This window comes from Pongo pygmaeus, chromosome 20, assembly GCF_028885625.2.
Source record: "Pongo pygmaeus isolate AG05252 chromosome 20, NHGRI_mPonPyg2-v2.0_pri, whole genome shotgun sequence".
In the NCBI taxonomy this organism is placed as follows: domain Eukaryota; kingdom Metazoa; phylum Chordata; class Mammalia; order Primates; family Hominidae; genus Pongo; species Pongo pygmaeus.
Window position 1 is genome coordinate 32,898,519 of NC_072393.2, and position 144,179 is coordinate 33,042,697.

Below are 144,179 nucleotides of genomic sequence, written 5' to 3' on the forward strand. Positions count from 1 at the left end.
TCAAGTATTTCTCGTGCCTTGGTTTTCAGCTCCGTCAAGTCCTTTAAGGACTTCTCTGTATTGGTTATTCTAGTTAGCTGTTTGTCTAACTTTTTTTTCAAGGTTTTTAAATTCTTTGCCATGGGTTCAAACTTTCTCTTTTGGCTCGGAGTAATTTGATCATCTGAAGCCTTCTCTCAAGTCGTCAAAGTCATTCTCTGTCCAGCTTTGTTTCATTGGTGGTGAGGAGCTGCATTCCTTTGGAGGAGGAGAGGCACTCTTATTTTTAGAGTTTCCAGCTTTTCTTCTCTGTTTTTTTCCCCATCTTTGTGGTTTCATCTATCTTTGGTCTTTGATGATGGTGATGTACAGAAGGGGTTTTGTTGTGGATGTCCTTTCTGTTTGTTAGTTTTCCTTCTAACAGTCAGGACCATCAGCTTCAGGTCTGTTGGAGTTTGCCAGAAGTCCACTCCAGATGCTGTTTGCCTGGGTATCAGCAGTGAAGGCTGCAGAACAGCAGATATTGGTGAACAGCAAATGTTGCTGCCTGATTGTTCCTCTGGAAGTTTTGTCTCAGAGGAGTACCTGGCCTTGTGAGGTGTCAGTCTGCCCCTACTGGGGGGACATCCCAGTTATGCTACTTGGGGGTCAGGGATCCACTTGAGGAGGCAATCTCTCTGTTTTCAGATCTCCAGCTGCATGCTGGGAGAACCACTACTCTCTTCAAATCTGTCAGACAGGGACATTTAAATCTGCAAAAGTTTCTGCTGCCTTTTGTTTGGTTATACCCTGCCCCCCAGAGGTGGAGTCTACAGAGGCAGGCAGGCAGGCCTCCTTGAACTGTGGTGGGCTCCACTAAGTTCGAGCTTCCTAGCCACTTTGTTTACCTACTCAAGCCTCGGCAATGGTAGATGCCCCTCCCCAAGCCTCTCTGCCACCTTGCAGTTTGATCTCAGACTGCTGTGCTAGCAATGAGCAAGGCTCCATGGGCATAGGACCCTCCAAGCCAGGCATGAGATATAATCTCCTGGTGTGTCATTTGCTAAGACCATTGGAAAAGCACAGTATTACAGTTGGAGTGACCCAATTTTCCAGATGCCATCTGTCACCCCTTTCTTTGACTAGGAAAGTGAATTCCCTGACCCCTTGTGCTTCCCAGGTGAGGTGATGCCTCACCCTCCTTTGGCTCATGCTCAGTGTGCTGCACCCACTGTCCTGAACCCACTTTCCAACACTCCCCGGTGAGATGAAACTCGTACCTCAGTTGGAAATGCAGAAATCATCCATCTTCTGTGTCACTCACGCTGGGAGCTGTAGACTGGAGCTCTTCCTATTTGGCCTTCTTGGCTCCATCCCTGATATTTGGTTTTTAACAGTAGGCCTCACTGAGCAAAAAAATGTCCCTGCAGAGATTCTACAAAAAAAAGGGGGGGGGGTTTAACCTGTTGAATCAAAACAAACATTTAACTCTGTGAGATGAATCCACATATCACAAAGCATCTTCACAGATAGCTTGTTTTTATTTCTTATTGCACGATATTTCATTTTTCACTATAGGCCTCAAGAGGCTCAGAAATTTTCCTTTGTAGATTCTACAAACATAGTTTTCCCAACCTGGTGAATAAAAACACATGGTTTAGTCAGTGAGATGAATCCACACATAACTGAGGATCTTCACAGGTAGCCTGTTTACAGTTTTTGCCTTGGGATATTCAGTTTTTCACTATAGGTCTCATGGAACTCAGAAATTTCCCTTCATAGATTCTACAAATAGAGTGTTCCCAAACTGGTAAGTCAAAACACAGGTTCTATTCAGCGAGATAAATCTATATATCACAAAGCATTTTCACAGCTATCTTGTTTCAAATTTTTATGGCAGGATACTTGTTTTTTCACCATAGGCCCCAATAGGCTCAGAAATGTTCCTTCATAGCCTCTTAAATCAAAAGAAAGTTTCCATTTCATGAGATAAATCCAGACATTGTAAAGTATTTTTACAGATGGCTTGTTTCTAATTTTTATCTTGTGATATTCTGTTTTTCACTATAGGCCTCAAGTGGCTCATAATGTATTTTTGTAAATTGTAAAAAAAAAAAAAAAGATTTTTTTTAACCTTGTGAATCAAAACAAAAGTTTAACTCTGTGGGATGAATCCACACATTGAGAAGCATTTTCACAGAGAGCTTGTGTCTAGTTTTTGTCATGGGATATTTTGTTTTTGACTATCAGCCTCAATGTGTGCTAAATGTCCCTTCACATATTCTAAAAAAAAGAGTATTTCCAACCTGGTCAATCAAAATGCAGGTTACATTACAGAAAATGAATCCACACATCACAGAGCATTTTTACAGAGAGGTTGTTTCTAGTTTTTATCATGGGATATTCAGTTTTTCACTATAGGCTTCAATGGGCTCAGAAATATTCCTTTGTAGATCCTACAAAAACAGAGTTTCCCATTTGGTGAATTAAAACACAGGTTCCATTAGGTGAGATGAATTCACATATTGCAATGCATTTTCACAGAGAGCTTACTTCTCATAAAAAATTGCAGGATAGTCAGTTTTTCACAATAGGCCACAATAACCCCAGAAATGTCCCTTCGTAGATACTACAAAAGGAGTTTTTACAACCAGCGGAATCAAAACACAAGTTTCATTAAATACAATAAATTCACACACTACAAAGCCATTTTCAACAGATAGTTTGTTTCTCGTTTTTAAGGTGGGATATTCAGTTTTTCACTATAGGTCCCAATGGGCTCAGAAATGTCACTTCGTAGATTCTACAAAAAAAGTGTTTCCAATCTGGTGACTCAAAACACCAGTTCCATTTGGTAAGATTAATCCATATATCACAAAAGATTTCAATGGATAGCTTGTTTCTAATTTTTATCACAAAATATTTGGTTTTTCAATATAGGCCTCAAAGGGTTCAAAAATATACCTTCTTAGATTCTACAAGAAGAGGGTTTCCTACCTGGTGAATCATTACACAGACTCAATTCAGTGAGATGAATCCACATAGCACAAATCGTTTTCACAGATAGCTTGTTTCTAGTTTGTATCCAGGGATTTTTTTTTTTTTTTTTTTTTTTTTACTATAGGCACCAATAGACTCAAAAATGTCTCTTTGTAAGTCCTGAAAAGAGTGTTCCCAACCTATTCAATCAAAATGAAGCTTTAACTCTGTGAGGTGAATCTATCGGGGAACCTGCCCTGATAGGCACATAGGTTCTTTTCTATTTTCCCTAAGCATCAGCCAGCTTGAGAAATAAAGGGACAGAGTACAAAAGAGAAATTTTAAACCTGGGCATCCAGGGGAGACAACACATGTGGGTACGTTCCATGATGCCCCACAAGCCGTAAAACTTGCAAGTTATTATTAGGGAGTTTCAAAAGGGGAGGGAGTATAAGAATAGGTGTGGGTCACAGACATCAAGTACTTCACAAGGTAATAGAATATCACAAGGCAAATGGAGGCGGGGTGAGATCACAGGACCACAGGACCATGGTGAAATTAAAATTGCTAATGAAGTTTCTGGCACCACTGTCATTGATAACATCTTTTCAGGAGACAGGTTTTGAGAGCAACCAGTCTGACTAAAATTTATTAGGCAGGAATTTCCTCTTCCTAATAAGCCTGGGAGCACTATGGGAGACTGGGGTCTATTTCACCCCTGCAGTCTACAGACCATAAAATACAAGCACGCCTGGGGGTCCGTCTATAGTACTATACCCCCAGGCACGTATTCTCTTTCCCAGGGATGTTCCTTGCTAAGAAAAAGAATTCAGCAATATTTCTCCCATTTGCTTTTGAAAGAAGAGAAATATGGCTCTGTTCCACCTGGCTCACCAGCAGTCAGGGTTTAAGGTTATCTCTCTTATTCCCTGAAAAAGTGCTGTTATCCTGTTCTTTTTTCAAGGTGCCCAGATTTCATATTTGTTCAAACACACATGCTCTACAATTTGTGCAGTTAACGCAATTATCACATGGTCCTGAGGCAACATACATCTTCCTCAGCTGACAGGATCAAGAGATTAAAGTAAAGACAGGCATAGGAAATCACAAGGGTTTTCATTGGGGAAGTGATAAGTGTCCATGAAATCTTCACAATTTATATTTAGAGATTGCAGTAAAGACAGGCATAAGAAATTATAAAAGCATTAATTTGGCAAACTAATAAATGTCCATGAAATCTTCACAATCCACATTCTTCTGTCATGGCTTCAGCCGGTCCCTCCATTTGGGGTCCCTGACTTCCCACAACATCTCTCCGTTTCTTTTTATATAAATGTGCCATGGTGATGAAGGCTTGTTCATTCTCTCGATTTTGACGCAGGATTCTTTGACTGGTCCAGCACACTAAAAACAAGCCTATTAAACAGAGAAACATAATTCCAAAATTTACTACAGTGGAGCTCCCAATAGACTTAATCCAAGTCGTGGGGTTTAATCCATAAAGATTTTCTGCCACCTGATCTAACACCTCAGCTCCAGGCACAATGGATAAGTGAGCTTGAGAGGCTTCAAAAATGTGTTTCTTTAACTTAGTTATGTCCAATGATAAATTATCTTCCCTACCTAGAATGTGTCCTTTGACCATTTCCCATGAATGATCAGTCTTGTTATAGGAATATGGGGTGATGCAGAAATCCTAAGTATTCCAATCGCACTGCATTTGCATGCAATGTTCCAGACTCACTAACTGATCTCCAAGCCAAATAAGACTGTTTAAAATCATTAATTTGATTTGCCAATTTTTGATCAATGCCTTGTTAAGAATTCCACATTTGGGTGGAATTGGCTTGCCAATCATTAACAAAATGAGCTGTTTCAATGGATTGGTGTAATGCCATTCCAGCAGTGGTGGCCATTGCAGTGACTGTAATTAGGCCCATGATAACAGTGATCAAAGTGAAAACAAATCTCTTGGACCTTTTTAGAATTTGCTGTCACACTTCATTAATTAAATGTATTGAGGGGGAGGATTCCCAAGGTCTAGGTAAAGTTACCAGAATCCAGATTCCTTCTCAAGCTCGAACCAACATTACACTTCTCTTGGAGTCAAAATGGGAGTTAATACAAGTGTATGGATCACAATTAACGCATTGGACAGTTTGATTGTTCGTCCAAATTTTGATATTTCCTTCTAACAGCATGTAAGAAGGCTTAACACAACTCTGTATGGGAATAGTCAGGTTGGAGGTAAGTAAAGCAGAATGTCTGGGACTACATTGATACTGAGAGAGTGGGACAGTAGTGGGAAAAACAGTCAAAATAGTTTTCCCTTCCCATACTCGCAGTCCAGACATGGCAATAGCCAATTTCCAAAGTTCTGGGTGTTCTGGCTCAGAATGGGGAGTATCATACGAGGCCTTGGTGGGGGGTAATGCCTTTATCTTCCCATTTTAAGGGAAAGAATGAGCTGATCCTCCTATGCAAAGTAGAATGATGATTCTTGTTCTCCTAATAAGAAATAAAATAAGTAGCCTCCAGGCATTCCCTTCTGCCAGAGGACCAATTGCTTTTTAAATAGTCCTTTGGTGCCCAGTCTATTACTAAACCATATGAGTCATTTTTTAATATTACTGCATGTGAGTTAACATAATCTTCCCAAATTAAAGTTTAGATGGGCCTTCAAAATTTTAGGGCATCATTTTCTTGCAGGCTTATATTGAAAGTATGGGGTATCTCCCATTACTCCCCCTTTCATTTGTTTTAAAGGAGAAAGAGAGAGACCAGAGACCAAATGTCCTGTTTTATCTATAGTTGATCTTTCCGGAAGATAAGCAGCCTAGACTAGAGTTTCTAGATAGATGCAACTGGGTGCATGTCCGAGGCACAGAGGCGGGTATTTACAACCCATGGTAACATTAAATGCAGTGCCTTCTTCTCCTGGTTGAGCAGGGCAACGGTCATCTGTGGCTCGAGGCATCCATACACTAGTTAGTGTAGATTTGTGCAGGAGCATCTATCCAGGTGAGAGGTCGAATAAGTGGAGGAAGAGGCACATAAGCCCAATAAGAATAATTATGTGTAGCAGGTAAATCAGTGTGAGAGGAAACTAGTGAGACAGAAAGTATAAGGAGGAAAATCATTAAATAAAACCTAGTGTGAGTGAGATTGAATGCTTAAGGAGGAAGAGAAGAACAGAAGGATGTTATTTTCAGGCTAATAGAAATGGTGAGGTTTTTAGGTTTGCAAGGAGAAAAAGAAAGGTAATCAGGAGAAGTGGGATTAGTTAGATGGGTCTCCATTGCCATCAGGGAGGATTGATTTAAACCCATTGTGATTTGGTGTGCCTTTTTCTGAGGAATTGGCACAGATCTCACCACGTCTGAAGGTAGTCTCTGACACAGATGTCTTTACTCTGTGGTTTTCATTGTCAGTATTCACCCGAAGCTTGAGTCTTCTGTTGGGTACCCAGACAGGGGATTGATGATCTCCTGGTGAAACACAAGCATATCCTCTTCCCCACGTTATAATTGTGCCAGATTCCTAGGTATTGGTTTGGGAGTTTTTCCATAACACTGGCTTGCCTTCGTTTAAGGAAAATTTTTTGCCTGTATAATGGAGTTCAGCTGCAGTTAGAGTATTATCTTTAGGAATATTTAAAAAATTTAAAGTAAACAATGCCAAATGTAATTGGGAATGGGGAGTAGTTAAATCATGTTTAGGTTGTTCAGACTGTTTGGACAATTGGGTTTTTAAAGTGCGATTGGCCTGTTCTACCACAGCCTGTCCCTGAGGATTGTAAGGGATTCCAGTAATATGGGAAATTCCCCACTGTTGCATAAATGAATCAAAAGCCTTACTAACATATCCAGGGACATTGTGTCTTTATTTGATATGGAAGCCCCATAACTGCAAAGCAAGAATGCAGATTTTTTTTTTAACATAGGCCGTGCCTTCCCCTGTTTGGCAAATAACCCAGATAAAACCTGAGAAGGTATATACAGAGACTTGCACATATGACAGTATGCCAAAGGAGCTAACATGAGTCACATCGATTTTCCATAAAGCATTAGGAGTTAAGCCTCTAGGATTAACACCAGGTTCCTTATTTGGAAGTATGAAGACCTGGCACTGAGGGCAGCTGTGAACAATAAACTTAGCCTGTTTCCGGGTAAGAGCAAATTTATCTTTTAATCCAGCGGCATTGACATGAGTGAGATTATGGAACTCCTGAGCTTCTTGGGTTGTAAAAGAGACCAAACAATTGACTTTATGGTTACCGGCAGACATGGGTCCTGGTAAAGTGGTATGAAACCTAATATGTGTAATATAGAAAGGGTGTCTACGTTGGCAAACCACCTGTTGTAACCTTGAAAATAAAGAAGTCAATTCAGGATTATCAATATGTTTGATAGCAGCAGTTTCTATATTTTTAGTGGCATGTACAACATAAGCAGAATCTGAGACAATATTTAAAGGTTTGAGGAAATCCTGTAAGGCAGTAATCACAGCAATTAACTCCACCTTTTGAGCAGAAGCATAAGAGGTAGAAATAAGTTTGTCTGTAGGACCTATGTAACCAACATTGCCATTACTGGAGCCATCAGTGAACACTGTAACGGCCTCAGGATTGGGTTGATCTTTGGTTAAGCAAGGAACCACCCAGGATGTAATTTTTATAAAATCAAACAATTAGTTTTTTGAATAATGATTGTCAATAAAGCCAATAAAATCAGCCAAGTGAATTTTCCACAGTACAGAATGTTGAAAGGCAGATTGAACTTCAAGTCAATTTAAAGGAACTACAATTACATTTGGATCAAATCCAGAGATTTGAAGTATTCTGCACTGATCCTGTCCAATTAATATGGCTATTTGGTCTAGATAAACAGACAAAGTTTTGGACATAGAATGAGGAAGAAAACGCCACTCCACTAAATCATTATGTTGAACTATTAGTCCAGTACGGGAGTGTGATGAAGCAAAAACCAGAAGCTGAAAAGGCTGAAACGGATGTACTCTAGATAACTGGGCAGTCTGGATTCTTTTCTCTATGAATTGCAGCTCTAGTAAAGCCTCAGGGATCAAAGTCCTGGGGCTGTGGAGATCGGAATCTCCCCGCAGCATAGAGAACAAGTTAGACAAAGCATAGGTCGGAATGCCTAAAGTAGGTTTTAAATAATTTACATTACCCAAAAGGTTTTGGAAGTCATTTAAAGTTTTTAAATAATCTCTCCTAATTTGAAATTTTTGAGATTGAATACATTGTTTATTGATCACCATTCCTAAATATTGAACAGGAGTGATCTGTTGAATTTTATCCTGAGCGACGTGTAATCCAGCCTCTGTAAAACAGTGGCTTAAAATTTGGTAACAGTCAATTAATTCTTTATCAGTGGGGGCAGCAATTAAAATATCATCAATATAATGAAGAATATACACCTCAGGAAATTGGGCTTGAACTGGTGAAAGCTCTCGTCTAACATAAAGCTGGCAGATTGTAGGGCTATTTAGCATTCCCTGAAGAAGTACTTTCCATCGATAATGAGCTGCAGGCTCCTGATTATTGATAGATGGTACAGTAAAAGCAAATTTTTCACCATCCGATTGTAAAGCAATATGAAAAAAAGCGATCGTTAAGATCAATAACTATGAGAGGCCAATTTTTAGGTATTAAAGCAGGGGCAGGCATGCCAGGTTGGACGGCACCCATAGGTTTAATTACAGCGTTAATGGCCCTTAAATCGGTTACCACCTGCCATTTGCCTAATTTATTTCTTACTAGAAACACAGGAGAATTCCAAGGGGAAAGAGAAGGTTCCATATTTCCAAGTTGCAACTGCTCAGAAACCAATTGATTTAAAGCCTCCAGTTTTTCTTTAGAAAGCGGCCACTGCTGAACCCAAATGGGTGTGTCAGATTTCCACTGCAAAGGAATAGGATCAGGAAGCGTGGCAGCAGCTGCCACTAAAAAGGATAATCTATACCAGCCCTGTTTTCTTTTATAGTAACTGGGAGGGGTTTAGTAATCCCTTCATGCTGTGGTCTGAGACTGAGTCCAGGAAGAAACCCCATATTTTCCATCAAATGCTGACTGGGAGCACTATAAGAGTTACGTGGAATGTTAATTTCAGCCCACCACTGTGCCAGTAAATCTCTACCCCAAAGATTAATGGGAATTGGCGTGATATAGGGCTGAATTGTACCCTTTTGACCATCAGGGCCAGTGCAAGGCAAGATAAATGTGCTTTCATAAACTTCCTCGGCCTATCCAACAGCTACTAGTCCCATGTTAGTGGGATGTTTAAGCCAAGAGGAAGGCCATAAACTAGAGGAAATAACAGAAACATCACCACCAGTATCTACTAGGCCCTCAAACTTTCTTCCTTGAATGTGTATGATGCAGGTGGGCTGTTGTTTAGAAATTACATTAATCCAATAAGTGGCCTTTTCACCTCTAGAGCCCATCCCAGGGCCACACGTCTTAACTCCTTTGTTTAAAATGATATTAGGTAGTAAAAGCAATTGAGCAATTGACTCACCAGCCGGAATGGAAACAGGAACCTTGGCAGACACGATTAATTTAATCTCATCAATGGAATCAGAATTAATGAGACCAGTATGAATGGTGACTCCCTTAGCAGAGGTGGATGCCCTACCTAACACCAGGCCCACCGAACCTTGAGGTAACGGGCCAGTGACCCCCGTAGGGACAATCAAGGGCAAAGAATCAGAAAGTAAATTCAGAGGAATAGTACTACAGAGATCAACCGCCCCACCTCCTACTGTGGAGGTTGACAAGAATTGTACTGAGACAGAAGGAGAGGCTGGGACACATTTGTTTTGGCTGTAGGTAGATTTGTTTGTGCTAGGGGTTGCGTTGGGAATTCCTGAAGTGGAAACACAATGTTTGTCTTAGTTGGAAGTGTCCCATTTGATGTCGGGGCCTGGGAACAGCCCCACTCCCCATTTCCCTGGCACTGTGGTAGGGGGTTTCCATCTATATCATACTTACAGCGGCAAATATTTGCCCAATGTTTACCTTTGCGACAACGTGGGCAAACAGTAGGAGCAACATTTGGCCATGTTTGTTGAACCAGCTTGGCCGCTTGTAAGTTTTTAACACTGCAATTTTTTCAAATATGACCAAGTTGGCCACAATTATAGCAGGCTCCAAGAGAAGAATTAATGGGACCAGTTTGGTTGGTGTCCTTCATGGCCCATGCCCACAGAATAGCTTTGTGGGTGTCTGATCCAATGCCTTCACATGCTTTAATATATGCAGGCAACACCTCGTGATCAGGTAAATTTTGTTGGTGGACAGAACGCATGGCCATTTTACATTCAGGGTTTGCATTTTCAAAAGCTAACATACGAAGGAGAATGCCTTGAGCACGCTCATCAGAGACAGATTTTTCAACAGCATCTTGTAATTTAGCTAAAAAATCAGGGTATAATTCAGAGTGACCTTGTTTGACCATGGTAAAAGAAACAGGAGATTGGCCTGGAGTGTGTAATTTATTCCAAGCTCTCATACACACCTTTGTTACTTGTTCTGTGGTAAAGGCATCAAAGTTTAATTGGGCATAAGCATCAGAGAAACTATAGGAGCCTGTGAGATGAGCCTGAGTAATTAGAATGCCATTACTAATATTTAGCTGAGCCTGCAAACGGGCCTCCTCCGACCACCAGGTACAGAATTGTAAATGCTGAGATGGGGTTAGAGCAGCTTTTGCCAAAAGGTCCCAATCTAAAGGAAGTAAAGTGAACTCAGTACAAAAAGTTTGTAAAACCATCTTAACATAAGGAGAAGTAGGACCATACTGAGTACAAGCATCCTTAAATTCTTTTAAAAAGATAAGATTAAGAGGTACATAAAAATGCATTTGTAACCCTTGGAAGTTAGGTGGGTCTAGCGCAACCAGATAAGTCCATTCATCTAATCAACTTATTTCTTTGTTTCGGCGTAATAAGCGTTGCATTGAAGTTTCAAGAGCAGGCATCTGAGAGAGAGTCGGCATAGAAGTGACAGGAAAAGCATGTGTAGATAAGGGAAACTGAGGGTGAGAGGGTCGGACCAGGATGAGAGTGTGAGAAAGAGGCACTGGGGAAGCAGAACGAGCAGAAGTATACTGGTGATTACTGGTGTTCACGTATGAAGAAGGGTATAGAGAAGCAGGCTGAGTGGATGGTAAAGTGACCAATTGAGGAACCGAAACGACAGGAGGGTGAGCGGCTGAAGTGGATGGGGGGACGGCCTGGAGAATGATAGGTAAATTGTAGGTTGGTCCTGGAGCCATTAGCTGACTCCAGAGGTTTGAAGAGAGAAGAATTAGCATATCTGTGGTACTGGGCTGTGTGAGTCGCAGCAGCAGGAGTTTCAAGTACCGGCTCTTCGTGAAAAGAAGTAAGATAAGTAAGGGGGAACTTTAAACCAAAGTCACCAGAGTTAGACATTGAATTTTCAGCATCATTAGGTGGGGGAGGAGTAGCCAAAGGGAGAGTCTGATCAGATAATGAAGGCCATGTGAGAGAAGAAGGCTGAGGGAAAGGTGGAGGATCGGAGGAAAAGGCAGAAAACTGTGGCAACTGCAGGGGGTCACGAGATCCGCACACCACTAAGACAGCACGTACCAAGGTCCAACCACCCCAAACAGTGACCGGAACATAATACCCTGCTGAGACCAGCTTCTGGAATGCTGTACCAACGCAATCCCACACTTTTACATATACGGTTCCTTTTTCAGGAAACCAAGGACAGAATTTCACCACTGCCCTGAATAGAGTGACCATATTTTCCATGGTTACTCGGACACTGCCCTGTTTTAACAGGAATTTAATATAGCAGATATAAGTATGACGCTTAGTCTCTGCATGACCCGTAGTTAACCCACAGCATACATAGACTACTCACCACTCATCAGGGAGTCTAACACATGTATCTGTGGACCAAGCCGATGACGTTTCACTGCACCTACCAAAGGGAATTGGGTTCCCTCATGCACTTATGAAAAAAGAAAGACCACGTGTGTGCCAGATATTGGGGAACCTGTCTGGATAGTCACGTAGGTTCTCTCCTATATTCCCTAAGCATCGGCCAGCTTGAGAAATAAAGAGACAGAGTACAAAAGAGAGAAATTTTAAAGCTGGGCATCCAGGGGAGACATCACATGTTGGTAGGTTCCGTGATGCCCCACAAGCCATAAAACCAGGAAGGTTTTATTAAGGAGTTTCAAAAGGGGAGGGAGTATACGAATAGGTGTGGGTCACAGACATCAAGTACTTCACAAGGTAATAGAATATCACAAGGCAAATGGAGGCAGGGTGAGATCACAGGACCACAGGACCATGGTGAAGTTAAAATTCCTAATGAAGTTTTGGGCACCATTGTCATTGATAACTTCTTATCAGGAGACAGGGTTTTGAGAGCAACTGGTCTGACTAAAATTTATTAGGTGGGAATTTCCTCTTCCTAATAAGCCTGGGAGTACTATGGGAGACTGGCGTCTATTTCACCCCTGCAGTCTACAGACCATAAAAGATGCACACGCCCAGGGGGGCCATCTATAGACTTATACCCCCAGGTGCATATTCTCTTTCCCAGGGATGTTCCTTGCTGAGAAAAAGAATTCAGCAATATTTCTCCCATTTGCTTTTGAAAGAAGAGAAATATGGCTCTGTTCCACCTGGCTCACCAGCAGTCAGGGTTTAAGGTTATCTCTCTTATTCCCTGAAAAAGTGCTGTTATCCTGTTCTTTTTTCAAGGTGCCCAGATTTCATATTTGTTCAAACACACATGCTCTACAATTTGTGCAGTTAACGCAATTATCACATGGTCCTGAGGCAACATACATCTTCCTCAGCTGACAGGATTAAGAGATTAAAGTCAAGACAGGCATAGGAAATCACAAGGGTATTGATTGGGGAAATGATAAGTGTCCATGAAATCTTCACGATTTATGTTTAGAGATTGCAGTAAAGACAGGCATAAGAAATTATAAAAGTATTAATTTGGGGAACTAATAAATGTCCATGAAATCTTCACAATCCACATTCTTCTGCCATGGCTTCAGCCAGTCCCTCCATTTGGGGTCCCTGACTTCCTGCAACATGAATCCACACATTGCAAAGCATTTATCTAATAGATGTTTCTCATTTTTAAGGTGGGATATTCAGTATTTCACTATATGTTTCAAAGGGCTCAGAAATGTGCCTTCATTAATTTTACAAAAACAGAGTTTCCAAACTGTTGAATCAAAGCAAAAGTTTCACACTCTGAGATGATTGCACATATCACAAAGAATTTTCATAGATGCCTTGTTTCTGGTTTTTATTGTGGGATATTCAGTTTTTCACTATAGGTATCAATGAGTTCAGAAATTACAATTTCTAGATCCTACAAGGAGAGTGTTTCCAAGCTGTTCAATCAAAATAATAATTTAACTCTGAGATGAATCAACATATCACAAGCATTTTCACAGATAGCTTCTTTCTAGTTTTTATCACAAGATAGTCTTTTTTTTATTATAGGCCTCAATGGGCTCAGAAATGTCCCTTTGGAGATTTTACAAAAAGAGTATTTCCAATCAGGTGATTCAAAACACAAGTTGTATTTGGTGAGATGAATGTACACATTGCAAAGCATTTTTTCAAATAGCTTGCTTCTAATTTTTATCATGAAATATTTGGTTTCTTACTGTAGGTCTCAATTGACTCGTAAAAGTCCCTTCCTAGATTCTACAACAACAGTGATTTTAACCTAGTGAATCAAACAAAGGGTTTCATTCAGTGAGATAAATCCATGCATTACAAAGCACTTTCAGAGCAAGCTTGTTTCTAGTTTTTATCATGGGCTATTCGGTGTGTAACAATAGGAGTCAAAGGCCTCAGAAATGACCCTTCGTAGATTCTACAACAATGGTGTTTCCAACCTATTTAATCAAAGCAAAGGTTTAACTTTCTAGGATGAATCCAAACATCACAAAGCATTTTTATACCTACCTTGTTTCTAGTTTTTATTGTGGGATATTCGATTTTTCAACATAGCCTGAGTGGGCTCAGAAACGTCTTTTCATTGATTCTACAATAAGAGTGTTTCCAACCTGTTTAATTAAGACAAGGATTTAACTCTGTGAGATGAATCCAAACATCACAAAGCATTTTCACAGATAGCTTGCTTCTAGTTTTTATCACTGGATATTCGGTTTTTCACTATAGGCCTCAATGAGCTCAGAAATGTTCCTTCATAGATTCTACAAAAAGCAAGTTTCCAAGGTGATGAATCAAAACAAAAGTTTAAATCTGTGATGTAAATCCAGAAAACCCAACGCGTTTTAACTTATAGCTAGTTTCTACTTTTTAACATGGAATATTCAGTTTTTCATTATAGGCCTCAGTGAGCTCAGAAATGTCCCTTAGTAGATGCTACAAAAAAAGTGTTTCAACCTATTGAATCAAAACAAATGTGTAACTTTCTAAGAGGAATTCCCACATGGCAAAGCATTTGCACAGATAGGTTGTTTCTACTTTTCATTGTGGGTTATTCTGTATTTTATTATAAGCATCAATGCTCCCAGAAATCTCCCTTCATAGATTCTACAACAAGAGTGTTTCCAACCTGTTGAATCAAAACAAAGGTTTAACTCTGTTAGATGAATCCACATATTACAATCCATTTTCAGAGATAACTTTTCTCTGGTTTTATTTTGGGATATTCGGTTTTTCAGTATAGGTTTCAATTGGGTCAGAATTGTTTCTTTGTAGATTCTAAGAAAAGTGTGTTTCCAACTTGATGAATTAAAAGAGAGGTTTAACTCTGTCAGATGAATTCAGATCTTGCAAAGCATTTCAACAGATAGCTTGTTTCTACTTTTTATCACAGGATATTCTGTTTTTCACTATAAACTTCAATGGGATCAGAAATGTTTTTTGTAGATTCTGTAAAAAAGTGTTTTTCACCTGTTGAGTCCAAATAAAACTTTAACTCTGTGAGATGAATCCATGCATCACAAAGCATTTTCACAGATAGCTTTTTTCTACTTCTTATAGCAGGATATTGGGTTTCTCAGTATAGGCCTAAATGGGCTCAGAAATGTCTCGTACATTCTACAAAAACATGTTTCCAACCTGTTGAATCAAAACAGAGATTCCATTCGGTGAGAAGAATCCACACATCACAAAGCAACTTCACATATTGTGTTTTTCTAGTTTTTATCACAGGATCCTCGGTTTTTCACTATATGCCTCAATAGGCTCAGAAATGTCCCTTCTTAGATTTTATGAAAAAAGTGTTTCCAACCTGGTGACTCAAAACCCAGGTTCGATTCAGTGAGAAGAATCCAGATATCACAAAGCATTTTCACATATAGCTTGTTTCTATATGTTTCTTGTTTTATTATGGGATATTTGTTTCTTTATTATAGGCCTCAATGGCCTCTGAAATGTCCCTTCATAGATTCTACAAAAAAAACTGTTTCCAAACTGATTAACCAAAACAACAGTTTAACTCTGTGAGATAAATACACACATTGCAAAGCATTTTCACAGTTAGCTTCTTTAGAGTGTTTAATGCAGTACATTCAGTTTTTCAGTATAGGACTTAATGGCCTCATAAACGTTTCTTCATAGATAATACAGTAAAAGTGTTTCCAACCTGTTGAATCAAAACAAAGTTTTAACTGTTTGAGATGAATTCACACATGGCAAAGCATTTTCACACAGCATTTTTATACTTTTTATCCACAGGATATTAGATTTTTCACTATCAGTCTCAATGAGCTCAGAAATGTCTTTTTGTAGATACTACAAAACGAGGCTTTCCAGCCTGTTGAATCAAAACAAAGTTTTACATCATTGAAATAAATCCACATTTCATGAAGCATTTTCACAGATAGCTTGTTTCTATTTTTCATTGCAAAATATACAGTCTGTCACTATAGGCCTAAATTGTCTTAGAAATATCCCTTCATAGATTCTACAGCAAGAGTGTTTTCAACCTGGTGAATCAATACACAGGTTCCATTTGGTGGGACTAATCCACACATCCTAAAGCATTTTCACAGATAGCGTGCCCAGGGGTCTTTATCATTAGACTGCTTTGGGTCAGCCAGCAGTCTCTCCCATTATTATGCCTGGAGTTGCCCAGGTTTCTCTATCATTAGACTGCCTGGGGTCAGCCTGAATTCTCTCTTGTTAGAATTCCTGGGGTTGCCCAGGTGTCTATAATTAGACTGCCTGGTCTCAGCCAGGAGTCTCTCACATTAGAATGCTTAGGGTGACATTGGTGTCTCTATCATTAGACTGCCTGAATTGGGCCAGGAGTCTCTTTCATTGGAATGCCTGGGGTTGACCAGGTGTCTCTAACCTTAGGCAGTCTAGGGTAGGACCAGAGTCTCTCCCATTAGAATGTCTAAGGTCACCCAGGCGTCTTTTTCATTAGACTGCATGAGGTCGCCCAGAGCCCCTCCCATTAGAATGCCTGGGTTCGCAGAGGCGTTTTCATCGTTAGTCTGGTGCAGGTCGGTCATTGATATCGCCAATGAGAATGCCGGGCATCTCCCAAATTCTCTCAAATTAGAATGTCTGGAATCGGCCGGGAGTCTCTCCCACTAGAATGCCTGTGGTGCCCAGTTGTCTATCATTAGACTGCTTCATGTCAGCCGGGATTCTTTTTTTTTTAGAATGCCTGGGGTAGCCCAGGTGTCTCTGTCATTAGACTGCTTGGTGTCAGCCAGGAGTCTCTCCCATTCAACTGCCTGGTGTCACCCAGGTGTCTATTTTAAGACTGCCTGGGGTTGGCCAGGAGATTCTTTCATTAGAATGCATGGAATTGGCTGGGAATCTCTCCCATTAGAATGTTTGGGTTTGCCCATGTGTCTCTATCATTAGACTGCCGGGTTCAGCCAGCAGTCTCTCCCATAAAAATGCCTGGGATTGCCCAGGTTTCTCTATTATTAGACTGCCTGGTGTCAGTCAGGAGTCTCTTCCATTAGAATTGCCTGTGATTTGCCAGGAGTCTTACCCATTAAAATTACTAAGGTCACCCAGGTGTCTTTATAATTAGACTGCCTGGGGTCAGCTCGAAGTCTCTTCTATTAGAATGCTTGGGGTCCATCAAGTGTCTCTATTATTAGACTGCCTGGGGTCAGCCAGAAGTGTCTCCCATTAAAATACCTGCAGTCGTTCAGGTGTCTCTGTCATTATACTGCCTGCGATTGGCCGGGAGTCTCTTTCATTAGATTGCCTGTGGTTGCACAGATGTCTCTATCATTAGATTGCCTGGGCTGGCTTGGAGTCTTTCCCATTAGAATTCCAGGGTTCAGATGGAAGTCTCTTCCATTAGAATGCCTTAGGTCACCCAGGTTTCTGTAATATTAGAACGCCTGGGGTCAGATAATAGTCTTTTCCATTAGAATGTCTAGGATCACCTAGGTGTCTCTACTATTAGACTGCCTGTGTTCGACTATTAGTCTCTCCCATTACAATGAGTGGGCTCGATCAGTGTCTCTGTCATTAGACTGCCTGGGGTTGACCACGAGTATCTCCCATTAGAATGCTTTCTGTCATCTGGGAGTCTCTCCCATTGGAATGACTGGGGTCACCCACGTGTCTCTCTCATTAAATTCCTGGGGTCGGCTGGAGGTCTCTCCCATAATACCTGGGTCACCCAGGTGTCTCTAACATTAGACTGCTTGGGGTTGCACAGCTCTCTCTAACATTAGATTGCTGCTTGGGGTTGCACAGCTCTCTCTAACATTAGATTGCTTGGGGTCATCTGGGAGTTTCCCCCATTAAAATGCCTGGAGTCTCACAGGTGTCTCTATTATGAGACTGCCTGATGTCAGCCAGCAGTCTCTTCCATTAGAATGCCCGTTGTATCCCAGGTGTCACTATTATTAGAATTCCTGGGGTCGGTGGAGGGTATCTCCCATAAGAATGCCTGGGTTCACCCAGGTGTCTCTAACGTTAGATTGGCTGGGGTCCTTTGGAAGTCTCCCCCATTAGGATGCCTTGGGTCACCCAAGTTTCTCTACCATTAGACTGCCTGTGGTCAGTTGAGAATCTCCCCCATTAGAATGCCTGGGGTCACCCAGTTGTCTCTATGCATGGATTGCCTGGGTTTGTACAGAAGCCTCTCCAATTAGAATGCCTGATGTCATCCAGGTGTCTGTATTATTAGACTGCCTGGGGTCAGGCAGGAGTTTCTCCCATTAGAATATCTGGTGTCAGCTGGAATTCTCTCTCATTAGAATGCTTGGGGTCGCATAGGTGTATCTATTATTTGCATGCCTGGGCTTCTCCTGTAGTCTCTCCCATTAGAATGCCTGTGGTTGCCCAGCTGTCAACATTAGACTGCCTGCGGTCCGCCAAGATTGTCTCTTATTAGAATGCCTTGAGTCATCCGGGAGTTTCTCCCATTAGTATGCCTGGGGTCACCCAGGTGTCTCTATCATTAGACTGCCTGGGGTCAGCTGGGAGGCTCTCCTATTAAAATGCCTTTGGTGGCTTAGATTCCTCTACAATTTGACTGCCTGTGTTCAGCCAGCAGTCTCTCCCATTAGAATGCCTGGACTCTCCCAGGTGTCTCTATCGTTAGACTGCCTGAGGTCAGCCAGGAGTGTCTCTCATTAGAATACCTGTATTCATCCCTATTTCTTTATTAGACTGCCTGCGGTTTGGCGGGAGTCTCTCCCATTAAAAAGCCTGTCCTCGATAAGGTGTCTATCATTTGAATGCCTGGGTTCAACCAGGACCCTCTCTTAGAATGTCTCGGGTCATTGAAGTGTCTCTATCATAAGACTGCCTGCATCAGCTAGGAGTCTCTCCCATTAGGGTCCCTGAGGTCAGCCGGGAATCTCTATTATTAGAATGCCAATGGTCGCTCAGATGTCTCTATCATTAGAGAGCCTATGGTCAGCCAGGAGTCTTTTTTATTAGAATGCCTGGTGTCGGCCCGGAGTCTCTCCCGTTAGAATACCTGGAGTCACAGAGGTGTCGCTATTATTAGAATGTCTGATGTCGGTCTGGAGTCTCTCCCATTAGAATGTCTTAAGTCACATAGATGCCTTTGTCATTAGACTGCCTGTGATCAGCCGGTAATCTCTCCAATTAAAACTCCTGAGGTCGCCCAGGTGTGTCTATAATCAGACTGCCTGGGGTCAGCCAGACATCTCTTTCAAAAGAATGCCTGGGTTTGGCTGGAAATCTCTCCTATTAGAAAGCCTGGGAACGCCCAGGTGTCTCTATCATTAAAACATCAAGTCATCCGAGAGTCTATTCCATTAAAATGCCTGCTGTTGCCCAGTTGTCTCTATCATTAGATTTCCTGCAGTTGGTCGGGTGTCTCTCCCACTAGAATTCCTGGGGCTGTTCAGGTGTCTCTATCGTTAGACTGCCTGGGGTAGGCCACGAGTCTCTCCCATTAGAATGGCTGGGGTCGGCGGTGAGTCCCTCCCATTAGAATGCCTAGGGTCACCCAGGTGTCTCTATCATTAGGTGGCCTGGAGTCGGCTGGGAGTCACTCCCCTTAAAATGCCTGGGGTCGACTTGGCGTATAAAATTATACTGCCTAGGTTTGGCCAGAAGTCTCTCCCATTAGAATGCCTGGGTTTGCCCAGGAGTTCTATCATTGGACTGCCTGGGGTCAGCTGGGAGTCTCTTCCATTAGAATACCTGGGGTTGCTCAGGTGTCTTTATTATTAGACTGCCTGGGATCCACCAGGAGTCTCTTTCCTTAGAATGCCTCAGGTCACCGAAATGTCTTTATAATTAGACTGCTTGGGTTCGGCAGGAGTCTATCTCATTAGAATGACTGGGGTCACCCAGGTGACTCTATCGTTAGACTAACAAGGGTCAGCCATGAATCTCTCCCATTAGAATGCCTGAGGTCGCCTAGGTGTCTCTATCCTAAGACTGCCTTTTGTCGGCTAGAAGTCTCTTACCAGAATGCCTGGGGTTGACTGGGAGTCTCTTCTATTAGAATATTAGGGGTCGCCCAGGTGTCTGTATCATTTGATTGCCTGGGCTCTGCTGGGAGTCTCTCCCATTAGAATGCCTGTGGTTGCCCAGGTGTCTCTATCATTAGACTGCCTGGGATCCACCAGGAGTCTCTTCCATTAGAATACCTGGGGTCACCCGGTTTTTCTGTAATTAGGCTGCCTTGAGTCAGCATGGAGTCTTTCCATTAAAATGCCTGGGGTCTCCCAGGTGTTTCTATCCTTAAACTGCCTGTGGTCGGCCAAGAGTCTCTCCCATTAGAATGCCTGGAACTTCCTGGGAGCCCGTACCATTAGAATGCCTTGGGTCACCCAGATGTCTCTGTCATTAGCCTGCCTAAGTTCAGCCAGGAATCACTTTCATTAGAATGCCTGGGGTTGCCCAGGGGTTTCTATCAGACTGCCTGGTGTCGGCCAGCAGTCTCTCCCATTAGAATCACTGGGGTTTGCAGGGAGTCTCTCCCAGTAGATTACCTTGGGTCATCCCAGTGTCTCTATCATTGGAATGCCTAGGGTGGACCAGGAGTCTTTCTTATTAAAATGCCTGGGGTTGGCTGGGTATCTCTATCATTAGACTGCCTGCGTTTGGCTGGCAGTTTCTCCCATTATAATGCCTGGGATCATCCAGGCGTCTCTAACATTAGACTGCCTGTGGTTGGCTGGGTGTCTCTCCACTTTGAATGCCTGGTTTTGGCTGGGAGTCTCTCCTATTAAAATGCCTGGGGTCGCAAAAGTGTCTTTATCATTGAACTGTCCAGGTAGACCAGGAGTCCCTCTCATTAGAATGTTGGGGGTTGCCCCGGTGTCTCTGTTGTTACAGTGTCTGAATTCGGCAAGAAGTCTCTCTCCTTAGAATGCCTGGGGTCGGCCTGGAGTCTCTCTCATAAAAATGTCTTAAGACGCACAGTTGCCCCTATCACAAGAATGCCTAAGGTCGGCCTAGAGTCTCTTTCATTAGGATGCCTGGAGTTGCACAGGTGTCTCTGTCATTAGAATGTCTGCAGTCTGCCAGGAGTCTCTCCCATTAGAATGCCTCAAGTCGCCCAGGAGACTCTATCCTTAGACTGCCTGGGGTCAGTCAGGAGTCTCTCATATTGGAATACCCGGGGTCGGTTGGGAGTATGTTCACAGACAGAATGTTTGTAGTTTTTATGGTGGGATATTCGGTTTTTCACTACACTCCTCAATTTGCTCAGAAATGTCCCTCGTAGATTCTACAAAAAAGTGTTTCAAACCTGTTGAATTAAAAAAAAAAAAAAAAAAAGGTGTAACTCTTTGACATGAATCTAAACATCGGAAAGCATTTTCACAAATAGCTTCTTTCTAGCTTTCATCACGAGACATTTGGTTTTTCACTATATGCCCTCATACTGTGAAATGTCCCTTCGCGGATTCTATCAAAAGAGTGTTTCCAACCTGGTGAATCAAAACACAGGTTTCATTCAGTGAGATGAATCCACATATTATAAAGCATTTTTGCAAATAACTTGTTTCTAGTTTTTATCATGGGAAGTTGGATTTTTCTTTATAGGCCTCAATGGGGTCAGAAATGCCTCCTCATAGATTCTACAAAAAGTGTGCATTTATAGTGTTGCATGGAAACAACAGTTTGACACTGTGAGAGAAGTCCACACAACACAAAGCATTTTCCCAGATAGCTTCTTTCTAGTTTTTATTGCAGGATATTCTGTTCATTACTATAGGCCTCAAGGGACTCAGAAATGTCCCTTCGTCCACTACAAGAGTGTTTCCAACCTGTTGAAACAAAACAAAGGTTTAAATCTGTGAGATGAATCCACACATGGCAAAGCATTTTCACACATAGCTTGTTTCTAGTTTTTATAGCAGGATATTTGTTTTCTCACTACAGGCCTCAATGCACTCAGAAATGTCCCTTCACAGATTTTACCAACAGAGTGTTTTTAACCTGGTGAAGTAAAACACTGGTTGTATTCAGTGAGATGAATACACATTTTCATAGATAACTTGTTTCTCATTTATATCACAGGATATTCAATTTTTTACTATAGGCTTCAATGGTCTCAGAAATGTTTCTTCATAGATTCTACAAAAAGAGTGTTTCCAACCCGTTGAATCAAACACAGGTTTAACTTTGTGAGACAAATCCACACATTGCAAAGCATTTTCACAGATAGCTTGTATCTAGTTTTTATCACGGGATATTCAGTTTTTCACTAGAGACCTCAATGGTCTCAGAAATTTTTTTGGTAGATTCTACAATAAGAGTGTTTCCAATGTAGTGGATCAAAACCAAGTTTAACTCTGTGAGATGAACCACAGATCACAAAGCATTTTCACATATAGCTTGTTTTGAGTTTTTATCACGGGATATTCGGTTTTTCACTACAGGCCTCAATGGGCTCAGAAATATGTCATTGTAGATTCTATAAAGAGTGTTTCCAACCTGTTGAATAAAAACAAAAGTTTAACTCTGTGAGACCAATACCCACACATCTCAAAGCATTTTCAAAGATACCTCGTGCCTAGTTTTTATCATGGGATATTCGATTTTTCAATATACGACACAATGCACTCAGAAATATTTCTTTATAGACTATACAAAAAGAGTGTTCCCAATCTGGCAAATCAAAATACACGATTATATCTGTTACATGAATGCACATATTACAAAGCATCTTCACAGATAGCTTGTTTATAGTTTTAATTCTGGGATATTTGGTTTTTCACTATAGGCCTCAATGGGCTCAGAAATGTTCCTACGTAGATTCTACAAAAAGAGTTTTCCAACCTGTTGAATCAAAGCACAAGTTTCATTCTATGAGATGAATAGACGAATCACAAGGCATTTTCACAGACAGGTTGTTTCCAGTTTTTATTGCAGGACATTCTGTTTTTCACTAGAGGCCTCGATAGGTTAAAAAGTATCTCTTCGTAGATTCTACAAAAAGAGTGGTCTCAACATGTTGAATCAGAACAAAGGTTAAACTCTGTGAGAAGAATCCACACATTACAAAGCATTTTCACAGATAGTTGCTTTCCATTTTTTATCACAGGAGTTTTGGGTTTTTTTTTTCCCCTATAGGTTTCAATGGTTTCAGAAATGTTTCTTCGTAGAGTCTACAAAAAGAGTGCTTTTAACCTGTTGAATTAAAACAAAGGCTTAATTCAGTGAGATGAATCTACAATTCACAAAGCATTTTTGCAGATAGCTTGTTTCTACTATTTATTGCAGGATATTCGGTTTACCTTTATAGGCCTAACTGGGCTAAGAAATGTCCCTTTGTCTGTTCAACAAAAACAGTGTTTCAAACCTGGTGAATAAAAACAAACGTTTAACCCTGAGACACTCATCCACATTACACAAAGTATTTTCACAGATAGATTTTTTCTAGGTTTATTGCAGGATATTTAGTTTTTCACTATTGGCCTCAATGGGTTCAGAAATGACCCTTCGTAGTTTCTATAAGAAGAGTGTTTCCAGCCTGTTGAATCAAAATAAAGTTTGAAATCTGTGAGATGGATCCATGCATCACACAGCATTTTCACAAATAGATTGTTTCTAGATATTAATGCAGGAGATTCATTTTTTCACTATAGTCCTCGAGGGGCTCAAAAATGTTTCTTTGTAGATTCTACAAAAAGAGTGTTTCACACCTGTTGAATCAAAACGAAGGTTTAACTCAGTGAGATGAATTCACCCATTGCAAACCATTTTCACAGCTAGCTTGTTTCTAGTTTTTGTCATGAAGTATTCAGTTGTCCACTATAGTGTACAATAGGGACAAAGATATTTCTTCACAGATTCTTCAAATACAGTGGTTCCAACCTGTTAAATCAAAACAAAGGTTTAATTCTGTGAAATAAATCTACACATCTCAAAGCATTTCCACAGATATCTTGTTTCTAGTTTTTATCGCAGGATATTCAGTTTTTTGCTATAATCTCCATAGGCTCAGAATTGTCCCTTCGAAGATTCTACAAAAACAAGTTTTTTAACGTGTTGAATCAAAACATAGGTTTAACTCGGTGAGACAAATCCACACATTGCAAAGCATTTACACAGCTATTTTGTTTCTAGTTTTTATTGTGGGATATTCATTTTTTTTGCTATTGGCCTCCATGGGCTCAGAAATGTCTCTTTGCAGATTCTATAAAAAGAGCGTTTTCAACTTGTTGAATTAAAACAAAGTTTTAACTCTGTGAGATAAATTTACACATCACAAAACGATTTCACAGAGAGCTGGTTTCTACTTTTTATCGCGAGAGATTCACTTCACAATAGGCCTCAATGGGCTCAGAAATGTTTTTTCATAGATTCTACAAAAAAAGTGTTCTTAACCTGTTGATTTAGAACAAAGGTCCAACTCTCAGATGAATCCACACATCAAAACTCATTTTCACAGTTTGTTTTAGATTTTAAAATGGGATATTAGCTTTTTCACTATAGACTTCGATTGGCTCAGAAATTTTTTTTCATAGATTCTACAAAAAGAATGTTTCCAAGGTGTTGAATAAAAACAAAGGTTATCCCTGTGAGATGAATGAACATATCACACAGCACTTTCCCACAGAGGTTGTTTCTATTTTTGCTCACAGGATATTTGATTTTTCACTATAGGCTTCAATGGGCTTTGAAATGTCCCTTTATATAATCTACTAAAACAGTGTTTCCAATTTGTTCAATCAAAACAAAGGTTTAAATCTGTGACATGAATCCACATATTGCAAAGCATTTTCACAGATAGCTTTGTTTCTATATTTTAAAGTGCATTATACATTTTTTTACTATAGTTTTTAATGGTCTCAGAAATGTCCCTTTGTAGATTCTACAAAAAAAGTGTTTTCAACGTGTTGAATCAAAACAAAGGTTCATCTCTGTGAGATACATCCACACATCACAGAGCATTTTCACAGATAACTTGTTTCTAGTTTCTATCCTGGGATATTTGGTATATCACTATACACCTCAACTGGCTAAGAAATGTCCCTTCATACATTCCACAAAAGAGTGTTTCCAAACTGGTGAATCAAAACACAGGTTCCATTTGGTGAGATAAATGCATACATCACAAAAGATTTTCACAGATTGCTTGTTTCCAGTTTTTATTGCGGGATATACGGCTTCTTGCTATAGGCCTCAATGGGCTCAGAAATATTCCTTCGTAGATTCTACAAAAAGAACGTTTCTAACATGTTGAATAAAAACAAATGTTTAACTCTGTGAGATTAACCCACACATCGGGAACCATTTACTCAGACAGCTTTTTTTCTAGTTTTTATTGCAGGATATTCAGTTTTTCTCTACAGGCCTCAGTGGGCTCAGAAACGTCTTTTCATAGATTCTACAAAAAGAGTGATTTCAACCTGTTGGTTAAAAACATAGTTTTAACTTTGTGAGATAAGTCCACACATTACAAAGCATTTTCACAGATGGCTTGTTTCTAGATTTTATCGCCAGAAATTCGGTTTTTAACTACAGGCTTCAATGGGCTCAGAAATGTCCCTACATTTTTTACCGTAGGCCTCAATGGGTCAGAAATGTCCCTTCGTAGATTCTACCAAAAAGTGTTTGCAAGGTGTTGAATTGAAACAAAGATTTAACTCTGTGAGGTGAAGCCACACATCGAAAAGGATTTTCAGAGATAGCTTGTTTCTATTTCTTATCGTGGAATATTCAAATTTTACAATATGCCTCAATGGGCTCAGAAATGTCACTTCGTAGATTTCACAAAAAGTGTTTCCAACCTGGAGAATCAAAACACAGGTTCCATTGGGAGAGATGAATCCACACATCACAAAATATTTTTACATATAGCTTGTTTCTAGTTTTTAATGCTGGATATTTAGTTTCTCACTATAGGTCTCCATGGGCACAGAAGTGTCCTTTCATAGATTCTACAAAAAGACTTTTTCTTATGTGTTGAATTAAAACATAGTTTTAAATCTGTGAGATAAATGTTCATATCATAAACCATCTTCACATATAGATTGTTTCTAGATTTTAAGGAAGGATATTCTGCTTTTTGCTATAGGCCTCAATGGCCTCAGAATGTCCCTTCATAGATTCTAGAAAAAGAGTGTTTCCAAGGTGTCAAATAAAAATATAAGTTTAACTCTGTGAGATGAACCCACACATCACAAAGCATTTTCACACAGGGCTCACTTCTAGGTTTTATCATGGGATATTCAGTTTTTCACTATAGGCATCAATGGGCTTTGAAATATCTTTTTGTAGATTCAACTAAAAGAGTGTTTTTATCTCGTTGAATAAAAAAAAAGGTTGAAATGTGTGAAATGAATGAAAATATTCCAAAGCATTTAAACAGATAACTTGTTTCTAAATATTAAGGCAGGTTGTTTGATTTTTTTTTTTTTTACTATAGCTGTTGATGGTCTCAGAAATGTCCCTCTGTACTTTCTAAAAAAAAAGTTTGTAGACTGTCAAATCAAAATAAAGGTTTAATTCTGTAAGATAAATCCACACATTGCAAAGCATTTTTGGAAACAGTTTGTTTCTAGTTTCTATCATGGGATATTTTGTTCATCACTATAGGCCTCAATGGGCTGAGAAATGTTCCTTCATAGACTCTACAAAAAAGTGTTTCCAACCTGGTGAATCAAAACACAGGTTCCATTTGGTAAGAATAATCCACACACCAATAAGCATTTTGACAGATAATGTTTTTCTATTTTTCTTCGTGGGATCCTTGATTTTTCACTACAGGCTCAAAGGGGCTCAGAAATATCCTTCGTAGATTCTACAAAATGAGCATTTCCAACCTACTGAATCAAAGCATAGGTCCCATCCAGTGAGAAGAATCCACACATTGCAAGCATTTTCACAGGTATCTTTTCTCTAGTTTATATCACAGGATGTTCAGTTTTCCACTATAGGTCAAAATTGGTTCAGAAATGTTCCTTCGTAGATTCTGCAAAAAGAGTGTTTGCAACCTGTTGAATCAAAACAAAGGTGTAACTTTGTGATAGGAATACACACACAGCAAAGCACTTTTACAGATAGCTTTTTCTAGTTTTTATAGCAGAATCCTCAATTTTTTACTATAGGCCTCAATTAGCTCAATTATGTCCCTTCATAGATTCTACAAAAGAGTGTTTCCAACTTGTTAAATCAAAACAAATGTTTAACTCTGTGAGATGAATGCACACAACCCAAAGCATTTTCACAGAAGCCTGTTTCTAGTTTTTATCACTAGTTATCTGATTTTTCACCATAGGCCTAAACAGGCCCAGAAATGTTCCTTCGTAGTTTTTACAAAAAGTGTGCTTCCAACCTAATGAATCAAAAGAAAGGTTTTACTCTGTGAGATGAATCCAGACATCACAAAGCATTTCCACGGATACCTTGTTTGTAATTTTTATTGAGGGATATTCAATTTTTCACTGTAGGCCTCAATGAGCTCAGAAATGTGCCTGCACAGATTCTACAAAAAAAATTGATTCCACCTGTAATACCAACACTTTGGGAGGCCAAGGCAGGCAGATCAGGAGGTCAGCAGATCGAGACCATCCTGGCTAACACGGTGAAACCCCGCCTTTAATAAAAATTAAAAAAAACTGCCAGTTGTGGTGGCTGGCACCTGTATTCTCAGCTACTTGTGAGGCTGAGGCAGGAGAATTGCTTGAACCTGGGAGGCAGAGCTTGCAGTGAGCCGAGATCATGCCATTGCATTTCCTGGGTGACAGAGCAAGACTCTGTCCAAAAAAAAAAAAAATTGCTTGAACCTGGGAGGCAGAGCTTGCAGTGAGCCGAGATCATGCCATTGCATTTCCTGGGTGACAGAGCAAGACTCTGTCCAAAAAAAAAAAAAAAAAAAAAGGAAAGAAAAAGAAAGAAAAAAAAAGAAAAGTGATTCCAACCTTTTGAATCAAAACAAAGGTTTAATTTTGTGAGATGAATTCACCCATCATAAAGCATTTTCACAGATAACTTGTTTCCAGTTTTTCTTGTAGAATCCTCAGTTTTTCACAACAGGCCTCAGAAATATCTCTTCATACATTCTACAAAAACAGTGTTTCCAACCTGTTAAATCAAAACAATGGTTTAATTCTGTGAAATGAATCCACACATTGCAAAGCATTTTCACAGATAGCTTGTTTCTAGTTTTTATCATGGGATATTTGGTTTTCACCATAACCCAGACAGGGCTCAGAAATGTCAATTTGTAGATTCTACAAAAAGCATGTTTCCAACCTGTTGAATCACAACAATGGTTTAACTCTGTGAATTGAATCCACACATCACAAGGCATTTTCATAAGTAGCTTTTTTTTTTGTCTGTTTGTTTTTATTGCAAGATATTTGGTTTTTCACTATAGGTTTCAAAGGGCTGAAAAAGTCCCTTAAGAGACACTAAAAAATGGTGTTTTGAACGTGTTGAATAAAAAAAGGTTTACCTCTATGAAATAAATTCACCAATCACAAAGCATTTTCACAGATAGCTTGTTTCTAGTTTTATCACAGGATCCTCGGTTTATCACTATAAGACTCAATGCGCTCCCCAATGTCTTTTTGTAGGTTCTACAAAAACAGTGTTTCCAGCCTGTTGAATCAAAATAAAAGTTTAATTCTTTGAGATGAATCCACACATCACAAAGCATTTTCACAGATAGCTTGTTTCTAGTTTTTATCACGGGATAATTTGTTTTTCATTCAATGCACTCAGAAATGTTGATGCTTAGATTCTACAAAAAAGCGTGTTTTCAAACAGATGAATCAAAACAAATGTTTAACTCTGTGAGATGAATCCACACATGACAAACCATTTTCACAGATAGCTTGTTTGTAGTTTTTATCATGGGACATTCGAATTTTCAGCATATCCCTCAATGGGATCAGAAATATTCCTTCATAGATTCTATAAAAATAGTGTTTCCAAACTGGTGAATCAAAGCACAGGTTCCATTTGGTGAGATGAATCCAGTCACCATAAATGATTTTCACACATAGCTTGTTTCTACTTATTACAGTGGGATATTCTGTTTCTCACTATAGGCCTAAATGGGCTCAGAAATTTCCCTTCATAGTTTTTACAAAAAGAGTGTTTCCAATCAGTTGAATCAAAACAAAGGTTTAACTTTGTGAGATGAATTCGCACATCACAAAGTATTTTTACAGATAACTTCTTTCTAGATTATAAGACAGGATATTTGTTGTTGTTGCTTTGCTATAGACCTCAATAGGCTCAGAAATGGCCCTATGTAGGTTATAGAAAAAAAAGTGTGTCCAACCTCGTGAATCAAAACACAGGTTTTATTTGGTGACATGAACCCTCACATCACAAAGCATTTTCACTGATAACTTGTTTCTAGTTTTTATCACACAATATTCAGATTTTGCCAATAGGCTTCAAAAAGTTCAGAAATATCCCTTTGTAGATTCTACAAAAAGAGTATTTCCAACCTGTTGAATCCATACAAACGTTTAACTCTGTAAGATGGATGGACACATGGAAAAGCATCTTCACAGATAGCTTGTTTCTGGTTTATATTGCAGGATATTCAATTTTTCACTGTAGGCCTCAATAGGTTCAGAAATATCCCTTCATAGATTCTACAAGAAAAGTGTTTCCAACCTGTTGAATATAAGCAAAGGCATAACTCTGTGAGATGCATCCACAGATCTCAAGGCATTTTCACAGAGAGCTTATTTATAGTTTTTATCATGGGATATTCCATTTTTCACTCTAGACCTCAATTGGCTCAGAAATGTTCCTTTGTAGATTCTACAAAAAGATTGTTTCCAACCTGTTGAATCAAAACATAGGTATAACTCTGTGACATGAATCCATACACCGCAAAGCGTTTTCACAGATAGCTTGCTTCTAGTTTGCATCACATGAGGGCTCAGAAATGTTTTCTCATAGATTCTACTAAAAAAGTGTTTCCAACCTGTTGAACCAAAACAAAGGTTTAACTCTATGAGATGCTTCCACACATCACAAAGTATTTTCACAGACAGAAAGTTTTTAGTTTTAATCACTGGATATTCTGTTTTTCACTGTAGGCCTCAAAGGGCTCAGAAATGTCAATTCATAGTTTCTACAAAGAGAGTGTTTCCAACCTGTTTAATTACAGCAATGGTTTAACTCTGTAAGATGAATGAAAACATCATAAGGCATTTTCCCAGATAGCTTGTTTCTAGTTTTTACTGTGGGATATTCAGTTTTGCACTATACACATCAATAGACTCAGAAATGTCCTATCATAGATTCTACAAAAAAAGTATTTCCAACGTGGTGAGTCAAACATAAGGTTTAACTCTGTGAGATGAATCCACACATCAGAAAGCACATTCAAAGATAGCTCGTTTCTAGTTTTTATTGCAAGATATTCGATTTTTTACTATAGGCCTCAATGGGCTCAGATACATCCCATTGTATATTCTACAAAAAAGTGTTTCCAATCTGGTGAATCAAAACACAGGCTCCTTTTAATGAGATGAATCCACACATCACAAGGCATTTTCAAAGAGATTGTTTCTAGTTTCAACTGCAGAATATTTGTTCTTTTACTATAGGCTTCAATGGGCTCAGAAATGTTTCTTTGTAGATTCTACAAAAAGAGTATTTCCAATATGGTGAATCAAAAAAAAAAAAAAAAAAGATTTAACTCTGTGGGATGAGAGAACACATTGCAAAACATTTTTACAGATAACTTCTTTCATAGATTCTACAAAAAGAGTTCTTCTAACTTGTTGAGTTGAGAAAAGGGTTTAACTGTGCGAGATAAATTTACACATGGCCAACTATTTTCACAGATCACTTGTTTCTAGTTTATTTTGTGGGATATTCAGTTTTTCAATATAAGCCTCAATAAGCTCAGTAATGTCCCTTCGTATATTCTTCAAAAAGATTGTTTTCAACCTGCTAAATCGAAACACGAGTTTCATTCGGTGAGATGAATTCACACATCAGAAAGCACCTTCACATGTAGCTTGTTTCTAGTTTTGTTTGCAGGATATTAGATTATTTTGCTATAGACCTAAATGCGCTCAGAAATTTCTACAAAAAAGTTCTTCCAGTTTATTCAATCAAAGCAGAGGTTTATCTTCATGAGATGAATCTGCACATCACAAATCACTTTCACAGATAAGTGTTTTCAGTTTTTATTGCAGGAAATTCAGTTTTTCACTACAGGCCTCAATGAGCTCAGAAATGTTCCATTGTAGATTTTACAAAAAGGTTTCCAACCTAGTGAATCAAAACACAGATTCAATTAGCTGAGATAAATCTCCACTTCAGAAAGCATTTTCACAGATAGCATCTTTTTATTTTTTATCACGAGACATTTGATTTTTTACTATTGGCCTCAATGAGGTCAGAAATGTCTCTTGGTAGATTCTATAAAAAGAGTGTTTCCAACCTGTTCAATCAAAACAAAGGTTTAACTCTGTGAAATGAATTCAAACATTGAAAAGCATTTTCACGGATAGCTTGTTACTAGTTTTTATCGTGTGATATTTGATTTTTTACTCTTAGCCTCAATTTGCTCAAATATGTCCCTTTGTAGATTCTCTTAAAAAAAAAAAAGTGTTTCCTACCTGGTGAATCAAAACTCAGGTTTCAGTTGGCCAGATGAATCCACACACCACAAAGCATTATCACAGATAGCTTCCTTCTAGTTTTCCTTACGGGATATTCGATTTTTCATTATAGGCCTCAATGTGCTTAGAAATGTCCATTTGTATGTTCTACAAAAAGAGTGTTTCCAGCCTGTTGAATCAAAAGATTGATTTAACTCTGTGAGATGAATGTTCACATTGCAAACCATTTTCACAGATAGCTTGTTTGTTGTTTTTATCATGGGATATTCAGTTTTTCACTATAGGCCTCAATGGACTCAGAAATGCCCCTTCATAGATTCTATAAAAAAAGTGTTTCCAACCCTTTGAATGAAAATAGAGGTCTAACTCTGTGAGGTGAACCCACAATTTACAAAGCATTTAATCAAATAGCTTGTTTCTTGTTTTTATAGTGGGATATTCAGTTTTTTACTATAGGTTTCAAAAGACTCAGAAATGTCACCCAGATGTTTCTATCATTAGACTGCCTGGGGTCAGTCAGGAGTCTCTCCCATTAGAATGCCTGCTGTTGCTCAGGAGTCTGTATAATTAGATTGCCTGTTGTTGGCCAAGAGTCTCTTTCATCAGAATGCTTGGGATCATCCAGGTGTCTCTATTCATAGACCACCTGTGTTCACCAGCAGTCTCTCTCTATTAGAATGCTTGGCGTTGGCCAATAGTTTCTTGAATTAGAAGGCCTGGGGTCGCCTAGGTGTTTCTATTATTAAAATGCTTTGCCTCATCCCCTTTTCTTCATCATTAGAATGCCGGAGTTGGGCCAAGAATCTCTCCCATTAGAATTCCTGCGGTTTCCCAGGTGTCTCTATCACTAGACTGTTTGTGGTTACTAGGAGTCTCTTTTTAGAATGCCTGGGGTTTGCCAGGAGTCTCTAAAATTAGAATGCCTGGAGTCTCCCAGGTATTTCAATCATAAGACTGCCTGGGGTCAGCCAAATCTCTCTCCCATTAAAATGCCTGTGCTCTTCCGGTGTTTCTATCATTAGACTGCCTGTGGTTGGCCAGGAGTCTCTCCCATTAGAATACCTTGGGTCACCAAGGTGTCTATATAGGCTGCCTGGTTTCAGCTAGAAGTCTCTCCAATTAGAATCTCTGGTGTCAGCTGGGGTTCTCTGCTATTAGAATGCCTGGGGCCACCCTGGTGTCTCTTTAATTAGACTGCTTGTTGTCGGCCAGGAGTCTCTTTAATTAGAATGCTTGGAATTGCCCAAGTGTCTGTATTATGAGATGGCCTGGGGTCGGCCAGGAATCTCTCCCATCAGAATGCATGAGGTTTGCCGGGAGCATCTAAAGTTAGAATGCCTGAGGTCACTTAGGTGACTCTATCATTAGAATGCCTGGGGTCAGCCGGGAGTCTCTCCCATTAGAATGCCTGGGGTTGCTCAAGTTTCACTACCACTAAAATGCCTGGGGCCGACTGGGGTCTCTCCCATAAAAATACCTGTGGACACCCAGATATCTCTATCATTAGACTGCCTGAGGTCACTCAGGAGTCTCTATCATTTGATTGCCAGGGGTCAGCCAGTAATCCCTCCCATTAAAATGCCTGGGGTCGTTCAGGTGTCTTTATCATTAGAATGCCAGGGTTGGGGGGCCTCTCTAATAAAAATACCTGGGGTCGCCGAGGTGTCTTTATCATTAGGCTGCCTAGGGTTGCCGAGATGTCTTTGTCATTAGAATTCCTGAGTTCAGCCAAAATTCTCTCCCATTAGAATGCCTGTGGTTGCCCAAATGTCTTTATCATTAAAATGCTTGGGGTTGGCCAGGAGTCTCTCCCATTAGAATGCCTGTGATCACCTGGGTGGCTCTATCATTAGACTATCTGAAGTCGGCCAGTAGTCTCTTTCATCAGAATTTTTGGGTGGCCCAGGTGTCTCTATCATTAGACTGCCTGGAGTTGGTCTGGATTCTCTCCAGTTAGAATGTCTGGGTTCGCTCAGCTGTCTCTATCACTAGAATGCCTGGATTCATGCAGGAGTCTCTTCTATTAGAATGTTTGGGGTAGCCCAAGTGTCTTTATCATTAGACTCTCTCATTAGAATGCCTGGAGTCGCCCAAAAATCTGTATAATTAGACTTCCTGGGGTTGGCCAGGAGCCTTTTTCTTTAGAATGCCTGGGGTCACCCAGGTGTCTCTATCATTAGACTGCCTGGGTTTGGCAGAACGTCTCTCCCATTAGAATGCCTGTGGTCATGAAGGAGTCTCTATCTTTAGACTGCCTGGGGTCAGACAAGATTCTCTCCCATGAGAATAACTGGGTTTGGCCGGGAGCCTCTCCTATCAGAATGCCTGAAGCTGCCTAGATGTCTCCATCATTAGACTGCCTCGGATTAAATGGGAAATTCTCCCATTACAATGCCTGGGTTCACCCAGGTGTTTCTATCATTAGGCTGCCTGGGTTTGGCCAGGTGTCTCTTTCATCAGAATGCCTGGTGCTGGCCAGGAGTCTCTCTTATTTGAGTGCCTGGTATCGTGGAGGTGTCTATATCATTACAATGCCTGGGGCCGCTCAGGTGTCTCTATCATTAAAAAGCCTCAAGTTGACCAGAAGTTTCTCTCATTAGAATGTCTGTGTTCACCAGTTGTCTCTATCCTTAGACTGCCTGGGGTCGGCCGGGAGTGTCTGTCATTAGAATGCCTGCAGTCACCCAAATGTCTCCGTCATCAGACTGCCTGGAGTCAGCAGGGAGTCTCTACCATTAGAATGCCTGAGGTCTCTCAGGTGTCTCTATAATTAGATTACCTGGGGTCAGCCAGGAATCTCTCCCATTAGAATGCCTGGAGTTTCCCAGGTGTCTCTATGCATAGACTGCCTCTTTCAGCCAAAAGTCTCTCCCAGTAGAATGCCTGGGTTCTGCTGGGAGTCTCCCCTTTTAGAACGCCTGAAGACACCTAGGTGTCTCTTTAATTAGACTGCCTGGGGTCAGCCAGGGGTCTCTTCCATTAGAATGCCTGTGCTCGTCAAGGTGTCTCTATCAATAAACTGCCTGCAGTTTGCCAAAAGTCTCTCGCATTAGAATGCCTGGGGTTGAGCAGGTGTCTGTTATTAGCAAGCCTTGGGTTGGCCAGGAGCCTCTACTATTACAATGCCTGGAGTTGGGCAGAAGTGTCTCCCACTAGAATGCCTGGGGTTGCACAGGTATCTCAATCATTAGACTTTTTGGGGTTGGCCAGGAGTCTCTCCCATTAGAACGCCTTCGGTCGCCCAGGTGTTTGTTTCATTAGACTGCCTGGTATTGGCTGGGAGTCTCTCCCATTAAAATGCCTGGGGTCTCCCAGGTGTCTCTATCAATAGACTGCTTGGGTCAGTCAGAAGTCTCTCCCATTAAAATGCCTGGGGTTGGATGGGAGTCTCTATTATTAGAATACCTTGGATTGCCCAGGTGTCTCATTTATCATACTGCCTTAGGTCAGCTAGGAGTCTCTCATTAGAATGCCTGTGGTCGCCCAGGTTTCACTTTCATTAGACTGCCTGTGGCCGGCCAAACTTCTTTCACATTAGAATGCCTGGGATCGCCCAAGTGTCTCTATCATTAGACTGCCTGTGGTTAGCCAAAAGTCTCCCATTAAAATGCCTGGGGTCCCCCAAGTGTCTCTATCATTAAACTGCCTGGGTTCGTCTTGGAGTCTGTCTTATTAGAATGCCTGAAGTTACCCAGGGGTCTCTATCCTTAGACCGCCTGAAGTTGGACAAGAGTCTCTCCCATTAGAATCACTGGGGTTCACCAGGAGTCTCTCACATTAGAATCCTTTGCGTTGCCCAGATGTCTCTATCATTAAAATGACTGGGGTGGCCCACTTGTCTTTATCATTAGAATGCTGGGGTTCAGCCAGGAGTCTCTCTGATTAGAATGCCTAGGTTCGCCTAGGAGGCTTTTATTAGAAAGCCTGGGGTCACTTAGTTGTCCCTTATCTTGACTGCCTTGGTTGCCCAGGTGTCTCTATCATTAGACTGCCTGGAGTCGCACAGGTATCTCTATCATTAGAATGCCTGGGGTAGTCCGAGGTTCTTTCCCATTAGAATGCCTGGGGTCACCCAAGTGTCTCTAACATCACACTACCTGGTGTCGACTGGGAATCTCTTTCATTAGAATATCTGGGGTCGCCCAGGTGTCTCTATCATTAGACTGCCTTGGGTAGACAGGAGTCTCTCCCATTAGAAGGCCTGAGTTTGCCCAGGTGTCTCTATCATTAGACTGCCTGGGATCATCCTAATGTTTATCTCATTAGAATGCCTGGTGTCAGCCAAGATTCTCTCCCATTTGAGTGCTTAGGGTGGCATAAGTGTCTCTATCATTACAATGCCTGGGGCACCCAGGTTTCTCTATCATTACAATGACTTGAGACGGCCAGTATTCTATCCCATTAGAATGCCTGTGGTCTCCAGGTGTCTCCATTGTAATACTGCCTGGGGTCAGATGAAAGTGTCTCTCATTAAAATGTCTGGGGTTGCTCAGGTGTCTCTATTATTAGACAGCCTGGGGTAGGCCAGAAGTCTCCTCCATTTGAATGTCTGTGGTTGTCCAGTGTCTCTATCATTAGACAGCCTGTGGTCTCCCAGGAGTCTCTCCATCAGAATACCTGGTAATGACCAAAACTCTCTCTCATTAGAGTGTCTGGGATTGCCCAGGTGTCTCTACCATTAAAATACTTGGGGTCACCCAGTTGTCTTTATCATTAGAACACCAAGGTTCTGTGGGAAGTCTCTCCCATTAGAATGCCTAGGTTTGCCCAGGTGTTTCTATCATTAGACTGACTTGTGTCATCCAGGAGTCTCTCCCATTAGAATGACTGGGGTCGCCAATGTGTCTCTATCATTAGAATTCCTGGGGTTGGCTGGGGGTCTCTCCTGTAAGAATGGCTGGGGTCGCCCAGGTCTCTCTAACATTAAACTGCCTGGTTTTGCACAGGTGTCCCTAAGATTAGAATGCCTAGGGTTGTCAGGGAGTCTTAACCAATAGAATGCCTGTGGTCACCCAAGTGTCTCTATCATTAGACTGCCTAGGGTCAGCTTAGAGTCTCTCCCGTTAGAATGCATGGGGTCACCCAGGAGTCTATATAATTGAACTGCCTGAGTTTGACCAGGAGTCTCTCTCATTAGAATGCCTGGGATCGCTAAGGAGTCTCTATTTCTAGACTGCCAGGGGTCGGACGAAAGTCTCTCATTAGAATTACTGGGGTTGCCCAGGTGTCTCTATAATTAGACTATCTGGGTTTGGCCAGGAATCTTTCCCATTAGAATGCCCGGGGTTGTTTAGGTGTCTCTATGTGTAGACTGCCTGGAGTTGGCCAGGAGTCACTCCCATTAGAATGCCTTCTGTCACCTGAAAGTCTCTCCTATTAGAATGCTTGGAGGCAGGCAGGGGTCTTTTTAATTAGACTGCCTGGGGTCGTCCAGGACTCCTTCTCATTACAATGCCTCTGGTCACCCAGTTGTCCCTATCAATAGACTGCCTGGGGTTGGCCTGGAGTCTCTTCCATTAAAATGCCTGGGGTCACCCAGGTACCTCTATAATTAGATTGCTTGGGACCATCCAGGTTTCTCTTTCATTGGGATGCCTGTGATTGCCCATGCTTCTCTAAAATTAGACTCCCTGGGGTCGGCCGGTAGTCTCTCCCATTAGAATGTCTGGGGTCGACCAGGTTTCTCTATAATTAGACTGTGTGGGGTCCACCAGGAATCTCTCCCATTAGAATGCCTGTGGTCACCCAGGTGTCTCATCAACAGACTGCGTGGGTCAGCCACGAGTCTCTCCCATTAGAAAGTCTGGTGTCAGCTAGGAGTCTCTTTTATTTGAATGCCTGGGGTCGTTCACGTGTCTTTTTAATTCGACTGCCTGAGGTCGCTTAGGAATCTCTTCCATTACAATGCCTGAGGTCGCCCAGGTTGCACTTTAATTAGACTGCCTTGGGTCGGCCAGGAGTCTCTTTTATTAGAATGCCTGTGGTCACTGAGGTGTCTCTATCATTAGACTGCCTGTGGTCAGCCAGGTGTCTCTCCATTAGAATGCCTCAGTTTAGCCAGGAGTCTCTCACATTGGAATGCCCGTGGTCACCCAGGTGTCCATATTATTAAAATGCTTGGGGCCACCCACTTGCCCCTATAATTAGCATGCCAGGGTTCAGCCTGGAGTGTCTCCCATTAGAATGCCTGAGGTCGCCCAGGTGTCTTTATCATTATTCTGTCTGGTGTCAGCTTGGGTGTCTCTCCCATTAAAATACCTGGTTTTGCCCAGGTGCCTCTATCATTAGAATGCCTGTGGTTGGCTGGAGGTCTCTCCCATAAGAATGACTGTGGTTGCCCAGTTCTGTCTATCATTAGACTGCCTGGGGTCGCAGAGGTGTCTCTATTATTAGAATGCCTAAGGTCTTTTGGGAGTCTCTCTCATTAGAATGCCTAGGGTAGCCCAAGTGTCTTTATCATCACACTGCCTGGGGTTGGTTGGGAGTCTCTTTCATTAGAATGCCTGGGGTCTCCCAGGAGTCTGTACAATTAGACTGCCTGGGGTCAGGAAGGAGTCTCTCCCATTAAAAAGCCTGGGGTAGACCAAGTGTCTCTATCATTAGACTGCCTAGGTACTGCCGGGAGTATCTCATATTAGAATGCCTGGATTGGACCAGGAGTCTATCCCTAGACTGCCTGAAGTCGAATAATAGTCTCTCACCTTAGAATGACTGATGTAGCCAGAAGTCTCTCCAATTAGAATGGCAGGGTTCGCCCAGGTATATTTATCATTAGACTGCCTGGATCTTCCTGGAGTCTCTCTCATTAGAATGCCTGGTGTCAGTCAAGAGTCTCTCCCATTTGAGTACCTGGGGTCACACAGTTGTCTCTATCATTAGAATGCCTGGGGTCACCCAGGTGTCTCTATAATTACAATACCTCGGGATGATCGGTAGTCTCTCTTATTAGAATGCCTTCGGTCACCAGGTGTCGCTATCATAATACTGCCTGGGGTCAGACAGGAGTATCTCTTATTAGAATGCCTGGGGTCACCCAGGTGTTTCTATCATTAGACTGCCTGGGGTCAGCCAGAAATCTTCCCCATTAGAGTGCTTGGGGTCACCCATGTGTCTCTACCCATAGACTGCTTGGGTTGGCCAAGAGTCTCTCCCAGACTTCTCTCTCATTAGACTGCCTGGTGTCAGACAGGAGTCTCTCTCAATTGAATGCCTGGTGTCAACTGAAAGTTTCTCCCATTAGAGTGCCTGGATTCTCACAGGTGTCTCTATCATTACAATGCCTGGGTTGCCCATGTGTCTCTATCATTAGAATGCCTCATGTCGGCCAAGAGTCTCCCTGCATTAGAATGCCTGCAATCGCCCAGGTATCTCTATCATTAGATTGCCTAGGGTCGGCCAGGAATCTATCCCTTTAGGATGCCTGGGGTCCCTTAGGTGTCTCTATGCATAGACTGCCTGGTGTAGGCCAGGAGTCACTTCCATTAGAATGCCTTGGGCCGGCTGAGTCTCTCCTACTAGAATGCCTTGGGTCACCCAGTGGTCACTTTAATTAGACTGCCCGGGGTCGTCCAAGAGTCTTTATTATTAGAATGTGTGTGGTCACCCAGAGGTCCCTATCAATGGACTCCCTGGGTTCAGCCAGGAGTCTCTCCCATTAGAATGTCTGGGGCCACCCACATTTCACTTCAATTAGACTGCCTGTGGTTGGCCAAAAGTCTCTCACATTAGAATGCCTAGGGCCACCCAGGGTTTTCTATCATTAGACTGCGTGTGGTTGGCCAAAAATTTCTCCCATTAAAATTCCTGAGGTCCCCCAAGTGTCTCTATTATTAGACTGCCTGGGTTCGGCTGGGAGTCTCATATTAGAATGCCTGGAGTCACCCAAATGTCTCTATCCTTAGACTGCCTGAAGTCGGACAAGAGTTTCTCCCATTAGAATCACTGGGGCTTGCCAGGAGTCTCTCACGTTAGAATGCCCAGGGTCACTCAGGTGTCTCTATCATTAAAATGATTGGGGTGGCCCACTTGTCCCCATCATTAGATTGTCAAGGCTTGGCCAGGAGTCTGATTAAAATGCCTTGGGTCGTCTGGGAGTCTCTTTTATTAGAAAGCATGGGGTCGCTTACGTGTCTCTTATTTAGACTGCCTGGGGTTCCCCAGGTGTCTCTATCATTAAACTGCCTGGAGTTGCACAGGTATCTCTATCACTAGAATGCCTGCGGTGGTCTGAGAGTCTTTCCCATAAGAATGCCTGGGGTCACCCAAGTGTCTCTATCATCACACTGTCTGGTGTTGGCTGGGAGTATCTTTTATTAATGTCTCTAACATCAGATTGCCTGGGGTCGTTGGGGAGTCTCCTCCATTAGAATGACTTGGGTGGCCCAAGTACCTCTATTTTTAGACTGCCTGGGGTGGGCTGGGAGTCTCTCCTAGTAGAATGCTTGGGGTGGCCCAGGAGTTTGTATAATTGAGCTTCCTGGGTTCAACCAGGACTCTCTCCCATTAGAATGCCTGGGGTCGCCCAGGAGTCTCTATCCTTAGACTTTCAGATGTCAGATGAAAGTCTCTTTCATTAGAATGCCTGGGGTCGCCAAAGTGTCTCTATAATTAGACTGTCTGGGTTCGGCCAGGTATCTATTTCATTAGAATGCCTGGGGTCGCTTAGGCTTCTGTATGCATAGACTGCTTGGAGTCGAACAGGAGTCACTCCCAATAGAATGCTTTCGGTCAGCCGAAAGACCCTCCTATTAGAATGCCTGGTGGCACCCAGGGGTCTCTTTAATTATACTGCCTGAGGTCGTCCAGGCATCTTTCTCATTACAATGCCTAGGGTCGCCCAGATGCCTCTATCATTAGACTGTCTGTGGTCATCCAGGAGTCTCTTTCACTGAAATGCCTGTGGTCGCCTATTTGTCTCTATCATTAGACTGCCTGGGGTCAGCCTAGCAATAAATGAAAGTTTAACTAAGCTATACTAAACCCAGGGTTGGTTAATTTCGTGCCAGCCACTGCAGACATTAGTCTCTCCCATTAGAACGCCTGGGGTCGCCCAAGTTTCTCTATAATTAGACGTGTGAGGTCAGCCAGGAATCTCTCCCATTAGAATGCCTCCAGTCACCCAGGTGTCTCTATCAATAGACTGCTTGGGTCAGCCAGGAGTGTCTCCCATTAGAATGTCTTGGGTCAGCTAGGATTCTCTCTTATTTGAAAGCCTGGGGTTACCCAGGTGTCTTTTTAATAAAACTGCCTGCGGTCGGCCAGGAGTCTCTCCCATCAGAATGCCAGGAGTTGCCCATTTGTCACCTTAATTAGACTGCCTTTGGTTGGCCAGAAGTCTCTCCTATTAAAATGCCTGTGGTAGCCCAGGTATGTCTATCATTAGACTGCCTGTGCTTAGGCAGGAATCGCTCCATTAGAATGCCTGAGGTTAGCCCTGAGTCTATAACATTAGAATACCTGTGGTCGCCCAGGTGTCTCTATCATTGAAATGCTTGGGGTTGCCCACTTGTCTCTATCATTAGAATGCCTGGGGTGGGCCAGAAATCTCTCTCATTAGAATGCCTGTTGTCACCCAAGTTTCTATCCATAGACTGCTTGGGTTGGCCAGGAGTCTCTCCCATTAAAATGTCTGGGTCTCCCAGTTTCTCTATCATGAGACTGCCTAGGGATGACTGGAAGTCTCTCCCATTAGAATATCTGGGTTGCCCAGGTGTCTCTATTGTTAGACTGCCTGGCATCAGACAGGAGTCTCTCATTAGAATGCCTGATGTCAACCAAAATTCTCTCCCATTAGAATGCCTGGGGTCTCACTGGTGTCTAAATAATTACAATGCCTGGGGTCTCCCAGGTGTCTCTATCATTAGAATGCCTCGGGTTGGCCAAGAGTCTCTTGCATTAGAATGCCTGCAATTGCCCAGGTGTCTCTAACAGTAGACTGCCTGGGGTCAACCGTAAGACTCTCCCATTATAATGCCTGGAATCGCCCAGGTGTCCCTATGCATAGACTGTCTGGGGTCGGCCAGGAATCTCTCTTATTAGAATACCTGAGGTCGCCCAGGTGTCTCTATCAATAAACTGCCAGGATTCTCCCCCATTATAATGTCTGACATTGGGTAGGAGTCTCTTATTTTAATGCCTGGGGTCACCCAGATGTCTATTTAATTAGAGTGCCTGGGGTCGGCCAGGGGTCTCTCTCATTAGAATGCCTGGGATCGCCCAGGTATCTCTATCATTAGACTGCCTGTGCTTAGCCAGGTGTCTCTCCATTAGAATGCAAGAGGTTGGCCAGGCGCCTCTCACATTAGAATTCCTATGGTCACTCAGGTGTCTTTATCCTGAAAATGATTGGAGTCACCCACTTGTCTCTATCATTTGAATGCCAAGGTTTGGCCTCGAGTCTCTCCTATTAGAATGCCTGGGGCTGCCCAGGTGTGTCTGTCATTATACTGTCTGGGATCGTTTGGGAGTCTCTTCCATTAAAATGCCTGGTGTCACCCAGGTGTCTCTATCTTTAGGATGCCTGTAGTCAGCTTGGGGTCACTCTCATTAGAATGCCTGGTGTCAACCAAGAATAACTCCCATCTGAGTGCCTGGGGTCCACAGGAATCTCTATCATTGAAATGCCTGGGGTCACCCAGGTGTCTCTGTCATTACAATACCTTGGGACGACCAGTAGTCTCTTCCATTAAAATGCATGGGGTCACCAAATTGTCACTTTAATTAAACTGCATGGGGTTGGCAAACAGTCGCTCCCATTAGAATGCCTGCAGTCGCCAAGGTGTCTCTATCATTAGACTGCCTTGGGTTGGTTGGGAGCCTCTCCCATTAAAATGCCTGGTGTTGCCCAGGTGTCTCTATCATTAGACTGCCTGGGGTTAGAAAATATTCTCTTCCATTAGAATGCTTGGGTTTGCCCAACTGTCTTTAATATTTGACTGCCTGGGGTTGGCCAAAAGTCTCTCTTATTAGAATGCCTGGTGTCAGCTGGGAGTCTTTCTCATTTGAGTGCCTGGGGTCACACAGGTGTTTCTATCATTAAAAATGCCTCGGGTCGCCCAGGTGTCTCTATTATCACAATGCCTCGGGATGACTGAGAGTCTCTCCCATTAGAATGCCCGTGGTTGCCCAGGTGTCTCAATCATAAGACCACCTGAGGTCAGATGGGAGTCTCTCCCATTAGAATGCCTGGGGTCACTTAGGTGTCTCTATCATTAGACTGCCTGGGTTCGGCCAGGAGGCTTTTCCATTAGAATATCTGGGATTGGCCGGCAATCTTTTCCCATTAGAATGCCTGGGTTTTGCCAAAAGTTTATCCCATTAGATTGTCTGGAATCGCCCAGGTGTCTATATCATCAGACTACCTGGTCGACTGGAAGTTTCTCACATTAGAATGCCTTGGGTCACCCAGGTGTCTCTATCATTAGACTGCCTGAGGTCGGCTGGAAGTGTCTCCCATTAGAATGGCTGAGGTCTCCCATGTGTCTCTATAATTAGACAGCCTGCCTGGGGTCAGCCACGAGTCTCAAAAACAAAAACAAAAACAAAAACAAACAAACAAAAAAACCATGGGTAACCCAGGTTTCTTTATCCTTAGACTGCCTAGATTCAGCCAGGAGTCTCTTTCATTAGAATGCCTGTTGTTGCCCAGATGTCTCATTCTTAGACTGCCTAGGTTCCATCAGGGGTCTCTCCCATTAGAATGTCTTGGGTCAGCCAGGGTCTCTCCCTTTAAAATGCCTGGGGTTCATCAGGGGTCCCTCCCTATAGAATGTGTTGGGTAACCTGGGAGTTTATCCTTTTAAAATGCATGGAGTCCCCCAGGTGTCTCTATCATTAGAATGCCTGGGTTCAACCACGGGTCTTTCCAATAAGAATGCCTGTGGCCTCACAGGTGTCTCCATCATTAGATTGCCTGCAGTCAGCCACGGTTCTCTCCCATTAGAATGCCTGGGGTTGCCCATGTGTCTCAATAATTAGACTGCTTGCAATCAGCAAGGAGTCTCTCCCAAGAGAATGCCTGGGGTTGAGCTGGAGTCTCTCCCAATATGAAGGCTGTGTTCTCCCAGGTGTCACTATCATTAGAATGCCTGGGGTCAGCTAGGAGACTCTCCCATTAGAATGCCTAGTCTCACCGAGGTGTCTCTATCATTAGACGGCCTCCAGTTGGCTGGTAGTTTCTCCCATTAGAATGCCTGGGATCATCTGGATGGGTTGGCCAGGAGTCTCTCACATTAGAATGCCTGTGGTAGCCCAGCTGTCTCTATCATTAAAATGCTTGGGTTTGCCCATTTGTTTCTACCAATAGAATGCCAGGGTTTGTCCCAGAGCCTCTCCCATTAGTGTAGGGGTTCAGTCAAGATGCTGGGGAAAACTATAAAACACAAACATTCTTGGAAGGCCAGGGGGTTTTGTATAGCTTCAAATACTTTGTCTGAAGGTGGCCCAATCCTCTTTGAACTATAGCAAAGGTAATTAATATAGGAACATAGAGTAGTTTACCTAAATAGCTTGTTTACTCATGTGGTCCTAAAACTAACCTCTGATCATCCACTGGTGCATGATTGCTCTCTACTCTGGGGTTTAGCAACAATAATTACCTTCTAGTGGTGTTTACCTGAGACTTCTGTCATTAAATGTGTGCTAAATAAATGCCGGGAGGGCCAACAAGTCAGAGCCATGGCTGACAGGACTCTTCTTGGAGTCTGTAAGTGGCCTGGATGCTCAGCAGGACTGACAAGCATAAGATCTGTGTCAGTGTACATTATTCATCCGACGTTCAGTCAGGGTTTGCAGGACAAACCCCCGCAGGTGGTGACCCCAACATGATCAAGGCAGTGAAGGAAGCGCGACGGACACCCTGAAAATGAAGGTGAAAAAGGAACCTTGTCGTCAGCGAGTAATCAGTAAGTCATTGGTGCCCACTCAGGATCTCCAAGTTCAAGGGAGATTGTTCAGGCTGAGGTTTCATCATGAGACAACAGTTAACAGCTCAACAGAAACAGTATATAAAAGTGTTGAAACAGCTGCTTAAGGTTAGTGGAGCCTCAGTTTTGCAGGCTCAATTAAATGACTTAATGCAAACTGTTACAAGTGAAAGCCTATGGTTCCCAGAAAAAGGCATGCTAGACATAAAGCTCTCGGAACAAGTGGGGAGAAATCTTAAACAGCATTATGCACAAAGGCAACGGGTCCCAGTAACACCTCTAACGCTATGGGCTGTAATTAGGGTGGGCCAGGCTCCATTATACACAGAAGAGCCTAAAAAGGGGAAGGAGGAACCGTAACCTGCCTTACCACCTCCTTTTCCTTCAGCCCCGATATATCACCGGGCCAGAATAACAAAAAAGAAACAGGTTTTTCCTGAGCCACCTCCTCCAAGAGATAGGAAAAAGGACAGGAGACACGCTACACCTATGAGACCCTGTCTAAACAAGCGGCATTAGAAGCGGAGCTTTTAGCCTGCCTGGTAATGCAAGGTCAGCAAGGCAATCAGGTACCTAAAGGGTTAAGAAAAAGCATTAGAGGCCAGAGTGCTGCAGTCAAGCAGGTAGTAAATAGAAAGACTCCGAAGCAGGGAAGCTTGCAAACACAGCCAGCAAATGCTCCCAAAAACTCGGCCTGCGTGGCAGCTGTGTTGACAAAAAGCCAGGTCCAGTGCGCCAGAGCGGCCTGCTACTGAGGGGCAGAAGGTGTGCGCGGGAAGGCTCGCCCAGCCTGCAGCAGCCACCTGGTGGCAGGAGGAAGGAGCGGCACACGCAGAAAGAAGCGGTGCAGACAAGAAGCGGCAGTGCCTGAGCAAGCACATCGCAGCCGCTGCCCCGGGACCTGCCCGCTCAGCTCTACAGCTCCGCAGGTGGCCCACGGCAAAATTTCATGTGTTTATTGTATACAGAGATGTCCCAAATTATAATTCTCTGCTAAGATTTAAGTAAAATTTAAGAATTTAAAAGACCTCTTTCAGATAATAGCCACTGTTATCTCTTGCTTGCCCCTAGCGTGACTCTCTTCAAATCCAATTAAAATAAAACTGTAACCTCTGAATGACAGAAATTACAGAGGGCCCATGAATTAGTTGGAGAGCAATTGAAAGCTGGGCATGTTGAATTATCTACCAGCCTTTACAATTCACCCATTTTCATCATTCCCCAAAAGTCTGGGAAATGGAAACTTTTGCATGACCTACGTGCTATTAATGCCAATTTGCAACCTGTGGGACCCCTTCAGCAGGGGCTCCCTTCCCCCACGGCAATTCCTCAAGATTGGCCTATAATAGTTGTTGACATAAGACATTCTTTTAGATGATTACCCTAGCAGAACAGGACAGAGAAAAAATTGCGTTTACAATACCAGCTATCAATAATGAAAAGCCAGCTTGTTGATTTCATTGGAAAATCCTTCCTCAAGGAATGCTAAACAGTCCTACCATGTGTCAGTATCATGTAAATCGAGCTTTGCTCCCAAGTAGAAAAGAATTTCCTGATTGCACAGATATTCATTTTGTGGATGATATTCTACTAGAAGCTCCAACGGAGCCAATATTTTAAATTTATATTCCTCTGTCATAAAGAATACACAGCTAAGAGGTCTAATCACTGCACCTGGGAAAGTACAGATTTCTTCTCCTTGGATATATGTTGGGTACATACTAACCTCCTGGTGAGTAAGACCTCAAAAGGTTAAATTAAATACTAGCAACTCATATACCTAAAATGATTATCAAAAAATACTGAGAGATATTAATTGGCTTCAACCCACTTTGGGAATTCCTACTGATAAGCTACACAACTTGTTTTCTATCTTAAAGGGCAATCCAGCCCTGGATTCTCCCAGATATTTAACCCGTGCAGCAAAAAGGGAAATCGAGGAAATAGAGCAAGCCACCTCTCAGAGGCAGCTAAATCGCATTGATCCACCTTATTCAATTCAATTGTTTATCTTTCCCACCAAACACTCCCCTACAGGGTTAATAGGGCAAATAGCCCCCAGGCTACGCTTCCTAGAATGGGTTTTTTGCTCACATACCAGGACTAAAACACTGTCTCCCTATATTCAGTTCATTACTAAAGTCATCTATTCAGGCTGCAAACGATGCAATCAGCTGCTAGGTTATGATCCTGATATCATCAGGATTCCTTTAAGTAAAAAGCAATTTGAAGCAGTATTGCACATATCGATATATCTGCAAATAGCTTTCTCTGATTACACAGGACAAATAGAGCATGAACTTCCTGCTGATAAACTTCTTCATTTCTTATCTCATATGCCAGTAATCTTGCCCACAAAAATAGTTTACGCCCCCATACCTAATGCTTTAACACTATTTACTGATGGTTCTTGTAAACATGGAAAAGTGACAGTCTGGTGGAGACCCATCATTCAGTCACTCAATCTGGGCTTACTAGCACTCAGAGAGCTGAAATGGGGCCCTGATACTGGTCTTGGAAATTTTTCCACTCAGCCCATCAATATAGTGAGTGATTCAGCTTACTTTGTTTATTGTAGAACCTTAAAACAGCATTAATTAAATCCAATCTTGAGTCCATCCTGTGTGCTCTTTTTCTTTGACTTCAGCAATTACTAGATCTAAGTACACATCCTATTTTTATCACATGCATTGGAGCTCACAGCTCTCTGCCTGGCCCATTGGCTTATGAAAATGAACAAGTTGGCCAGGTGTGGTGGATCATGCCTGTAATTCCAGCACTTTGGGAGGCCGAGGCAGGCGGATCACGAGGTCAGGAGATTGAGACCATGGTGAAACCCCATCTCTACTAAGAAACAAATAATAATAATACAAAAAAAAAAAAAAATAGCCAGGCATGGTGGCGGATGCCTGTAGTCCCAGCTACTCGGGAGGCTGAGGCAGGAGAATGGCATGGACCCAGGAGGCGGGGCTTGCAGTGAGCTGGGATAGCACCACTGCACTCCAGCCTGGGTGACAGAGCGAGACTCTGTCTCCAAAAAAAAAAAAAAAAAGAAAATTAACAAGTTGACCCAGAAGTCATGACATCACTGCTTGACCAAGCCACCAAATCACATCAATTTTTCCACCAAAATTGGAGAACTTATCTAAACAATTTCAACTTACCCAGAGGCTGGCTAAACAAATTATCTTGCAATGCCTGGATTGTCAGCTCACAGGCACATCCCCTCCTTCCACAGGTATTAACTTTTGAGGACTAGAACCCCAACAGTCATTTAATTAGTGCACATGCTCTGCCTGGAAAGTCAACTCAATATGTCATTAAACATATTTTAACTTTTGCATTTATGGGACTGCCCACCAAAATTAAAACTGATAATGGTCCAGCTTATGCCAGTTCACAATTTCAACAATTTTGCCACACATGGAACATCCAATATTCCACAGGCATCCCATATATGGACAAGCCATAGTAGAATGTGCCCACTCCACCATTAAAAATATGCTCAAAAAACAGAAAAGAGGGAGTATGGGTAAAGTTCCTGCAATGCTATTGGCACACGCCTTATTTACTGTTAATTTTTAAAATTTAGATGACAAAGTTCAATCAGCTGTAGAAAAGCACTTTGCAATAACCTCAGAAGACATAAACCTGCAGTTTTATGCGAAGATGTAAACAGAAATGAATGGTGTGGTCCAAATGAATTGTTAACGTGGGGAAGAGGGTATGCTTGTTTTTCCACAACCTCAGGTCCTCTTTGGATTCCAGCATGATGCATTAAACCATACCATGGTGTGGCTAGGACCCAACCCGGTACCAGAAATGAAGAAAATTGCCTTGCTTAGCTTCTGAGATCAGACAGAAACATATTGGCTAAAGTTAAAAAAGGTATCATCCAGTTTTTTTTGTAAACCAGACTTCAAAATAAAGCACAACAGGTTTTTCTTAAAGCACTAACCTGCTCTTTAACAAAGATTATAAAAGGTCTCTTAGCACAGGCACCACCCCTAGAATTTCCAGTAAACCAGCACCAGCCTGGAGACTACGTCCTCATCAAATGATGGAAAGAAGAAAAAACTCCAGCCAGTCTAAGAAAGACCCTACAGGACCTGCAGCCCCAGACGATGGAGCTTCCATGGATGATGCAGGCCCCAGACATTATGCTGAAGAAGCATAAGGTTAAGCCAAATAATTTATTCCTTTTTAATTCTCTCTCTCTGCCTGCAACCAGTACTTGCTACACTCTATTAAGCTCATCTCTGAAATCCACCCTTTTTTATGTGCTGTTACTTAACAAACACCCCCTTCAGAGCTTCTAACAGTGAGACTGCTTGGCTAAAAGAAATTAACATACTCCCGGTGGGGTTCCTCATTGATGGCATAGAGTGAACTGAGATGTCAAGTAACACTATGGTTCACTCTTTGACTGGAAAATAATGTTGCTAATTATAATCATGATTATATTATGGGATTTGCTAATTCTAGGATGCAAAGCCGGAATAAAAGCAATGGCTGCCATGCCTTACAAACCTGTTGCTGCATACATCTGCACTCTCCAATCAAAAAAACCTAATGCAGAAAACAGAAAAGGGGGAGATGTAGGGGTTCAGGCAGGATAGTGGGGAAAATTATAAAACATAAACCTTCTTGGAAGCCAGGGGGGTTTGCATAGCTTCAGATAGCTTGGCTGAAAGTGGCCTAATCCTCTTTGAACTATAGCAAGGGTAACTAACATAGGAATGTAGAGTAGTTTATCTAAATAGCTTGTTTACTCATATGGTTCTAAAACTAACCTCTGACCATCCGCGGGTGCATGATTGTTCTCTACTCTTTGGTTCAGCAACAGTCATTACCTTCTAGTGGTGTTTGCTTGGGACTTCTGTCATTGAATGTGTGCTAAATAAATGCTGGGAGGGCCAATGAGTCGGGGCCGCGGCTGACAGGACTCTCCTTGGAGTCTGTAAATGGCCCAGACACTTGGCAGGACTGACAAGCATAAGATCTGTGTCAGTGTATGTTATTTATTCGTTGTTGAGTCAGGGTCTGCAGGACAGACCCCAGCATATTAGAATGCCTGGGGTCACCCAAGTGTCTTTATCATTAGACTGCCTGGGTTCAGGCAGGAGTCTTTTATTAAAATGCCTCGGTTGGCCAGGTGTCTCTATCATTAGACTGCCTGGGGTAGCACAGGTGTCTCTATCATTAGACTGCCTGGGGTAGCACAGGTGTCTCTATCATTAGAATGCCTGGGGTTGTCCAGGAGTCTTTCCTATTAGAACGCCTGGGGTTGCCCAAGTGTCTCTATCATCACGCTGCCTAGGGTTGGACACGAGTCTCTTTTATTAGAATGCCTAAGGTCGCCCAGGAGTCTATATAATTAGACTCCCTGGCGTTGGCCAGAAGTCTCTCTCATTAGAATGCCTGAGATCCCCCAGATGTCTCTATCCTTAGACTGCCTGGATTTGGCCAGGAGTCTTTGTTAACAAAATGCCTGGAGTCATTCAGGAGTATTTATCCTTAGACTGCATGGGGTCAGAGAAGAGTCTCTTTCACTAGATTCACTGGAGTTTGCCAGGAGTCCCTCCTATTAGAATGCCTGTGGTCGCTCCCATCTGTTTTTATCATTTGACCACGTGGGGTAGGCCAGGAGTCTCTCTCATTAGAATTCCTAGTGTCAGCTGGGAGTCTCTCCCATTTGGGTGTCTGGGGTCGCCCAGGTGTCCCTTTCATTACAATGCCTCAGGAGGACAAGGAGTCTCTCCCATTAGAATGCATGCTGTCGCCCACGTGTCTCTATTATAAAACTGCCTGGGGTCGGATGAGAGACTCTCCCATTAGAATGCCAGGGGTTGCTTAGGTGTCTCTATTATTAGACTGCCTGGTGTTGGCTGGGAGTCTCTCATCTTAGAATGCCTGGGATTACCCAGGAGTGTCTACCCTTAAAGTGATGGAAATCGATGAGGGGTGTCTCATTAGAATGCCTGGGGTCAGCAAGAATTCTCTTCCATTAGAATGCCTGAAGTCACCCAGGTTTTTTTATAATTAGACTTCCAGGGGTCGGCCAAGAATCTCATCCATTAGTATGCCTGGGGTCTCCCAGGTGTCTCTATGCATGCACTGCTTGTTTCAGCCAGAAGTCTCTCCCAGTACAACGCCTTTGGTCGGCTGAAAGTCTCTCCTATTAGAATGCCTTTGGTCCCCCAGATGTCTCTTTAATTAGGCAGCCTTTGGTCAGCCAGGAGACTTTCCCATTAGGATGCCTGCAGTCTCCCAGGTATCATTGTCATTAGAATGCTAGGGGTTGGCCGGGAGTCTCTCCCATTAGAATGTCTTGGGTCGCTCAGCTGTCTCTCTCATTAGACTGTCTGTGGTCAGCCAGGAATCTCTCCTATTAGAATGCCTTGGGTCACCCAGGTGTATTTATCAATAGACTGCCTGGGGTTGGCCCGGAGTCTCTCCCATTGAAATGCCTGAGGTCGGACGGGAATATCTTCCTTTAGAATGCCTGTGTTTGCCCAGTAGTCTCTACCAATAGACTGCCTGTGGTCAGCCGGGTGTCTCTCCCATTAGAATTCCTGCAGTCACCCAGGTGTCTCTGTCATTACACTCCCTGGGGTCAGCCGGAAGTCTCTCCCATTAGAATGCCTGGGGTCGCCCAGGTGTCTCTATAGTTAGACTGCCTGGCATCGACCAAAAATCTCTCTCATTAAAATGCCTGTGGACAACCAGTTCTCTCTATCCATAGACTGCTTTCTTCGTCCAGGAGCCTCTTACATTTGAACGCCTGTGGTTGACTGGGAGTCTCTGCTGTTAGAATGCCTGGGGCCTCCCAGGTGTCTCTTTCATTAGACTGCCTGGGGTCAGCCAGGATTCTCTCCATTAGAATGCCTGCTGTTGTGAAGTGTCTCTATCATTAGATTGCCTGGAATCGCCCAGGTGTCTCTATCATTAGAATGCCTAGAGTCAGCCAGGAGTCTCTTTCATTAGAATTCCTGGGTTGGCCAGGAGTCTGTCACATTAGAAGGCCTGGGGTCGCTAAGGTGTCTCTATCATTAAAATGCTTGGGGTCACCCACTTTTCTCTATCATTAGAATGGCTGGGCTAGGCCAGGAGTCTCTCCCTTTAGAATTCCCGGGGTCCCCCAGGTGCCCCTATCTTAGACTGCCTGCATTTGGCTGGGAGTCTCTCCCAAAAGAAAGCCTGGGGTTGGCCAGGAGTCTCTCAAATTAGAAGGCCTGGGGTCGTTTATGTGTCTGTAACCTTAAAATGCTTGGGGTGATCCACTTGTCTCTATTATTAGAATGCCTGGGTTAGGCCGGGAGTCTCTCCCATTAGAATGCCTGGCATTGCCCAGGTGTCTTTATCATTTGACTGCCTTGGTTGGACCAGGTTTATCTATCATTAGAATCCTTGGGTTCATCCAGGAGTCTCTCCCATGAGAATGCCTGGGGTCGGCTGGGACTCTCTACTACTAGAATGCCTGAGGTCACCCATAAGTCTCTATCATTAAATGGCCTAGAGTCGACCAGGAATCTTTCTCACTAGAATGCCTGCGGTTGCCCTGGTGACTCTATCATTAGACTGACTGGGGTTGGCCAGGAATCTCTCCCATTAAAATGCCTGGGGTTGCCCAAGTGTCTTTATTGTTAGACTCCCCGTGATTGTCCAGGAGTCTCTGCCATATAATGCCTTGGGTTGGCCAGGTGTCTCTCCCATTAGAACACCTGGTGTTGCCCAGGTGTCTCTATCATTAGAATCCCTGGGCTCACCCTGGAGTCTCTTTCATTAGAATGTCTGGGAGCAGCCCGCAGTGTTTTTCAATAGAATGTCTGGGTTTTGCCAAAAGTCTCTCCCATTAGATTGTCTGGAATTGCACAGGTGTCTAGATCATAAGACTACCTGGGTCACCCAGAAGTCTCTCACATTAGAATGCCTTGGGTTCCCCATGTGTCTCTATCATTAGACTGCCTGGGGTTGGCCAGGAATCTCTCCCATCAGAATGCCTGGGGTCTCCCATGTGTCTGTATAATTAGACAGCATGAGGTCGAGAAGGAGTCCCTCCCAAAAGAAATGCCTTGGGTCGCCCAGGTTTCTTTCTCCCTAGACTGCCTGGATTCGGCCAGTAGTCTCTTTCATTAGAATGCCTGTTGTTACCCAGTTGTCTCTATTTTTAGACTCCATGGGGCCAGTCAGCTGTCTCTCCCATTGGAATGTCTTGGGTCAGCCAAGAATCTCTCCTGTTAAAATGCCTGGCATCGCTCAGATGTTTCTATCATTAGAATGCCTAAGGTCGGCTGACAGTCTCTCCCATTAAAATGCCTGGATTTGCCCAAGTGTCTCTATCATTAGACTGCCTAAGTTTGGCAACGGATCTCTCTCACAAGAATGCCCGTGGTTGCCCAGGTGTTTCTATCATTAGACTGCCTGTGGTCGGCCAGGGGTCTCTCCCATTAGAATGCCTGGGATTGCCCATGTGTCTCAATAATTAGACTGCCTGCGATCAGCAAGGAGTCTCTTTCAAGAGAATGCCTTGTGTTGAGTGGGAGTCTTTCCTATTAGAATGACTGGGATCTCCCAGGTGTCTCTATCATTAGAATGCCTGGGGTCAGCTGGGAGTCTCTCCTATTAGAATACCTGGGCTCGTGAAGATATCTCTATCATTAGACAGCCTGAGGTTGGCTGGTAGTTTCTTTCATTAGAATGCCTGGGGTCGTCCAGATTTCTTTACAATTAGACTGCCTGGGGTCAGCCAGGAGCCTCTCCCATTTGAATGCCTGGGGTCAGCGGGGAGTCTCTCCCATTAAAATGCCTGGAGTCACCCAGGCGTCTCTATCATTAGACTGCCTGGGGTCAGCCTGGAGTCTTTCCCGTTAGAATGCCTGGGGTCTCCCAGGTATCTCTATCATTAAACTGCCTGGGGTTGGCCAGGAATCTCTCTCATTAGAATGCCTGAAGTTGGCCAAGTATCTCCCCCATTAGAATGCCTGTTGTCTCCCAGGTGTCTCTATCATTAAACTGCCTGGGTTCAGCCAGGAGTCTCTCTTATTAGAATGCATGGGGTCGCCTACATGGAGCCATTGAAGGGAACAACACCCTTGATGCAGAAGATTTAGCACCACTATCTCCATTCCATCTGGGCTTATATGTACTTTTACTTTTTGGTGGTGAAATTGGCTGATGATTTTCCTTTTTCTTCGCTGGACTATTGTGCCAACTGCCAGGCTGCCTCCTGCCCTTACAGCCCTAAGTGACTGCCTTCTTTCCATCAACTACCAACTTCTTCCAGTGAAATTTAATTGTCTCAATGCCTCCCCCTTCCCCATTCCCTCCATTTTCTCCCAAGAAGCCTGACTCGATTATTTGCATATTTTGAGAAACTGCTGCAGATTAGTTCTTTTTGCCAGTTCTCCCTGAAACTCCTGGCCTTTTGTGGAGGGAGGGATGGAGAGAATGGGAATCTTCACTAGAAACCATGGGAAGAATTGGAAGTTACATGCTGTATATGCAACGTCCAGCAGTCTGATAAACTGATGATTCTTAATCAAGATTGTTTTCCTGGAGGGGAAGGGGCTTTTATTTTCTTTTAGAGAGGGGAAAGTGTGAGCTCTTCCCTTATTCCTAATGGCTATTTTTGAAGAAAAGAAGGCTAGCAACGTTGGCACAGGCCACCTGGCAAAGGACCCTTGAGTAACTGAAGGTCTCCTAGAACTGGGATTAAGAAACCTTGCTCTCCTCATCTCCAAGGCAGGGACCATCAAGAACCTACAGACTCCAACTCTTCTGCAAGCCTCATGCCAACCCTAGGCTATTGCTGCTGCCCCTTAAACAGAGGCTGTCCTTAACCCACTTCTCCCGCCCTATGATATGTCTGCAGACTCAATCTTCCCAGTCTCACCCAAGTGATCTTCCCATCTTGGCCTCTCATATACCTGAGACTACTCGGACCTTTTTTTTTTCTCTCTCTAACTCTAATTTCAGTTTGTTTCCACAATACTCAGAGTAACTTGCTGTTCTTTTTCTTCTTTGTTCCATCCTTTATTCTCCTATGCTCCTTCCTGCACAGAGTTTGATCTTTGGATTTTTTTTTTTTTTTTTTGGTTACACTTCACCCTCTGTGTGACAAATAGAGAGAGAGAGAGAGAGAGAAAGAGAGAGGAGTTTTTTTAAATTGTGACATGAATTACCTTTTATTATTGTTCACTCGTACTTAATTATTTGGTCTTTAGGGTTGTTCACTATTATTTCCTTGTTATTATTATATATTTACTGTTGGTTCATTTATTTTGAGATGGATGTCGACTGCATGCATCGCATTTAGCTGCCAGCTTGTCATGTCTAAGATGAACAGACAGCTCTCACCTTGCCATATCTAAGGTCGACCAGATGGCTCTCGCCTTGCCGTATCTAAGGTCGACCAGATGGCACTTGCCTAGCCATGTCTAAAGTTGAACAGTTGGCTCTCACCTCATCATATCTAAGGTAGACAAGTTGGATCTCACCTTGCCATGTTTAAGATCGACCAGCTGACTCTCACTTTGCCATATCTAAGGTCGACCAGATGGCTCTCACCTTGCCATGTCTAAGGTCGACCAGATGGCTCTCATCTTGCCATGTCTAAGGTTGACCAGATGGATCTCGCCTTGCCATGTCTAAGGTTGAACAGATGGCTCTTCTTTTTCCATGTCTAAGGTCGGCCAGATGACTCTTGTCTTGCCATGTCTAAGCTCAACCAGATGGCTTTCATTTTTCCTTGTCTTCAGTTGACCAGATGTCTCTCACCTTGCCATGTCTAGGTCAATCAGATGGCTCTCACCTTGCCACATCTATGGTTGACCAGATGGCTCTTGCCATTCTATGTCTAAAGTCTACCAGATGGCTCTCATTTTGTCACGTTTAAGGTTGACCAGATGGCTCTCTTTCCCATTTCTGAGGTCGACTGGATGGCTCTAGCCTTTCTATGTCTGAAGCCAACCAGTTGGCTCTCCTTCCCATGTCTAAAGTTAACCAGATGGCTCTCGCCTTGCCATGTCTGAGGCAGACTAGATGGCTCTCGCCTTGCCATGTCTGAGGTGGACTTGATGGCTCCCACCTTGCCCTATGGTCAACCAGATGGCTCTCACCTTCCCATGACTAAGGTGGACCACATGGCTCTTGCCTTGCCATGTCTAAGCTAGATGAGATGCCTCTTGCCTTACCATGTCTAAGATGGATCTGAAGCCTCTTGCATTACCATCTCTAATGTTGACCAGATGGCTCTTGCCTTGCCATGTTTGAGGTTGACCAGATGCTTCTTGCCTTGCCATGCCTTAAGTAGACCATGTGGCTCTCAACTTCCTATGTCTGAGGTCGACCAAGATGGCTTTCACCTTGCCATGTCTGAAGTGGACTTGATGGTTCCCACCTTGCCATGTCTATGGTCGACCAGATGGCTCTTGCCTTCCCATGACTAAGGTGAACCATATGTCTCTTGCCTTGCCATGTCTAAACTAGACCAGATGCCTCTTGCCTTTCCATGATTAAGGTGGACCCAAACCCTTTTCGCACTTCCATCTCTAAAGTCAACCAGATGGCTCTTTCCTTGCCATGTCTGAGGTCAAAACAAGATGCCTCTTGCCTTGCCATGTCTGAAGTAGATCAGATGGCTCTCACCTTCCCATGTCTGAGGTTGACCAGATGGTTCTCACCTTGCTATGTCTGAGGGAGACTTGATGGCTCCCACCTTACCATGTCTATGGTCAACCAGATGGCTCTTGCCTTCCCATGACTAAGGTGGACCATATGGCTCTTGCCTTGCCATGTCTAAGCTGGACCAGATGGCGCTAGCCTTACCATGTTGAAGGTGGACCCGAAGCCTCTTGCATTCCCATCTCTAAGGTCGACCAGATGGCTGTCATCCTGCCATGTCTAAGGTTGACCAGGTGGCTGTCCCTTGTCACTTCTAAGGTTGACCAGATGACTCTTGCCTTGCCATGTCAAAGGCTGATCAGATGTCTCGCACCTTGCCATGTCAAAGGTCACCCAGATGGCTCTCATCAGCAGCAGTACTGTTCAAGTCCAGTAGCAGGATGTGATGATTCACTGCAACTTCAGTCTCTGTAGTCTCACCTGGGCAGTCTTCGTGTCTCAGCCTCCCGAGTCCTTGGGACTACTGGAACCTTCTTCCACTGTTCTATTCCTAACCCGACATTTAGTTTATTTCCACAGTACTTAGAGTGACTTGCTATTTTCTTCTTTGTTCTTTTGTCTGTTTTCCTATACTCTTTCCTGTAAATGAAGTTGACCTTTTAGATTTTCCTTTGTCACACTCCAGCCTGGTATGACAAATGGAGAGAAAAAGAGAAAGAGAAGAAATATTAATGGTGATATTAATTACCTTTTACCTTGGTTCACTCCCACTTATTTATACATTGTTCTTTAATATTGTTTATTTTTTTGTTTTTGTAAAACATTTACTGTTGGATTTTTTTTGTTTTTGTTTTTTTGAGACTATTTCAGCGATTAGAGTTGGACTTAGCCACAAGAGTGCCATGTCTAAGGTTGACCAGACGGTTCTTGCCTTGTCATGTCTAAGGTCGACCAGATGGTTCTTGCCTTGTCATGTCTAAGGTCGACCAGACGGCTCTTGCAGGCGGCAGTACCGTTCAGGTCCAGCAGAGGGATGTGTTCATGATTTACTACGGCCTCGATCTCCCTGGTCTCACCCGAGGGGTCTTCCCATCTCGGCTTCCCAATTACCCGGGACTACTCAGACCTCCTTCCTCTGTTGTTTTTTTCTGAACCCAATTTCAGTTTGTTTCCACAGTACACAGAATTACTTGCGTTGTTTTTCTTCTTCATTCATCTCTCTATTTTTCTACATCCCTTCCAGCATGATAAATTTGACCCACTCCAGTCTTGGTGTTACAAACAGAGAGAGAGAAGAGAAAATCTTAATTGTGTTATCAATTACTTTTCACCTTTGTTCACTCCTATTTATTGACACTTAATGTTATATTTTTTTATTGTTAAATATTCACTGGTGGATTTTCTGCTTATTTATTTTGAGAGAGATGTCAGCCACGAGCATTGGACCAAGGTCAACCAGATGACTTTTGCCTTGCCATGTCTAAGGTCGACTAGATGGCTCTTGCCTCCAGTAATACCGTTCACGTCCAGCAGAGGGAGGTAATCGTGATTCACTGTAACCTTGATCTCTCCAGTCTCACCTGGCTGGTGTTCCCATCTCAGCCACTTGAGTCCCTCAGACTACTCGGACCTTCTTCTTTTTTTCCTCTAACCCCACTTTCAGTTTGTTTCCACACACATAGAGTGACTTGCTGTTTTTTTTTCCCCTTTGTTCTTTTCTCTCGTTATGTCCTATGCTCCTTCCTGAAGGAAGAAGTTGACTTTTATATTTCTTTTAATCACACTCTAGCATGGGTTTGACAAACGGAGACAGCTAGAGAGTGACAGAGAAGTAGAGAGACAGAAGATCTTAATTGTGACATTAATCACCTATTACCTTTGTTCACTTTCACTTATTTACTTATTGGTCTTTAAAGTTGTTATTATTTCTTTGTTATTGTTGAATATTTACTGTTGAAATTTTTGTTTATTTATTTTGAGAAACGTGTTGGCAGCAAGCACTGGACTTAGCTTTCATCTTGCCATGTCTAAGTCGAACAGATGGCTCTCGCCTTCCCATGTCTGAGGACCAGATGGCTCTCAACAGCATCAGTACCATTCAGGTCCAGCAGAGGGATGTGATCCTTATTCTCTGCAGCCTCGCTCTCCCCGGTGTCACCTGGGTGGTCTTCCCATCTTGGCCTCCCGAGTCCTTCGGACTACTTGGACCTTCTTTTTTTTTCTAACCCAACTTTCAGTTTGTTTCTACAGTACTTACAGTGAGTTGCTGTTGTATTTCTTCTTTGTTCTTTTCTCTCTATATATATTCTTACCCTCCTTCCTGCATGATGAATTTGACCTTCTAAATTTTTTTTTTTTTGGAACAATCCAGCCTGGTTGTGACAAATGGAGAGAGAGAGAAGATCTTGTGATATAATTGACCTTTCACCTTTGATCACTCCCACTTATTTATTTATTGGTCTTTAATATTGTTCATGGTTAGTTCTTTGTTTCTGTTAAATATTCCCTTTTGGATTTTTTTTCTTTTGAGACAGATCTTCCCACGATGGTTGTATTTAGCCACCAGCTTGGTAAGTCTAGGGTCGAGCAGATGGCTCTCATCAGCAGCAGTACCATTCAGGTCCAGCAGAGGGATCGGATCGTGATTCACTGTGCCCTGGGGGTCTTCCAGGTCTCTACAGGGTGGCCTTCTGATCTCGGCCTCCTGATTCCCTCAGACTATTTCGACATTCTTCCTCTGTTTTTTCTAACCTTACTTTCAGTTTGTTTCCACAGTTCTTAGAGTGACTTTCTATTTTTTTCTTGTTTTCTCTTTATATTTTCCTGTGCTCCTTCCTGCTTGAAGAAGTTGACAGAGAGAAATCAAGAGAGAGAGTAGAGATTAGAAGAACTCAATTGTGATATTAATTACCTGTTACATTTGTTCACTCCCACTTATTTGTCTTTAATATTGTTTGTTGTTATATCTTTGTTATTGTTAAATATTCACTGTTGGATTTGTTTCTGTTTGGAGTGAACAAAGGTGAAAAGTAATTAATAACACAATTAAGATTTTCTCCTGTCTCACTATTTGTGTCTGTCTGTCTGTCTCTCTCTCCAAGATGTCAGCTGAGAAGACTGGACTTGGCTGCCAGCTTGCCAAGTCTAAGGTCAACCAGATGGCTCTTGCCTTGCCATGACTAAGGATGACCAGATGGCTCTTGCCTTTGGAAGTACCATTCAGGTACAGCAGAGGGATGTGATCATGATTCACTGTGGTCTTAATCTTCCCAGTGTCACCCAGGTGGTCTTCCCATCTTGGCTTCCCTAGTCCCTCAGGCTACCTGAACTTATCCTCCTCCTTCCTCTCTTTTTTTCCTAACCCCACTTTCAATTTTTTTTCTACAGTGAAACTAACTGAAGTTTTAGAGAGACTTGCTGTTGTTTTTCTTCTTTGTTCTTTTCTCCCTTTTTCTACACTCGTTCCTGCATGATGAAATTGACCTTTTATATTTTTTTGTCACATTCCAGCCTGGGTGCGACAAATGGAAAGGGGAAGAGAGAGAGAGAGAGTGTGAGAGAGCAGAATATTTTAATTGTGATATTAGTTACCTTTTACCTTTGTTCACTCCCACTTATTTATTGGTCTTTAATATTGTTTGGTATTATATTTTTGTTATTGTTAAATATTCACTGTTGGACTTTTTGTTTATTTTGAGACAGATGTCGGCAGTGAGCATTGGATTTAGCCACCAGCTTGCCAAGTCTAAGGTCGATCAGGTGGCTCCTGCCTTGACATGTCTAAGGTTGACCAGATGGCTCTAGCTGGCACCAGTACCATTCAGGTCCAGCAGAGGAATGTGACAGTGATTCCCTGTGGCTTCGATCTCCCCTGTCTCGCCTGGGTGGTTTTCCCATCTTGGCCTCTGGAGTCCCTGGGACTACTCAGACCTTCTTCCTCTGTTTTCTTTCTAAGACCACTTTTAGTTTGTTTCCACAGTACTCAGAATGGTTTGCTGTTTTCTTCTTTTCTCCATTTTTCTATGCTCCTTTCTGCACGATGAAGTTGATCTTTTAGATTTCTGTCACACTCTAGCCTGGCATAACAAATTGAGAGAGAGAGAGAGAGGAGAAAATCTTCATTGTGATAATTATCTTTTACCTTTGTTCACTCCCACTTATTTATTGGTCCTTAATATTGTTATTATTTTTCGTTATTGTTCAATATTTACTGTTGGACTTTTTGTCATTTATTTTGAGACCAATTTTGGCTGCAAGCGTTGGACTTAGCCATCAGCTTGCCACGTCTAAGGTTGACCAGATGCCTCTTGCTGGTGATAGTACCATTCAGGTCCAGCAGAGGGATGCATTCGTGATTCACTGAGAACTCAGACTCCCAGGTTTTACCCGGGTGGTCTTCCCATCTTGGCCCCCCGCATACCTGAGACTACTCAGACCTTCTTCATGTGTTTTTTGTTGTTCTTGTTGTTGTTGATGTTGATGGAGTCTCACTCTGTTGCCAGGCTGGAGTGCAGTGGCTGATATTGGCTCACTGCAACCTCCACCTCCTGGGTTTAAATGATTCTCCTTCCTCAGCCTCCTGAGTAGCTAGGACTACAGGCATATGCCACCAAGCCCAGCTAATTTTTGTATTTTTAGTAGAGACGGGATTTCACCATGTTGGCCAGGATGGCCTTGATTTCTTGACCTCGTGATCTGCCTGCCTTGACCTCCCAAAGTGCTGGGATTACAGGCATGAGCCACCATGCCCAGCCTCTGCTTTTTTTTTAACCCACTTTTAGTTTGTTTCCATAGTACTTAGAGTGATTTTCTTTTGTTTTTCTTCTTTGTTCTTTTCTCTATTTTCCTATATTCCTTCCTGCACAATAAAGTTGATCTTTTAGATTTTTTATTTTGTCACACACTCCAGCCTGGGTGTGACAAACAGAGAGACAGGGGAGAAGATCTCAATTGTGATATTAATTACTTTTTACCTTTGTTAACTGCAACCTGTTTATGTATTGTTCTTTAAATTTTTTTTATTTGTCATTGTTAAGTATTTACTGTTGGATTTGTTTATTTATTTTGAGAGAGATGTCGGCTGTGAGCGATGGACCAAGGTCAACCTGATGGACCTCACCTCTCGCCTTGCCATGTCTAAGGGTCAACCAGATCTCTCTCGCCAGCAGCAGTTCAATTCAGGTTGAGCAGAGGGATGGGATCATGATTCACTGTGGCCTTGATCTTCCTGGTCTCGCCCGGGCAGTCTTCCCAACTGGCCTCCCGTGTCCCTTGGACTACTCAGACCTTCTTCCTCTCTTTTTTCCTAATTCCACTTTCTGTTTGTTCCCATAGTACTTGGAGAGACTTGCTATTCTTTTTTTTTTCTTTGTTCTTTTCTCTCTCTCTTTTCCTATGCTTCTTCCTGCATGGTGAAGTTTACCTTTTAATTTTTTTTTTTTTTTATCACACTCAAGCCTGGGTGTGACAAATGGAGAGAGAGAAAGAAAGAGAGAGAGAGAAGATCTTAATTGTGGTATTACCTTTTACCTTTCTTCTCTCCCACTTATTTATTGGACTTTCATATTGTTACCATTTCTTTGTTATTGTTAAGTATTCACTCTTGTATTTTTTGTTTATTTATTTTGAGATGAATATCGGCCATAAGCACTGGACTTAGCCACCAGCTTGCCAAGTCTAAGGACGAACAGAAGGCTCTCACTTTGCCACATCTAAGAGCTAGATGGCTGTTGTCCATTACAGTACCATTAAGGTCCAGCAGAGAGATGCAATCATGATTCACTGTGGCCTCAATCTCCCTGGTCTCACCTGGGTGGCCTTCTCATCTCAGACTCCCAATTCCATCAGACTACTCGGACATTCGCTGTTTTTTTCCAGCCCCACTTTCGGTTTCTTTTCACAGTACTTACAGTGACTTGCTGTTGTTTTCCTCCTTTGTTCTTTACTTTATTTTCCTACGCCCCTTCCTGCACAATGAAGCTGACCTTTTAGAGTTTTTTTGACACATTACATCCTGGGTTTGACAAACAGAGAGAGAGAAAGATCTTAAGTGTGACATTAATTACCTTTAACTTTGTTTACTCCCACTTATTTGGCTGTTTGTTGTTCTATTATTGTTTATTATATTTTTGTTATTGTTATGTTTATTGTTTGTTTGGAGAAAGGGTCTCACTCTGTCACCCAGAATCACTGCAGCCTTTGCACTTAAGTAATCCTCACACTTCCAATGCCTCCCCTTTCCCCAGTACCTGAGACTACAGACACAAGCCACCACAGCAGTTGACTTTTGTATTTTTTACTTCTACTTTTTTATTATTATTATTTTCATATCTTGAGACAGAGTCTTGCTCCATCGGCCAGGCTAGAGTGAGCAATGGTGTGATCTTGGCTCACCGCAACCTCTGCCTAATGGGTTCAAGTGGTTCTTCTGCCTCAGCCTCCCGAGTAGCTAGGACTACAGGCATGTCCCACTACACCAGGCTAATTTTTGTATTTTTAAATGTTTGATGGGGAGGTATGTGTAAAGACAAGGTTAGAGGTTCCGTCATGTTGCCCCAGGCTGGTCTCCAACTTCCTCTTTTTTTTTTTTCTAATCCCACTTTCAGTTTGTTTCCACAGTACTTAGAGTGACTTGCTGTTGTTTTAGGTTTTACGTTCTTCTCTACTTTCCTATGCTCCTTCTTGCATGCTTAAGTTTACCTTTTAGATTTTTTCTTTTTGTCACACTCCAGCCCAAGTGTGACAGAGAGAAAGAGATTTTAATTGTGATAATTATCTTTTACCTTTGTTCACTCCCACTTATTTATTTATTGGTCTTATTATTGTTTGTTATTATTTCTTTGTTATTGTTAAATATTTACTGTTGTGTTTTTTATTTATTTTGAGACAGGTGTCGGCCGTGGCCACTGGACCTAGTCGCCAGCTTGCTACGTCTAAGGTCGACCAGACGGTTCTCGCCACCGGCAGTACTGCTCAGGTCCAACAGAGACATGTGATCGTGATTCACTGTGGCCTCGATCTCCCTGGTCTTGCCTGGGTGGTCTTCCCATCTCGGCCTTCCGAGTAGCTGGAACTACTCAGACAATTTTCAGTTTGCTTCCACAATACTTAGAGGGGGTTGCTGGTTTTTTCCTTTGTTCTTCGCTCTTTCTCTCTGTTTTAAGTTTTTTACACTCCTTCCTGCACACTGAAGTTAATGTTTTAGATTTTTTTGTGGCGGGGTGGGGGCTAGGTCTTCTCACTCTGTCACACCCTGGTTGGAGTGCAGCTTGTGCAATCAGCAGTGAGCTGTGATCACGCGTCTGCACTATAGCCTGGGTGGGACAGTGTGACACACAAAGATCGAGAGAGAGAGAGAGAGAGAGAAAGGGACAGAGAGAAAGAGAGAGAGAGGCAACAATTATGATCTTAATTGTCTATTTACCTTAGTTCATTCCCACTTATTTGGTTATTTATTGTTCTATTATTGTTTGTTATTGTTTCTTTGTTATTGTTATGTTTATTGTTTCTTTTTTTTTTTTTTATGTGTATGTATGTACAGACAGGGTTCTGGGTTCTGCAATGTTGCCCAGGCTGGTCTCGAACTCCTGCACTCAAGCAATCCTCCTGCCTCGACTACCCAAACTGCTGCTATTACAGGCATGAGCCACTGTGCTTGGCTCCTATCTATATATCTATCTATCTACTTATCTTTTGAGTAGAGATGTTTCTTTTTTAACTTTAATTATATTAATAATTATTGTTAGAGGTGTTGCCGCACATCTCCTGGGCTCCAGCAATTCTCCAGCCTTGTCTTCCCAAACTGCTGTAATTACAGGCATGACCTGCCATGCACAGTCTGGTTATATTTTTGATGTGTTTATTCTTTCCAGACCTCATTTCCACTTTGGATGCATAGTTGATAATATGGGGATTGAAAACAAATATTTTGAGAGAGATCAATCTCACAAACCTGCCTTTTCTTTCTAGTGGCACAAGCCTCATCAGGTGTAGTGTGCCTGATCTCTGGTGGTTTTAAATAGTGTAGAAAGCATTGCTGTATTTTCCCTGCCAGGGAGTCCCAAAAAACAGCTAGAGAAGCAAATTATAGAAGAGAAAGAGGTTTATAATTAAAGTGAGGGTCAGAAACTTTTGTGGATAAGGCTGATTTTAGCCAAGATTTGAAGGGGAGATTCATTCATTCAACAGATGCTGCAGTCTACCTGATATGTTTCAGGTACTCCTATGAAATAGGAATACAACAGTGAACAAACATTAAACACAAAGTTTTTAATCTAGTGAGGCAGAGAAACTTCCCTCAAATTATCATACAAATATGAACTTCCATGAAAGCAAACTCAATGTCCAGTAGGAAAACTGTGAAATTATGAAATGTTATTTTGATTTAATGTTATATAGCAATTGAGGTTCTTTCAAATAATTATAAAATGATCACAACAACAACAACAGGTATTTTAAAAGTATGGTATAAAAGTACAGAGTATAATCTTTGTTTTATAAAAATAAGTGCAAAGTTACCTCTGCATAGAGGTGGTTCTATGCCACACTAAACTGGTTATCCCTGGTGATGAGATTAGCAAGCACAGACTATGTTCTCATAAAAGAATAATGTTTTAGTCAGGAGGCAAGCAAATTTGTTTTTCCACTGTTTGAATTTACAATTAAATACTTTGCATGCTTTAAATGTAATGGAAGTTTTGTTATATACTCTTATTCTCATATTAGGCTGTTTCATTTTAATTTTGACGTTGGCAGGGAATAAGGTGAAGGTGGACTCTTCTTGTTAAGTGGAGCACATGTGGTCCTGGAGAAAGCCGTCACACAGTGGGCTCTGAGAGATGTGGTCTATGGGCACTAATTCCCTCTCAGTCCCTGCCTAAGCAAGATTCAACTTCCTCTGCCTGCTGTTTCATTTTTTTCTTCTATTGTCTGGTATATTTTAAGATAAAAACTTGTTTCCAAAGGGAAAGTTTCAGAAATGCTTCCAAGAATAAGAATTCAAGTTGGATTTCCAAGTAGTATTCCTGGGCAACTGATTAAATTCTTTTGTCAATAATCAAAATCTGGAATGTCCTGGATTAGTTCCACCATTTCATCATGATAACTCCCTCTTCTATAATCCCTACTAGAAATGATTGCTTTGCCTAAAAGCTTTTCCCGAGAAGACACTGGTGTGTTATTCCTTTATCAGCTTATGAAAATTAATTCTGGTTGTGTACAGTGGCTCATGTCTGTAATCCCAGCACTTTGGGAGGCCGAGGTGGGCGGATCTTGAGGTCAAGAGATTGAGACCTTCCTAGCCAACACGGTGAAACCCTGTCTCTACTAAAAATACAAAATTAGTGGGTGTGGTGGCATGCGCCTGTAGTCCCAGCTACTTGGGAGGCTGAGGCAGGAGAATCACTTGATCCTGGGAGGCAGAGGGTGCAGTGAGCCGAGACAGCGCCACTGCATTGCAGCCTGGCGACAGAGCGAGACTCCGTCTAAAAATATATATATATTAATTCTACATTTCTAGGATTTTTATTGTGCCTTTTTTTTAAGCCACTGGTTTTCTCAAGTTAAACATTAAAAGTATTATGGAAGTATTGATGATGTACTCAGAGGAAAACAATAGAGCATATAATTTATTTGTTATAAAATGTAAAAGTTCTGCAAGATTTTCCTCTGATTTGTAAAATGTTCTCTCTCAAGAAAGTTTTTCTTTATGTCTTACAATTTTTTTTTTATTTTAAAGACCCATGGGGTTACTTAAAGTGTGATAGTTGTGTTGTTGTAGTGAAGATAATTACACATACAACCTGGCTTTTGTGGCATCTTGCTTACTCTATTGTGCAGAACAGATACCAAAGGTTGGCCTTATGAAGCTGGAGCTATTTTTGCACTGTTATTTCAGAAATGCTGAAAGAACGTCCTACTGATTTTCTAATACTCAAAATTATACAATAATATACTTGGACTTTTAGGTCTTAAAGACTTTTCAACATGAGTTTCTGTTAAAATCTAATATGAAATGCAGCTGCCATCCAGAATCTTAACAGTGTTTGCTGCCAGCCAACTGAATGACTTATTGGAGGAAGGATTGATGACTTCTGGGCCTGAGGGACTGGCTGTCAGGGGGCTGGTTTGAGCAAAGCTCTTCCATAGGTGACCCTGTATTTGCACTGACAGAAGCTCCTATTGCACAGAATTGTACAATTATTCAGAAAGAGTAGAAATCATGAATCTACATTTTACCTGATTTCAAACTGGTTGACAATTTACTTCTACAGATTATTTTTTCTCTTCTCCACTTAATTTATTTATTCCATCTATTTTTTTCCTTTTCTGCCAACTATTGTATTTTTCTAGGGATAGTTGCAGGAAAGAAACTGATTTCTATCAGAGTGCTTATTATAATTCTATTCTATTACTCTGTGAACAAAGATGCCAAAATCCTCACCCAAATATTAAGAAATCAAATCCAAAAATGTATTAAAAGAATTATATACTACAACCCAGTGAGACTTATTACAGGCATGCAAGTCTGGTTCAACATTTGAATATAAATTAGGCTGGGTGTGGTGGCTCATACCTGTAATCCTAGTGCAGTAGGAGGCCAAGGAAAGAGGATCACTTAAGGCCAGGAGTTCAAGATAAGCCCAGACAACATAGCAAGACTCTGTCTTTTAAAGAAATTAGTTCATCATATTAAGATATAGAAAGATAATATGATCTTAACAATACAATCAGAAAAATTATTTGGCAAAATCCAAAATCTATTCATGAGAAAACCGCTCTGCAAACTAAAAATAGGGAAAAACTTCCTCAATTTCAAAAGAATGTTTATTAAAAAAAACCTACATCTTACCTCACGCTAAATGTAGAAACACTAGATTCCTTCCTGCTAAGATCAGGAGCAAGGCAAAGATGTCTCCTCTCACCATTCCTATACAACATTATACTATAAGCCCCAGGTAATACAATGACAAGAATAGAAAAGGTACATAGATTAGGGAGGAAGAAATAAAACTGTCTTTTTACACAGATGATATAATTGCCTATGGAGAAATCTGAAAGGATCACAAAACAAAATCTTAGAATAACCAATTATAATGAGCGATTTTACCAACTTTGCAAATTATAAGAAAATGTAAATGCCAATTATTGTCCTACATATTAGCAGTGTAATTAGAATCTGAAATTAAAAACACAATGATATTTATGCTAGTACCAATAACAATAAAATACTTAAGTGCAAATATAACAAAATAAATATAAATATAGGACTTTATTCACTTCAAAACTGTGAATAAAAACATCAAAGATATAAATAAATGGAGAGAAAATTCACATTCAAGAAACATTCAACTTTGTTAAAATGTCAGTACCTCCCAACTTTACATGTTCAATGCAGTCCCAATCAAAATTCCACAAAGTTAGTTTGTGGATATTGACAAACTGACCCTAAAGTTTATATGAAAAGGCAAAAGACCCAGAATAGCCAAGAAAATATTCAAAAAGAACGGTTGGAATGACACCACCCAACTGTAAGAACTACTATAAGGCTACAGTAATCAAAACAACACGGTACTGTTAAAAATAATAGAGAAACAGATAAATAAAACAAAAGAGAAAGGTCAGAAATTGACCCACACAAATATAGTCAGCTTATTTTTGATGAAATGGCAAAGGCAATTCAATTGAGAAAGAATAATTTTTCAAAAAACAGTACTGGAAAAACTAGACATCCACATGCAAGAGAAAAAAAAAAAAAGAAAAAAAAAAAACCCTAAACCCAGACCTGACAACTTTCACAGAAATTACTCAAAATGGATCATAGCTCAATATAAAAGGAAAACCCACAAAACTTTTAGAAAATAACAAAGAACAGAATCTGAATTACCTCAGGTTTTGCTCCTTTCTACAACACCCAAAATATGATCCATGAAAGGAAAATCTGCTAAGTTGAACTACATTAAAAATAACATTTCTGCACTGCCAAAGATGCTGTTAAAAGAATAAAAATGCAAACCACAGAATAAGAGAAAATATTTGCAAAACACATCACTGATAAAAGACTGGTATCCAGAATATGTGACAAGAAATAAAGAACTCTTAAAACGCAAGAATAAGAAATGAACAACCCAATTATAAAATTGCAAAAGATCCAGATACCTTACTAAAGAACATATAAGCATGGCAAATAAGCATATGAAAATATGCTCAACATCATATGTCATTAGGAAATTGAAGATAACAATGGCATACTGCCACGCACATATTAGAATGGCTAAAATCCAAAACAATGACTACACTAAATGCTGGTGAGAATGTAGAGTAACAAGAGCCCTCATTTATCGCGGGTGAATATGCAAAGTGCTATGACCAGTTTGGAAGACAGTTTGCCCGTTTCTTACAGAGCTACATATACACTTAAGTGCAATCCAGCAATCACACTCTGTGGCCTTTATCCAAAAGAGGTGGAAACTTTCATCTACACAAAACTCTTCACCCTACTATTTAGAAGAGTTTTACACATAATTGCCAAAACATGAAACCAACCAAGATATTCTTCAATAGGTAAATGAATAAACTAACTGTGGTGCAACTATACAACAAACATTATTCACTGATAAAAAGAAATGAGCTGTCAAGCCTTGAAAAGATATGAGGAACCTTAAGTGCATATGGTTGTGAAAGAAGGAAATCTGAAAAGGCTACATGCTCTCTGATTCCAAGTATATGACATTCTGTAAAAGGCAAAACCATGGAGACAGTAAGAAGATCTGTGGTATCCCCAAGTTTGGGGGAAAGAGGGAGAGATGAATAGGTGGGGTACAGCATATATTTTAAGACAGTAAAACTATTCTGCATAATGCAGTAATGGTGGATACATGTCATGTCATTATGCATTTGTCAAAATCCATAGATTTTAAAATTTAAAAAAACATGAATTTGAATGCAAACTTTAGATTTCAGCTAATAATAACTTTTCTATAATAGTTCATTAACAGTAAAAATATGCCACACCAATGTAAGGTGTTAATAACAGAGGAGAAGCTGGGTGCGGGGAGAGGATACATGGAAACTCTGTGCTTTCCACTTAATGTTTATGTAAACTCAATACTTACCAAAAAAAAAAGTATAAAAAATATCCCAATGATTACTATCAAAAGTAGACTGGATTTAAAAATTATACTAGTTACAAATATGTAACTGAATATAGTCCTATGCAGCAATTAAAATAAATAAACTCAGGTGTTAAATGTCATCCCCATGATCATAATCACAAAAAACCTATAGAATATACACAAAAGAAAATAAAAAGTGTAAATGTTTCACCAGAAAAAATCAACCAAACAAGAAGAAATAATGTAGAAAATACAAAACTAGAAGATGTAAGATATACAGAAAACAAATAGCAAAAGGACAGAACTCTCTACTTTTGAGTAATTATTTTAAATGTAAATGTATTAAACTATCCAATTAAAAGGCAGAAATTGGCAGAACAGACTATAAAACATGATCTAACTATCTTGTTTTTACAAGACTCACATTAGATTCAAAGATACAACTAGGCTGAAAGTAAAAGGAAGAAAACAGATATTTCGTGCAAACAGTAAGCAAAATAGATTTGGGTTGGCTATATTAATATCAGACAAAATAGACTTAAAATCAAAAATCTTACACAAAAATACAAAGACACTGTGTATTCACAAAAGTCCCTTTAGCAAGAAGATATAAATATTATAAGCATGCATGTACTTAATAATAAACCACTAAAATATATGAAGCACAAATTGACAGAAATGAAGAGAGAAGTCGACAGTTCTAAAATAATAGAGATGATAATACTCCACTCTCTGTAATGAACAGAATCACCAGATAGAAGATAAGTTAGAAATAAATGGCTTATATAACACAACAAACCAACTAAATTTAACAGATACATATACAGAATACTGCACCCAACAACAGAAGAATACACACTATTCTCAATGTCCATGGATCACACATGGACATTCTCCAGGATGGACTGTATGTTATGTCACAAATCAAGTCAATAACAGAAAGAAAACTAAAACACTCACAAAGTTGTAAAAATTAACATACTCTTAACCAATAAGTAAAAGAAAAAAATCTCAAGGGAAATTTAAAAATACAGAGAATGGAAAATGAAAATACAACATACCAAAAGTTATGAGATGCACAAAAGCAGTGTGAAGATCAGAAATTTATAGCTATAAACACATTAAAGAAGGGCCTTGGCTGGGCGCGGTGGCTCATGCCTGTAATCCCAGCACTTTGGGAGGCCAGGCGGGTGGATCACCTGAGGTCAGGAGTTTGAGACTAGCCTGGCCAAAATGGTGAAACCTTGTCTCTACTAAAAATACAAAAATTAGCCGGGCATGGTAGCGGGCATCCGTAATCCAAGCTACTCAGGAGGCTGCGGCAGGAGAATTGCTTGAACTCAGGGGGTGGAGGTTGCAGTGAGCTGAGATTGCACCACTTCACTACAGCCTGGGCAACAGAGTGAGACTCTGTCAAAAAAAAAAATGAAGAAGAAGAAGAAGAAGGGTCTCAAATCAATAACCTAACTTTATGACCTAACAAATTAGAAAAAGAATGAACTATGCACAAAATAAGCAGAAAGAAGAAAATAATGAAGATCTTAGTAGAGATAAAGAAAATAGAGACCAGAAAAACAGAAACACAACAAAACCAAAATTTGGTTCTTGGTTCTTCAAAAATGTTGAAAATTCACAAACTTCTAGCTACAGTATGAAAAAAATTACAGAATACTCAAAATAGTAGAATGAGAAATGAGATGGGGACATTACTACTAATTCTTTTTTTTTTTTTTTTTTTTTTTTTTTGAGACAGTCTCACTCTGCCACCAGGCTGGAGTGCAGTGGCCCGATCTCAGCTCACTGCAACCTCCGCCTCCCAGGTTCAAGCGATTCTCCTGCCTCAGCCTCTCAAGTAGCTGGGATTACAAGCACACACCACCATGCCCAGCTGATTTTTGTATTTTTAGTACAGACAGGGTTTCACCATATTGGCCAGAATGGTCTCAATTTCCTAATCTCATGATCTGCCTGCCTGATTCTAAGAAATAAAATGTTTTAAAGAGTGTACTGTGAACAACTGTGTGACAACAAAATGAACAATCTAGATGAAATGGACAAATTTCTAAGTATAAAAAACCTAGCAAGACTTGATTACCAAGAATAGAAAAACTGATTTGATCCATAACTTATAAGGAAATCAAATAAAAAATCAAAAACCTGCTGACAAAGAAAAGCCCTTGACCTGATGTCTTCAGTAGTTAATTCTACCAAACATTTTGAAAGACTGAAAATCTTTTTCAAACTCTTCCAAAAAATTGAAAAGGAGAGATCAGTTCCAAACTCATTCCACAATCTCAGCATTACCCTATATCAAAGCCAGAAAAAGACACTACAGAAAACTACAGATTAATTATCCCTTATGAACACAGATGCAAAACTCAACAAAATTCTAGCAAATAAAATTCAGCAGCATATTAGAAAGATGATCTCACCATCTTGAATTAATTTTTGTATAAGGTGTAAGGAAGGGATCCAGTTTCAGCTTTCTACATATGGCTAGCCAGTTTTCCCAGCACCATTTATTAAATAGGGAATCCTTTCCCCATTGCTTGTTTTTCTCAGGTTTGTCAAAGATCAGATAGTTGTAGATATGCAGCGTTATTTCTGAGGGCTCTGCTAGACCTAAAACCATAAAAACCCTAGAAGAAAACCTAGGCATTACCATTCAGGACATAGGCATGGGCAAGGACTTCATGTCTAAAACACCAGAAGCAATGGCAACAAAAGCCAAAATTGACAAATGGGATCTAATTAAACTAAAGAGCTTCTGCACAGCAAAAGAAACTACCATCAGAGTGAACAGGCAACCTACAAAATGGGAGAAAATTTTTGCAACCTACTCATCTGACAAAGGACTAACATCCAGAATCTACAATGAACTCAAACTAATTTACAAGAAAAAAACAAACAACCCCATCAAAAAGTGGGCGAAGGACATGAACAGACACTTCTCAAAAGAAGACATTTATGCAGCCAAAAAACACATGAAAAAATGCTCACTATCACTGGCCATCAGAGAAATGCAAATCAAAACCACAATGAGATACCATCTCACACCAGTTAGAATGGCAATCATTAAAAAGTCAGGAAACAACAGGTGCTGGAGAGGATGTGGAGAAATAGGAACACTTTTACACTGTTGGTGGGACTGTAAACTAGTTCAACCCTTCTGGAAGTCAGTGTGGCAATTCCTCAGGGATCTAGAACTAGAAATATCATTTGACCCAGCCATCTTATTACTGGGTATATACTCTAAGGACTATAAATCATGCTGCTATAAAGACACATGCACATGTATGTTTATTGCGGCACTATTCACAATAGCAAAGACTTGGAACCAACCCAAATGTCCAACAATGATAGACCTCATTAAGAAAATGTGGCACATATACACTATGGAATACTATGCAGCCATAAAAAATGATGAGTTCATGTCCTTTGTAGGGACATGGATGAAACTGGAAGTCATCATTCTCAGTAAACTATCGCAAGGACAAAAAACCAAACACCGCATATTCTCACTCATAGGTGGGAATTGAACAATGAAAACACATGGACACAGGAAGGGGAACATCATACTCTGGGGACTGTTGTGGGGTGGAGGGAGCGGGGAGGGATAGCTTTAGGAGATACACCTAATGCTAAATGACAAGTTAATGGGTGCAGCACACCAGCATGGCACATGCATACATATGTAACTAACCTGCACATTGTGCACATGTACCCTATAACTTAAAGTATAATAATAATAAAATTAAAAAAAAAGAAAGATGATCTCACCATGACCAAGTGGAATTTATTCTTAGAATGCAAGGATATCTTACAACATGAATTTTTTAACGTATAAAAATTGATCAATGCGTACACATTAACAAAATAAAAGAAACATTGATCACCTCATGGATGCAGAGAAAAGTATTTTATGAAATTCAAAATCTTTTCAGGGTGAAAACACTCAAAAAAGTAGGAATTTTAAAACTAAAATACTACCATTGTGAAATCCACACATTAAAAAACCACATCAAACAATGTACTCCAGGGTGAAAGACAAAAAGCTTCTGCTCTAAGCTCAGGAACAAGGCAAAGGTGTCTGCTTTTGCCATTTCTATTCCACATCGTGTTGGAAGTTCTAGTCAAATTAAGAATTAAAAAGAAAACAAACTATCCAAATTGGAAATGTAAAGGTAAAATTACCCTAGCCTACAGATAATATAATTTTATGTGGAAAGCTCTAGAGATTTCACAGATCCACACAAAAATTATTACAACTAATAAATTCAGCATAGTAGCAGCATACAAAATTAACATACAAATATCACTTGTGTTTCTATATAGTAATAATGAATAATCAGAAAACAAAACTAAGCAAACAAGCACATTTACAATAGCACTGAAAAGAATAAAATACGTCGGGAGTAACCAAAAAAGCAAAAAATTCTATTTTGCAGAAATAGAAAAATCCTACCTAAATTTCATATGGAATCTCAAGGGACCCCGAAGAGTCAAAATTATCTTGAAAAAGAAGACCAGTGTTACAAAATTTACACTTACTCATTCCAAAGCTTAATGCAAAGTTCCAAAATAGTGTGGTATTGGCAAAGAGACACACATATGGACACTGGAACAGTGTAAAGCAGTATATGGTCAAATAATTTTTGATGGGGATACGAAGACCGTTCAATGGGCAAAGGACTGTCTTTATAACAATTGGTGCTGGGAAAAAATGGATATCCACAAGCAAAAGGATGAAGTTGAACCTTTACCCTACACCATAAACAAATAAAAATGCATCAAAGCCCTAAAGGTAAGAACTTAAACTATAACATTTTTGAATAAAATATAAGTAGAAAACAACATGATAATATCACAAATATAATGACACATTTAAACAAGTAGATGTGGCCGGGCATGGTGGCTCATGCCTGTAATCCCAGCACTTTGGGAGGCGGAGGCAGGCAGATAACGAGGTCAAGAGATCGAGACCATCCTGGTCAACATGGTGAAACCTCATCTCTACTAAAAATACAAAAATCAGCTGGGCGTGGTGGCGCATGCCTGTAGTCCCAGATACTTGGGAGGCTGAGGCATAAGAATCGCTTGAACCCAGGAGGTGGAGGTTGCAGTGAGCCGAGACAGGCCACAGCACTGTACAGCCTGGTGACAGAGCGAGACTCTGTCTTAAAAAACTAAAAAAAAAAAAAAAAAAAAAGAAAAAGTAGGTGTAAAACTATCCACAGTAGATACTCTCATTTACATAAAATCCAGTAAGAAAACAAAAGTGAAGTTCTGGCTTCCGGTAATACTGGAGTAGCTTGTTAAACTAACACTCTCACAGGTAACAATGATACAATCTGGATAAAATATTATATATAGTTACATAGAAACACTCATCTATATACAATACATACATATGTGTGTGTAACTGAATGAGAATTTCAACCTTTCCCACTGTAGGGAAGATAGTTATTTCAGTTTGAATTCAGCCACATTTACCCCCTCTTCAAATAATAACAATGTTCTTCCAAAGAATATAACAGAATTTAGTCTCTGTAACTACTATTTATAATTTCTATTACACAATATTAAAATTCATAAAATGTGTGAAGAAATGTAACACGCAAACTATACACAAGATAAAAAGCAGGCAGCAGAAGCTATTTCTAAGATGTCCGAGATGATGTAATCAGCAGACAAGTATTTCAGGGCAGCTATTATAAGTACGTTCATGGGGGTAAAGGAAAATATTCTCATAATGAATTAACTCATGTAGAGTCTCAGCAGAGACATGGAAATTATAAAAAGAGTAAAATAGAAGACAATAAAATAATAAAATAAAAAGAACTTTTAGTTTACAAACAGAGTAGAAACAGAAGACAGCAATAGAAACCATCCAATCTGAAGACTGAAACAAGTTTAAAGAAAATGAAAACAGCCTTAGAGACCTGTGAAATGATTGCGTCTGAGACAGAGAGGGAGAGACAGAAAAATTAAATATAATACAAAAACAAACAACTAATAGCTGAAAATTTAAAAACTTGGTCAAAACCGCAAATTTTTATATTCAAAAGGTGAGCACACTCCAAAACAAAAACAAAAACAAATAAAACCATATCGAGGCCCTACTGTGATTTAGAAAACTGGCAGAGCAAGATTTTCCAGGGAGTTGCTATGATTTCTCATTTTCACTATTTATAATAATGGAAAATATGCACTCCTTAGTTTTCTTCTTGGAGAAAGTCTGACTTGTCAAGCACAGATGACTTTTTAGTTTAGTTTTCAAGGTTTAATTTCTTACCTTGGAAATCGATTAAATTTGTTTCTTTAAAATGTCGCAGTAAAATTGCTCCTCCAGACAGATGTCCACGGAGATTCTGTCCTGCTGTGTCCGCCTTTCACAGAACTGAGGTTGTGCCTTCACCAGTTTCAGAAGCGTGTAGGCACGCTTTATTACAGTGGCAGCAGCGTCCCTGTGAGAGGTCTAACCCAGGTGTGGGCCCTGCAGCCAGCCCGGGGATCCAATGGGTCCTCCTATGGAGCACAGGAAGAATCGTGGCAGGCCAGAGATAGAGAAAAGGTGGCTTTTAAAAGGGAAGTGTCAGGTTACCAAGAACTGGGTACTTTCACATGAGGCAGTGAACTGACGGTTTCAGACACTCAGGAGGGAGCTTGCCGCTGGACTCAAGCCCAAGAACTGTCAGGCCCGCAGTCCTTCGTCCCTGCCCATAGAAAGGGGCAGCACTGCGCATGTCTGAAGCCGTGTGGCAAAGGGCGGGGCAATAAGAAGGGTGGGGCCGAAAGGAGTGGCCCCTCAGGGGGAAGGGGCGGGGAGATCCCAGCTACTAGAGGACGCCCCTTCCAATGGCAACTCTGCCAAGGCGCCTATGACAGCCTGTTGGCTTTTACCTGGTCTGCGAGAAATCAAACTTTGGGCACAAGTCATGAAGCCGACAAGCCCGGGAGACACAGTGTCAGAATTACAAGGTGAGATCAGCCGCCCGGCCAAGCTATTTTCTCGCTAGCAGGAGAGGCCCGTGAACAGCCAAGCTCCCCTTGGCACGGCGGAACCGCAGTGGACGCGTGGAGGGGCTCCGTAGAGGAGGGACCTTTGCTTGGGATGCGGGGAGCTGTAGTCTCTTATCCGCACCCAGCTTGTTAGTTGTAGGCCTGCAGGACTACCATCTCAGCACAAAGCAGGATTGTAGGGCGGTGCGGATCCCTGGAGGGAGACATAGCGCGGTGCGCTCCTGCCGGTCATGCTGGCTGGCTTGGTGTTTTGGGCGGTTCCAGCCGTTAGTCACAGGGCGGCCGGACTACAATCCCAGCATGCAACGGGAGTGGAGGTGGTGACCTTGAGGGAGGGCCTGTGCTGTGCGCGCCTCGCCGGGCATGCTGGGAACAGTAGCATCTTAGCTGCTTCCGGCCGCTGGTCGCAGGGCTGCGGGACTACAATCTTCTCTTGAAATGGGAGAGAGGGTGGTGCGGATACCTTGAGGAAGGTACGGATACATTGAGGGAGGTACGGATACGTTGAGGGAGGTACGGATACGTTGAGGGAGGTACAGCGGCGGTGCGCGCCTCGCCGGGCATGCTGGGAGGAACAGTTTTTTAACTGCTTCTGGCCGTTGGTGGCAGAGCTGCGGGACTACAATCCCAGTATGCTGAGGGAGTGGGGATGATGCTGGTACCTTGGGGGAGGGGGGGCAGCGCGGTGCGCTCCTGCCGGGCATGCTGGTAATAGTGTCTTAGCTGCTTCCGGCCGTTGGTCGCAGGGCTGTGGGACTACAGTCTCAGCATGCGCAAGGTTCTGGGGTGTTGCGCAGCCCCGCAGGGAGGGGCAGGGCGGTGTTGACCTCTGTTTCCAAACCCATGCTGGCTACTGAATCTGTGCCACCCCTGGCTAAGGGGAGTGAGTCCATAGAGGGACTTGAAGGGCAGGTCTGGGCTGGGCAGTGAGGAGAGTGTGACACTGCAAAGTGCGCCTCGCCTTTGCCAAAATCGGTCGGGTCTCAGGCTCACCCCACCTCCCGCTGCTCAGTTCGGTTTCCCTCCAGATCATCAAGCCTCCTCCCGCCCAGGGGGCCTCCTGCTTTCCTAAGCTGCTGTGGAACCGGCCTGAGGTCCCAGACGCTGTCCATTGTGCTGCTGCGCTCTGCTTTCTCCAGCCACAGTGCCAGTTCATCCGCTTTTGGGAGAACTCCGCCGCCTGGCCTGCCCGCGGACAAGGTCACAGCTTTGCAAGGGGGTGACATGGGATATGGCTTCTTGGAAATGTCACCCTCACCAGCGCCTTTTAGATGGATGTGAATTTTGAGACATGAGGGAGGGTAATTATTGGTTTACCCAGGAGATGCTAAGAGCAGAGGAGAAAACCCTAATTTCCAGGCATGTGTCCTGAGCCAGGGACAGGCTGGCCAGACCCTAAGCCCCCAGTGCCGCCAGAGAGCAGCCTGCTGTCCTGATTTATGTGGAATCCCCTTCGTTCTGCTGGGCCTTAGCGTCAGGGACAGCCCAGTTAGGTGAAGGTGGGGATGACCCAGGGGCTTCTGGAGATGGGTTGGTGGTCCTGGGAGAGCCAGCCCATCCCCCCTTGAAGAGGGTCTTTGTGCTGAAGGATGCCCACAGAGGCCTGGGTACCAGGAACACTGCCCTAGGCAAGGTGCCTTTTTTCCAGATTTGGCTGGAAGGAAGGAAGACTTGGTCAGCTTTTCCACCCAGCCAATCTGGCCCTTACAGGGCTGCTCCTCATGGACCTGGGTTTGTAGAGTCCTCCAGGGCTTTGTGTGGCCCACTAGTTCTGATGTTGAAGACACCCCTGCAGGCTGTTAATTTCAGAACAAGGGGTGTGTGCAGACTGGGGCATGGGTACTGTCAGGGTACCCCAGGCTGCTCCGGGGACAGCGCCCCAGTGTTCAACTTGGCTTGGGGCCCCCTGCCTCATGCCCTTACTCCAGGGCTGCTTGGCCTGGGCTTGAGCCATGGTCCAGAACTCAGGTGGCACCATTGCCACCTAATATAAGGGCCTGTCTCTACAGTGGGTGAGACGCCCCTGGGCACTGGGCTCTTCAGTCATCCAGGGCCATCCACTCCATGGCATGAGTTCCCACATTCAGCTGAACTCTATCTGGCTCTGGACTGGGGTGCCTCCTGTGCCCTTTCCCTGAATCCTCTCTGGGTCCGAGACACTGATCCTCTTCACTCTGGCTTAAGGCTTGTTCTCCTGACCTCCTTGGAGGGGTGCTCAGGATTGAGGAGCCCCTGCTGTTCTCTGGGGCTGTTGGTACTCGGAGGTGTGGGTTTTGGCTTGCACTGAGAAGTCCAACCCCTTCAGTGCCCTTCAGGGGTCCTTTAAGAGCAGGAATGATAGGGTGTGGGGGAGCGCCTTAGAGGGGTCTTGCCCTCATCCCCTGCCCTGTCTCTGAGACGTGTCCAGTAAACCTGAGGTCAGCACCTCAGGAATGAAATAATGTCTTTTGCAGCAACTTGAATGAAGCTGGAGGCCATTATTCTAAGTGAAATAACTCAGGAATTAAAAATCAATGCCATATGTTCTCACTTATAAGTTGGAGCTAAGCCATGCATATGCAAAGGCATGCAGGGTGATATAATGGACTTTGGAGACTCAGACATGAGGGTGGCAGGTGGATGAAGGATGAAAAAACTACCTGTTGAGTACAATATATACTACTCAGGTGACAAGTGCACTAAAATCTCAGAATTCAACACTATATAATGCATTCATGTAACCAAAAACCACTTGTTCCTAAATGATATTGACATTTAAAAAAATTTAAAACTAAACAAAAATTATAATAAAAACTTTTTAAAAAATAAAAATAAAAACAGTGTCAAAGTGTTAATTTCTAGTGCATTGCATAGCAAGCCCCTTTTGCTCAGTACCACACTCACTACTGGAGAAACAAAACCTTGAAAATTAAAGAAGAACCTGCACATAAATAATAATTCTGACAAGTTAAATACACTGCCTACATGAATATTACAGATATGTGTTAAAGACAAAGATCTATGTTAGATTGGGTTAGCTTTATGCTTGGTCATTATATTTCCAATTCTTCTCTCTCAAAATACAACAGTCCTGGGTTGCCATGGTGATTATTCCAAATGCATTGTGATCATATGGAACTGGTGATGTGTTCTCATTTCCCTTTCAGTTATAAAGTAAGCCTGATGTTCCTAGCCATCAAAATCTCACTAACACCTACTACTTCAGTTTCAACTCTGGTTCCTATTTCAAGACAATCACTCGGCCGGGTGCGGTGGGTCACGCCTATAATCCCAGTACTTTGGGAGGCTGCGGTGGGTGGATCACAAGGTCAGGAGATAGAGACCATCCTGGCTAGCACGGTGAAACCCCGTCTCTACTAAAAATACAAAAAAAAAAAATTAGCCGGGCACGGTGGCGGGCGCCTGTAGTCCCAGCTACTCGGGAGGCTGAGGCAGGAGAATGGTGTGAACCCGGGAGGCGGAGCTTGCAGTGAGCAGAGATTGCACCACTGCACTCCAGCCTGGGCGACAGAGCGAGACTCCGTCTCAAAAAAAAAAAAGACAATCACTCAAGGTTGCAAATCACAGAAAGACAAGAATGTTTTCATTAACCAAAACATTAATCAAAAATTATACCCCCTGAAGCCATGTAATTTGGTTTTTATTTAGTTTATTGTCTATTCAGGTTCATAAAGCCTACAACTGCAACAATATATACAGTTCATGATGACTTAATATTTATTGAATAGTAAAATTAATACATGTTAAGAGTAGATCTGGCTTCAGGTAATCAGGGCTGAAGTGATACGTGCAGTGGTCAAGGACAAATGTCAATGTATAATCTGACCTCCTGCACTCGAAACATACATCAATACTTTAAATGCCTCAGAAGAAAGTCACGTAGGAGAATAAATGAAAGCAAATAGAAAAGTTGTTAATTAGATTAAGAAGAAATTAAACCTGGTTTTAAAATAGATAAAGACATACAATATAAAAATACTGAAGAACAAGTAGCATAGGTGGAGGAGCACTAAAGGTATAACAGGAAAGAAATATATCTAAAAATATTAGTTTCTGAGTTAAGATTGTAGATGTAGAGACCTGACAAAAAGAGTTGTTCCTACACATTAACCAACCAAACAAACAGAAAAGCTGGAGAAGCTACAAATGCGTGGTCGATTTCTCCCGAGCCCTTTAGAGAACTGAGGTCACAGCGAAGACAACAAACTCAACATCAGAGCATGCAGGAGCCTGGCCCCAGGCTTTCAAGTGCACCCTGAAAACCATGTGAACTGGTATAATTAAGCCAGAACATTTGAACTAGTTCCTGGTGGCTGTGTGTCAGTGGGTGAGGAGAATGAGAAACCCTGGAGTCTACAGACATAGAGTTTACATTTTTGTGTATATTTTTTCTAGGAACCCTACAAGGCCTGTTAGAGAAGAAGGGGTAGAATCCCGAGAATGTTTTCCCCACAGTGCTGATAAGGAGAGACCACTACCCCATCTACTGCTACAACTCTGGAGACATAGCTCTGCCATCTCTCCTATAGAACACAAGGACCAATCTGCAGAGAAAGAGCATCCAAACCTGATCCAGTGGACACTGGGGAAAAACTCACCACAGCTGAGTGTGGAAAAACAAGGCCAACACACACATCTCTGCACAGATACATCTCCCATAAAGAAACTAAAGTGTTAATTTACAGGGCGCTGTTGCAGACCCACTTCAACTGGAAGCTACGAACGTGGACAAGGAGCCTCTCTACCACCGAAGGAGAGACAGGAATGTGCTCTTGTCCTGGCATTGCATCTACAGGAGGGGCAGGAAACTCTTTGAAGGTCAGTAACCCCATACCCCAATTAACAGTGCTTAAGTGTGAGGCTCCCTCAGAACATCAGAGATATCCTCACTCCCTCACCCCTGCCACCAGGCTAAGAAGCATGGAGTAAAATAAAAACAGAACAAAACAGTGGAATATAGCTGGGCCAAGTGCAAGAGACCAAAGTATAATGAGAGGGATTTGAATTATTTTTTTGACAGAGTCTTGCCCTGTTGCTCTGGCTGGAGTGTAGTGGCATGATCTCAGCTCACTGCAACCGTCACCTCCCGGGTTCAAGCAATTCTTCCACCTCAGTCTCCTGAGCAGCTGGTATTACAGGCGCCCACCACCACACCCAGCTAATTTTTTTGTATTTTTAGGAGAGATGGGGTCCCTCTCTGGTGGTAAAATTGATGAGAATATGACACTTTTTATCATTAATCTAGTAAAAATAAAACAGTGTTATTTTTCTGAAATAGATTTATACTTCAATATATGTCAGGCAGACTGTAAAGAACTCTATCAGAATATTGATAAAATAATGCAACACTAAATATTAAATATTATATACTTATATATAATTATTATTATATTGTCCAAAATAGCATATTCTCTAATGCATATTTTGCAATAGGTTTGTAAATAGCTTCTTTCTCTCATGACAATCTTTCTCCTTTTTCTGATGTCTGATCAAGCCCGTAGACTTTATAATCAGTCTTTGGTTCCTGGTCCATTTAATGGTGGTGTTTTCCCTAACATCCATAATTGTGCATATGCTTTGTGGCTTACAGTATTAAGAATATCCGAAGATATAAGTGAGGATAATGAAGATAAATTTGATCCGTATTATCTGCCTTCTGAGAGTGCTCAGGGGCTTTACCTTCAACCGAAGGGCAAGCTGGTTGCTACGTCTCATAGTGAGGGCTGAGTTTTGCATTTAGATTGATAAGTGTGTGCTGTATCCAATAGAAGCGAATTCTTCTTTACACTCAGATCGACCTATGTGACTTCATGGGTTTTTCTTCTGTTTCACTCGGGTATGCCCAGGTTTTCAGATCTCATGATTACTTTATTTTGGAGTTGCCAGACTCAGCAAATAAAAATACACGACACACAGTTAAGTTTAATATTCAGAAAGAAAACTGTTGCGGGAAGTCAGGGACCCCCAACAGAGGGACCGCCTAAAGCCATGGCAGAAGAACAAGGATTGTGAAGATTTCATGGACATTTATTAGTTCCCCAAATTAATACTTTTATAATTTCTTATGCCTGTCTTTACTGCAATCTCTAAACATAAGTTGTGAAGATTTCATGGACACTTATCACTTCCCCAGTCAATATCCTTGTGATTTCCTATGCCTGTCTTTACTTTAATCTCTTAATCCTGTCAGCTGAGGAGGATGTATATCGCCTCAGCACCATGTAATAATTGCATTAACTGCACAAATTGTACAGCATGTGTGTTTAAACAATATGAAATCTGGGCACTTTGAAAAAAGAACAAGATAACAACAATGTTTAGGAAACAAGAGAGATAGCCTTAAACTGACCGCTGGTGAGCCGGGCAGAATAGAACCATATTTCTCTTCTTTCAAAAGCAAATGGGAGAAATATCGCTGAATTCCTTTTCTCAGCATGGAACATCCATGAGAAAGAGAATGTGCGCCTGCGGGTAGGTCTCTGAACTGGCCCCCCTGGGCATAGCCTGTCTCTTACTGTCAAGGCTGCAGACATGAAATAGACTCCAGTCTCCCATAGCGCTCCCAGGCTTATTAGGAAGAGGAAATTCCCGCCTAATAAATTTTGGTCAGACAAGTTGATCTCAAAACCCTGTCTCCTGATAAGATGTTATCAATGACAATGGTGCCCAAAACTTCATTAGCAATTTTAATTTCGCCTCGGTCCTGTGGTCCTGTGATCTCGCCCTGCCTCCACTTGCCTTGTGATATTCTATTACCCTGTTAAGTACTTGATATCTGTCACCCACACCTATTCGCACACTCCCTCCCCTTTTGAAAATCTTTAATAAAAACTTGCTGGTTTTTGTGGTTTGTGGGCCATCACAGATCCTACCGACGTGTGATGTCTCCCCTGGACACCCAGCTTTAAAATTTCTCTTTTGTACTCTGTCCCTTTATTTCTCAAGCCGGCCAACGCTTAGGAAAAATAGAAAAGAGCCTACATGATTATCGGGGCAGGTTCCCCGCTAGAAAACAAATAACTTTTTAGTATAACTATAAAATAAACATTTGCATGTAATATTTCTATGCCCACCTATTATATATTACATACATACAAACACACACACATCCTTTTGCTTACCTGAATTTCAAATTTAATGCTCTTGGACTTTTTTTGTTGACCTCAATCCATAAGAACTGTAGTTCTCCCCAGTACAGTTTTAGCACCAATGACCAAGTCTCATCAGAGAAGGAGGCCACATGATGATCTAGCAGATAGACTCTTTATTCAGTATGTGAGAGTCATTTACAGACTGGGGACATAAATTAGAAATGATGAGCTGGATGTCTTTTAGGATGAAAAATTACTAAATTTCTAATCTATGTTACTTTTTCTATTTATTCTCTCTGTTACATAACCTACGATACAGACAGAATAATAATATAATTCTGATACATAGTTAATGAATAATTCCACATATATACGTGATTTGTATCCAAATATTGCTTCACTTGTAGTGGTTTGTTAACTTTATAATGTGGAGATCATTGAGCCTTTCTGTGAGTATTCTCCTGGTGTTTCTCCTGAGTGCAGCATGGCAACAGATTTTAACTGAGCTGAGGCTCCAAATGTGCATTGTTGAGAACTATCAATTGCTTGGTTCTGGAAGTTGAAATAAATATATCCCTTTATTAGATTAAGTGCTTGAAGAAAAAGTAAATAAGATACTGCAATTTCTCCCTATAAACTCATACATATCAGGTATGCAGTTTCTCCTGTATATACTCATACATATCAGATATGCACTTTCTCCTTTATAAACTCATATGTATCAGGTGGGTTTAGAGCAATATTCTACCTCAGCCATGATTCTCTGAGTACAAGCCAAGAATGCAAACTGTCACATGATTTGCATTATGGGCCAGAGTAGTTTTAACTGACGTTGAAAACAATTGAACACACTTACATCTCACAGGAGGAATAGAGGGAGTATAAAAGATTTTTTTCAGCATTTTACAGCTGAATTGTTCTACATCCAGTATTAAATTGATTTAATAAAATAATACTGCCAGTATCCAAAGAAGATACCATGAGAACAATTTCTGAATTATTCAGTACAATTTCATAATAATATTTTCATACGGAGATCTCTCAATTAACACATGAGAGAAATTGTCGTTATTATTTGAGAGCAAAGTATTTTTGAAGGCATGAGTGGGTATCTTTATATTAAGTGAAGTCTTAACAAAAAGATCCCCGTGTGAGCATTTTAATGTAACTTTATGAATGCCATAAATTTGAAAAATGTGTTTTTTGTTCTCTGGAAAATTGAGAGCAGCACTTTTTAACACTTCCATTCTGAGATGTTAAAGAGAGTTAACATAAGGGGTCTCATATAAAAACTAAGCTAGGGGAGAACGAAAGCATTTTGAAAAGATACAGTTAGTACAACTGTAGGGACCAGCCCCACAGGGTCGGTGGGTCTCTCCCCGTGTGCGGAGACGAGAGAGTGTAGAAATCAAGACACAAGACAAAGAGATAAAAGAAAAGGCAGCTGGGCCTGGGGGACCACTACCACCAACTCGCGGAGACTGGTAGTGGCCCCAAATGCCAGGCTGTACTGATATTTATTGGATACAAGACAAAGGGGCAGGATAAGAAGAGTGAGCCATCTCCAATCATAGGTAAGGCCACGTGGGTCATGTGTCCACTGGACAGGGGGCCCTTCCCTGCCTGGCAGCCGAGGCAGAGAGAGAGAGGAGACAGAGAAACAGCTTACGCCATTATTTCTGCTTATTAGAGACTTTCAGTACTTTCACTAATTTTGCTACTGCTATCTAGAAGGCAGAGCCACGTGTACAGGATGGAACATGAAGGTGGACTAGGAGTGTGACCACTGAAGCACAGCATCACAGGGAGTTGGTTAGGCCTCCGGATAACTGCAGGCAAGCCTGACTAATGTCAGGCCCTCCACAAGAGGTGGAGGAGTAGAGTCTTCTCTAAACCACCGCGCCCCAGGGAAAGGGAGACTCCCATTCCCGGTCTGCTAATTAGCCGGTGTTTTTCCTTGACACTGAGGCTACCGCTAGACCACAGTCCACCTGGCAACGGGCATCTTCCCAGACGATGGCATTACCGCTAGACCAAGGAGCCCTCTGGTGGCACTGTCTGGGCATAACAGAAGGCTCGCACTCTTGTCTTCTGGTCACTCCTCACTATGTCCCCTCAGCTCCTATCTCTGTATGGCTTGGTTTTTCCTAGGTTATGATTATAGAGCGAGGATCATTATAATATTGGAATAAAGAGTAATTGCTACAAACTAATGTTTAATGATATTCATATATAATCATATCTAAGATCTATATCTGGTATAACTATTCTTGTTTTATATTTTATTATACTGGAACAGCTCTTGTCCTCAGTCTCTTGCCTCGGCACCTGGGTGGCTTGCCGCCCACATCTCCCCCCTTTTTATTAACTAGGACTGCCATCGCCATCATTGCTTGTTGTTGACTTCAGACTTGGTTTCGGACTCCTTGGAGGCATCTGCAGACTAAAAGGAGACAACATAAGCATACCAATATTAATAATGCCAGTAACAACAATGATCCTCCGAAGGGTTTAATCCATTTGAAGGGATTAAAATCAGATAATTGTTTAGTTATGCCTTCAAAGATGTCTGAGCCAGGAACAGTGGATAAATGAGCTTGTGAAGCCTCGAAAATTTGCTCTTTATGTTGTGAAATATCCAAGGTTAAGTTATCATCCCAGGCTTTTAAATGTCTTGAAACCTTTTCCAAGCTATGTTGATCTTTATTATAAGCATAAGGCTTTATGCAATAGTCAGAAGTATTCCAATCACACTGTGATTGCATACATTGTTCCAAGTTCATAACTCTATCTCCCAGCCAGATTACACTTTGGCGGAGATCATTAATTTGATTAGCTAATTTTTGATCAATTCGAGCCTGAGAATTCCAAAGTCTGGAGGAGTTTTTTTGCCATGCTTCAACATATTGAGCGGTTTGAACAGAATTGTGGATGGCAACTCCAGCAGTTGCTGCTGTTGCAGTAACCGCAATTAGTCCTGCAATGACTGCAATAAGAGTAAAAATAAATCTCTTTGTTCTTTTGAGGATACCTTTAAGAACTTCATTGATTATGTAAATAGAGGGGGAAGACTCCCATGGATGATGTAAGGAAACTGGTATCCAGACCCCCTCCCTAGCCCTTACTAAGAGAATACTTGTAGTGGGATTAAAAGTAGCATCAATGCACGTGAACAGCTTACAGTTATCACATTCTATAGTTTGTGTGTTGGGAATGATAATTATATTTCCAACCAACAGCATGTAAGGGGGTTTGACATAGCTCCTGATAGGTATCACCCATTCAGATACGGAGGTGAGTTTGAATGTGGGTGTTTTGGTATTAATGTGAAGGAGTTGATAGGTAGTGTTCCATATCCTTATTCCTGTCAAGGCTGCAGCGAATTTCCATAATTCAGGATGTTCTGGGGTAGCAAAGGGATGAATCATTTTTGGTCTAGGAGGAGCAATGCCTGCATCCATCCATTTGAATGGGTAAGGAGACACCCATTGTCTCAGCTTATATGACTGCCATCCATGCTCTATATAATCTAATAAATAAATAAACTCCGAGCATGAGTTATTTTTGCCGGAGCAATCTCGCCAATAATGCCCTTTTGGAGCCCAATCAATAACAATACCTGTGGCTAGACTTTGGAGCACAACGGCCTTGGGAGCATTACAATTATTCCACAAAACTGAAGTCACTATAAAAGGTCCCTTTGTAGGTTTCTTTGGGAAGTCTGGCAGTCCTTTTGCTTCTGGGAGCATTTCATCTTTGGAGTTATGGTGCAGTTTTAATTGTCGGGAGGGGACCCACACCGGCTGTAGTCCTTTTCCTGGGGAAACACAAGCAAAACCCCTACCCCAAGTTATGACGGTGCCTAGTTCCCATGTGTTAGTTTTTGCATCCTTCCACCAAACCCGCATTCCTTTTTGTGGATCAAATTCATTTCCAGTGAAATGTTGTTCTGCAGCTATAAAAGGTTGATTTCTTGTTAGATTTAAGAAATTTAGTATAAAAAGGGCCAGATTTAACTGGGCATGAGGAGTAGCAGCGTCTCCCTTTGATTTAGTATCCTGTTTTCGAAGTTGATCTTTGAGTGTTGTATTGGCTCGTTCAACCAAAGCCTGTCCTTGAGAATTGTAGGGGATGCCAGTTGTGTGAGTAATTGCCCATGTTTGAGTGAACTTTTTAAAAGCAGCGCTAGTGTAGCCTTGGCCGTTATCAGTTTTTAGTTTCTCGGGACAGCCCATAACCGAGAAACAAGAAAGCATATGTCGTTTAACATGAGCTGTACTTTCTCCTGTTTGACAAGTGGCCCAAATAAAATGAGAAAAGGTATCAATAGTTACATGTATAAAAGAAAGCTTGCCAAAGGAGGATAATGAGTCACGTCCATTTGCCAGAGAGCATTCTGTGAAAGTCCTCTAGGTTTAACTCCTGAAGAAAGTGGCTGTAAAATTAACACTCGACAAGTAGGACAGTGACGTACGATGGTTTTAGCTTGTTTCCATGGAAGGGGGAACTTTTTTCGGAGTCCCGCAGCATTGACATGAGTTAAAGCATGAAAATTTTCTGCATCTGTAAAAACGGGAGTAACTAATGTATCAGCTCTGGCATTTGCGACCGAGAGGGGTCCGGGGAGGAGTGTGTGGGCCCGAATGTGAGTAATGTAGAAAGGAGAAGACCTTGCTCTGAGCACAGACTGAAACTTTTGAAAAAGAAAGAATAGGTTATCATCAGGCAAAAATTTGATTAGGGCAGTTTCAATGTTGCGAGCAACATGTACTACATACGCTGAGTCAGAGACAATGTTAACTAGTTCAGGGAAATCTTCAAGGACAGCTTGTTGTGCTGAAATAGCTCGTGTGCTAAGAACACGTTATCTTGGTCCTGTATATGCTGCTTGGCCATTAGAGGAAGCATCAGTGAAAACGGTGACAGCTTCAGGTAATGGGGTGTTTCTAGTAATGTTAGGCAAAATCCAAGACGTGAGTTTAAGGAACTGAAATAATTTTACATTAGGATAGTGATTATCAATTATACCCAGGAAACCTGCCAAATGTACTTGCCAAGCGATGCAAGAAGCAAAAGCGTCTTGAACTTGTAATCGGGTAAGGGGAACAATGATTTTTTGGGGCTCTGTTCCCGAAAGACGAAGGAGACAAGAACGAGCCTGACCAATTGAGGTAGAAATTTGATCTAGGTAAATAGTTAGTGTACGTAAAGGGCTGTGTGGAAGAAAACACCATTCAATTAAATTATGTCCCTGAATAATGAGTCCTGTTGGTGAATGTTCAGTGGGAAAAATTAATATTTCAGAAGGTAAATGTGGATTCACTCTGGTAACCTGAGACTGTTGAATGCATTTTTCTATAAGCTGTAATTCAAAATCTGCCTCAGGAGTCAAGGACCTTTTACTGCGTAAATCAGGCTTGCCCTGTAATGTTGCAAAAAGATTAGACACAGCATAAGTAGGAATGCCTAAGGAGGGACGAATCCAATTAATATCTCCAAGTAATTTTTGGAAATCATTTAGAGTTTTTAAGGAGTGTCGTCTGAGTTGAACTTTTTGAGGCTTAATGACCTTGTCGTCTAGCTGCATTCCTAAATAGTGATAAGGGGAAGAAGTCTGAATTTTTTCTGGGGCGATAACCAAGCCAGCTGCTGTGACTGCCTGTTGTAATGCAGAAAAACAAGATATTAATACAGAGCATGAAGGTGCTGCACAAAGAATATCATCTGTGTAATGAATAATATAACATTGGGGAAATTTGTCTCTAACTGGCTTTAATATGCATCCCACGTAATATTGACAAATAGTAGGGCTATTGAGCATACCTTGAGGTAGGACTTTCCAACGGTAACGTGCTGCAGGAGCGATGTTGTTAAGGGTTGGAACAGTGAAAGCAAATTTTTCAAAGTCCTGAGGGTCCAGAGGAACGGTAAAGAAACAGTCTTTAAGGTCAATGATGATAAGTGGCCAATACTCAGGAATCATAGTGGGGGAGGGCAAACCGGGTTGTAATGTCCTCATAGGCTGAAGGACAGCATTAACCGCCCTAAGATCGGTAAGCATTTAACACTTACCAGATTTCTTTTGGATAACAAAAACAGGTGAATTCCAGGGAGAAAAAGGTTTGATGTGTCCCAATTTTAACTGTTCAAGAACCAAAATATGAAGTGCCTCCAGCTTATTTTTTGGAAGCGGCCACTGATCTACCCAGACAGGTTTTTGAGTTTTCCAGGTCAAAGGGGTGGGATCTGGAGACTTGATAGTGACCACTTCTACAAAGAATAACCAAGTCCTGTAGAGTCTGCTTTAGGAGTGGGTATGATAGGCTCGGTGATGCCTTGTGCTGATTTTCCTAAACCCATACCTTGAACAAATCCCATTTTGGTCATAATGTCTTTACTCTGCTGTCTGTAATTGCCTTCAGGAAAAGTAATCTGAGCCCCCCGTTGATATAAAAGATCTCTTCCCCACAGGTTAACAGGAATGGGTGTAATGAGGGGGCGAATAGTTCCAATCTGTCCTTCAGGGCCTGTGCATTGTAAAATTGTGGAACTTTCATATACCTCTGAAGCCTGACCAACACCAACTGATGCTGTGGAGGCATGCTCCTTTGGCCAGTGTCGGGGCCATTGATGTAAAGCGATAATAGAAACATCAGCACCCGTGTCAATCATTCCCTCAAACTTCTTCCCCTGAATATGCACGGAGCACACAGGACGAGTGTCAGAAATTTTGCTGGCCCAGTAGGCCACTTTATCTTGATAATCTGTGCTACCAAAACCTCCTTTTCTTGTACTAGAACTGGATCCTAAAGGAATGTAAGGAAGTATCAGGAGTTGAGCAATGCGGTCCCCAGCTGCTGCATTCCAAGGGACTGCAGAGCTAATGACAATATGAATTTCACCTGAATAGTCAGAATCAATTACACCAGTATGTACTTGAACACCTTTTATATTTAAACTTGAACGACCCAGTAGCAAACCAACACTGCCAGTTGGCAAGGGACCAAAAACACCTGTAGGAACAGCAATAGGTGGCTCTCCAGGCAACAAAGAAATATCTGTGGTACAACAGAGATCTACTGCTGCTGAGCCTGCAGTGGTGGGGGACAAGCATTGTACTGAGATTCATGCTGGGGCTGAGCCATTAGATCCTGTGGCATGAATTGCTGAAGTGGGAATTGGGGTGGAGGTTGAATGGATTGAACTGGGAAAGCTCCCATCTGGCTGGACGCCAGGGGCTGAAGAGTTGAGGAATGCCCCACTGTTTAAAGGGGCCTGGGGCCGGCCCCTCATCCCGTTTCCCTGATTGTTAGAAGGCTGTATAGGATTGCCATCAATATCAAATCTCAAATGGCATTGAGATGCCCAGTGAAGTCCCTTTCTGCATCGTGGGCATAAAGTAGAAGGTGGGGCTTTTTGTTGCTGAAAAGTTTTTTTTTGTTGTTGTTGGTGATGTAAAGGATGACGACCTGTACGCTGAGGGCAATTTCTTTTTGCATGTCCCTTCTGGCCGCATATGAAGCATTGGCCAGAGAATTGTCCAGGCATTCGAATAGAGACCATAGCTTGTGCCATAATCATTGCTGTATGCAGAGTTCCTCCCACCCCTTCACAGGCTTTAATGTAGGAGGTGAGTATATCACCACCCGGTGGAATTTTGCCTTTGACGGGGCGAATAGCCGCCTGACAATCTGGATTTGCTTGTTCATAAGCCATAAGTTCTACAACAAGTCTTTGGCAGTGGCTATCAGGAATAGCCTTTTCTGCTGCGTCTTGAAGACAAGCAATAAAGTCTGGGTAGGGCTCATGTTGTCCCTGTCTGACGGCTGTGAAAGATGGGCATACTTTACCATCATCTTGAATTTTGTCCCAAGCATCTAAGCAACATTTTCGCAGTTGCTCAATAACCTCATCATTTAGTATAGTTTGGTGTCGAATTGCAGCCCATTGACCCATTCCCAGTAACTGGTCAGCCATAACGTTAACAGGAGGATTGGAGCCCTGATTAAGACAAATGCGTTCCTGGACAGCATCAACCCACTAAGTTCTGAACTGTAAATATTCGGATTTAGATAAGACTGATTTTGCTAAAATTTCCCAATCGTAGGGCACCAAATGTTTATCTTCTGCTAGGGCTTTTAATGTGGAATGGACAAAAGGAGAGTTGGTGCCATACTGTTTTACTGATTCCTTAAAATCTTTGAGGAATTTAAAAGAAAAACTTTCCCAAGTAGCAGGGCGTAGCTGAACCTGACCTGGATGTATGGGGTCAGGCTGAACTACCGCCTGAACAGCGGGAATGCCAGGTATTGGCTGTGCCTCAGCAGCAGGCAATTGCAGAGCCTGATTATTTCCCTGAGCAGCCTGATTTTCAGGCTGAGGGGCTTGATTATCAGCTTCTTGATCCTGTTGAGCTGCGGGGTCAGCTGCCTGCTGAGCAGGATCAACAACGGGCTGTGGGTGATTTTGTACTGTTGGGGTGGCAGGTACTGGAGGTTGTAAAATTACAGGAAATTGCCAGGCTTCAGGATCCCCATATTCCCTTGCCTGAACTATAGCCCTCATAAGCGGAGTATCATTTTCAGGGATGTATGTAATTGGTTGCTTATGAGCGGCAATGGTAGTATTAGCAACAGCAGTCGCGACCGGACCAGGAGCAGACAAAGGGCTAGAATTTTGAATAGAAGGAGAGTTGAAAACCTGAAAGCCAGGTTGAGACCAGATTACCTGCTGAGCAGGTCTTTCATGGGCCTGAAAACCAGGCTGCCACAGCAACTGTGGACCAAGCTTCAAGGGAGCCTGTGACTCTAGCCAAGTCTGAGCAGGGGGAAAGGAACCAGGCTTCAAGGGAGCCTGTGACTCTATCCGAGTCCGATTTGTAGGAAAGGGACCAGGTCTCAAGGGAGCCTATGACTCTACCCGAGTCCGATTTGTAGGAAAGGGACCAGGCGTCAAGAGAGCCTGTGACTCTACCCGAGTCTGATTTGTAGGAAAGGGACCAGGCCTCAAGGGAGCCTGTGACTCTACCCGAGTCCGATTTGTAGGAAAGGGACCAGGCCTCAAGGGAGCCTGTGACTCTACCCAAGTCCGATTTGTAGGAAAGGGACCAGGCTTCAAGGGAGCCTGTGACTCTACCCGAGTCCGATTGGCAGGAAAGGATCCAGGCTTCAAGGGAGCCTGTGACTCTAACTGAGTCCGATTAGTAGGAAAGGAACCAGGCTTCAAGGGAGCCTGTGACTCTAACTGAGTCTGATTGGCAGGAAAGGATCCAGGCTTCAAGGGAGCCTGTGACCCTAACTGAGTCCGATTTGTAGGAAAGGAGTTGAAGGCTTCATTACCGGGCCGAGAATTGGAAGCCTCTTCTCCGGGCTGTTCAGATATCGGAGCCTCTGTACCAGGCTACATAGAAACATAATTTATAGACTCATTTTCAGGCTGCCTGATCTCATCCGCTGTGTGCACGGCGACAGCGTTGAGAGAGTGAGAAGAGACAGGAGGGTCTGGCTGCAATGGCTGTTGATATGTTTCAGCTGAGTTTTGCTGGCTGGGGGAAATAAGTGCATTCAGGTCAGTTAAAAGATCATCATAAAGTGACAACGGGGATACAGTAGCCCTAGCATAGGTGAGGGCGGCACAGGCATGTCAGAGTGGAAGTCCTCCTGTGAAATTATGTTCTCAATTTGTGCAGTATCCTCAGGGGAAAGAGAACTGAGAGCTTCCTCGACCTCCTCAGAGGACAGGAAAGAGGGATCAGTCTCCATGTTGTCCTCCTGAGTCTGTAAGGAGTCTAAGACAGAGCGAACTGAAACCCAGATTGACCAAATGGTGAGTGGAATAAAATGTCCCCCTTTATGAGCAATTTTGAATTGTTGGCCAATCTCATCCCAATCTTTAAGTTCTAAAGTTCCCTCAGTTGGAAACCAAGGGCAAAGAAGATCTACAACCTCAAATAATTCAATTAACTTTTCAGTAGAAACTTTAACCCCTCCTTCTTTAAGAAGAGTTTTTATAAAATTTAAATAAGCCAAGTACTTAGTACTGGCTTGTCCCATGGTGTCCCCGGAATACTCTGAGTGCTCTAGCTTGCCACCAAGCTTATTGACCGCAGTCCTCAGGAATCTCTCGTTGAACTCCTCCGCTGAATCCCACAATCAGGGTGCAACTTCACACAGCAAGGAAAAGCCCCACACTGGGCGCCGGATGTAGGGACCAGCCCCACAGGGTTGGTGGGTCTCTCCCCGTGTGCAGAGATGAGAGAGTGTAGAAATAAAGACACAAGACAAAGAGATAAAAGAAAAGGCAGCTGGGCCCGGGGGACCACTACCACCAAGTCGCGGAGACTGGTAGTGGCCCCAAATGCCAGGCTGCACTGATATTTATTGGATACAAGACAAAGGGGCAGGATAAGAAGAGTGAGCCATCTCCAATCATAGGTAAGGCCACGTGGGTCATGTGTCCACTGGACAGGGGGCCCTTCCCTGCCTGGCAGCCAAGGCAGAGAGAGGAGACAAAGAGAGAAACAGCTTATGCCATTATTTCTGCTTATTGGAGACTTTCAGTACTTTCACTAATTTTGCTACTGCTATCTAGAAGGCAGAGCCAGGTGTACAGGATGGAACATGAAAGCAGACTAGGAGTGTGACCACTGAAGCACAGCATCACAGGGAGTTGGTTAGGCCTCCGGATAACTGCAGGCAAGCCTGACTAATGTCAGGCCCTCCACAAGAGGTGGAGGAGTAGAGTCTTCTCTAAACCGCCCCCCCACCCCGCCGCCGGGGAAAGGGAGACTCCCATTCCCGGTCTGCTAATTAGCCGGTGTTTTTCCTTGACACTGAGGCTACCACTAGACCACAGTCCACCTGGCAACGGGCATCTTCCCAGACGATGGCATTACCGCTAGACCAAGGAGCCCTCTGGTGGCCCTGTCTGGGCATAACAGAAGGCTTGCACTCTTGTCTTCTGGTCACTCCTCACTATGTCCCCTCAGCTCCTATCTCTGTATGGCCTTTTTTTCCTAGGTTATGATTATAGAGTGAAGATTATTATAATATTGGAATAAAGAGTAATTGCTACAAACTAATGATTAATGATATTCATATATAATTATATCTAAGATCTATATTTGGTATAACTATTCTTGTTTTATATTTTATTATACTGGAACAGCTCATGTCCTCGGTCTCTTGCCTCGGCACCTGGGTGGCTTGCCGCCCACATACAACAATGTTCATACCCTAAACTCCAGAATCTGTGAATATCTTAGGTAATGTGACAAAGGAAAATTAAGATACAGATAGTGTCAAGGTTAGCAAGCAGCTGACTTCATGATAAATTATCATGAGCAGAAGCCTCATGTAATTAGAAGGGCGCTTAAATATGAAAGAGGGAGAAAAAAAGAAACTTTATCACACTGATGTGATATTACATCAACTCAATGCAATATTTTTTTCCTAAGAAAATTTTTGGGGATTATTTTCCCATTAGCATAAAGTTCAGTTCAGTTGTTCAAACACCTGTGATTTATTTTTACATGCATATTACTATGGATGGTGATAATTAAACAAAAAATGCAGAAAATAAAGAAATGCTTTCTGAAGAGTGAGTCCAGGTACTATATTATTATATGAGTATAGACAATGTGGACCCTACATACATGTGATTGTGAATGTGTGGATGTTTTATATATGTATAAGTAATTTGTTGTATAATATAGTGCTCAGGCTGCATTTTGAAAAATGTGTATGAGGTGGGTTTGATCAAGATAAATGAGTGAAATAAAAATGGTAAGGTTGGTAATAGTTTTGACTATGCAATAAATAACATTGATGATAGAAGTCTTATTGCTTTTTTCAAATATAGAAAAGATGATTCCTCTTCATCATTAAGATTATCATGTTGCACTTATAGTAATATAAAAAATGCCCTTTTCTTCCAAGCTGCCATCGGACTTACAGCCAAGACCTTCCTTCTCTTCCACATCTTCACAGTCCTTCCAGATCACAAGCCTAAGTCCACTGACCACATCACCTGTCACCTGGACCTTGCACACTTAGTGATGCTCCTCACTGTGGTCTTCTTAGCATCTCCAGACCTGTTTGAGTAACTACATTTGCAGAATAACTTCAAGTGCAAGGCATTTTTCTACATGTACAGGGTGATGAGGAGCCTCTCCAGCTCCATCACCTTTCTCCTGACTGTGCTCCAGGTCATCACCATCAGCCCCAGCACCTCCTGGTTGGTGAAGATTAAACAGAAATTCACAGGTTACATTTTCCACTCCCGTTTCTTCCCATGGGTTCTCAGTTTGTCTCTCAGTAACCTGCTTTCCTCCACTGTGGCTTCTTCTAAAGTGACCAAGACTGATGTGCTAAGTATCAGTAAATACTGCTCACTTTCTTATGTAAGCTACATCTTCTAATATGACCAAGACCGATGTGCTAAGTTGTGCTTTATTTCTTGTCATTCTATTATTCCTATACATATAATTACATTCATATTGCTATTACTTTCTCTTTTTTATATGGTTGTATTCATTCTGCTGAAAACTCCAGTTCCCAAATCCAGTTCACTAATTCTGTCGTCAACTCAGTCTAATTTTATATTTAACTCACATATTGTATATTAAATTTATTTACTTTTAAATTATTCCACTTGTATTTGTCTCTTTTCCAAATTTGCTTGTTCAGTTTATAGTTCCCTGCGCTTTCAAAATTATTTCGATATCCTCTTTTCCCCACTTGTTTTGACTTAAAGATTTAAAATATATATCCGGCCAAGTGCGGTGGCTTATGCCTGTAATCCCAATACTTTGGGAGGCTGAGGCAGGCAGATCACTTGATGTCAGGAGTTTGAGACTAGCCTGGCCAACATGGCGAAACTTTGTCTGTAGTAAAAATACAAAAACTTAGCTGGGCGTGGTAGTGGGCACCTGTAGTCTTAGCTACTCGGGAGGCTGAGGCAGGAGAATCACTTGAACTCAGGAGGTGGAGGTTGCAGTGAGCTGAGATCACGCCAATGCACTCCAGCCTGGGCAACAGACTGAGACTATCTCAAAAAAATAATATAGGTATTTCCAATATGCAAAGTTTATGTAATGTCTAATTTCTTCTCACCCCTTTTCCTGGTACCTCATTTTCTTCTGTGCTTCATACTTTTAATTAATTAATTTTTGCAACAGGATCTGGTTTAGTCTGCCTTGGCAGGGTGGTCCTGAGAGTGGCAGGTGCCACCCTCTTCTGGGCAAAGGGAGGTCCAGAAGGCCAGTTAGGGCCAATGGTGGGAGAACCTGGGGGTGGAGTGGGGTTGGGGATTTGGGCTGCAACCCCTGGAATGCAGTGAAACCAGGATGAGGCCCAGAGGCAGCTGTGGTAGGCCAAGGCAGGGTGGAAGGCACTGGACTGGAACTAGGCAAGGGCTACAGGGCCAAGATCCCAGGCCACACGGGCACCCTGGGAGGCAGAGCACAGTGTCCCATGACACAGAGCATGAAACACAGGCCCAGGGCTCACAGTAAGCACATGGACAAGTGGACACAGATTCACAGGCCAGTTGACATCCAGCCATGGTGGGACCAGAGTGTAGACACGGTGTCACATACAGACCACAGGGAAGACATGACACAATGGGACAGATGGACGTGATGGCCACAATGCACAGACCAGGCCACAGAGCTCGAGGGATATGGGAAGGGGCCTTTTGGCATTTCTGCACTGGAATCATGTGAGACAAGGGTGGCGGGGTGCTCTGGAGGTGCTGAGGTGGTCCCCTCGCGGCCCCTCCGAGCTTACTCTGTCTTCCACACTTTGTTGAGCATCTTCCTCACCTCATCATAGATGATAAACACTATGGCCACATGCAGGCAGACCCGGCCCAGGCGGGCAATAGTGCCCTTGTAGAAGGTCTTGTGCCCTTCCCTCAGGATTTGCAGCCGCAGTCCCATGTGTTCTGCATTTGTGCGCCTCCAGGTCCCGCATCTGGGGCTCGATCTCGTGCAGAGGAGCATTTCCGAAGACACTGGCCGCTCCCACAATGGCTCCGAAGACCCCAGCGACCAGCGGGTTCATGAGTTTGTTGGGGTTGTCCCCTCGGTACCAGCTGCGCAGGGATGTCAGGACAAAGAAACGAGTTGCCTGGTTCCAGCCCTGCTTTAGCACGGGGCCTGGGGGGTCCCCGTAAGTCCCGGTGTTCCCGCACAATCTCCTAACCCTGTGGAAGAATCCCCTGTACTTGGATTTGGAGAGGTCTGACCATGGATTAACTTCACCTTGATGGTCTCCATGGGACATAGGACCACCACGGCCTCGGCCACGCTAGCTCACTGGCCGCACCGCTGCCCGCCTTTCTGTTCACCAGTCCCTGGGCATCCCGCATCTGGTTGCTGAGGAACGCCTCACGCCGCCTTGTGGATGAAGCCGCAGAGCAGGGAGCTGAGGCTGCGGCCCAGGCCCAGGATGCCTTGGCTGCGACTGTGTGCCTGCAGGCCCCATGCCCGGTATCCGGTGGATGCGAGTGCTAGTCCAGCTGCAGCTGCATCTTCACGAACTCGGTGGGGAATGGGATGCAGATTTTTTTTTTCTTTTCCTTCCTTCCTTCCTCTTTCTTTCTTCTTTTTTTTTTTTTTTTTTTGGACAGAATTTTGCTCTTGTCCCCCAGGCTGGAGTGCAGTGGCGCGATCTTGGCTCACTACAACCTGGATTCAAGCGATTCTCCTGCCTCAGCCTCCCGAGTAGCTGGGATTACAGGCATGTGCCACCACTCCCGGCTAATTTTTTTGTATTTTTAGTAGAGACGGCGTTGCCCCATGTTGGTCAGGCTGGTCTCGAACGCCTGACTCAGATGATCCGCCCGTCTCGGCCACCCAAAGTGCTGAGATTATAGGCATGAACCACCGCGCCCGGCCCTGTGATGTAGATTTTGATGCCGCCAGCCAGGCTGCCTGCCGGGATCGCCTGCCCTGGAGCGGGAGCATCAGCCGGGCCTTCCGGGACGCAGGCATGGCATGACCGGCAGGAGGCGGAGTGCCCGGCGTCTCCTGGGATCGGAGCCTCCTGAACTCCACGCTGGGACCTTAATTTGGTTTTAACACAACTAAAGATCTCACATAAAGATAAAAGGGGATGTGTTGGCTTGTAATTTTTGTTAAAAGCAATAGTATATGTTGTATAGGATAGTGTATTGGGATCAACAGGTTTTTGGTTTTTATTTTCAGCTCACTGACATTGAAAGGGATAAACAGTTTTTAGGTTATTAGTGAGCAGTTTTCTCTCAGGCCATAGTGTAGGGGTTTGTGGTCATGTAGATGAGAGATAGGCTGGAATTAAAATTTGTTATGGCAGTAATAAGAGCAACAGAGCTAGACTCTGCCAAAAAAAAAAAAAAAAAAAAAAAAAAAAAAAAACAACTCATAGTAGAAGAAAAAAATCATAGGATTATAGGATTAGAGCAGAAAAAAATAAAACAAAAACTACAAAAGATTAATGAAAATATTTGGCCTTTTTGAAAAGTTAAAAATTGGCAAACCTTCAGCAGACTAAAAAATTTTTTAAAATTCAAATAGAAAAACGAGTTAAAAAAGGAGATATTACAACAGATAACACACAAATTCAAAGATTGGTTTGTGGCTACTATAAGCAACTATATGCCAATACATTGCAAAGTCTAAAAAAAAAAAAAATAGACAAACTCTTAGAGACATACAACCTACCAAGATTAAACAGTAAAGAAATCCAAAACCCAAACAGACCAATAACAATTAATGAGATTGAAGCTTTAATAAAAAACTCTTCCAGGAAAGGACAGCCCAAGACCTGATGGCTTCATAACTGAATTTTACCAAACATTTCAAGAAGTAATACCAATTCCTATTCAAACTATTCTGAAAAATAAGGAGGAGGGAATACTTTCAAACTCATTCTATGAGGCCAGTTTTACCCTGATATCAAAACCAGACAAAGATACATCAAAAAAAGGAAACTGCAGGCCAATATCTCTGATAAATACTGATGCAAAAATCTCAACAAAATACTAGCAAACAGAATTCAACAATACATTAAAAAGATTATTCATCATGACCAAGTGGGGTGTATCCCTGGGATGCAAACATAGTTTAATATACACAAATCAATAAATGTGATATGTCATATCACCAGAATGAGGAAAACAGCATGGTACTAGCATAAAAACAAACACATAGACCAATGAAAAAGGATAGAGAACCCAGCAACAAATCCACACATTTACAGAAAACTCATTTTTGACAAAGATATCAAGAACATACAGTGGGGCAAAGACAGTCCCTTCAATAAATGGTGCTGGGGAAACTGGATATCCATATGCAAAAGAATAAAACTAGATTCCTATCTCCCACCATATACAAAAACAAATCAAAATTAATTAAATATGTGAATATAAGACCTCAAATTATATAAAACTACTATATATGAAAAAGTTGCAAAAAATTTTCAGGACATTGGTATGGGCAAAAATTTCTTGAGTAATACCCCACAAGCATAGGCAACCAAAGCAAAAATAGACAAATGGAATCAGATCAAGATGAAAAGCTTCTGCACAGCTAAGGAAACAATCCACAAAGAGAAGAGACAACCCACAGAATGGGAGAAAATACTTGCAAACCACTCAACTGACAAGTTAATAGTCAGAATATAGAAAGAGCTCAAACAAGTTTATAGAAAAACATCTAATAATCAAAATATTGGCAAAAGATTTGAAGAGGCGTTTCTCTAAAGAAAGCATACAAATGGCAAACAGGCATATAAAAGTTGAACCTCAGAGAAATGCAAATCAGAACTACAGTGAGATATTATCTCACCCCAGTTGAAATGTCTTATATCCAAAAGACAGACATTAACAAATGCTGACGAGGATGTGGAGAAAAGGGAACTTTTGTGCACTGTTGGTGGTAATGTAAGTTAGTACAACCACTATAAAAAAAACATTTTGAAGGTTTCTTAAAAAACTAAAAGTGAGCTACCATAGCTACGATGCAACCCAGCAATCCCAGTACTGGGTATATACCCAAAAGAAAGAAAATCAACTTGTTGCTTCACTGTTTACAATAGCTATGATTTGAAAGCAAACTGTCTACCAAGAGATGAATGGATTAAAAAAAATGTAGCACATATATACAATGGAGTAGTATTCAGCCATAAAAATGAGATTTTGTCTTTTGCAACAAGGTGGATAAAAGTGGAGGGTATGTTAAGTGAAATAAGTCAGACACAGAAAGACAAACTTTGCATGTTCTCACTTACCTGTGGGATCTTAAAATCAAAACGATTGAACCCATGGACGTGGAGAGAAGAAGGTTAGTTTTCTTAACCTCTTTCAGAGGTTAAGAAAGATAGTAGGGGCTGGGGGAAAGGTGGGGACTGTTAATGGGTACAATAAATAGAATAAATATAACCTACTATTTGGTAGCACAAGATGACTATAGTCAATAATTAATTGTACATTTTATTTTATTTTATTTTATTTTATATTTTATTTCATATGTTTTGTTTTATTTTATTGAGGTGGAGTCTTGCTCTTGTCACCCAGGCTGGAGTGCAATGGTGCCATGTTGTCTCACTGCAACCTTTGCCTCCCAGGTTCAAGCAATTCTCCTGCCTCAGCCTCCTGAGTGGCTGGGATTACAGGCACCTGCCACCATACCCAGCTAATTTTTTGTATTTTTAGTAGAGATGGGTTTTCACCACATGCCCAGCCAATTGCACATTTTAAACTAAAAGAGAATAATTAGACTGTAACACAAATAATAAATGCTTAAGTTGGGGAGGGTGTATCCCATTCTCTATGATGGGAGTATTATGTATTTCATGCCTGTATCAAAACATCTCATTTACCCCCATAAATATATACACCTACTGTGTACCCACAAAAATTAAATACATTAAATTTAAAAAATTAAAAAATAAAATAGCATAGAATTAAGTAGGCCCAGAAATATGAGGATTTTAATGAAATGATAATACCTAAGTAATAATCAATCAAGAAGTAAAAACAAAGTCATACTTTACCCCCATTTTTGTTTCTAATCTATATTTTTTCTACTTTAAAGTTGTAGAATTTTCTTTTTTTCATTGCTAATTATATTTTAATGTGACTAGTCTGGGACTATTTTTTCTAAAATTTTCAGTTTTTCTGTATAATTTTTCTCTAACTTTTAGGTTCTTTGTTTATGCCCCTTATATTTTTGAGAAGTGTCTATTCAGATTTTTGCCCATTTTAAAACTGGATTATTTAATTATTTTCTATTGAGTTTTTTGTTTCTTTTGTATTCTGCTTATCAATCGCTTGTCGGATGTGTAGCTTGCAAATATTTTCTCTCTTATCTCTTTTTTCTTTTTGAGACAGAGTCTCTCTCGTCACCCAGCCTAGTGTGCAGTGGCACGATCTCAGCTCACTGCAACCTCTGCCTCCCAGGTTCAAGCGATTCTCCTGCCTCAGCCTCCCGAGTAGCTGGGATTACAGGCGCGTGTCACTGCGCCCAGCTAATTTTGGTATTTTTAGTAGAAACAGGGTTTCTCCACGCTGGCCAGGCTGGTCTTAAACTCCTGACCTCAGGTGATTCACCTGCCTCGGCCTCGCATAGTGCTGGGATTACAGGCATAAGCCACCATGCCCAGCCTTATTTTCTCTCATTTTAGGAATTGTCTCTTCATTTTATCGATTGTTTCCTTTGCTGTGCAGAAGTTTTTTGTATGATGTGATCTCATTTGTACATTTTTACTCTCATTCCCTGTGCTTTTGAAACATTATTTAAAAATCTTTGCTCAGATCAATAACCTGCCGTGTTTTTCTAAGGTTTTTTTGTGGTAATTTTATAGTTTCAGGTATTTGATTTAAGTATTTAATCCATTTTTATTTGATGGTTGTATGGAGTGAGAGATAGGGGTCTAGTCTTATTCTTCTACATATGGATATTCAGTTTTCCTAGCACCATTTACAGAAAAGACCGTCATTTATCCAGTGTATGTTATTGGTGTCTTTGTCAAAAATGAGTTCACTACAAATGTATAAATTTTCTTCTGGATTCACTATTCTGTTCTATTGGTCTACATGTCTGTTTTAATGTCAGTACCATGCTGTTTTGGTTAGTATATTTTTACAGACTATTTTGAAGCCAAGTAGTGTGGTGGTTCCAGTTTTGTTTGGTTTTGCTTTTGCTTAAGATGCCTTTGAATATTCTTTTAAGTGGTTTTATGTAAATATTAGAATTTTGTTTCTACTTCTGTGAAGAATGTCATTGGTATTTTGATGGGATTGCATTAAATCTGTAAATTGATTTGGCAGTATGAACATTTTAACAATATTGATTATTTTATTTCATGCAATATAAAATACCTTTTCATTTTGTTTCATCTTCTTTAATTTCTTTAATTTATATTTTACAGATTCATTATAGAAATCTTTCCCTTCTTTAGTTGTTTATTCCTACTTATTTGTAAGTATTGTAAAGAAAATTTTTTTTCAGAATGATTTCTATTGGGATATAGAAATGCTACTAATTTTTGTATGTTGGTTTTCTATCCTGCATTATTACTTAATTTCAAATCTCTCTTTAAAATATATTTTATAAGAAAGAAAGAAATAAAAGTCATAGAAAAATTTTGCGACTAACACAGTCATTATTCCAAAACTTCAAAACTAAGCCAATATAAGATACATTTGGATGTAAAATTACATGAGTATATATATATATGTATATACAATATGTACATATATAATAACTGAGAAGATTTTATTTCAGAAATACAGAGCATTCCAAGAAGACAATCAGCTTATATAATTTAATATAATAAAATTAAATAAAATAAAACAACAGCATTTATTGAGTAAATTATTGTATACCTTTGTAACATTTATAAATAACTTAAAGCTGGGCACAGTGGCTCATGACTATAATCCCAGCACTTTGGGAGGCCGAGGCAGGTGGATCACCTGAGGTCAGGAGTTAAAGGCCAGTCTGGCCAACATGGTGAAATCCCATCTCTACTACAAATACAAAATTAGACGGGCATGGTGGTGCACACCTCTAATCCAAGCTATTTGAGAGGCTGAGGCAGGAGAAATGCTTGAATCTGGGAGGCAGAGGTTGCATTGAGCCGAAATTGCTTCATTGCACTTGAGCCTGGGCAACAACAGTGAAACTCCATTGAGTATAAATAGATAATAATAATAATTAATGATAATCACATTATTATCATAACTTAGAAAAATACTCTACTAGTGAACATTTCAATTATTAATGATAACAATGCATCAGTATATAAGAATAAAATATAAATGACCAATGAGCACATAGATGCTTAGCATCTCTTTTCATTAGAAAAATGCAAATCAAAACCACAATTAAATGTCAGTTTACACACACTAGGATAGGTATATTCAAGAAAAGAAATAAATGTGGATGAGAATGTGGAGAAATTAGAACCCTCATACAGTGCTGATGGCATGGTAAAATAATACAGCCATTTTGGAAAATATTTTGGCAGGTCCTCCACAGGTTAAGATAGAGTTACCATATAGCTCAGCAATTCTACTCCTGAGTATATACCCAACAGAAATAAAAGCATATACCTACCCAAAAACTTTGTATTATGTTTATAGGAGCATTGTTATAAATAGCCAAAAAGTAGGTATGACCCAAATATCTGTGGGTGAATAACCAAATAAAGAAAATATGGTATTATCTATACAATGGAATATTAGCCATAAAAATAAATACAGTCCTATGATATGTGTTACAACATGGGTAAATAATGAAAACATATGCTAAATGAGAAAAAACAAAGAAAAAATTTCACATTATATTTCTATAAAATGACTAGAATAGACAACTAAAGATAGAAAGTGGATTAGTCGTTACCAGGGAAATTGGGTGGGAGAATAAGAAATGACTGCTTGATGGAGATGGAGTTCTTTTGTGAAAGGGTGATAAAACTATTCTGGAATTTGATAGTGGTGACAGTTGTGTAGCATTGGAAATAGACTGAAAAACACTGAATTTTACACTTTAAATCGGTTAATACATTGAACTCTATGTTATGTAAATTTTAGCTGAATAAAACTATTTAACAAACAAAGAAAAATAGATTATGAAACAAGAGAAAGAATGAGGGAGCCCTACAGGCTCCAGGACAATGTGGGGGGCCTCAGAGGCCTCCTGTGCTTCCTGTTTGCCTCCACTGTTCTGAGGTATCCAGTTAACTCCCAAGGCCTCCTCATCCCAGCCTGGAAAATGACTTTAGCTCCACTTAAAAAAACAAACAAACAAACCAACCAAAGCTCTGACAGGGATGGTCTTGTCCTTGGGCCTCAGAGCAGTGGTCTGATGCTCTGCCACATTCTACAGTAGCCTGAGTGCTCAATCCCACAAACCCCCAGGCCACTTTGTGCTCTGAAAGACCTTCAGAGGATACAGAGCAATTTCCAAGGTCAACTCACTTCTTTAAGCCTTTGAAATTTAGGGGCCACCCAGGTCAATTATGTCAGTTTATAGAGGAAAAAAATGAGGTTTTCACTACTGTATTCCTCTCCATACTGGGTGTAGGGGGATTCTTCCTAATTTTAACTATGCACAGCAATGAATGCAGAAAACAAGTTTTTGTCCTCTGAAGGCTGTCCTGGGGATGGCCACAGCCCATGCAAATCCATGGGAACCTTGAGGTTCCCAAGCCATCGGACTGTTATCTTTTCCCATCCCCGTGTTATGGGTCTTGGGCATGTTACCAGGAGATGGGGTGCCCCTACCTTAGGGCAAAGCTGCCCCGATCCTCTCTTTCCTTTCTTCTTGTCACTCCATCAGTGTTAACTCATCTTCTGATCTTTAACCTGAGAAGTCTGTGTGTGTTTTTTTGTGTGTGTGCGCGCACAAGTGCACACGTGCGTGCGCACATGTGTGTTTATGCCCAAACCTGTACGCGTCTAATGGTGCAGACATGAGATTGCATCATATGATGAGAAAATTGGCAGGAATCCCCAGGATTTCAGGGATTTATTCCCAAAGCAAACCCCATGAGAGAGTTGAGCCCTGGCCTAGGATGTCAGAATGCTCTTTTATTCTCTGGACTCTGCCCACTTTATGTTCTCTGGGTCTCTGCTTCTCTCCAGATCCCAGTTTTCCAATTATCCAGTGAGGTGTTAGATGTCAAAGTGCTTAACCACAACTCAGCATGCACATGGTCCAAGCTGCCTGCCAACTAGGATGGATGTAGCAGGGCTGTAATCAGGGTGTGCCCAGATCTTCCTTACTCAAGCAGAAGTAGATGGGTTCTGCAATGGCCAGCTGGACCTTCTATCCAAGAAGGGTCGTGCACGCAGGATCTTTAAAGGCCCACAGACAATGGGTGCATGTGAGCCCCACCTCCATCCCCCACAGCTTCCCATGGAGCATACCAATTTTTCCCCTGTCCTCTGCATCTGGAAGGTGGTGACATCCTCACTGAACACATAGACTGATGGACCCTTCATGGTGGAGTAGTCCCACGAAGAGAATCTGAGATGGTATTAACTGTACAAGGGACTATGGGTGTGGGCCATGTGAAAGCACTAGAACTTCAGAATTAAATCTTCCCCACTGCAGCCCGTGGGGAAAAGAAAGAGAGATCAGACTGTTACTGTGTCTATGTAGAAAGAAATAGACATAAGAGACTCCATGTTGTTCTGTACTAAGAGAAATTCTTCTGCCTTGAGATGCTGTTAATCTGTAACTCTAGACCCAACCCTGTGCTTGCAGAGACAGGTGCTGTGTTGACTCAAGGTTTAATGGATTTAGGGCTATGCAGGATGTGCTTTGTTAAAAAAGTGCTTGATGAGTTCATGTCCTTTATAGGGACATGGATGAAACTGGAAACCATCATTCTCAGCAAACTATCGCAAGGACAAAAAACCAAACACCGCATGTTCTCACTCATAGGTGGGAATTGAACAATGAGAACACATGGACACAGGAAGGGGAATATCACTCACCGGGGACTGTTGTGGGGTGGGGGGAGGGGGGAGGTATAGCATTAGGAGATACACCTAATGCTAAATGACGAGTTAATGGGTGCAGCACACCAACATGGCACATGTATACATATGTAACAAACCTGCATGTTGTGCACATGTACCCTAAAACTTAAAAGTATAGTAATAAAAAAAAAAAAGTGCTTGAAGGCAGTATGCTTGTTAAAAGTCATCACCATTCTCTAATTTAAGTACCCAGGGACACAATACACTGCGGAAGGCCGCAGGGACCTCTGCCTAGGAAAGCCAGGTATTGTCCAAGATTTCTCCCCATGCGATAGCATTAGATATGGCCTCATGGGAAGGGAAAGACCTGACCATCCCCCAGCCTGATGCCTGTAAAGGGTCTGTGCTGAGGAGGATTAGTAAAAGAGGAAGACCTCTTTGCAGTTGAGATAAGAGGAAGGCATCTATCTCCTGCTCGTCCCTGGGCAATGGAATGTCTTGGTGTAAAACCTGATTGTATGTTCTATTTCCTGAGATAGGAGAAAACCAGCCTTAGGGCTGGAGGTGAGACATGCTAGCAGCAATACTGCTCTTTAATGCATCAAGATGTTTGTGTACATGCACATCAAAGCACAGCACCTTTCCTTAAACACAGAGATCTTTGTTCACATGTTTTCCTGCTGACCCTCTCCCCACTATTACCCTATTATCCTGCCACATCCCCCTCTCTGAGATGGTAGAGATAATAATCAATAAATACTGAGGGAGCTCAGAGACCAGTGCTGGTGCAGGTCCTCCTTATGCTGAGCGCCAGTCCCCTGGGCCCACTTTTCTTTCTCTATACTTTGTCTTTGTCTCTTATTTCTTTTCTCAGTCTCTCATTCCACCTGACGAGAAACACCTACAGGTGCGGAGGGGCAGGCTACCCCTTCAAAGCCTTCCACCACTATGCAGATAGGAAAATGTCTTAGGAAGGAGACATGTATTATCCAAGATTATACAAGGATTCCATGGCAAAGCTAGCACTTTGGTTAGGATTATATTTGCCCACATATAGAAGAAAACCCAATATAATAGTAGTGCAGACCAGAGAGAAAATGCTTTCTTTCTCATAAATAAGAATCTTAGAGCTGGGAATTGCATGTTGACTCTGATCTGTGCATCAAGGCAGTCAAAAATAATCTATCTTTTTGCTAATTGTTTTCTTTTTTTTTAACTTTTAAGTTTAGGGGTACATGTGCAGGATGTGCAGGTTTTGTTACATATGTAAACATGTGTCATGAAGGTTGGTTGTACAGATTATTTTATCACCCAGTCATTAAGCCTACTCTCCACTAGTTATTTTTTTCTGCTTCTCTCCCTCCTCTCACCCTCCAACTCCTGATAGCCCCCAGTGTGTGTTGTTCCCTTCTCTGTGTCTGGGTGTTCTCATCATCTAGCTCCCACTTATAAGTGAGAACATGTGGTACCTGGCTTTCTGTTCCTGTGTTAGTTTACTCAGGAAAATGGTCTCCAGCTCCATCCATCCATGTCCCTACAAAGGACATGATCCTGTTCCTTTTTATGGCTGCATAGTACTCCATGGTGTATGTGTAATACATTTCCTTCATCCAGTCTATTATTGATGAACATGTGGGTTGATTCAATGTCTTTGCTATTGTGAATAGGGCAGCAATAAATGTGTGCATGCATATGTCTTCATAACAGAATGACTTATATTCCTTTGGGTATATACTCAGTACTAAGATTGCTGAGTCAAATGGTATTTTTGTCTTTAGGTCTTTGAAGAATCACAACACAGTCTTCCACAATGGCTGAACTCATTTACACTCCAACCAACAGGGTAAAAATGTTCCTTTTCTCCACAACTTTGCCAGCATCTGCTATTTTTTGACCTTTTAATAATAGCCATTTTATTGATATAAAATGGTATCTCATTGTTTTTTGGATTTGCATTTCTCTGATGATCAGTGATGTTGAACTTTTTTTCATATGCTTGTTGGCTGCATATATGTCTTCTTTTGAGAAGTGTCTCTTCATGTGCTTTGCCCACGTTTTAATAAGGTTGTTTGTTTTTTCTTGTAAATTTAAGTTCCATATAGATGCTAGAAATTAGATCTTTGTCAGATGCATAGTTTGCAAAATTTTTCTCCCATTCCATACGTTGTCTGTTTATGCTGTTGACAGTTTATTTTGCTGTGCAGAACCTCTTTAGTTTAATTAGATCCCATTTGTCAATGTTTCCTTTGCTCCAATTGCTTTCGGCATCTTCATCATAAAATATTTGCCTGTGCCTGTGTCCTGAATGGTATTTCCTAGGTTGTCTTCCAAAGTTTTTATAATTTTGGGTTTTACATTTAACTTGTTAAACTATCTTGAGTTAATTTTTGTATATGGTGTTAGGAAGGAGTTCAGTTTCTTTCTTTCTTTTTTTTTTTAATTTTAGTTTAAGTTCCGGGATACAAGTGCAAAACATATAGGTTTGTTACAAAGGTATACATGTGCCATGGTGGTTTGCTGCACCTATCAACTCGTCATCCAGGCTTCAAGCACCACATGCATTAGCTATTTGTCCTAATGCTCTCCCTCCCCTCACCCCCCACTGTCTGACTAGCCCCAGTGTGTGTTGTTTCCCTCCCAGTGTCCATGTGTTCTTATTGTTCAACTCACACTTATGAGTGAGAACATGCCATGTTTGGTTTTCTGTCCTTGTGTTAGTTTCCTGAGAATGATGGAAGAAGGGGTTCAGTTTCAATTTTCTGCATATGGCTAGCCAGTTATTCCAGCATCATTTACTGAATAGGGAGCCCTTTTTCCATTGGTTGTTTTTGTCAGGTTTGTCAAAGGTCAGATAGTTGTAGGTGCGCAGTCTTATTTCTGGGTTCTCTATTCTGTTTCATTGGTCTACATGTCTGTTCTTGTACCAGCACCATACTGTTTTGGTTACTGTAGCCCCGTAGCATAGTTTGAAGTTGGGTAGCATGATGTCTCCAGCTTTGTTCTTTTTTGCTTAGGATTGTCTTGACTATTAAGGCTCTTTTTTGGTTTCATATAAATTTTAAAATAAATTTTTCTAGCTTTGTGAAAAATGTCAGTGGTAGTTTAATGGGAATAGTATTAAATCTGTAAGTTTCTTTGGGGAGCATGGCTATTTTAACAATATTAATTTTTCCTATCCATAAGCATGAAATGTTTTTCTATTTGTTTATGTCATCCCTGATTTCTTTGAGCAGTAGTTCACAGTTCTCCTTGTACAGACTTTTCACTTCCCTTGTTAGATGCATTCCTAGGTATTTTGTTCTTTTTGTGGCAATTGTGAATTGGAGTTCATTCATGATTTTCCTCTTGGATTGACCATTGTTGGTGTATAAGAATGCTAGTGATTTTTCTTTGGGAGGCCGAGGCGGGCGGATCACGAAGTCAGGAGATTGAGACCATCCTGGCTAACATGGTGAAACCCCGTCTCTACTAAAATTACAAAAAATTAGCCGGGCATGGTGGTGGGCACCTGTAGTCCCAGCTAGTTGGGAGGCTGAGGCAGAAGAATGGTGTGGACCCGGGAGGTGGAGCTTGCGGTGAGCCGAGATCGTGCCACTGCACTCCAGCTTGGGCAACAGAGCGAGACTCCTTTTCAAAAAAAAAGAATGCTAATGATTTTTGCACATTGATTTTGTATCTTGAGACTATGCTAAAGATGTCTATCAGCTTAAGAAGCTTTGGGGGTGAGACAATGGAGTTTTCTAGATATAAGATCATGTCATCTGCCATCAAGTATAGTTTAACTTCCTCTGTTTTGATTTGAATGCCTTTTATTTGTTTCTCTTGCCTGATTGCTCTGGCCAGTAACTTCCAATACTATCTTAAATAGGAGTGGTGAGAGAGGGCATCCTTGACCTGTGCTGGTTTTAAAGGGAAATGCTTTCAGCCTTTGCTCTTTCAGTATGATGTTGGTTGTGGGTTTGGCATATATGGCTTTTACTATTTTGAGGTATGTTTTCTCAATATCTCATTTATTGAGAGTTTTAAACATGAATGGATGTTGAATTTTATTGAAAGCTTTTTCTGCATCTATTGAGATAATCATGTGGTTTTTGTCTTTAGTTCTGTTTATGTGATGAATCGCATATTGATTTGTGTAGGTTGAAACAACCTTGCATCCCACAAATACAGCCTACTTGATTGTGGTGGATAAGATTTTTGATGCTGCTGGATTTGGATTACCAGTATTTTGTTGAGAATTTTTGCATCAATGTTCATCAAGAATATTGGCCTGAAGTTTCTTCTTGTGTCTGCCATGTTTTGGTACCAGTATAATGCTGGTCTCATAGAAAGAGTTAGGGAGAATACCTTTTGTTTCAATTTTTTGAAACAGTTTTAGTAGAAATTGTACCAGTTCTTCTTTGTATATCTGGGAGCATTCAGCTGTTAATCTTTCTGGTCCTGTGCTTTTTATGGTTGGCATGCTATTTATTGCTGCCTCAATTTCAGAGCATGTTATTTGTCTTTTGAGGGATTCAATTTCTTCCTGGTTTGTCTTGGGAGGATGTATGTGTTCAGAAATTTATCCATTTCTACTAAGTTTTTTAGCTTATGTGCATAGAGTTGTTTACAATATTCTCTAATGGTTATTTTTATTTCTGTGGAGTCAGTGGTAACTTATTATTTCTGATTGTGTTTATTTGAATTTTTGATTTTTTCTTTCTTATCATCTATCTAGTGGTCTATCTATACGATTTTTTTTAAAATCTCCTGAATTTATTGATCTTTTGAATGGTTTCTCATGTCTCTATTTCCTTTAGTTCAGGTCTGGTTTTTTTCTTGGCTATTTCTTGTCTTCTGCTAGCTCTCTGGTTTCTTTGCTCTTGTTTCTGTAATTATTTTAGTTGTGATGTTAAGTTGTTAACTTGAGATCTTTCTAGCTTTTTAATGTGGGCAGTTAGTGCTATAAATTTTCCTCTTAACCCTCCTTTAGCTGTGTCCCAGAGATTCTGGTATGTTTTGTCCTTTTTCGCATTGGTTTCAAAGAACTTCTTGATATTGGCCTTAATTTCATTATTTATCCAAAAGTCATTCAGGATCAGGTTATTCAATTTCCATGTAATTTTATGGTTTTCAGTAAATTTCTTCATCTTAAGTTCTAATTTGATTGTGCTGTGGTCTGAGACACTGTTTTTTATTATTTTAGTTCTTTCTATTTGCTGAGGAGTGTTTTACTTCTGACTATGTGACCAATTTTAGAGAAAGTGCCATGTGGTGATGAGAAGAATGTATATTCTGCTATTTTGGGGTAAACAGTTCTGTAAATATCTATCACATTTATTTGATCTAGAGCCAAGTTCAGGTCCTGAATATCTTTGTGAATTTTCTATCTCAATGAACTGTCTAATATTGTCAGTGGGGTGTTAAAGTCTCCCACTATTATTGTGTGGCGGTTTAAGTCTCTTTGAAGGTCTCTATGAGCTTGTTATATAAATCTGGGTACTCTTGGGTTGGGTGCATATATATTTAGGATAGTTAGTTCTTCTTATTGAATTGAACCCTTTGCCATTATGTAATGCCTCTCTTTGTTTTTGTTTTGTTTCATTTTAATCTGTGTTTGTTTAAAGTATGTTTTGTTGCCAACTAGGGTTGCAACCCCTTCTTGTTTCTGTTTTCAATTTGATTGGTAAAATTTCCTCCATCCCTTTATTTTTAACCTATATGTGTCATTGCATTTCAGAGGAGTGTTTTGAAGACAGCATACCAATGAGTCTTGGCTCTTTATTCACTTTATTTGTAGATTTGATCCTGTCATCTTGATGCTAGCTGTTTATTTTGTAGACTTGTTTAAGTGGTTGACATAGTGTCAGTGGTCTGTGTACTTCAGGGTGCTTTTGCAGTGGCTGGAAATAATTTTTTCTTTCCAAATTAGTGCTTCTTTCAAGATCTCTTGAAAGGCAGGTCTGGGGGCAATGAATTACCTCAGCATTTGCTTGTCTAAAAGGAATGTTATTTCTCCCTAGCTTAGGCTTAGTTTAGCCAGATACAAAATTCTGGGTTAAAATCAATTAGGAAAAGGGGAAGTTTTGCAGATGACATGATTGTATATCTAGAAAACCCCATCATCTCCTCAAGCTGATAAGCCCAAATCTCCTCAATCAAAATCAAGCCCAAAGTCTCCTCAAGCTGATAAGCAACTTCAGCAAAGTCTCAGGATACAAAATCAATGTACAAAAATCACAAGCATTCTTATACACCAATAACAGACAAACAGAGAGCCAAATCATAAGTGAACTCCCATTCACAATTGCTTCAAAGAGAATAAAATACCTAGGAATCCAACTTACAAGGGATGTGAAGGACCTCTTCAAGGAGAACTACAAACCACTGCTCAAGGAAATAAAAGAGGATACAAACAAATGGAAGAACATTCCATACTCATGGGTAGGAAGAATCAATATCATGAGAATGGCCATACTGCCCAAGGTAATTTATAGATTCAATGTCATCCCCATCAAGCTACCAATGACTTTCTTCACAGAATTGGAAAAAACTACCTTAAAGTTCATTTGGAACCAAAAAAGAGCCCTCATCACCAAGTCAATCCTAAGCCAAAAGAACAAAGCTGGAGGTATCACACTACCTGACTTCAAACTACACTACAAGGCTACAGTAACCAAAACAGCATGGTACTGGTACCAAAACAGAGATATAGACCAATGGAACAGAACAGAGCCCTCAGAAATAATGCCACATATCTACAACTATCTGATCTTTGACAAACCTGACAAAAACAAGAAATGGGGAAAGGATTCCCTATTTAATAAATGGTGCTGGGAAAACTGGCTAGCCATATGTAGAAAGCTGAAACTGGATCCCTTCCTTCCACCTTATACAAAAATTAATTCAAGATGGATTAAAGACTTAAATGTTAGACCTAAAATCATAAAAACCATAGAAGAAAACCTAGGCAATACCATTCAGGACATAGGCATGGGCAAGGACTTCATGACTAAAACACCAAAAGCAATGGCAACAAAAGCCAAAATCGACAAATAGGATCTAATTAAACTAAAGAGCTTCTGCACAGCAAAAGAAACTACCATGAGAGTGAACAGGCAACCTACAGAATGGGAGAAAATTTTTGTAACCTCCTCATCTGACAAAGGGCTAATATCTAGAATCTACAATGAACTCCAACAAATTTACAAGAAAAAAACAAAAACCCCATCAAAAAGTGGGCGAAGGATATGAACAGACACTTCTCAAAAGAAGATTTTTATGCAGCCAAAACACACATGAAAAAATGCTTATCATCACTGGCTATCAGAGAAATGCAAATCAAAACCACAATGAGATACCATCTCACACCAGTTAGAATGGCAATCATTAAAAAGTCAGGAAACAACAGGTGCTGGAGAGGATGTGGAGAAATAGGAACACTTTTACACTGTTGGTCGGACTGTAAACTAGTTCAACCATTGTGGAAGTCAATGTGGCGATTCCTCAGGGATCTAGAACTAGAAATATCATTTGACCCAGCCATCCCATTACTGGGTATATACCCAAAGGATTATAAATCATGCTGCTATAAAGACACATGCACACGTATGTTTATAGCGGCACTATTCACAATAGCAAAGACTTGGAACCAACCTAAATGTCCAACAGTGATAGACTGGATTAAGAAAATGTGGCACATATACACCATGGAATACTATGCAGCCATAAAAAAATGATGAGTTCATGTCCTTTGTAGGGACATGGATGAAACTGGAAACCATCATTCTCAGCAAACTATTGCAAGGACAAAAAACCAAACACCGCATGTTCTCACTCATATGTGGGAATTGAACAATGAGAAAACATGGACACAGGAAGGGGAACATCACACACCGGGGCCTGTTGTGGGGTGGGGGGAGGGGGGGAGGGATAGCATTAGGAGATATACCCAACGCTAAATGACGAGTTAATGGGTGCAGCACACCAACATGGCACATGTATACATATGTAACAAACAAAACTGCACATTGTGCACGTGTACCCTAAAAGTATAATAGTAATAAAATGTTTTTTAAAAAAAGAATGTTAAATATTGGCCCTCAATCTTTTTTAGCTTGTAGAGTTTTCAGTGAGAGGTCTGCTGTTAGTCTGATGGGCTTCACTTTGTAGGTCACCTGGCCTTTCTGTCTTGCTGCCCTTAATATTTTTTTTCGTTTTAACTTTGGGGAATCTGATAATTATATGTTTTGAGCATGATCTTTTCATGCAGTAGCCTACTGGGGTTCTCTGCATTTTCTGAATTTTAATGTTGACCTGTATAGCAAGGTTGGGGATGTTCTCATGGATGATATCCTGAAATATTTTTTAAAAATTGATTCTATTCTTCCCAGCTCTTTCAGGTACACCAAACAGTTATAAATTTGGTCTCTTTAGATAATCCCGTATTGCTCACAGGTTTTGTTCATTCCTTTTGATTCTTTTTTTTCTATTCTTGTCTGCCTGTCTTATTTCAGAAAGACAGTCTTCAAGAGCTGAGATTCTTCAGTGTACTTGGTCTATTCTGATATTAATATTTGTGATTGCATTATGAAATTCTCGTATTGTGTTTTTCAGCTCTGTCGGGTTGCTTAGATTCGTCTCTATCCAGGCTAATTTGTTTGTCAGCTCTTGCAGTGTTATATTGTAATTTTGAGCTTTCTTGCATTGAGTTAGAACATGCTCCTTTAGCTCAGTGAAGTTCATTTTTATCCACATTCTGGGGTCTACTTCTGTTATTCCAGCCATCTCGGCCTCAGCCCTATTCTAAACCCTTGTTGGAGAAGTAATGTCATTTGGAGGAGTGAGGGCACTGTAGCTTTTTGATTTTTTAGTATTCTTGTGCTGATCCTTTCTCATTGTTGTGTGCTTATCTACCTTTAATCTTTGAGGTTGCTGACCTTTGAATGGGATTTTTGTTTGTTTTCCTTTCAACTGTTTGGCCATGTTGTGTAGGGCTGTTGCAGTTCTTTGGGCATCTGCCCCAGTCTGTAGTCATCTAGGATTTTTCAGTATCTGAAGGTATCATTAGTGAAGGCTGTGAAACAACAAATCAGCCCACCCCTTTCTCTGGGAGGTCTATCTCAGGGGAGGTGCAGACCTGTTGCTGGCTTGAACGCACTGTAGGAGGTGACTGGAGACCCCATTTGGGAGGTCTCACCCAGCCAGAGGGAACAGGATTGGGGACCCACCTAAAGAAGCAGTCTAGCCCCACTTTCATAAAGCAGCCATGCTGTGCTGGGGTACCGCTTCTGCCCCTCATCAGGTTGGGCTCTCTAAAGCCTGGAGGCTGAAAAAGCTAAGTTGCTGAAACAGCAAAGTTGATGGCCCACCGCTATCTCTAGGAACTCTGTCCCAGAAAGTTTTCAAACTTCTGTTGGCCAGAGAACATCAGTGGAAGTGGCTGGAGGCCCTGGTTGGGAAGTCCTACTCAAAGATGAGGGGCATATCAGGGTCCTACCTAAAGAAGCAGTCTGATCACATCATGGTAGAGCCACTGTGCTGTGCTGGGGGATTGCTTCTGCCCCTGGATGGTTTGGGCTCTCCTAAGCCCACAGGCTGGAATGGCTGAGTTGTCCAAACAGCAAATGTGGTGGCCCACTTCTCCCACTGGACACTGCATCCAGGGAGAAATCAAAACTCTGTCTGCCAGAGAATATGGAAGGGGCTGGCTGGAGGTGCCAGTAGGAGGCCCCACACTGAGATAAAAAATGTGTCAGGGTCCCACTTAAAGAAGCAGTCTGGCCACATTTTGGTAGAGCACTGTGCTGTGCCAGGGCTTCCCTTCATCTGCCATCAATTTTGCTTGGACTCTCCTAAACCCACAGGCTGGAAAGGCTGAGTCATCCAAACAGCAAGTATGGCAGTCTGCCTCTGTCTCCAGAACTTTGTCTCATCCCAGGTAGGTACAACACTGTTACTGGGGGCTGGCTGGAATTCCAAGCCAGTGGGTTCTTATCCTGTGAGGCATCATGGATGTGGGGCCCACAGACTGATGTTGCTCATCCCTGTGGTTTAAGCCTCCTTTCTGGGATTTTTATGGTGGTCTCACCTCCTGTTTTGTCTGAGTTGCAGTCACCTTTGCTGGAGATCCTGGAGCCGGAGTGTGTAAAGCTTCTGAGATTCTATTTGTCTGAGCAGTTTCTCTGGCAAGACCATGCAGCTCTGTGTGTCAGACCAAAGGCCCTGGTGAAATGGGTTCATGAGAAGATCTCCTGACCTGAGGGATAAAAAGGTCCATTGGAGAAGTGTGGTTTCATAGGGTCACACATTTACCCACCACTTCCCTGGACAGGTTAGGTTCCCTTTGCTCTGTGTCACTTCTGGGTGGGCAGTTGCCATGCCCTGCTCTTCTGCATTCTGCATGGGTTGAGTTGTTTCCTTCATTATTCCCAGTGCAAATACCTGGGTGTTTCAGCTGAAGGTGTTGTATTTACTCTCCTCCTTTATTTCCTTTCCATGAGAGCCACACACCATATTACTTCTAGTCAGCCATCTTGGCACCCTTCTCTGCTGCAATATTTCAGTAGATGGTTTTTATCCTGTAGGCTGTCTCATGGGCCAAGATGGCTGTAGGACCGTCAGCCTGCACCAGCAACCATGTGCATTTCAAAGAGCAAGAAGGAGGAAAGATGCAAGGTCAAAGTGGCTCACACAGCTGTGTCAGCTCCATCTGAAGAGTCTCCCCAAAGTCCCGTCAATACTTCTGGTTACACCCAATTGTCTTGAATGTTTTCTAGTCATTATTAGCTTCAACAGGGGTCAGGAACTATAACCTTTGTGTATGGTAAGTTGCTGTTTGAATAAAACTGAATCTCTGTTTTTAAGAAAGAAAGAAAAATAAAAACTATGGCAATAACCAGTGCTCTTTTTCTGCACTAAATTCAAAGATAACAAGGAGAAAATGGAGTTTGTCTCGGGTGAAGTGGCACTTATTTTCCAAGCAAAGCCTCTTTTGGTGTTTATTTATTTTCAGATCAGATGGGAAAAAGTCTTGGTTCTGACAAGCACTCTTTTTATGACCAAAGGTTAGTTAAGCTTAACTTAACTCTCTTCTTGACTTAATCAGCCTTGGCTTGTTGCCCTGCTCCTGGTCTGAGAAGCTTATTTTCAGAAATCCTGCTAAGATCGCTTAGTAAAAATCCACATATTTTTTACATCTACTGAAATCCTCATTCCCCTTCCCTGATATTTAAGTCCTTAGCCTGCCTGTAGCCAGAATTCTGTTACAAAAAAAATTCCTCCTCCTTTGGTATTTTATCAAATTTATTTCAGTAATTTTTTATCCACTGATTTATTTGCTTATTGATTATAAATCCTGAGTTGTCTGTGTTCAGAGTTATGATCAATTTGTGAACCGTATTACAGTGGCCATAACATCTACTGCAATAGTGTTAAAGTGTTTCTTCTGAATTTTTAACAAATGTCACAGTTTTTTTGATTTGACAGTTTCCCAACGGGATGTTTGAGTATAAAACCAGTTTTCAGTTCCCTCCCAAAAATGATGTCAACCACTGTGTAGTTGTATCTGCCTGACCCTTGTGTGTCTAAAAAAGTATGTTCTTATTTAAAGGGGTGAGGGTGGAAGATTATAGAGCTAACATTTTTCTAAAATGCTGAGTCATAATTGAAACCATACAAATAAAAAAGGTAGAATGCTTGGATTCCAACATTTTTAACCCTGAGGATACTTCGATGTCCATGATCCATATTACTGTGAAGATAATGCAAAAAAAGAAAACTGATGATTAAAATTGAACATGGTACAACGTATCATTGACTAAAAACTAACATGAGAGAAAAATATTCTCAAAAACATTTGGGTATCCACAATTTGACCCAGGGAAGTTGACTGGGTAGATATAATGGTCCATATAGAAAATGTATAGAAGCAGAATCTGTAAATTATGATGTGAAAAAGTCAGATAATTTTTATTTAAATATAGTGATCATGATAACAATAATTCAGTTGAATTAAAAATTAGAACAGATTAACTTGAATTTGTTGTTTTATAAAATATAAATAATGGAGTTAAAATGTCATATATGAGTTTGCTCCGGAAAAAACATTCTCAAATAAATAAAATCTGATTTTATTTGATTATTTGACTGTTTTTATCTGTTTATTAAACCCATAATAAAACTATTTTGTGTGGTTCAAATTCTCTAACATAACATACTATGGTCAAAATGAAAGGGTAAAAGTTGCAAGACCAACTTAACATTTGTCATCTTAAATGTACTATAAGGATGCCTTTTAAATTAATTCAGTGGTTAGGTTTTTAAGTGCATAGTTTAGGTTATACTGAAGTGTCAAATACCATCCCCGTAATTTGCAGTAGATTAACAGCATACTTTAGCACACATAACAGTGTTGTTGGGTGACCAAGTTGAAAAAACACCTCCTTTCAAGTGGTAATTCAGGAACTCAGAGTTTTTTCATTATTTGCCTTCACCATCCATGAGTCTTGGTTGCCCTTTGTGTTCAGTCCCCTTAAAATAAAGTACTTTAAGAAATTCATGTGGGAAGATTTAATGGACTCAACTCAATGTGGCTCACATCTGTCTCACTCCATCAGCATTATCAATAACTGGTCACATTTCCACATCTAATGCAAAGGAGGTTAAGAAATGTAATTCATCTGTGCCTAACAAAAGGGAGAATAGATTTTTATGAACGACAAGAGTTTTCTGTTACAGTATGTCAGTCATATGGATTTACTGTGTTTCTCAAATATTTATTGAACATCTATTATAGCCAAGTACTGTGATAAGGGCTGAAGGGAGGACAGAGAGCTGAGACAGCACAGTCCTAGTCTGAGAGAAACTCACAGTCTAAGAAAATAAGAAAATACATGGTATGAAGTGCCTGCTGTCATAAGAAAGAAAAGAATAATGTGAAAAGGCTCTGAAAGTTTAGTTAATTATTCTACTTTGGGAAACTTCCTGAAGATGATAGCAAGTAAGATCCACTCTCAGAGATAAGTAAGACTTAGTTGATAGAGAAAGATGAATGCAGAAATAGTTGAGCAATGGCAGGGTGATAGGATGACAGAGGTGGCTACCATAACATGGGACAGAAAGCTTTATTTTTCTTAACTTGGCAGTAGGGTGGGGTAGGGTTGGAATTATCCCAAAGTCAATCCTTACTCAAAGTGAATCTTTTCACTTATCTCACTCATGTTGGAACAGTTCTACAAGCTCTTGTGAGACTGTATTGTACACTGTGGGGGTGAAGAACAGAGTGTGGGTGACTCCTACCTGCATAGAATTTAATATCCCATTTGTCTCAATATAGCCAGTGCCAAGAGTCATTTACATAGAAGTTTCAAATGCTTGAGAGAGACTGGCCTCTGAACTAAAAGGAGATCTCTGTCTGGACACAGGTGGAACTGTAAAATGTTCACTCTTTATCCCCAGTTCATTTTCATAGAATTCTTCATACCTGTTTCTATGAGGAATGAACTGGATGTGTTTGAAGACAAGCTGAAGAGCTACGTTACCTCTGTGAACAAAGTGGGGATGCTGGCTCCATTAACCCTGCAGGTTAAAAAGCTGATCAACATCACCACAGGTGACATTATTTTACCTCTACTGTGTGGAATCATGAGAGTGGGACCTGTACCTGGTGGCAGGTGCACACCTGTAGTCAGTATTGCTGCTAGTCTTGGTGCAACTTGGCTGAGGTTACTTTCCTGATAGATAAATGTGTTCCAGCTCATTTATGCTTCTCTGGATTCCCTAGGAATACAAAGAGGTCAGGACCCAGGCCATATTTTGTAAACATGTTTAAGGCTAAATTAAAATTTGAACATGCTCTAAGAATTTTTTTTCAATAGCCTGTTTATTTTTAATGCCTATTGGAGTAATTGAAATGAATATTTAATTTCAAATTTGGACAAAATAAAACACCAAACATTGTTTTTTCATTAAGATGGTAAAGAAAGTTTATTTATATCTTTTGAACTTTGTCTTAAATTCATTTGTATCTTAAAACGGAAGCTTTCTTTGAAAACTACATATTCTAGCTCACTGCCCATGAATGGAAAGTTATTAACTATTCCCCAGTGAGGAAGCGTCTTCTAAAATGGGGCTAAAATACATGAAATAAATGGTTTCCAATAGCTCCTGCAGCTTTGCCAAGTCCATGTCAAAAAATTACATGTATGGGTTTATTTCCTGACCTTTAATTCTATTCCATTAATGTGTATGTATTGATCTTGGATCCTACAACTTTGCAGAATTTGATTATTAGTGTTAACAGTTCTATTGTTATTAATTAGGATTTTAATTATATGTATAAAATTATAACATCTATATATAGAAATAAGCTTTTTCTTTTCCAATTGGAGTGTTTCTGTTTTTGTGTTGTCCAATTGTTCTGGCCAGATTTCTATTACAATGTTCATCAGAAGTGAGGAATGCAGGTATCCTTGTCTTGTTCCCGATTTTAGGGAGAAAGCTTTTAGTCTTTCATCATTGCATATAATGGTAGTTTTGAGTTTTTTATACATGCCTTTTATTATGTTGAGGAAGTTTTAGTCTATATCTAGTTTACTAAATGCTCTTATCATAAAAGAGTTTTGGATTATGCCAAATTTTTTCTCTATCAATTGACATAATCATGTTTTTTGTAAAATTCATTCTATTGAATTGGTATATTGCATTGATTGCAATTTTTAAAGAATTTGAGAAAAATTGTAGTTACAGCTTTTAATGTTTAAAACAATTTATCAGTGAAGCCATCTGGTTCCAGACTTTGCTTAGTTAGTATGTTTTTGATAACTTATGCAGTCTTTTACTTATTACAAATGGTATTAGAGTTATTCAGAGAAATAGAAGCAGTAGAATAAATATCTATGTCTATACTATATCTTTGTGTGTGTGTTCATCTATGTATATATGTTAATATATGAGACAGAGCCCTTTAGAGTTGTCATGGTGGTGTCTGGGCAGGGGTCCTTCATCAGCCATCTCTGGGCTGGTTTGGAGAACCTTCTGCTCTTCCACTCACCTCATTTCAATGCTGGCCCTTGTTGGCAGCAGCAAGCTTCTGGCCTTCAAGAGAGTAAACAGAGTTACCCCACTAACACCTTTTTGCCAATCTCCTGTGTGGAGCTCTGCAAAGACAGTAACTGGTAGACAGACCTGGAAGCCTCAGAGCTATTCCTGGCCATCACTGCTGCTCCTCATACCCCATTCAACCTTCTGCTCCCCAGATTAGGCATAGACTTACGTCTACACAGAACTACAGCCTTGGAAAGTGCCAGATGACAGCTCCAGGGCTCAGAACAATCATTGCACCAGCACTTGCCTCCCTACTTTGCCAGCCATGACCAGGTGTGTAAACATGATGAGCCACCAGGATTCTAACCTCCCAACAATCTCTTCCTGTTCAGGATGAGCCAGCCCCACATGACATTCCCCTACACACCATATTTGACATTAAATATTTATCCTTTTGTATTTGGCTTATTTTACATAGTATAACGTCTTCAAGGTTCATCCATGTTGTAGCATGCATCAGGATTGCATTTTTTTTTTTTTTTTTTTTTGAGATGGAGTCTCTCTTTATCACCCAGGCTGGAGCACACAGCAATGCAATCCTGACTCGCTGCTGCCTCAACTTCCCCGGGCTCAGGTGATTCTCCTACCTCAGATGATCCTCCCTGTGGATGGGACTAGAAGGACACACCATTAAGCCCAGTAAATTTTTGTACTTTTTGTAGAGCTGGGATTTTGCTATGTTGCACAGGCTGATCTCAAACTCCTAGACTCAAGAGATTCTCTCATCTTTGCCTCCCAAAGTTTGGGGATTATAAGCATAAGCCACCACACTCATCAGCAGTGCACTCATTTTAAGGTTAAATAATATTCCATTGTACGTATATACCATATTTTCTGTATCTGTTTATTTCTTAGAAGATATCTGGGTTTGTTTTTACATTTAGTACTATAAATGATGCTTCTATAAAAAGTGATGTGAAAGTATCGGTGCATAAGTGAATAAAATTTTAAAACCTGAACACATCTCTGCATGCAGTTCTTAGACTGAATAACAGAGGCCAGACGTGGTGGCTCACACCTGTAATCCCAGAATTCTGGGAGGCTGAGGTGGGCAGATTGCTTGAGCTCAGGAGTTTGAGACCAGCCTGGGCAACATGGAGGAATCCCATCTCTACTAAAAGTACAAAAATTTGCTGGGCATGGTGGTACATGTTGATAGTCCCATCTATTCGGGAGACTGAGGCACAAGAATTGCTTAAGCCCTAGAGGCAGAGGTTGCAGCTTAAGTCCCTGCTTTTAATTATTTTGGAGATACACCTGTAATGGAATTGCTGGAACATACAGTAATTCTATGTAGAACTTTCTGATAAACTGCCAAACTATTTTTCACAGTCGATAAACCATTTTATATTCTCACCAGCAATACACCAGGCTTTCACTTCCTCCACATCCTAGCTAATACTTGTTCTTTTTCATTTCTGTTGTTTTGTTTTTTATATAGTCACCCTAATATGCATAAAGTGATATGTCATTGTGGTTTTGCATCCTAAGGAGGCAACCTACTTTATCATGATGGATTATCTTTTTGATGTGCTGCTGGATTCGGTTTGCAAGTATTTTGGTGAGAAGTTTTGCATTAATGTTCATCAAGGACATTGGCCTAAAGTTTTCTATTTTCATTGTGTCTCTGCCAGGGTTTGGTGTCAAGATGATGCTGCCCTCATGGAATGAGTTGGGGAGGAGACTCTCCTTAATTTTTGGGGATAGTTTCTGTAGGAATTGTACCAGCTCTTCTTTATACATTTGGTAGAATTTGGCTGCAAATCCATAAGATCCGGGGCTTTTTTTGATTGGCAAGCTACTTATTACTGATGCAATTTCAGAGCTTGTTATTGGTCTGCTCATGGAATCAATGTCTTCCTGGCCCTGTCTTGGGAGGGCATGTGTGTCCAGGAATTTATCTATCTCTTCTAAGTTTCCTAGTTTGTGTGTATAGAGGTGTTCACAGTACTAGTACTGACCCTACAGAAATAAAAACAACCATCAGAAACCACTAAAGTTTTAACATTTATTTTCATATCTTGAATCCATTTTTATTTAATTTTTGTACATGGAATGTGATAAAGATTCAACTTTACTTTTTTGTTGTTTTGAGACAGAGTTTCGTGTCACCCAGGCTGGAGTGCAATGGTGTGATCTCAGCTCACTGCAACTTCCACCTCCCAGGTTCAAGCAATTCTCCTGCTTCAGCCTCCCAAGTAGCTGGGATTACAGGCACCTGCCACAACGCCTGGCTAATTTTTGTATTTTTAGTAGAGATGGGGTTTCACCATGTTGGCCAGGCTGATCTTGAACTCCTGACCTCAGGTGATCCACCTGCCTTGGCCTCCCAAAATGCTGGGATTACAGGCGTGAGCCACCACACCCGGCCAACTTTACTGTTTTAAATGTGGACTTGTTTTCCGAGAATCACTTGTTGAACAGAGTCCCTTTCTTTACATAATGGTTTAGGCACCCTTGTCAAAAGGCAACCAATAATTTATGCAAGGTTTTTTCTTCTGGGTTATCTATTCTATTTCTTTGATCTCTATCCTTGTTCTTATACCAGTATCAAACTGTTCTAATTACAGTAGCTTTGTGTGTTCTGAAATTTAAAATTCTGAGCCTTTCACTTTGTTCTTTTCAAGATTATTTTGGCCATTCAGAGTACCTTCAAATTCCATATAAATTTTAGAATGGGCTATTCCGTTTATGCAGAAAAAAAGTTGGAAAAAATAAAAAGTTGGGATTACATTTGTACACTACTTTGGGTAATATTGTCATCTTAACATTATTAAGTCTTCCAGTCCATGAACATGGAATTCCTTGCCACTTATTTAAGTCTATTTCAGAAATATTCCCATCCTGTAGTCTTCATTGCACAGGTTTTTACTTCCTTTTTAAATTTATTGCTAAGTATTATATTATTTTAATGTTGTTGCAAACAATTGTTTTCTTAATTTCCTTTCAAATAGTTCCTTGTTGGTATATGGAAATGCAGTTTATATTTCTGTGTTGTAAAAATAATTATTTTGTCTTTCAAATCTAGATTAGTGATTCATTCAGAATAAATATGCTGTATACATTGGTAGTCATTTAACTTTTTACAATAAGCTGACCAATTTCAGCATGTTCTAAATATGTAAAAATGTTAAATTGTGTTTTATTTTCATTTACTCTCAGCTGTCATTCATTCACTCACCCAGAATTACATTACTTCACACATAGAACTTCCATTACTGTAAAGTCCCTGGTAATTGTATTTCTTCCTGTATCTTTCAATCTTTAGCAATTCCACAACACAAAACAACCAAAGTTAGTCTTTATGTCAAAAATCTTCAATGGATATTTTTCATCAGAGGATTCCTTAGTGCAACATTTAATGGAATGGATGCATGCTGCTGAGATATAATTCTCCAAAAGTCTCTTAGAGTTTGTTGTTTTGTTATTTATTACATCATATATCTGTCCTGTTCCAGATTATTTTTCAAAGATTTTTGTACACAAATAGCCTGGAAAAAGAGTAGTAGTTTTTCTCTTCAGGTGAATGACAGATAAATTACTCAACCAATATAATAAAGACAATGTTTGTCTGTGAGGCAAAGATTGGACAGGTTTGCATGTGAACTACTTTATAAAGATTAGGGTTTCTTTATCTTGAGATTACTTGGCTGTGACACAAATCTTTCCCATGTGCAATGTCCATCTGAGCCTTTTGAAATCCCTTTTAAAAATCGAGTATAGACAAGGAGAACTAATACAAATATGAAGCTTTTGCCTTCAGTTATGTAGAAAATAAGTAAATATTTTTGTCATACTTAAGTGTCTCATGCCTTTTACCAGCATCCATGAAACTGGAAGGTTTATAGGTTGGTTTACAAATAAGGTAGAATCTATGATCCTTCACAATTATTTAGTTTTGGTGATGAAAATGTGAGCTGAGATAAACACAACTTTCTAAAAGGGGGAGAGAAACAAATACTTGAAGAGTTTGCAAGGGAATATGAGAAGTCTCCCTAGGTCCAACAGCAAATTCTCTGAGCCAAGTGGTTAGTGAGGTGAAACAAGGGCTCTACACTCTGCTGTCTGCTAAAGAGGCTGATGTGTGGGAGGATTAAAACTAGGAGCCTGAGTGCTTTGCATGTTCATGTTTCTCCTGCTGGAAGGATCAAGCAGTCTTTAAAGCTGATGTTGAGGCTTGGATGAGTCCAAAACACTAGAAGTTTATGCGGTTGAGCTATGAGCAGTCTAGAGGCTGCTAAAAGCTGAATTAAATGGGTCTTGTTAGTGCTTTTTTTTTTTTTTCTTTTTTTTTTTTTTTGAGATGGAGTTTCATGCTTTTCGCCCAGGCTGGAGAGCAATGGTGCAATCTCAGCTCACTGCAACTTCCGCCTCTCAGGTTCAAGTGATTCTTCTGCCTCAGCCTCCTTAGAGCTGGGATTACAGGCACCTGCCACCACACCCAGCTAATTTTTGTGTTTTTAGTAGAGACTGGGTTTCACCATATTGTCCAGGCTGGTCTCGAACTCCTGACCTTGGGTGATCCACCCGCCTTGGCCTCCCAAAGTGCTGGGATTACAGGCCTGAACCACCGCGCCCAGCCGTTAGTCCCTTCTTTACCCAGATGAAAGTGCTCACTCCCTCTGCACTCCTAAATTTTTTCCTTCATCTATAGCCAACTTAAGCAACTTTAAATATTAAACTACATAGGACTGGAGATTTGGAGGGGGAAACTCAAACTTTTATAGTTCTGTTAGATACAGGTATCCAATTTACCATTCCGTGTAGTCTCCTAGGGTGCACAGGGAGATATAGGTACAAGGGTGGGTGGAAGTGCTGACGAGTGTAGGGTCAAGAATGATTACAAAGTGGCAGAAAGTAAAAAGTTCTTAATCCTGGGTACTCTTAAAATGTAAGGCATCACAGACCTTAGTATAGCAAACCAAGAGAGAAAAAAATCTACCAACCACCCAATCCCTCTGCATTCTAATCACTTCTGGCTCCTTGCGCCCTCATGCTCCTGCCCAGGGGATAGTGCTATCCTACTTTAGCCCTTACCTCAAACAAATATTAAACACTACAGTCTGTGCTTACATAGAAAAAGCTGAGCAGAGGAAAAAATAAGTTGGGTTAATTCCACACATGCTTCATGACTCTCATAAATTACAAACTGTAGGGTGGACATATTAACAATGAGAGTTCTGTAAACATAGATTTTATTTTATTTATCTTATTTTATTTTATTTTATTTTATTTTAATGTTTGAGAGAGGGTCTCACTTTCACCCAGGTTGAAGTGCAGTGGTGTAATCTCAGCTCAATGCAAACTTCATCTCCTGGGCTCAAGTGATCCTCCCAAATAGCTGTGACTATGGATGTGCACCATCACACTCGGGTAATTTTTTGACTTTTTGTAGAGATGTGGTTTTGCCATGTAGCCCAAGGTAGTCTCAAACTCCTGAGCTCAACTGATCCATTCACCTCAGTCTCCAAAAGTGCTAGGATTACAGGAGTGAGCCATCGCACCTGGCAGAGTTCTGTAAGTATAGATTTTAATGAGCATTATGTGGCAATAGATGTTCTTAGATTTATAGACATAAATATTTAATTGATATTAAGTACAACCCCAAGGCTCTTTTTTTAAAATTCTCTGATTACTACTGTGAGTTAGGCAAGTCAAGTCAGATCCTTCTGCTTTGACTGATGATAAAAATAGGCAGAGACTGTGGGTCACCAGGCAGTGGGGAGCAGAGAAAAAAGTTTGGACTGTACTTCATTGATCTATTTCTTCTCTGATTGGCACTTTTCTGTCTCTCCACAAAGTTCAACAAGTTGTGATTTTTCATAGTTTGTGTCTGAAGTATCCAGAAATGTTATTAGGTTCCAGCTGAGCTTTGCCTTTGGAATACTTTACTATCTGTTGTCTACAGAAGAAAATATATGCAGCTATTTAAGGACATATTATGTGCCAAGCACTGTGTTAAGCAGTAGCTTACAGGTGCGAGTTGACTTAATCTTTAGGGAAACTCAAGGATCAATGGACTCATTATTCCAATTTTACATAGGAGGATAAAATGTTGTCTCATTGTGAGTGGCTGCTTAGAAAGAATAAATGAATAACCAAAGCTACATGGCTGGTAAGTGGTAAACTGGAATCTCAAAAACCAATTATTTAATCCTATCATTTTGGCAAGCTGAGCAGCCCCTTGCCAGTGGTCTAAAACAATGCCAGGAAAAGAGAGGGTGGCAATTGTGCATTTGATAAACAGGTAAAAGCCTGGTGTTGATATTCAGAAAAAAAACTATTCAATTATTGTAACACTTGACATCCATTTTTAACTTAATGCAGCGCATAAAAGTGTTTACAAAAGTTGCACATGCTTTTGAGATCAACATTTGGGAGGGATTTACATAGAATATACATTTACCTTAAAAAACATGCTTAGCCACTGGTAACTCTATGTCTGTCAAATTAGGTGTTTCAACTAAGAATGAGATTGCTAATTATGTTTTTAATATATTTTAAATAAGTTCAGTCATTACTATTCAGTGATCACTAATAACAGGTTGGATACATCTTAGACCAGATAGCACATGTGTGAGTGTGAGTGTGTGTGTGTAATGCATATTTTGCCTATGTTTCTGTATATAATATATATTTTATCTATATATTATAAATAATATATACATAATATATAGCATATGCAAAGATAATACACGTATATATATTACATGACGAAAACATGTATTCTCTTTGTATTAGTGTTTAATTTACTAGTGTCCAGAAGAAAGAATACATTTCACAAGTAAAATTAAAGCACTACTTTTTTTTTTTTTTTTTTTTTTTTTTTTTTGAGATGGAGTCTCGCTTTGTCGCCCAGGCTGGAGTGCAGTGGCCCGATCTTGGCTCAATGCAACCTCCCCCTCCCAGGTTCAAGCAATTCTCCTGCCTCAGCCTCCCGAGTAGCTGTGACTACAGGCACCTGCCACCACGCCCAGCTAATTTTTTTGTATTTTTAGTAGAGTAAGTAAAATTAACAAGAACATAATTTATTTTTTTGTATATTTTTGTATATTTCTCTATTGTTTTTCCCATCAGGTTTTAATCTTTATTTACAAACTCTTACCGGCTGGTCCTGGTGGCTTATGCCTGTAATCCCAAAACTTTGGGACCCCAAGGCAGGTGGATCACCTGAGGTCAAGAGTTCAAGACCGGCCTGGACAACATGGTGAAACCCTGTCTCTACTAAAAATGCAAAAAATTAGTCAGGTATTGTGGCAGGTGCCTGTAATCCCAGCGACTCTGGAGGCTGAGGCAGGTAAATCACTTGAACATGGAAGGCGGAAGTTTCAGTGAGCTGAGATTGTACCATTCCACTCCAGCATGGGCAATAAGAGTGAAACTCCATCTCAAAAAAAAAAAAAAAAAGGAAAAAGAAAAAAAAAATAGAAACTCTTGTCTTTTTAAAGATCTATTCCAGACTCTCCACCCAAACTCAATTACCAAAACTGTAGGTTTCTGAGGTTTTTGATTTTCATTCCTGACTCCTGAATAGCACCTCTGAACCCACCTAGGGCCTGGAGAGCCTTGCCAAACTGAAGGGGGAAATACAGGCCTGGCTGGCTTTTTCACCTGCTGATTGTAGAGCCACAGCATCTTGAGTGAACATAGGGAGTAACCAGGAAGCTGTAACAGCAGGCATTGGGTGGGACCAAGCACTCTGCTGGATTCAGGTCTGACCTAATGCAGTCATAGTTGTGATGGCCACAGAGATGCACTTTCATGTGTCTCAGAACACACACACACACACACACACACACACAGAAACTCTATTTGTTTGGGAGAAAGTAAGGGAAGAAAAGAAGAATCTCTGCCTGGTAATTCAGAAAATTCTCCTGGATCTTGTCCAAGACAATCTTGTTCAAAGCCATCAAGGTAGTACCTCTGTGAGTCTGCAAGAACCACATTGTTACTGGGCTTGAGGAGTCCCCTAAAGTAGAAAAATCTTAGATCACAACACCCAAGTCCTTTCAAATATCTCTGAAGCCTTCCCAAGAACAATGACTACAAACAATCCCAGGGAGTGTTGACTACAACAAATATCAAAATCTTCAATAGTGAGACACCCACAAAGATCTACTGGCATCAACAAATGATTTAAAATAATACTTAACCAAATGAACTAAAAAAGGAACCAGGGACCAATCCTGCAGAAACAGAAATATGTGATTTTCCTGATAGAAAATTCAAAATGGCTGTGTCAAGGAAACAAAGAAATTCAAGATAACAAAGAGAAGGAATTCAGAATTCTCTCAGATATATTAAACATGCAGAAAAAAATAATTTTAAAAAGAGTCAAGGAGAAATTTTGGAGATACAAATGCAATGCAATAACTGAAGAATGCATCAGAGTCTTTTAATGGTAGTATTGATCAAGCAGAAGAAAGAATTAGTGAGCCTTAAGACAGGCTATTTGAAAATACAGAGTCAGAGGAGACAAAAGAAAAAAGAATAAACAACTCAGTGTAGATCTCAGTCCAAGGCTGAGGACATGAGAACCTGGAATTTCACTTGTATAAGTCCTGGAGTCAAAAGGCCAAAGAGCCTGGAGTTCTGATATATAAGGATAGGAAAAGAAGAGTGTGCCCGAATAGGGAGGGAGGGAGGGAGAGAGAGAGAGAGAGAGAGAGAGCAATTCTTCTATATTGTCTTTTCAATTTGTTTTTAATTTTATTTTTGAGATGGAGTTTCACTCTTGTTGCCCAGGCTGGAGTACAGTGGTGTGATCTCGGCTCACTGCAACCTCCTCGCCCCGGGTTCAAGCTATTTTCCTGCTTCAGCCTGCCAAGTAGCAGGTATTACAGGTGCCTGCCACCATGCCCAGTAAATTTTTTGTATTTTTAATAGAGACGGGGTTACAACACGTTGGCCAGGCTGGTCTCGAACTCCTGACCTCAGGTGATCCACCCACCTCGGCCTCCCAAAGTGCTGGTATTACAGGTATTAGCCACCACACCCAGCCTTTCTTCCTTTTTTATCTTGGCTCTTTACTAATTGGATGGTTTCTGCCCACATTAAGAATGAGTCTTTCCCACTTAGTCCACTGAAACTCTCATGCTAATCTCTTCTGTAAACACCTTCAGAGACACAAAAAATAATACTTTAACTGTTTTCCAGGCGTTTTTCTTTTCAGACAGGGTCTTGATCTGTCACCCAGGCTGGAGTGCAGTGGTGTAATCATTGCTTACTACAGCCTTGACTCCCTGTGCTCAAGCAATTCTCCCACTTCAGCCTCCTGAGTACCTGAGATCACAGGTACTGGCCATGATGCTCAGCTAATCTTTTTTCTTTTATGTTTTGTAGAGACAGAATCTTATCTTGCTGTTCTTGAGCTCCTAGGCTCAAGCAACTGCTCCTCAGGCTCCCAAAGTGCTGAGGTTACAGGCATGAACCACCATGTATGCTTGGCAGTCTCCAGGTATTCCTTAATTTACTGAAGTTGACAACTAAAATTAATTTTTATAAGTCCACCACTCATCACCTTGACACTTATACATATGCCCTTATATCATACCTAATTTCCAAATGAAGACAAAAACAAGGTAATAGTTTTAACAAATATAAAGCATCTATTCCAAGAACAACAAAAACTGTAACAATATCTTTTCCAGAAGATGAGGTAAAGCTCTTGGACAATGTTTACTTTTTTCCTGATTAAAGACTATGATATAAAATTAACAATATTTAAATACTGACATAAAAATAATAAACATTGTATTACATAACAAAGAATAATAGAAGAGCAAAAACAACAACATTTGCTTAATATATATCTATAGAAACATGAACATAGTCTTAACTATATAGGAAGACCATCCTCATGGCAGTTATAGTCCTCATTTCTATCACTGGTCATTTGGTTGTAGCTTGTATTTGTAACAGCTTTCTTCTGTCCACTCCATATTACATTTAACAAGCACCTAAGCTGGTTATGGTTCTTTACTCAGAGTTGTGACCCAAATTTTATTCCTAATGTTTCTTGGCTGTTTTTAGTTTTTCCTGGATTGGGTTCTTGTAATTTCCCATTGACCTTAATTACAGTTCATTCTAATACTATGTATTTCAGACATACTTTTCATTATTCCATTGTGGATTAGTATTCTAATTTTTCCCTTGGTATTCCAGATTTATCACCCCAGGTAACACTATAACTCCCTTCTAAGTCTGTTGACTGAGAGGCATGAGAAACACAAAGTGGCACAGTGGCATTCTTAACTTTCAGTTCAATTTAATAACTTTTAAAATCTTTTGTTGGAAGCAGTACTTCCTCTGGAACTGAGACCTCTAGGCCAGTGAACATAGTCATGGGAGCAGAGCCAAAAATATTTCTAGAAGGTCATGAGGGGAAATAATGAGTGATATAACTCCCATTTTCACCTCTTCATTTTTGGACTCATAAATCCTGACTATGGGAAAATGGTACCATAGGTTGGACGTTGATGCAGAGCATATATCACCTTCTGAAGAACCTGGCTTCATTGTTAAGAAGTATTGTCACCTACTTGGTGCCATAACCAACATTTCAAAAGGTCATTTATCATTCTACTAAGCCAGTTGCTTCAGGATAATGGAAAGCATGGTAAGTCCACTGAATTCTATAAAGATGAGCACATTACTACACTTTGGCTGTGAAGTGAGTTTCTTGGTCTGAGCAATGCTGAGTGGAATACCGTGAGGATGCATAAGGGATTCCGTGAGTCCATAGATGGTAGTTTTGGCAGAAGAATTCCCTGAAGGTAAAACAAATTTATATCCATGGCAAGAGCCTACTCCAATGAGTATAAACTGTTGCCCTTATATTATGAAAGTTATTCAATGTAATAAACCTACTACCAGCTACCTGGCGAATCACCCTAGAAATGGTGTCATATCAAGGACTCAGTGTTGTTATGTGCTGCTGTCAGATTTAACACTCAGAATTGGCTGTAGCCAGACTGGCCTTTGGGATTCAAAGTTCATGCTGCTTATCCCATGCATTGCTTCTATTTCTGCTACTATGTTCACCTTGTTCATAAGCCCATTGAGTGATGACGAGGGTGGCAGGGAAATAAGAATAACTGATACCCACAGAACAAGTCATTCTGTCCATGTCATTATCAAAATCCTGCTCTGATGTGGTCATCCCTTGGTGGGCATTCACATGGAACATACATATCTTTATGTAACTTACCCAGTGAGAGGGGTTTATCCACAAAATTCTTTCCAATTTTTTTGCCATGAATTCTGTAATCATGTTCCCCACATGTCACTGACCATCTAGCCAATTCATGGGCCACAGCAGTGTTGCAGGATTGGGGATCATAAGATCTCAAACTCCTGGTCTTAAGCAACCCCTGCCTCAGCCTCTTAAGTAGCTGAGACTATAGGTGCACACCACAACGCCCAGCTAATTTTGTTGTATTTTTGGTAGAGATGGAATTTTGCTGTGTTTTCCATGATGGTCTCAAACTCCTCACCTCAAGCAGCTCTCCCAGCTTGGCCTGCAAAGTGCTGGAATTACAGGCATAAACCATCACACTCAGCACCTATAATTTGATATTTTAAACAATACTATCTAGTGAAACCTATAAGAAAGTCATGTAGGGAAAGAAAGCTCACTAACACAGTGTAAAATTGTATGGATATGATGCATGCACATGTGTGCATACATGCTTGTGTGTGCGCATGGGTGTGTGTTTTCCGAGAAATGGTACTTTATTGCTACCAGGCTAGGATAGCATTCATGTTCTTCTGGTGATGTCAAATATTGAAATTCCAGGATTCACAGAACAAGATTCCTAACTCATTCACAACACGGTGAACACTGTGAAACACAATTGAGAAATGGGTACTTTGGAAGAAACAACTGGCCTAGGGACAAGAAACAGTGTGCAAGCCATCTGCTCCATGAAATGCTTTGTTCAGAGCATGCATTTCATGCACTTCATTCCACGGTGACAGATATTGCTACTCTGAGGTCGTGAGACATTGAACCTAGGGTTTGCTGTGAAACTCTATAGACTGAACATCTGTCTGCAGTATCTCCTGCCTCTACCCATAACCTGTGCCGCACGCCAGTGGCGCACTCTTCTCTCTGGATAAATGGAAGTTCCGGATGATCCAATGTGCAGAGAATTAGTCTGTTTTTCCCAGGGGCTCTGGTTGAATTTTTTTGGGGACTGTCTGGGAGGATGCCCTGCACGTTGTCCAAGGGGAATCACAAGAAAACTGGTGACCCCATGTGCCTCCATTCCCTCCCCCTTCCTCCCCTACCCCTCCATCAGGGATCCCATTTATTCCAGAATGACACTTGCAGTCGTTGTCATTGGGCGTCACCTAGTAGCGACCGTTGTTGAAAATTTAAGCAGCACAGAACAGAAAAAGCTCTAGTCACCTGTGCACAGCTTACTGCAATGGTGAACTTCTGGGCTTAAGCAGTCCTCTTGTCTCAGCTTCCTGAGTAGCTGAGACTATAGGTATGTGCCACAATGATCAGCAATTTTTTTAAGTAGTGATAAGCTCTCTCTCTTCCAGGTTGCTCTGGAACTTCTGGCCTCTAGCCATCCTCCCACCTTGGTCTCCAGAAGTGCTAGAATTACAGGCATGAGACACTATGCCCAGTCCTATAATTTGATATTTTCAACAATACTATCTAATGAAACTCATTACAAAGACATTTGGCAAAAGGAAGCTCACTATCATGATATAAACTTGTAGACATATGGTGCGCTCCCACGAGCGTACGTGCCTGTGTGTGTGTCTATTTTCTGAGAAATGGTACTCTTTTCCCCAGAGGCTCTGGTTGAAGAGTTGTAGGGACTGTCTGGGAGGGTGCCCTGGGCCCGGAAATGTAATCTGAGAGAGATCAGAAGACCGGCGACCCCATGTGCCTCCATCCCCTTCCCCTTCCATGCCCACCCCTCAACGAGGGATCCCACTCATTCCAGGCTGACATTTCATTTGGTTGTCATCTGGTGTCACCTAGAGGTCACTGTTATTGAAAACATAGGCATCCCATCAAAACTCTTGGCTGCCTGCACACAGCCAGGGAAAACTGTGGTTTCCCTTGGGCCCCACCCTGACCTCGGTGGCACTCCCGCCCTCCCTCTACCCACTGCCTTGTTGCCTAAGGAACCTCCACCCTGGCTAGGCCCCATTGTTCTTTTATCATTTGTCTTTCTTTTTTTTTTTTTTTTTAACAAGCATAGACTCTTCTACCTTGGTTTTAAAAATGATGTGAAAGGAAAATAAATCTTGGGGCTTCCAAATCACTAAGCTAAAGGGAAAAGTCAAGCTGGGAACTGCTTTGGGCCAATCTGCCTCTCATTCTGTACAAAGTCACCCCTCTGTCTGGGTGCATTGGCTCAAACCTGTAATCCTAGCACTTTGGGAGGCTGGGGGGGTGGGGGTGGAGCACCAGAGGTCAGGAGTTCAAGATCAGCCTGGCTAACATGGTGAAACTCCATTTCTACTAAAAATACAAAAATTAGCCAGGCATGGTGGTGCATTCCTGTAATTCCAGCTACCCAGGAAGCTGAGGCAGGAGAATTTCTGGAACCCAGGAGGTGGAGGCTGCAGTGTGCAGAGATCACATCACTGCAGTCCAGCCTGGGTGACAGAGCAAGACTCCATCTCAAAAAAAAAAAAAAAAAGTCTCCACTCTGCTCACAGAGATGCATGCATATCTGATTACCTCTTTTGTAAAGGCTAACAGAAACTCAAAAGAATGCAACCATTTGTCTCCTATTTCCCATGACCTCGATGCCCCCTCCCCACTTTGAGTCTTCCCACCTAAGCTTCAAGTTTTCCCGCCTTTGGGTCGAGTTTTCCCGCCATTCCAGATTGAACCAATGTTCATCTTGCATATGTTGATTGATGTCTCATGTCTCCCTAGAATGTATAAAACCAAACTGTGCTGTGACCACCTTAGCCACATGTCGTTAGAGCACCTTGAGGCTGTGTCACGGGTGTGCATCCTCAACCTTGGCCAAATAAACATTTTTTTTTTTTCTGAGATAGTTTCACTCTTGTTGCCCAGACTAGAGTACAATGGTGCCATCTTGGCTCACTGTAACCTCCGCCTCCCAGGTTCAAGCGATTCTGCTGCCTCAGCCTCCTGAGTAGCTGAGATAACAGGCACCCACCACTACGCCCAGCTATATTTTTGTATTTTTAGTAGAGATGGAATTTCACCATGTTGGCCAGGCTGGTCTCAAACTCCTGACCTCAGGCAATCTGCCCACCTTGGTGTCACAAAGTGCTGGGACGACAGGTGTGAGTCACCGTGCCTAGCCTAAATTGTGATTTTTAAAAATAAATGAGTGAGTTTCCAGGAAATAAAATGAAAAATAAAAACCCACAGTGAAACATATGCCTCTCGACTTTTGAGGCAGCAACGACACTATAAAATTATATGTAGTTCCTTAACTCAGCTCATTTCTTGACTGGGGACCATGGGCATTTGGGCCACTTCCTCGTGGAACTTACTTGTGCTTCAGGGTCTGTTCAGACCTGATCAGGTCCACACAGCTTCCATGTTATGCTGAAGTGCTGTTGTGCACACCCATTTACACCCAGTTCGTGATGAGCAGCTCGGTTCACATGGTAACTTCATGGGCCCACGGTTGGGCATTTTGTTTCTACTAACAGCCAGAGAAGTTAGCTGAGACAGAATCCTCTCTTTTGCCGATGGCAGCGTGGGAATTAAGGATGTGATAGGCATATTTGGAATTTGCATAAATGTTGACTTGTTTGCCTTTGGAAAGGGTTAGGGCTCTGGTGAGAGCTATAAGTTCTGCTTTTTGGGAGGAGGTTCCTGGAGGTAAGGGCCTGGTTTAATTACTTGGTCAAGAGAAACAACTGCATATCCAGCAATTTTGGGGGAGCCAGTGGGCCTGGAAGAGGAGCCATCTATGAACAGCTGGTCATTGGGGTTGATGAGAGGCTTGGAGGAAATGTTTGGGAAGTGTGGCTGCAGGTGGTCTTGGATGTCAGTGCAAGAATAAGTAGGAAGGGAAGAGGATACAAGGAGTAAGGATGCTGGGTTGAGGGGAGCACTTTTGGCAAGGCAGAATTTGGGATTTTTGATAAAGAGGGCATGGAGTAATTGAATCTGGGAAGGAGGAAGACAGCTTAATGCTTGGGAGGAGAGGAGATCTTGTAGACTATGAGGACTGCAGACGGTAGTATTTTGGCTGAATGTTAGTTTCTTGCTTTCTAGAGCTAAAACTGTGGCTGCTGCTAGTGCTCTAAGACAGGTTGACCACCCTTTGACTGAGTTGCTGAGTTGTTTAGAGAGGTAGGCTACAGGAGCAAAGGAAGAAGGATTTTCTTTTTGTTGTCTTAAGACACCAAGGGCTATTCCTTGGTTTTTGGCAGTATAGAGAATGAAAGGTTGGGATATACTAGGTAAGGACAGAGCTGGTGCAGTGATAAGAGTGGTTTAGAGTTTGTGGAAGTTGGGGAGTACGTTATGTGAGGAGTTTAGGGTTTTGTTGAGGGGGGTCTTTGGCTGCTTTATAAAGGGGGCAAGCTAGGAGGGCAAAGTTGGGAATGCATATTTTTAGAAAGCTTGTTATCCCTAGGAAAGAAAGGATTTTGCTTTTTTAGGAAGGTAGAGATAGGCTGACTATTAAGGCTGCCGATGCCAAGGTCATGGCTTGGGACCTGGGGGAGAGTTGAAGTCCTAAGCAGGTCACCGTAGGGGTGGAAAGCTGTGCTTTGGAGGGGGAGACCCTATAGCCTTTATTAGTAAGGAAATTGAGAATGGTGGCAGCATGAGTTTGGCAGATTTTTAAGGAGGGGCTACAGAGGAGTAGGTCATCTACATATTGAAGAAGGCAGCTGGAGGAAAGATTTAAGGAAGTGAGGTCTTGGGCTAGGGCTTGCCCAAAGAAATGAGGGCTATCCCTGAAGGATATGCCCTGAGGGAGGACAGTCCATGTGAGTTGTTGTGACTGGAGAGTGTCGGGGTCAGTCTGGGTGAAAGCAAAGAAGTTTTGGGAATCAGGGTGTAGGGGAATGGTGAAGAAGGCATCTTTCAGGTCAATTGTGGTATAGTGGGTGGTGTTGGAGGGGACAAGAGAGAAAAGTGTGTATAAGTTAGGGACTACGGGATGAATAGGGAGGACAGCCTGATTGATAGCTCGGAGGTCCTGGATGAGTGGTATGAGCCATCAGATTTTTTAATAGGGAGGATGGGGATGTTATAGGGAGAGTGTGTTTGTCTAAGAAGACTGCATGAGCAGAGCTTGTTTATGATGGGTTGTAAGCCCTTTTGGTATGTTAGGGAAATGGGGAATTGGGGAACACTGGGAAATTTGGAGGGGTCTTTTAACTGGATTTTGATGGGGTCCTAGTGAGCAGCTATGGAAGGGGTGGTGGTGTCCACACTACTGGATTAATGAAGGAGACGGCTAGTGGGTGCTGGGGAGGAGGGGTCAGAGGCTGGACTAGCAGAGAGGAGCAGGAGGGACTCTGGTTGAGGCGGGCAGAAAAGGTTGATAGAAGCCTTGAATTTGGTTAAAATGTCTCGGCCTAGGATGGGAGTGGGGCAATGAGGCATGATAAGGAAGGAGTATGAAAAAATAGTATTAAATAGGGAACAAGTAAGGGATTCAGTAGTGCATGGACATGAGAAGAGTCCATCAATCCCCACAACAGAGACCTGGGAAGGGTAAATGGGTCCTAAAAATACACGTAAAGCCGATTAGGTGGCTCCGCTGTTGTTTAAAAAAGAGATCGGTTTACCTGCTATTAGCAGAGTTACCCTGGGCTCCAATGCAGTGATGGCAGATGGGGCCAGGGGCCCTGGGCTCTGTCAGTCTTCAGCAGCCAGGCCAAGGAGGTGTGGGAGTGTGAGTGACACTTCACTCTTTGATTTGCCAGGGCTTTGAGGAACTGGCCTGTTAGTCTGCTTGTTAAGAGGACAATCAGACTTCCATTGACTGGTTTGTTGGCAGGCTGGGCAAGGAGTTTTTGGCATTCGTGGGTTAGGGCATGCTCAGGCCTAATGGCCTTCTTTGCCACACTTAAAACAGGGCCCAGAAGGGTCACTGCTATTGGTTCTTTTGTGCCTCTGGGCAGCCTGGGTAGATAGCTGCTGCTAGGAGTTGGTATTTAGCCAGATCTTGTTGGGCTTTATTTAATTTATTTTGCCCATCTCTGTTGTTGAAGACCTTAAAGGCCAGGATAAGAAGGTCTTGTAGGGGGTTTTGAGGGCCATCTTCTATCTTTTTGAGCTTGCGCTGTATGTCAGGAGCAGACTGAGAGATGAAATGGGTATTAAGAACAATAGTTCCTTCCTGGGAGGTGGGGTCAACACTGGTATATTTTTGGGGGGGCCTCTGTAAAGCGGGAAAGAAATTTGGCAAGATTTTCATTGGCCCTATGGGAGTTTTTTTTTTTTTTTGAGTTTTTTAAAGTTTACGGCCTTGTGGGCAACTTTGTTAAGGCCTGCAATAAGGGAGTGATCATGTGGTTACGAGATGCCAGCCAGGCTCTGTGGGTTGGTACTCCCAGGAGGGTTTTTCCCAGGGAAATGCAGCAGCCCCTATGGGCTTAGGAGGGTCTGGCCAATGAAGATCGTCAGCATGTGCCTGAGCTGCAAGCCGCACTCTTTTCTTTGTTTTTCTGGGAGGAGAGTAGAAGAGAGGATAATACAGAGATCATGCCAAGTGGGTTTATAAGATTGGGTGAGGTATTTGAGCTTTTTGATATAAGTGTCAGGATTGGAGGAAAAGGACCTGAGACATTTCTTAATTTGAGAGAGTTTGGAGAGGGAGAAGGGAATGTGGATGTGAACAAATCCTTTAGCCTCAGCCACCTCTCAGAGGGGAAGTAAGGGGGCCAACTGTTGGGCTTGCCGAGTCCGAGAGCAGGTATGAGGTGGAGATGGAGAGCAATCAGAATCAGAAGTTGGGTGGTTAGGAGAGAGGAGGGGAAAGAGGTAAGGCAGAAGCAGGAGCATATGGTGGAGGATTGTGATGATTTGGGGGAGGATTATGGTGTTGTCAGGGAGAAGGAAGGTTGGCAGGGTCAAAGGAGGAGGAATTGTCACTAGGAGTGGTGGAGGTGGGTGTTTGAGGATGGGTCAGGTTTGGAGCAGGGGAGGAGGATTTGGAAAGTAGAGCAGGACTGACGGAGAGATGGCTACAGAAGGCAAAAAAAGCCTGAACATAAGGGATCTCTGACCACTTTCCATTGCGATGGCAGAAGTTGTCTAGGTCCCTGGGAATGTTGAAATTGAAAGTGCCATTTTCAGGCCATTGGGAGCCATTGTCTAGTTTATATTTTGGCCAGGGAGTGTTACAATAAAAGGTGAGGTTTTTTTGGCCAAATTTCGGAATGGAGGATAAGGGCATTAATGTTACAGGGGAGACACCCAAGGGGCGGGGGGAATGTCTTTGAGGGAGTGGATTGGGAGGCTCCCATAGTGGAATGAGAAAGGGAGGGGTAGAGAGGGGAGACTTGGCTGGAGACTAGAATGGTGGGAGAAGGCATCCCTTGTCCCACGGTTCAAGTCGGAGAAATGCAATAATCCTCCGTTCAGGTGTCCCTGAAAGGGAGATACCGAGGGCCTAGGCTGGGAGGAGGAAACCCTTGGCCCAGTGCTGGGTCTTTCAGGAAGGAAAGAGTGGACAAGGGTTCCAGATAGAAGGCAAAAGTCTCCTTTACTCACCCCTGAGGTGGTCCTGGTGTTGGATGTGTTCACCAGCAATGGAAAGGCTGTATGAGATCCTTGGGTGGCTAGCAGGTTCTGGAAGGGGGAGTTCGGTCGGGGGAAGAATGGAGGGAAGGAGAAAGGGAGGCCGAACTCTACCACCTCCCTGGGTTTCAGCACCAGAAATGTAAGGTCAGCTGAGAGAAAGGATGAGGAGACCCAAAGTCAGACAAGCAAGCTTTATTGAGCTGCTTGGCTGCTCCATCACAGTTAGAGGAGGCAGCCCCGCTTACAGACTATAGCAGGGTTTTATAGGGCCAGAACAAGGTCAGCGTTGGGGAGCTGAGTCGGGGCAGAACTGGGTCCTGGTAGAGGAGCTGAGTTGGGGATGCAGGTGTCTCAACCGCATCCTGGAGATGTTTTTTGCCAGCTTTGTTATGCGAGGTTAACAGATATGTTAACCACATCCTATACTTGTCTGGACAAACAGATACTGGAGGGGTCAGTGAAGGAGGGGGTTTGTCTTTTGCCCTGGGGTAGCTGTGTGGAGAGCACAAGGGACTGTATTGTAAGGCCTGTGGGAGGGGAAGGGTCTGGTCGGGGTGACCCTAACAGGGAGATTTTTCAGACCCCCAATTAAACTTATTTAATCTTAAATGGTCCTGTTAAGAATTCTCTCATCATCTTGTCATGCTCCAAGGCAGGCCCAGGAGAGTCCTAGTGAAAACTCCTGGTGGACTTTTGTGACATTCCACCCTTTGCAAGAGTGCACTGGTTCTCTCAGCTTTTAATATTTAACTTAGCCACTTGGTCGGTACTGAAACGGTTGTTGTGGAGGCCCGCCTTAGTTAGTGAGACCTGGCCTGCCTCACACACAATGGGGCAATCTCGGCTTGCTGCAACTTCTGCATCCCGGGCTCGAGTGATTCTCCTGACTGGGCCCCTCCAGTAGGTGGAACTACAGGTGCCCACCACTGCCCCCAGCTGGAGCTACACTAACTAATGTATAGGAATAGATTGAAATAGAGATTTCTCCACAACAGTGCTGGATGAACACCTCAAGGGGCTCACACAACCTCTTCCGGGACGTGGTGACCATTGTTTGTGTCCGTGTTCAATTGAGTTCAAATTTGATATTTAAGTTTTCCTCCACATTCGGCCTCAATTTGATACTTAGTTGTAGGAAAATACCCTTACAGATACACAGGGAAGGCACAGTTGATATAGATTACAGATACAGGGTAAGCACAGGAGAATTAAAAGCACAATTAATAAAAACCACACCCACTATGGCCAATGCCAATGCCAGTTGGATAGCCAGTCCTTGATGGGGTCCTACTGGTTAGATTCCAACTGTTTTACCTGTTTTTGCATGTCTTGGGCAAGAAGAGTAATACTGTGAGAATTGTCACGGATATACACACAACATTTAGTATGCAGTAAGGTGCAAACCCCTCCTTGGGCTGCAGTAAGCATATCTAATGTCATTCGATTTTGCAACACAACAGTATGCAGCTGAGCAAATTCATCGATAACAACATAAATCCAGTGCTACTCTCAAGAGCTTTTTCTACATGGAAACTTAATATTTTAATTTGTTGCTGAAGCAGGATTGTACCAGCGGCAGGGGAGAATACTGTGATAGGGTACCACCAGCAGGGAGTCTGGCACATTCACAACCAGCAATGTTTGTAAGCATCTCAATTACTGGGGAGGGGAATATCATCCCAGATGGTGAATGGAATTAATGGCCACCCCAGTACATCTTCCTGTCCAGTGTGGGGGCAGGTATCACCACCCATAGGATCTGCATACCCAGAGGGCCCTCCAGGAAACAGCAATGGTTTTACTATAATTATAGTGTATTAAGGTGTTATTAAAGTAGGAAAGAGATTGTGTTTCATTAGGGGCAGTGTTATTGATTTGGAGTATGTGTTGACAATTGTCTGGCAGGAGAAACCCCAGAGTGCCATTGGAGGAGCCATTCAAGGCCTCCAAACAAAGCGGGGGCTATATGGAGTCCAGCTACCAACAGGGCAGGCTCTTGGTATATGCCATTCCAGGTATATTGGGCAGGATATCAAGGCTTCTGACGTAAGGCAAGGGTGGAGTTAACCTTTTGTCTGACTTGGGCAAAGACAGAATGCTTGGTTTGGCCAAAAAAAGTCTGGGTTGGATTGCAAATGTTGTTGTGGCCACATTGGTGCCAACATAGCCATTCAGAAACATTGGCAAGGATGATTCTCCAAGGTAGTCCATTTCCTGTGGCCTCTGGCAATTAGACACATAGCCAGCATTGATTGCTGTTGGCTTCTGTTGCAACGGTGGCTACCCAGTTGATGAACTCAATCTTGGCTCAGACATGATAACCCAGGTACTGACTACTAGCAAACAGGTTATCCTCTTTAATAAGAAAAACGGAGGGGTACATTATACTGCTTTTTCTCTTTAGGAAATTGTACTATGCCTTCATTTTCTGCTCCCATAGCTACAAGGTTACCAGACATAGGGACAGGATCTGATGGACACTGTACCCATATTTTGGCTCCAGGATTTAAGCTACTTGTACCAATGGATCCGAATCCCCCAGTTCCATAAGTAGCCTCTTTTGGGGCAGAGATTTCCTCAGGGGTTAATTGTTGACAAGGTGTCACTAACAATTGAGAAACTCGCATCTGCAGTTTTATAGCAAAAGAATCTGGAATAGTATTGTATAAAATGACTTCCAACTCTCCCCAGTAATCACTGTCAGTTATGCCCCCATGTACTGTAAGACCCCACATTGCAAGACCTGATAGGGATGTAACCCATCTGCAATGTTTGCAAGGTATTATAACTCCTAGGCCTGAGGCCACCATGTATGTACTTTGGGCAGGAATTATCCCAGACTTGAAACTATGTAAGTCCAAGCCAGCAGCTTCTGTTGTACTCTTTCATGGGAGTATAGCCTCTGGGTGGATTTTCTAGAATTTTAGTGAGAGAGTTTGGACTACACTGGCACACTGAGCAATTTGTAGGTGTGGGGTAAGCATTTGGCTCATTGGGGTTTCAGATGTTGTTAATGGCCAATTATTTAAAATTCGTAATGCATCAAACAGGTGATCCTTCCATTTTTCTAACTTACCTTGCCCTAACACTTTCAACTGTTTCTTCAATAACTCATTCATTCTTTCAATTAAACCAGCTGCTTGCAAGTGGGAAGGAATATGGGAAAATCCATTTAATGCCATCTTGGGCTGCAAAGGTTTGTACAGCCTCACCTTTGAAATGGGAGCCATTGTCCATTTGAATTTGTATGGGCACACCATAATATAGAATTAGGATATTTCATGTTTTAATAGTGTTAGTTTGGTTAGCATTAGCATAAGCGCAGGCTACTAGGAGCCCTAAGTAAGTGTCTACAGCAGTACATATATAGGCACCCTTTAGAAAGTGACAAGGGACAAACATAGTCCATTTGACAAATTTGTCCTGGCATTTTTCCCCAGTGACTGTGCCCCATAGCCCTTTGAGGAACTGGCTTGGTTTTTAACTGTTGGTATGTAGTGCATTGGGATAAAATTGTGTGAACCACATCCTGGGGTAATATCCTTCTTTACACTCCCCAAGCCATGGTTCCCTGTAAGCCTAGGTGTCCGCACTGGTGATGCACCCATTGTGTGATTGCAGCCCAATCTGCTTCTTCCAGGTCTGAGTCGGCAGTAATAGTAGAAATTTTAGCTTGTTGGTCTGCCTGCTGATTAAATAGTCTGTCAAGAGAAAGCTAAGAGGCATGAACATCAACATGGAAAACAGTGATAATGGTAGTGTGCACCAGAATCCAGATATCTACCCAGTATTGTTTTCCCCTGGGGTTTAGGGGGTGGGGTGGGCCTAGAAAGTCAGTCCCCTACCTTTGCTAGCTCAGCAACGACATCTGCCGCCCCCCGGACCCGTTGCTTACCCTACCAGATCCCCTATCTCCACCGCCTTGGAGGTTGATCTCTTACTTTGCTTTCTGTCTTTCTTCCTTTCTTGGGCTTGAGCGGGGGTGCAGGGGTGAGGGTGTGTGTGGGGAAGGGGTGTGGGGTGGGGAGGAAGGGGAGTGTTCTAAGAGTCAATTTAGTGTCATGCTTCTTTCATCACCACCACCACCGAAGATGAAACCAACAATAAACTAAATAACTGCATTCTCATCTATTGCCTTCGACCTGCGT

The 144,179-nt window shown here is 41.7% G+C and overlaps 4 long non-coding RNA genes and 1 pseudogene across 14 annotated transcripts; 1 reads left to right on the top strand and 4 right to left on the bottom strand.

Moving 5' to 3' along the window:
* Window positions 1-15,032: 15,032 nt before the first annotated feature.
* LOC129019488 (uncharacterized) lies at window positions 15,033-76,449 on the bottom strand. Of its 10 annotated transcripts, XR_010124961.1 has the most exons (8): window positions 75,428-75,876; window positions 44,086-44,328; window positions 31,470-31,641; window positions 28,325-31,119; window positions 27,789-27,951; window positions 23,157-26,861; window positions 22,699-23,049; window positions 15,033-21,163 (listed from the first exon to the last, which is right to left on the bottom strand). It is a non-coding gene; the product is annotated as an uncharacterized LOC129019488 (long non-coding RNA). The 10 variants fall into 10 exon arrangements; XR_008495645.2 differs by having other exon boundaries at window positions 22,699-26,861; XR_010124957.1 differs by lacking the exon at window positions 15,033-21,163 and adding an exon at window positions 76,036-76,449 and having other exon boundaries at window positions 21,598-26,861; window positions 75,428-75,660.
* Window positions 53,483-59,604, bottom strand: LOC134738831 (uncharacterized). Its single transcript, XR_010124965.1, has 2 exons — window positions 58,278-59,604; window positions 53,483-56,706 (listed from the first exon to the last, which is right to left on the bottom strand). It is a non-coding gene; the product is annotated as an uncharacterized LOC134738831 (long non-coding RNA).
* On the top strand, window positions 75,935-95,891 carry LOC134738830 (uncharacterized). 2 transcript variants are annotated; one of them, XR_010124963.1, is made up of 4 exons: window positions 75,935-76,113; window positions 80,551-80,973; window positions 92,935-93,071; window positions 95,183-95,891. It is a non-coding gene; the product is annotated as an uncharacterized LOC134738830 (long non-coding RNA). The 2 variants fall into 2 exon arrangements; XR_010124964.1 differs by lacking the exon at window positions 75,935-76,113 and adding an exon at window positions 76,463-76,628.
* On the bottom strand, window positions 84,735-89,166 carry LOC134738832 (uncharacterized). The gene is made up of 3 exons (XR_010124966.1): window positions 89,070-89,166; window positions 86,866-87,063; window positions 84,735-85,689 (listed from the first exon to the last, which is right to left on the bottom strand). It is a non-coding gene; the product is annotated as an uncharacterized LOC134738832 (long non-coding RNA).
* Window positions 95,892-97,029: 1,138 nt separating the features above from the next.
* LOC129021048 (tricarboxylate transport protein, mitochondrial-like) lies at window positions 97,030-98,241 on the bottom strand (annotated as a pseudogene).
* Window positions 98,242-144,179: the final 45,938 nt, after the last annotated feature.